Consider the following 144179-nt stretch of genomic DNA (forward strand, 5'->3'; position numbering starts at 1 on the left):
AAGTAATGGAATGGAATGGGAGTGAAACTTTGCTTCATAAGCAGGCCTGTCTTTCCATCAGGGGAAAACGTTTTTGCTGCCTGGAGTCTGAGAAGTAGGCAATGATGCTGACAAACCTGTGGAACAATGCCATGGAACAATGGATCATAGAATCATAGAATACAGGGGTTGGAAGGGGCCTAGAAGACCACTGAGTCCAACCCCCTGCTCAATGCAGGAATCCAAGTCAGAGCATCCCTGACAGATGGCTGTCCAGCCTCGTCTTGAAGGCCTCCAGTGTGGGAGAGCCCACCACCTCCCCAGGTCATTGGTTCCATTGTCGTATTGCTCTAACAGTCAGGAAGTTTTTCCTGACTGTTTTTTTTTAGACTTTTTTTTTAGAAGTTTTTTTTTAGACTAAGATGGCAAAAATAAGGGGAACGCAAATAGCGTGGATGATACGCTATTTGCGTTCCCCTTATTTTCACCGTCTTAGTCTACATAAATGTTTACGTAGACTAAGACGTGCCAAAATAAGGAACGCAAATGGCGGTGCCCATGGGCGCCGCCATTTGTGTATGGACGCACAGGTTTTTTTTCCTTTTAAATCAGCCATGATCTTTACGTAGCGTATCACTTGTTTTGTGTTTTGGGTTTTTTTACTGGAAATGGCGGTGGCGGCAGCCGGTCGAAAGACCAGCCGCTGCCGCCGCCACTGCACCACCGCTGCACCGCCGCCGGAACCGCCCTCGCCAGGAAGATTCGCCCAAGGTAAGTCCTGTCCGGGGGGGGGCAGACCGTTTCGCCACTGATTTCGGGGGGCCGAATGCGCTGGCATTCGGCCTCCCTGAGATTCTTGGCGAAATTCTCTGACATCCCTACATTTTTATTCTTAGCTTCATGTTATCCCCGCTTATAGTAATGTATTAATCATTCATTCGAGATGCTTACTGGGCATACAAGGTAGCATAGTATTGTGGGTAGTTAAACCTGAAACACTCTCACTCACAACAACCCTGGAATGTAGTCCTCTGTTCTTATCTCCAATTGCAAATCAAGGGGAGTCATCGGATCTCTTTCTCCACCCCTCTCACAAATACACACAGCAGCAGAAGCACGTTGCCTGCAGTAGCTAAAATCACATATTTTTGATGGTTGGAAATGAGTGCATAGGCATGTTCTAGAATAAATGTGTAAGATGTCCAAATAAGCATGTAACATGATCAGCCCTCGTTCGACAGGACCAGAGAGTAATGCCAATTTTTGAAAAAAGAATCCAGGGAGAATCCAGGAAATGACAGGTTGGTTTGCTTAAGGTCTGTTCCAGATAAATTGGTGGGAAGTTTTGTTAAAGCTAAAAATATCAAGCATATAGGATGTGGATTGGAAGCGGTGCTTTTCAAGTTGTTCATAAATGATCCAGAATTCAGAGTGAGCAACTAGGTGGGCAAGTTTGCTGACAGCACCAAATTATTTAGGGTGATTAAAACAAAAAAAGGATTACTATAGCCACGTAGGGATGCACGAAAGTCACTTACCTTTTTGAAGGGTGACATTCGCGGTGGGGGGGAGGCACTCCGTCCCTCCCCCCGAAATTCTCTCCGGCTGGCTCCGCTCTGCAGAGATTCTGCAGAGCTGCCGGCCGGGGCCACCTGCAGCCGGACATCCGGCCGCTGGGCACCTGCAGGGACACAAATGGCGGCTGCCATAGCCACTGCCACTTGTGTCCCTGTATTTTGCCATGATAGGCTACGTAAATATTTACGTAGCCTATCACTGAAAACAAACAAACAAACAGTGGATGCAAATGGCGGCGGCTACGGCAGCTGCCATTTGCGTTCCCTTTTTTTGCTGTTTTAGCCTACTTAAATATTTACGTAGTCTATTACGGCCAAAAAAAAAAAAGGGAATGCAAATGGGGTTTTTTGCCATGATAGGCTATGTAAATATTTACGTAGCCTATCACGGCCTCCGCAGGGACGCAAATGGCATCCCTGCGTTAGCCGTGATAGGCTAGGTAATTATTTACATAGCCTATCACGGCTATAATGAGGAAGCAAATGGCAGCTGCAGACGCGGCCGCCATTCGCAAGTCAGCACAGATGGGAGCAGGTAAGCGCTCCGTTTCGTGCACCTTTTTTTGGGGGGGCCTTCGTTCTGCCATGGATTTCAGGGGGCCGAATGCACTGGCATTCAGCCTCACCGAGATCTGTGGTGGAATTCTCTGACATCCCTATAGCCACGTCCTGCTCAGAAACTCCTCTGGACCTGTAGTGGCGCAATGCTGGCTCCCAGCCAGCTGAGAGCACGTGAAGACTGGTGGGGAGAAAATACAAGGTCACTGCCATGGAGACTGGCATGTCAAAACCTAGGATGAGTTGAAGGCATGTCAGATGCCCTCCTCCAGAGAAGACCTTGCTTGCAGCTGAGACCTGTGTCTCAGAGGAGGATGCTGAGTGAGCCTTTTCAAATGATGCCTCTCCCTGGGGCTTATTGGATGACCCTCCTCCTCTTCTGATTCTGAGTCCAGTGATGAACTATGAGAGGGTCATGGTTGTTCAGCACCAGTCTGGCAGGATGCCTCCTGGATGTCCCCCTCTGATTCTTTCTCAGGTAAGAACTGCTCCTTGTCAGATGAGGAGTCCCTGGGAAGGATCATTCCAAGCCAGCTGTGTTACTAAATTCCTCTACAATGTTCAAGCATTCTGTTAAATAAATGTATGGTCCTGTATTGCTCAGGGCAATGTTATCCGCGTGTGCACAGTCCTGAATTTCTTGATCTCCATCCTTTGCCCTTTTATCTTATGGTTGTTTGGTAATGCAGTTAAAATGGTTCTAAATATCAATTGAATGAATATGGGGATATATAGATGTTGTTGTTCAGTTGTTCAGTCGTGTCCGACTCTTCGTGACCCCATGGACCATAGCATGCCAGGCCTTCCTGTCCTCCGCTCTCTCCCGGACTGTGCTCAAGTTCATATTCATTGCTGGCAAATAATAGCTGGATCCACCCTTTCTAGCCCTGGCTAAGGGAGGAGGAGTTTGCCTTTGTTGTTGTTCAGTCGTGTCCGACTCTTCGTGACCCCATGGACCACAGCACGCCAGGCCTTCCTGTCCTGCGCTCTCTCCCGGAGCGTGCTCAAGTTCATATTCATTGCATCGGTGATGCTATCCAGCCTTCTCATCCTCTGCTGTCCCCTTCTCCTTTTGCCTTCATTCTTTCCCAGCATCAGGGCTTTGGGATTAATATTACTAAATCAGAGTTGTCAACTTTTATTTTAAAGAATAAGAAATAATAATACTGGAGAGTAAGACAAAATTTAAACTTAACAAAATGTCAGCAAAAAACTTGAGGATTGAATTTTCCACCAGAAATGCATGTTTACTAAATTATGATGGATTGGAAACTAAAATAAAGGATGAATTGGACAGATGGGGACATTTTAAACTATCTTTTTCAGGAAGAATAGCAGCAATAAAAGTGAATATCCTTCCTAAAATAAACTTCGTTTTACAATATTCCCATAACTATAACAAAATTGAGAATGAACTCATGGCAGCATATGATTAATAAATTTGTATGAGAGAATAAAAAATGTAGAATAAGCTGTAAAACAATGAGCATGAATAGAAAAGGGGGCTGGGGTTCTTTACCAGATCTGAAGTTATTTTCAAGCAAACTGTTTAATGTGGACTTCTAACATGAAATCAGACAAGGATATATAGGTAGTTTGGAACAAAGTTTTGTTATAACACCATTAAAGAGCCCTGCTTTGGGGGGATCCCAAACAGAGATATTTATTAAAAGGAAATGAGTTGTATTATCACAGCCTTACTGACAGTCTGGGATAAATTAAGAGCCTATTCAAAATCACCATTGGCATCAACCGATATGCAGGAGATGCGATGCGCATGGTACATCACCCCAAACAAAACAAATGGCCATTAGTAGGGCATCCAGGTTATAAATATATTGATTTTCTTTTAAAGTCTAAATTTATAATTTATAGTATGTAAAATTACACACACACACACACACATACACGTGTGTCTCTCTTTGTGTGTGTCTGTGTGTTTGCATGGAGATATATATATATGAATGAAACATTTTGGTATAAATCACCAGATTCAGTCCCAAATAAGAGAATGCTACAGTGCCACTTACAAGCTAGACCAGAACCAATCAGGAACAGGCCAAACCTCAGTGAAGGAACATAGAATCACGCCGCATTAATAAACGTCACGGCTGCTTTCATCTCATCCTTTCCACTGATATCAGCTTTCAGTGCATCAATAAGCATTGCCTCCTTAATTTTTCTTCTTTGGAGGATCCGTCCACTGCTAGCACAGCGATATTTGCTAAAGTTGCTCTGCCAGCATGTTTAATCCTTAAATGAAGGGACCAAGGACTAACATCTGTGTCATTATGCTGAATATCAGCCAAGGGTTCCCTGTGTGATGTTTGAAGAGCTCTTCCAGTTTCACAGATGTAAAAGGAGTTGCCCTCCAAACACTCAATGTTATAAGTAGCATTGTACCCTGAACTGTACACCACCCGCCTACTTATTTATTTATTTATTGCATTTATACCCCGCCTTTCTCCCTCTCGCAAGGAACTCAAGGCGGCTTACATTATCCTCCTCCTCACCGTTGTATCCTCACAACAACAACCCTGTGAGGTAGGTTGGGCTGAGAGTCTGTGACTGGCCCAAAGTCACCCAGTGAGCTTCCATGGCCGAGGGGGGACTAGAACCCGGATCTCCCAACTCTCAGTCCAGCACTCTAGCCACTACACCACAGTGCCTCTTACCAGCCAGACAGATAGGGCATTCCTGGGTTCAGCAATTGTCATACAGCCAAGACTCCAAGATGCCTTTTTTAATGTTATCAGGGCAGGACAGACAACATTAGCCTTGATGTTACAGTGATTTAGGATCTTTTGGGATTCTCGTACAAGTCTGTCAGTCACAAATGGGATTTTCAAAACAGGCAGTCCTCTGGTCTACCTGACACACCTAAAAGCTGGATCCTGCATCTATCACGAGGGACCTCAACTCACACCCGCCTCAGAGTAAAAGCCCAGTGTAGATGGGGCCGTTTACATTCAAAGATGGGAGAATTGGAGAAAGAACATCAGATGAAATGTGAGCATCTCTTTGGAAGAACTTAAATAGATACACAGCCTCTCTGTCTTTAATAAAAAATTTAATCAAGATCCTGACACAGTGGTACAGGACTCCTTTATGGTTACCTACATAAAATCTATGGACATTGTAACAATATTTATTGGAAGTGTGGAAAAGGAAAACCAAAATGTAGGTGGAATTGTTGTGAGGGACGGAAATTCTGCAAATAAATTATTTTTAATATTAGTAATATTCTGCTATATTTTCTGCACCTATTGATCCTAGTGTTTTTAATTAATTTATCTAGAAAGAAAAAGAACAAAGAAAAACTAGTCACATATATGATCTTAGAAGTCAGTCTTCTTTATGCCAAATGTTGGAAAAGAAGGGAAATACCTAGACAAATGTGGGACTTGGCAACTCTAAGCAAAATTACATGGGTTCTTCAGGTTAAGCAGGGAAGACACTGGATGAATAAATTTGAATAGGTGTGGGAGCGATTTAGGAGATTTTGGAATGATAAGCAAACTACAACAACAAGAAGAGAAGAGTAGCAGTAGCGGGAGACTCCTTGCTGCGTGGGATCGAAACCCAAGTATGTAGGGGTGTACGGATTACTTACCCCGTTCTGCTGGGGCCATCCACTGGGCAGGGGAGGTGATCTGTCCCTCCCCCCCCGGAATCCTCCCTGGCCAGCTGTGCTCCATGTGGAGACTGTGGAGCCACCGGCCGAGGCCGCCCGCAGCTGGACTTCCGTCCGCTGCTGGGCTGCGGTGGCAAATGGCAGCCACCATAGTGGCTGCCATTTGCAACCCTGCAGTAGCCATGATAGGCTACGTATATATTTACGTAGCCTATCATGGCAAAAGGCAAGAATGCAAATGGCGGCCGCTATGCCATTTGCATCCCTGTGTTAGCTGTGATAGGCTACATATATATTTACGTAGCCTATCATGGAAAAAGGTAGGGACACAAATGGCGTCCCTGTGTTAGCCGTGATAGGCTACATAAATACTTACGTAGCCTATCATGGCTAAAGTACAGAGGAAATGGCGGCTGCAGACCGGGGCAGCCATTTGAGAGGCAGTGGATGGACGACGAAGGTAGGCTCCATCCTGGGGGGATTCTGCAGGGTGGCGGGAAGGATTGCTCCATTCCACCATGGACTCCGGAATGGACTCACTGGAGTCCATGGCGGAATTCTCTAACATACTACAAGTATGTCGCGAAGTATGGACTCGCCAGGTATGTTGTCTCCTGGGAGGACGGATTAGAGACATGATTGAAAGGTTGCCTGCACTCATAGAGCCCACTGACAGGTATCCCTTTCTTCTCATCCATGTGGGAACACATGATACTGCCAAGCGGAGGCTGAGCTACCAAGACATCATGTCAGACTTTGAAGCTTTGGGAAGGAAACTCAAGAACTTTGGGGCCCAGATTGTTTTCTCATCCATCCTTCCAGTACTTAGAAGAGGGATAGAAAAGGAACAAAAAATACTCCGGGTGAATGACTGGCTACAAAGGTGGTGCCGACGAGAGAGATTTGGATTCTGGGACAACGGGCTATACTTCCTGGAAGATGGGCTGTTGGCAAGGGACAGGTTGCACCTCACAAAGGATGAGAAGAATGTGTTTGGCCACAGCATGAAGAACTGCATCAGGAGGGCTTTAACCTGAATCCTGTGGGGAAGGGAGACGTAAAGCTGTGGGTAACAATGGACGAAGGCTCATGCACCACAATGGAGAGAACAGCTCTAATAGTGCCCAATAATAGTCTTCAGAAGCATATAGGAAGAAAGCCAGACCATGAAGCATATGGTCTTTGATGTCTATATACTACTGCCCAGAGTATGGGAAACAAACAGAGCGAACTTGAACTCTTAATACAGGAGGGAAATTATGACTTGACAGGTGTAACTGAGACTTGGTGGGAAGACTCTCATGACTGAAATACAGCAATTGAAGGATATAACTTGTTCAAAAAGAAGAGGAGGAACAGAAAGGGTGGTGGGGTTGCACTGTATGTGAAAAATACATATCTCTGCACAGAAATACAGGAGGATGAGCTTGGTAGCCCCATCGAGAGCATCTGGATCAAAATAAATGGAGCAAAGAATAAAAGGAACCTGGTGGTTGGAGTCTACTACCGGCCACCCAATCAAGGAGAAGACCAGGATGAAACTTTTGAAAAACAAATAGCCAATGTTTCAAGGAAGCACGATGTAGTAGTAATGGGGGACTTCAATTTCCCCGATATTTGTTGGGAGACAAATTCTGCAAACCGTGGCCCCTCCAGGAAATTCCTGACTTGTGTGGCAGATAAAAACCTCCTACAGAAAGCAGAGGAAGAATAGAATAGAATATTCTCTTCTAAGGAACTAGAGGATCGGCTATCCTTGACTTGATCCTAACCAACAGAGATGACTTAGTGGCTAAAGTAACCGTTACAGGAACTCTGAGGAAAAGTGACCATGTTATACTGGAGTTCTTGGTTCTAAGGGAAGCAAAAGCCAAGTGTAGGCAAACGCATACCCTGGATTTTAGGAAAAGTGATTTTAATAAACTCAGAACATTGATAAATAAGGTCCCATGGCAAGCGACTGTAACGAGAAAAGGAGTCCAAGATAGGGACATTGGAGAATTCCGCCACGGATTCCAGGGAGGCTTAATTCCAGTGCATTCAGCCCACCGGAATCCATGGCGGAACAAAGCAACCCCCCCTGCCACCCCCCTAAATGGGCCTGGAATGGAGCCTATGTGTTTGCTGCCGTCAGGTGCTCTGCAAATGGCTGCCACGTCTGCGGCCGCCATTCGCCTTCACATGAATGGCCATGATAGACTACGTAAGTATCTGCGTAGCCTATCATGGCTAATGCAGGGACACCATTGTGTCCCTGTGGAGGCCATGATAGGCTACCTAAATATATATGTAGCCTATCACGGTAATAGGCAGGAACGCAAATGGCGGCCGCTACGCCATTTGCATCCCTATCTTTTGCCGTGATAGGTTACATATATATTTACATAGCCTATCGTGGCAAAAGACAGGGATGCAAATGGCAGCGGCTACGGCAGCTGCCATTTGCTTCCCTGTGCAGCCCAGCAGTGGCCGAATATCCGGCTATGGGCGGCCCTGGCCGGCAGCTCCGTGGAGTCACTGCTGAGCGGAGCCGGCCGGGGAGTATTTGGGGGGGAGGGACAGAGCGCCTCCCCCCTCCATGGATGTCCCTGGATGAAACCAGGTAAGTGTTTCATACATCCCTAGTCAAAGATTGGTGGGAGTTTTTAAAAAAGGAAATTCTCAAGGCACAACTACAAACCATTCCAAGAAGAAAAGAAGATGGAAGACAACCGAAGAAGCCAATGTGGCTTCACAAAGGACTTCTTTGGACTTCTCGGTTCCACAAACCCTCCGCAGGGGTGGAGGACCCATTAAAATGGTCCGCCCCAGGCGTCTTATGGATCCAAATGGATTCCTGAACGCGCTTGGGGATTCTCTGGGGCATGCCAACGGCCACTCGGTTGAGACCCTGGTGGGTGGCTGCAATCACTGGATTGCAGTGATGCCGCAATCACTGGGGCATTAGATCGGGTGGCTCCGAAACGCCCTCTCCCCCTGAACAGGGCTCAGACTGCACCATGGTTCAATCCGCGGTTACGAGCTCTGAAACAGGAGGTGAGACGGCTAGAGCACTGGTGGCGGAAGTCTCGCTCCAAAGACGATCAGACACGGGCTAGAGCTGTATCTTCAGCCTATCACGTGGCAGTGAAGGCAGCAAAAAAGGAATATTATACTGCCTCCATTGCGTCTGCAGAGTGCTGTCCCAGGAGGCTGTTCCAAGTGGTCCGGAGCCTGGTCGGTCCTGTGGCTCCAGAACCACTGGAGCAACCTAAGGCCTCCTGTGAGGCTTTGGCAAGGCACTTTGCAGATAAAATTGATCAGATTAGGTGTGTTACTCTGCACACTGTGGATACAGTTAGTGAGCAAGAGGTTTTGTACGATCGGTTCCAGCTTCTTCCTCCTGATGAAGTGGACAAGGTGCTTTCATCTGTAAGGCCGACCACCTGCTTACTTGATCCTTGCCCATATTGGCTCATTATGAGCTGCAGAGAGAGACTGGGTGAGGGGATCAAGGTGGTGGTGAACGCCTCCCTTGAAGAGGGAGTGATGCCATCAGCCCTCAAGGAGGTAGTGATAAGACCGCTCTTAAAGAAGCCCTCCTTGGATCCTCAAGTTCTGAACAACTTTCGCCCAGTCTCAAATCTGCCATTTTTGGGCAAGGTGATTGAGCGGGTGATGACGGTGCAGTTGAAGGCACACTTGGAAGAAACTGATTATCTAGACCCATTTCAGTCGGGCTTCAGGCCTGGGCATGGGACAGAAACGGCCTTGGTCGCCTTGGTGGATGATATGAGGAGGGCTCTGGATAGGGGTGAATGCTCCTTCCTTGTTCTCCTCAACCTCTCAGCGGCTTTTGATACCGTTGACCACGGTATCCTCCTGGACTGCCTGGAGGGGTTGGGCATTGGAGACACTGTATTGCGGTGGTTCCGGTCCTTCCTCTCTGGCAGGTACCAGAGGGTAGCACTGGGAGAGGAGGTTTCGGTCCCGTGGCCACTTACTTGTGGGGTGCCACAGGGTTCCATCCTCTCCCCGATGCTATTTAACATCTATGTGAAGCTGCTGGGGGCTATCATCAGGAGGTTTGGGGTGCAGTGTCATCAATATGCGGATGACACGCAGCTCTACCTCTCATTCAAATCTTCACCAAGGTTGACCGTAGAATCCCTGTCCAAATGTCTGGAGACGGTGAGTGGCTGGATGGGGAGGAATAAGCTGAAGCTCAACCCTGACAAGACCGAGGTACTTTTGGTGGGAGACAAGAGGAGGCTGGGGGATGTTGACCTGGTGTTGAATGGGGTACTGCTACCCTTGAAAGACCAGGTCCGCAGCCTGGGGGTCATTTTGGACGCCCAGCTGTCCATGGAGGCTCAGGTGTCAGCTGTGAGCCAGACAGCGCTGTATCAACTCCATCTGATATGGCGGCTGCGCCCCTTCCTTCCTGACCATCTGCTCCCATCGGTAGTACATGCCCTGGTCTCCTCTCGTTTAGACTACTGTAATGTGCTCTACGTGGGGTTACCCTTGAATACGGTTCGGAAGCTGCAGCTGGTACAGAACGCGGCGGCTTGCCTGATTAAAGGCAGCCGCCGGCGAGATCACATCACTCCAGTGCTGAAGGAGTTGCACTGGTTACCAGTTGTTTTCCGGGCCAAATTCAAGGTGTTGGTTTTGACCTTTAAAACCCTATATGGTTCCGGCCCAGCCTATCTTAAGGAGCGCCTCCAGCAACACCAGACAGGCCGCTTAACAAGATCAGCCTCAGATGGCCTTCTCTCTGTCCCATCAGCCAGGACAGCTAGACTGGTGGGGACGAGGGAGGGCCTTCTCTGTGGTGGCCCCCACTCTGTGGAACTCCCTCCCTAGGGAACTCCGTCATGCCCCCTCTTTAATGAGCTTCCGTCGTGCATTAAAAACATGGTTGTTCAGGCAGGCATTTGGGGTGGGTTAGGGTATTTTAAAAAAAAATTATGGTAGAATTTTATTGTTTTAAATTGTTTTATGGTGTGTTGTACATCACCCAGAGTGGCTGGGTGACCAGCCAGATTGGCGATTAATAAATTTAATAATAAAATAAAAAATAAACAAAAAGCTTAGGGATGACCTGAAAACAAAAAAAGGACACATATAGGAAGTGGAAAGAAGGCCAAGCAACAAAGGAAGTGTACAGGAAGGTAGCACAGAATTGCAGGGATGGCATCAGGAAGGCTAAAGCTGAGAACAAGCTGCGGTTAGTGAGGGATGCTAAAAGCAACAAAAAGGCTTTCTTCAGCTACGTGCATAGTGAAAGACAGAGGGAAGAAATGGTGGTTCAGCTATTAAATAAGGATGGAAAAATGATAACAGATGACAAAGAAAAGGCAGAAGTGCTCAGTTCCTACTTTGGCTCAGTCTTCTCCCAAAAGAGAGTATATGAGCCCCCTGGTAAAGGTGAAGTACAGGCTGAAGGGGCAGGATTGCAGCTTGAGATCAATAGTAATATGGTCAAGGAACATTAATTGATTTGAATGAGTTCAAATCTCCAGGGCCAGATGAACTGCATCCTAGAGTAATAAAGGAAGTGGCAGAAGAACTCTCAGAACCGCTGTCTATTATCTTTGAGAAATCATGGAGGACAGGGGAAGTGCCAGATGACTGGAGGAGGGCTAATGACCCAATCTTCAAAAAGAGTAAAAAGGAGGAACCTGGGAACTACAGACCAATCAGTCTGACATCAATCCCTGGGGAAATTCTGGAGCAGATGGTAAAGCAATCCATCTGTAATCACCTTGAAAACAATGCCGTGATTACTCGAAGCCAGCATGGATTTCATAGAATCATAGAATAGTAGGGTTGGAAGGGGCCTACAAGGCCATCGAGTCCAACCCCCTGCTCAATTTGTCAAGAACAAATGCTGCCAGACTAATCTGATCTCATTTTTTGATCAGGTCACCTCCCTTGTGGATTGTGGGAATGCCGTAGACATAATACACCTCGACTTCAGCAAAGCTTTTGACAAAGTGCCACATGATATCCTGGTGAGCAAACTAGCTCAAAGTGGGCTAGATGAAACAACGATCCAGTGACAGAATTGGACTCAAAGTGTGCTTATCAATGAGATCTCCTCAAACTGGGGAGAGGTAATGAGTGGGGTACTACAGGGCTCAGTCTTGGGCCCAGTGCCCTTCAACATTTTTATGAATGACTTGGAGGAGGAGGAGGAGGAGGAGGAGGTGCAGGGAATCCTGATCAAATTTGCAGATGTCACCAAACTAGGCAGGTTAGCTAATACTTTGGAAGACAGAAACAAAATTCAAAGTGATCTGGATAGACTGAAGCATTGGGCAGAAAACAACAGAATGACATTTAATAAGGAGAAATGCCAAGTTCTGCACCTAGGAAAAAGAAACCAAATGCACAGTTACAAGATGGGGGATACATGGCTCAACAACACTACAAGTGAGGAGGATCTTTGAATTGTTGTAGATCACGAGGTGAATACAAGCCAGCAATGTGATGTGGCTGCAAAAAAGGCCAATGCTCTTTTGGGCTGCATTAATAGAAGCATAACTTCCAAATCCTCAGAAGTACTAGTTCCCCTGTACTCAGCACTGGTTAGGCCTCATCTGGACTACAGTGTCCAGTTCTGGGCACCGCACTTTAAGAAGGTTGCAGACAAGCTAGAGCGGGTTCAGAGGAGGGCCTCGAGGATGATCAGGGGACTGGAAACAAAGCCCTATGAAGAGAGACTGAAAGAACTGGGCATGTTTAGCCTTGAGAAGAGAAGACTGAGGGGAGATATGATAGTGCTCTTCAAGGACTTGAAAGGTTGTCATAAAGAGGAAGGCCAGGATCTCTTCTCGATCATCCCAGAGCGCAGGACACAGAATAATGGGCTCAAGTTACAGGAAGCCAGATTCTGGCTGAACATCAGGAAAAACGTCCTGACTGTTAGAGCAATAAGACAATGGAACCAATAACCTAGGGAGGTGGTGGGATCTCCCACACTGGAGGCGTTCAAGACAAGGCTGGACAGTCACCTGTCAGGGATGTTCTGACTTGGATTCCTGCATTGAGCTGGAGGGTGGACTCAATGGCCTTGTAGGCCCCTTCCAACCCTACTATTCTATGATTCTATGATACATGCCCAATGTCTAAAACATAATAATATCTTTATGTTTGAGTGTTTTGTAACATCGTCTAATCAAAAGTAATAAATAAATTTACAATAAAAAATAAAAATGTATTTTTATGCCCAGCTAATTAAAAACACAATTGTGAAGACCACCAAATAGATATCTCCATCCTGTGAGCATGGGAGGCATCAAAAGAGAAATGCAATTCAAGGACAATAAGTATAAAGTTCTGCAGGGTGGGGCAAGAACTCCCCCAAATAAATAAATACATAAATCACAAATCGAAAGGGATCTGAGATGTTGCTGCATAGCTCTGTGAAATTGTTGATATAAGGTTGCACTGGTATGAAAAAGGCAAATTTCATGCTGTGGTTCACTAGGAAAGGAATCGTAGCATTTTATTCGTGTAAGGGATCTTGGATGCCATCAAGTTCAACCCCCTGCTCAATGCAGGATCTGCAGTAGGACACAATTCCAGCATCCCTAACAGGTAATTGTCCAGGCTTTGAATGCGTCCAGGGAGAGGGAGCACAGCACTTCCTGAGGCAGCCAGTTCTGCTGCTGAACAGCTTGTACCATTAGAAAGTTGCTCCTAATACAGCGTTCCCAAACTGGTACCCTACATATGTTTTTGAATTCAGGTCCCACCAGCCCCAGTCAACACAGACAACAGTCAGGAAAACTGGGAGTTGAAGTCCAAAATATCTAGAGGGTGTCCAGTTGGGGAGATTTCCTTCAATGTTTAGTCTGCTCCATTTTCAGAAGGACTGCATCGCAGACATCTATGGGGGCCGCCATTACCTGTACACACTTTTTTTTTTTTTTAAAGTCACCCGTGATAGGCTACGTGACGATTGACGTAGCCTATCACGGCTGACTTTGCAAATCTAGCCGTGATAGGCTACGTGAATCGTCACGTAGCCTATCAGGGGGCGTTTTTTGTTTTTTTTTTAACTTTCGCGTTCGCGGCCGGGAGAGGCGGGAAGCCTCCCCCCCCCCGGCCTGAACTTCGCGGGGGGACCAGCGAAGCACCTCCCCCCCACCGCGAACGTCCTTCAAGGACAGGTAAGGGACTTTCGTCCACCCCTAGCTGGAGGTGCACAAGGGCTGCATCCTGCAATAATGGAAGGACAGAGAAGCAGACTCTATGGGGGACCATGGGACTGCAACTCCCCTGTGGACAAGGCAGGGGCTGTCCTCCTCCCAAGCCCTCCCACACCCCCACTGAAGGTAACAAGGCCTGCTGAGTGCCTGATAGCTGCTGATCCAGTGGCATCTAGCACCCCCTCCCAAACAAAGCAGTGAATCAGAGGCTTCCTCTCTCAAAAATGTAATGATTAGGCCCACCTGAGCTGCAGCCCACTTAGGTTGGCAGAAGGAAGAACTGTTGGGGGAGTTAATTCACACCACTACCACCAGCAGCAGCCACCACCAGATGACTTCTTTTGCAGCCAAAACCTGCCTTTTCCATCAGGGCAAGCGAGGAGAACATCTCTCCTCATTCACCAGCAGGAGCTGCCCAGGAATCTCTCCCAGGATCCACCTGTGTAAAAATAAGAAGGTACTACTGGAATAAGCCTGACTGGGTTGAGCTTCATGTGAAGAATGCGTTAGTAGCTGAGGGCAACACCGACAGCTTGTGGCCCACCTGGGGAAAGAGAGGCCATGGCCCCAGAGAGCTCTGCACAAAAGCCTCTGGTTGAAGTAAAACTTACAGGTGTGTTTATAAAGCAGAGTGTCTGATTCTATACAGTAAAGGTAAAGGTAAAGGTGTCCCCAACCAGTCGTGTCCGACTCTAGGGTGCGGTGCTCATCCCCGTTTCTAAGCCGAAGAGCCAGCGCTGTCCGAAGACGCTTCCGTGGTCATGTGGCCGGCATGACTGAACACCAAGGTGCACGGAACGCTGTTACCTTTCCCGCCGAGGCGGTACCTATTTATCTACTTGCAATTTCTTGCTTTCGAACTGCTAGGTTGGCAGGAGCTGGGACTGAAGACGGGAGCTCACTCCGTCATGCAGCGCCAGGGTCTCGAACTGCTGACCTGCTGACCTTCCAGTCTGCAGTTCAGCATCTTAACCACTAAGCCACCGCACCCACCAACTGTGAAACATGGGGGCAGTGGGGACTGAATACTAGACAGAACAACAACAACAAAGTATGTGTTGGCAAAAAAAAGGGGGAGGTAAACAAGCAAATTAAAACAGATCAGAAAAGAAGGTGTGCAGTGAGCAAAGCCCCAAGGGCCTTCCCATGATCTACTATCCCCATTGGGAAAGCATCCCCAGATCAGCCGGTGGCTAGAGTACCTCTTCATCTTCCAGCTTAGTTGGGGCAGTTATGTTGAGCAGAAGCTTCCCCCAAATCGGGGAAGCATTGCACTATACACAGTGAATCTGGGTCTCAGCTGATGCGCTGGCTGTATCATCTACCCAGCACATTGTCTGTGAATGGTATGATGTCAGGGGTGTTGCCCTCCTGCCAGTGTCAGCTTGTGCACAATCTTACTCTTAGGGCAGACCGTAGGTCAGCACAGGCGGAGACAAATGTACCTAGTTTGCGACACAGCCTTCTCCCTTGCACACCCTAGGATGGCACATTCAACTTTTTCCTCATCCCTTCCTAGTCCTTTTCCTTCTGTGTCTTCTAGGACTGTCTTCTTTTACTTATTATTTGTAAAGCTGCTTCAAAAAGTGCCTTTTTGGATGACTACTGGGATGTGCACTACTTCGGTCCAAAGCCCAAATACTGAGGTGAAGCGGGCAGATTCGTAGGTGCCTTGTCACAATCAGAAGCAGATCAGAAGCAACGAGGCACCCCGAAGCAAAGCAGCTTGTCAACAAGGTGCGTTGTCTGCCTTGGAGATTCCTAGTTCTTCGGATGCCTTCTGAGCCGCCCATACCGGCTGTCCCCAAAATGTATCAACTTGTGTAAGATCACATGGAGGGGGAGGAGAAGAAGGGAGGGGGAAGGATAGAGGAGATGGAGGTGCCAAGTGTATCAATCTGAGAGAGATTCAGCACTGGGGGGGAGGGGGAGGAGACAGGGGAGGAGGGGAGGGAGCTTTGCTGCGAGTCAGCCTCTGTTTGCTCATTGTGAGCAATGGAGTGTTACTGGAGAGGAGAGAACTGTCCAAATGTTTTTTGGCTAGAGCAATGGTCTCCAAAGTGGGATGCACACAACCCAGGTGGTGCACAAGACGATGCATTGGAGTGCATGAGCCCCTTGATCATTAAGCAGCCTCCCAATGCCCTGATGAGCTGCTGTTGTGTGCAGTGTTGGTGGTGGCGGCAGCAGCAGGATGGGATGGGAACCAAGAGAAGAGCTCCATGGCGTTTCTGTCTCGGTTACAGTCCTGTCCTGCCTCTGCTGCGGCCACCGAGAGCAATGGCACCAGTCTCTGCCAGGCACGGCAGAGGAAGCCAAGGAATGGGAGCTGCTGGCATCCTGCCAAAGGAGAGTGGGAAGGAGAGTAGCCCTTCCCACTCTTCTTTGGCAGAATGAAGCTGAGAAGAAAGAGCATGCTATGACAGCTATGTTAGTCTCTTCCCACCCCACCCCACCCTTTTGTAATAAGTCTAGAATTCATTCTTCTTGTTTGTACATTTAAAAAGCCAGAAAATGTCACTGTAGTTGTTTATCTTCCCCACCACCACCTTTTCAATTCTCTCACAAGCATTAGTTTGCCCTTACTTTGATTCTGTCTGTCTGTCTGTCTGTCTGTCTGTCTGTCTCTCTTTCCTTTCCTTGTTCTTGGCTGCCCTCCACCTCCCCTTCTCAATTCCTGTATTCCTTCCCATTTTTTAAATCTCTTTTCCCTAATAAAGAAATAAATAAACCCTTTCTCTTCTGTTAGTGCTTGCTTTTCTTTTGCTCTTGTGAGTACACATGTGTGTAGTTGTGCTGTGTGGATAAGCAAACAAAGGAGTATACACAGTCCAAATTTCCAAAAACAAGGGGCACAGCACTACACTCATTAACAGCTATTATTTCAATAATATACGTATTTTTCACATATAGTGCAACCCCATCACCCTTTCTGTTCCTCCTGTTCTTTTTGAACAAGTTATATCCTTCAAATGCTGTATTCCAGTGATGAGAGTCATCCCACCAAGTCTCAGTTACACCTATCAAGTCATAATGTCCCTCCTCTATTAAGAGTTCAAGTTTGTTCCGTTTGTTTCCCATACTCTGAGCATTAGTATATAGACATCGAAGACAAAGTGCTTCATAGTCTGGCTTTCTTCCTATATGTTTGTGAAGACTATTATTGGGTAGGGATGTCAGAGAATTTTGCCACGAATCTCGGGGAGGCCAAATGCCAGTGCATTCAGCCCCCCGAAATCGGTGGTGAAACGATCTGCCCCCCCATCCCCCCCGGGACGGGACTTACCTTGGGTGAATCTCCCTGGTGGCGGCGGCAGCGGCTTTGGCAGCGGTGCGGCGGTGGCAGTGGCAGCAGCCGGTCTTCCAACCGGCTGCTGCCGCCACCATTTCCAGTAAAAAACAAACAAACAAAGTGATAGGCTACGTAAAGATTTATGTAGCCTATCACAGCTAGATTTTTAAAAAATACTGTGATAGGCTACGTAAGTCTTTACGTAGCCTATCACGGCCGAGTAAAAAAAAAAAAAAACCCACGTGTACGCAAATAGCGGCGCCCATGGGCACTGCCATTTGCGTTCCTATTTTTGGCACTTCTAGTCTACGTAAACATTTACGTAGACTACGGCGAAAATAAGGGGAACGCAAATAGCATAGTGGGTGCTATTTGCGTTCCTTTTTTTCCCACCGTTTTAGCCTACGTAAATATTTACGTAGGCTAAAATGGCAAAAGATAGGGAACACAAATGGCGGCCACTGTAGCCGCTGCCATTTGCGTACACTGTTTGTTTGTTTGTTTGTTTGTTTTTTGCTTGCCATGATAGGCTACATAAATACTTACGTAGCCTATCACGGCAAACAGCAGACGTAAATGGTGGCCGTGGCAGCCGGTCGAAAGACCAGCCGCCGCTGCCAGAGCTGCCACCGGAGCCTCTGCCACCAGAACTTCCACCCCAGGTAAGCTTCATCCCGGGGGGGGAATCCGCAGGGGGGCGGGGGGTGGGAGGCTGTTCCACCATGGATTTCAGGGGGCCAAATGCCAGTGCATTCGGCCTCACTGAAATCCATGGCAGAATTCTCTGCCATCCCTACAGTATGCCTACATACACCAGTTTCTTGGGAACATGGGTGGGTTGGTGCTGTAGCCTCAATAGACCCACCACATCTGCTTTTTATTGGTGAAAGAGACCCAGGTTGCAGCCTGAGGAGGAGATGAATGAGTTCCAAATTTTAGCTCAGTTTCCCCAGTGGAACTGGTGGCCATTCCTATAACCCTGGATAATGTGGGGCAGGGGAGACCTCACTGTGTTAATCCCTGATGTCTACCCGAGCCTGTCCTCCTCCTGTCTTGAATGCTCTGGGTAGGCATTTCCTCACCTGTGACTTCTGCACACTCTCGATTTTTGCATGCTCATAAAGAGATATTTGGACACTGGAGAGCAATTTAAAGAAGGATTTAAATGGGAATGTAAACAGTAACAGGCTGCCGAAGGTATTTACCTGCTGGCACTTCCAGGGCTGCCATCTGGACACAGGGAGGAGAGATAACGACAAGTGACATACATTTCTGTCTTGAGGGCCAGGCCTGGTTTCTAAGATCTTTTTTTTTTTTTAATTAAAAGAAACATTCCAATACCAGTTTTAGTCCAGGAAAAGGGACCCACACATGTTTTACAGTGATAAAATCTAAAAAAAACATACACCATTAAAAGCCACATTTCAACAGCTGAAACAAAAAGCATAGTGAACATAATAAAAAATAGGAAAATGGTTTCTCCTTTTTTTGAACTTGGAATGAAGCGTTTTTTTGAACTTGGAATGAAGCTTTTTTTTGCCAAGCACGGACTATGTCATAAAAAAGAGCATAACATTGGGTTGTTTGGTACCAACGTGAATCAGATTTAGTCCCTAGTTTTCATCATGAGATGCTCCTTTGTATTCAGATCAGGCCTCAGTACAATAATGTAGCATTTTGGGACAAAGACACAGCACTGGAGGCCAAGATAGAGAAGACCTGCACAGCTACCATGTATTTCCACTTGGTACTCAGGTAGGTGGGCACAAAGGACACCCAAACACTACAAAAGACCAGCATGCTGAAGGTGATCAGCTTGGCTTCATTGAAGGCCCCAGGCAGTTTCCTGGCTAGGAAAGCCACTGTGAAGCAGATGACAGCCAGGAAGCCCATGTAGCCAAGGGCAGCATAGAACATGGCGACAGACCCCTCATTGCATTGGAGCAGGATCTGTCCATGCTGGGAGTGCATGTCAGGGAAGGGTGGAGAGACTCCCAGCCAGATGATACAAAGGCCAACTTGGACACTGGAGCAATAAAGGACAATGGAGTTGGCCAGACTTTTCCCCAGCCATCTCTTCACCCTGTTTCCTGGCTTTGTGGCCAGGAAGGCCAGCACAACAGTGATTGTTTTGGCCAAGACAGAAGAGACAGCAACTGAGAAGATGATGCTAAAGGCTGTTTGTCAGAGAAGGCACATTGTTTTTCTTGGCTTACCAATGAAGAGGAAGGAGGACAAGAAGGAAAGCAGGAGGGAGATGAGGAGAATATAGGAGAGGTCCCTGTTATTGGCTTTGACTATTGAGGTTTCTCAATACATATAATACAATAATATTGAGGTTTCTCCCCTTCATGGATCACTGCCTTGTTGTGATGAAGGGGCTTGCATAACTCAGTGAAGCCATAAGCTATGCCATGCAGGGCCACCCAAGACGGACAGGTCATGGCAGAGAGTTCTGACAAAATGTGGTCCGCTGGAGAAGGAAATGGCAACCCACTCCAGTATTCTTGCCAAGAAAACCCCGTGGAACGTATCACAAGGCTAAAAGAGATGACGCCGGAAGATGAGCCCCTCAGGTCGGAAGGTGTCCAATATACTTCTGGGGAAGAGCAGAGGGTATTTCCAAGTAGCACCAGAAAGAGTGAAACGGCTGGGCCAAAGCCGAAAGGACACTCAGCTGTGGATGTGTCTGGTGGTGAAAAGAAAATCCGATGCTGTAAAGAACAATACTGTTTAGGAACCTGGAATGTTAGATCAATGAATCAAGGTAAGCTGGAGGTGGTCAAACAGGAGATGGCAAGATTGAACATCGACATCTTGGGAATCAGCGAACTAAAATGGACAGGAATGGGCAAATTTAATTCAGGTGACCATCATATCTACTATTGTGGGCAAGAATCCCTTAGAAGAAATGGAGTAGCACTCATAGTCAACAAAAGGGTGGGAAAAGCAGTACTGGGGTACAATCTTAAAAATGATAGAATGATCTCAGTACGAATCCAAGGCAAACCATTCAACATCACAGTAATTCAAGTCTATGCCCCAACCACTGATGCTGAAGAAGCTGAGGTTGATTGGTTCTATGATGACCTACAACACCTTCTAGAACTAACACCAAAAAAAGATGTCCTCTTCATCATAGGGGACTGGAATGCTAAAGTAGTAAGTCAAGAAATCACCGGGATAACAGGCAGACATGGCCTTGGTGTACAAAATGAAGCAGGACAAAAGCTAATGGAGGTTTGCCAAGAGAACACGCTGATCATAGCAAACACTCTTTTCCAACAGCACAAGAGACGACTCTACACATGGACATCACCAGATGGTCAATATCGAAATCAGATTGATTATGTCCTTTGCAGCCAAAGATGGAGAAGCTCCATACAGCCAGTCAAAACAAGACCTGGAGCTGACTGTGGCTCAGATCATGGGCTGCTTCTTGCAAAATTTCGGCTGAAATTGAAGAACGTAGGGAAAACCACTAAACCATTCAGGTCTGACCTAAATCATATCCCTGATGAATATACAGTGGAGGTGAGGAATAGATTTCAGGGATTAGACCTGATAGACAGAGGGCCTGAGGAACTATGGACGGAGGTCCATAACATTGTTCAGGAGGCAGCAACGAAATCCATCCCAAAGAAAAAGAAATGCAAGAAAGCCAAGTGGCTGTCTGATGAGGCTTTACAAGTAGCTGAGGAAAGAAGGGAAGCGAAAAGCAAGGGAGAAAGGCGAAGATATATCCAACTGAATGCAGAGTTCCAGAGAATAGCAAGGAGAGACAAGAAGGCCTTCTTAAATGAACAATGCAAGGAAATCAAGGAAAACAACAGAATGGGAAAGACTAGAGATCTCTTCAAGAAAATTGGAGATCTCAAGGGAATGTTTTGTGCAAAGACGGGCATGATAAAGGACAAAGAAGGCAGGGACCTAACAGAAGCAGATGAGATTAAGAAGAGGTGGAAAGAATACACAGAAGAACTATACAGGAAAGATCTTAATGTCCTTGATAGCCATGATAGTAATGTCCTTGATAGCCATGATAGTGCGGTCACTGAACTTGAGCTGGACATCCTCGAGAGTGAAGTCAAGTGGGCCTTAGGAAGCATTAGTAACAACAAAGCTAGCGGAGATTACAGTATTCCAGCTGAGCTATTTAAAACCCTAAAAGATGATGCTGTTAAAGTGCTGCATTCAATATCCAAACAAATTTGGAACACTCAGCAATGGCCGCAAGACTGGAAAAGGTCAGTTTACATTCCAATTCCAAAGAAGGGCAACGCCAAAGAGTGTTCAAACTACCGCACAATTGCGCTCATTTCACATGCCAGCAAGGTGATGCTCAAAATCCTACAAGCTAGGCTTCAGCAGTATGCGAACCGAGAACTACCGGAAGTACAAGCTGGGTTTCGAAGAGACAGAGGAACTAGAGATCAAATCGCCAACATTCACTGCATCATGGAGAAAGCAAGAGAATTCCAGAAAAACGTCTATTTCTGCTTCATTGACTACGCTAAAGCCTTTGATTGTGTGGATCACAACAAACTGTGGCAAATTCTGAAAGTGATGGGAGTACCAGACCACCTTACCTGTCTCCTGAGAAACCTCTACGAGGGTCAAGAAGCAACAGTAAGAACCGGACATGGAACAACCAAGTGGTTCCAAATTGGTCAAGGAGTATGACAAGGCTGCATATTGTCACCCTGCTTATTTAGCTTATATGCAGAGTACATCATGAGAAATGCCGGGTTGGATGAGTCAGAGGTCGGAATTAAGATTGCCGGGAGAATTATCAACAACCTCCAATATGCAGACGATACCACCCTAATGGCAGAAAGTGAAGAGGATCTAAAGAGCCTCTTGTTGAGGGTGAAAGAGGAGAGTGCAAAAGCTGGTTTGAAACTCAACATTAAGAAAACTAAGATCATGGCATCTGGCCCTATCACTTCCTGGCATATAGAAGGGGAAGAAATGGAAGCAGTGACAGATTTTACTTTCTTGGGCTCCAAGATCACCGCAGACGGTGACTGTAGCCATGAAATTAAAAGACGCTTGCTCCTTGGGAGGAAAGCTATGGCCAACCTAGACAGCATAGTAAGAAGCAGAGACATCACCTTGCCGACAAAGGTCCGTCTAATCAAAGCTATGGTTTTTTAGTAGTAATGTATGGCTGTGAGAGCTGGACTATAAGGAAGGCTGAGCGCCGAAGAATTGATGCTTTCGAACTGTGGTGCTGGAGAAGACTCTTACGAGTCCCCTGGACTGCAAGGAGGTCAAATCAGTCCATCCTAAAGGAAATCAACCCTGAGTGCTCATTGGAAGGACAGATACTGAAGCTGAAGCTCCAATATTTTGGCCACCTAATGCGAAGAGAAAACTCTCTGGAAAAGACCCTGATGCTGGGAAAGACTGAAGGCAAAAGGAGAAGGGGACGGCAGAGGATGAGATGGCTAGATAGCATCACCGATGCAATGAATATGAACCTGAGCACACTCTGGGAGAGTGTGCAGGACAGGAAGGCCTGGCGTGCTATGGTCCATGGGGTCACGAAGAGTCAGACATGACTGAACGACTGAACAACAAAATTGAGGTTTCTATGTATTTAATGAAGATTCCTAACACAAAGCCTGTGGTTAACGATAGGAACAGGGCAAATGAAGCCAGGACGATACCCAAAGGTTCTTCAATGGTCAGGAAGGTTTTTAACTTGGGGATACATAGATCTTGGTCCTTGTTTGGATGCAGATCATCCGGTCACTGTGTGCAATGGTCTGAATCTGTAAAGATCAAGAGAAACATCTTCCTTACATTCTTGCCAATCTCTCTTCTTTTTTATTCCATCAACTATATTTGTTATGGTGTGATTGTCAGCACACATTCATTTCATGCAGGGCAGGGTCAGGCCTGCTGGTCCTCTTCATGTTGCCATGTCAACAATGCACACTCCTGTGTTTAAACATGACTTTAACATGAGATGAGGAACCTCTAGTATGCGGGCCTAATCTGGCCCATGGAGCTTCTCCATCTGGCCCATTGAACCTTCATGAGTTCCTCTCGGGGGCAACAGAACCCCTTCTTTTATCTCTAATCTGTGATAGGTGCCAAAACCATATGGAGACAGGTGACTCAACTGTCTCCTTCCATTCCTGGCTGAGTGTGTTTTGCTTGCCATATGTTGTTCCTATGGAGATGATGTGCAGTGCGCAAAGCCCCAAGCTATTTCCCATGAGGCACTATCCCCACTGGGGAAGCTTCCCCAGATGAGCCAGCGGCTAGAGCACTTCTTCAACTCCCAGCCTTGTTGGGGCAGATTTGCTGAGCAGATGTTTTCCCCAAATGGGGGAAGCACCACACCATATGCAGTGAATCTGGGCCTCAGCTGACGCACTGGGTGCATAGGAATGGTGAAGGTGCCCGTTTCATTCTGCAAATCCATTGGACCGCTGTCGCCAGTGCCTGCCAAGCTGCACCCACAGAACCCCCTGCCCCACTAGCGCTCAGCAAGCGCTCTGCAACTTACCTGGGCCCATCTGCCTCTGCTGTGATCACCATGTTTTTTTCTTAAAAAAACATGGGGATGGGGGGGCGGGGGGAGTGGAATTATCTATGGGCATATAGACTTATTCATGAAAAAGCACTCTGAATCTGGCGTAAATGTGAGATTCACAGCACTTTTTTGCATATAAGTCTATGTGCCCATAGATCATTCCAGTCTCCCCCTCCCATCCCAGTCCAGCGAGGCGAGGGCAGAAGATTGACAGGAGAAGAAAGGTGAGAAGAAAGCACAGCAGGAATCCTTTCTCTCCTTATCCCAGGTACACAAAGGCAGCAGCTTGACAGGAGATGGCAGGCAAGAGGGAAGCCCCTATTGCCTTCCTCCTCCTGTTAAGCTGCTGCCCTTGCATAGCTGGCCCCGGATGGAAGATGGAGAGAGGAGTGATCCTCCCCCCCACACACCCCCATTACAAATGTAGAGCTCCTTTTACACAAGAGGGGGCTCTATATTTTCATAGATTTATTGTTGTGCAAAACGTGGATGGGAAGGGCCAGTTCTACAACGCTAGAAGTGTGTTAATGTTGAGGAAATGGCCCTTTCCAGCCATCATTGTGTACAACAATCAATCTATGGAAAAATTGACCCCATCCTGCATAAAACATGGTGGCTCGCTTAGAGGAGCAGGCAGCTGCGGCCTGCTCCTGGACAGCTCTCCAGGGGCTCCAGCAGCCTGGGTTGTGTGGGGCAGGGAGCAGTAGCAGCTTCTCGAGTACCTGCAAGCTCGGACTGCAGTGAGTTCGTCCATCCCTGTGGGTGCATGATCTACCCAGCAGATCGGGTGGATAGGGGTGTACAGATGCCCTACCTTTACAGTCTGGGGAGGGTCCACGGGGGGGGGAGGCAATCCGTCCCTCCCCCCTGGAATCTGTCCAGGCCGGCTCTGCTCTGCGGGGATGCTATGGAGCCAGCCACTGGGTCCGCATCACTGGTGATATGGCTGGCCGCCATTGCTGTGCCATACTGCATCGCTTCGCTGGGCTAAATCCGGACACAAATGGCATCCACTACGCCATTTGCCACCGTAAAGCTGGTAGCTTCCGCCATGCATTAAAAACTTGGTTGTTCAGGCAGGCATTTGGTGTGTGCTAGGGTAATTTTAGAAATGTGATGTTTTTAATGTTGAATTTTATTGTATAAACTGTTTTTATTGTTGTACATGGCCCAGAGTGGCTAGGTGACTGGCCAGATGGGCGGTAAATCAATCAATCAATCGATTTACCTATGCAGCTGTAAATAGGATCGATGTGTGGAGGGAGCCAACCCGGACTGATTCTGGGGGAGGCGGAGGTGAGTGCTCCATTCTGCCACAGGCCCCGAAGGGGCCGGATTCTTGGAATCCAGCCTCATTGGAGTCCATGGCGAAATTCTCCGCCATCCCTACCTGGGAATGATATGATGTGAGGGGCGTGGCCCTCCTGCCAGTAGCAGATCATGCACAATCTTACTGGTAGGGCAGAGAGTAGGTCAGCAAAGGTGGACCCAAGGGTGTCATGGCGGTGGAGTCATGGGGAGCAGAGCCAAGAGGGTCATGGGGTTGAACAGCCAACCATACCTCCCTTGAGACACAGCCTTCTCGCTTGCACGCCCTAAGATTGCATCATTAACTTTTTCCTCATCCCTTCCTAGTCTTTTTTCCTTGTGTGTCATTTTTTCTTTTTTTAGATTGTAGGTCTGTGGGAAGGGACTTTCTTCTTCTTTGACTTATTATTTGTAAGCTGATCCAGGAGGCTTTTTGGCTGAGAACTGGAATAAAAATACTCTAACCCAAGTAAATAAATAAACAAATCATTTTAAACATAAGAAGGTGAGTGTCTGTAACCAGGCACAAGCCCAGCCAGCTGCTTCCAGACTATACCTACACACACACGTGTGTGTGTGTGTGTGTGTATACATACACACACACATACATATGAAAGATAGAAAGAGCAAATGTTTCTGCTTCTACCCCCATCAGTAGCTGTGAGCTGTGCTGTTAAATGGATATCGAGAGTGGCATTTTGGAATGCCTGGAGATGAAACACACACACACACAGGTATGAGTGGAATAAGTGGCTGCTGGTTTTATTGTTGGCTTTTGTTGCTTTTATTGTTTTTATGTTTTTATCACTTTTCATATTTAACAGTTTTATGTATTTTGTTGCTGCAAGCCACCTTGAGAGGGCTTCTGCTCTGAAAGGCAGCCAAGAAATATTTTAACTAACTAACTAAATAATAACGCCAATGAATTGTCCTCCAGATTAAGTTGTTGGGATGAGTTCTCAGTCTATACACCCATTGCTGTACCTTTAACACTTATAGTTGGTTTCACACATGGCAGATTTTCCCCTACAGAAATTAAACTGCTGTCTAAGGACCTTAACTTCTGCCCAACACCTAAAGAGCATGAAATGCTGAAAAATGCTGATGTTAAGGCATTTGAGAGAAGATGCAGGTTAAAAGAATATTTCCATAATTATATCAAAACTCATATTTTGAACCCATGCCATAATCCTCTCTCACAATTTCTGCCCTCAGAAACCTGGACTCCAAACCCAAATAGATATCCAATAATAGAAACCCTCCTTAAATCGCTTGAAAAAAGAATTGATTAACATAAACATGGACATCTCTTTTACAATCTAACAAGAGAAGAGAGGCCCTCAATCCACTTGGAATTAGAAAAGCCATAGTCATAAAACCAGCTGATAAAGGGGGAGCTGTTGTTGTCATGAAGACAGAGGATTATATTTCTGAAGGTCTGAGACAACAGTACACACAAACTCCTTGATCGTGATATCACAGCTGACCTTTTAAAAAAATAAATAAATGGCAACTTCATGCATAAATTCCTGCATAAAAACTTACTGAACAGAGAAATTGCTGATCATTCAATTAACCCCATCCCTACAGCAGGAAGGTTTTACATGCTACCAAGAAGCCATTAAAAAATCTAGAGATGTACAAAACCCCCTTACCTGGAGTCCGCGAGGGGTCCGAGGGGGGGGAGGCGATCCGTCCCTCCCCCCTGGAATCCTTGCTGGCCAGCTCCGCTCCACGGCAAGTCCATGGAGCTGCCAGCCGGCTCCGGCCGCTGGCGGACTTCCGGCTGCTGGGACGCAAATGGCATCCAGCATAGCAGACACCATTTGCATCCCTGCTCTTTGCCGTGATAGGGTACATAAATCTTTGCCGTGATAGGCTACGTAAAGATTTAAGTAGCCTATTACTGCAAAGAAAAGGGATGCAAATGGCATCCGCTACGCCATTTGCATCCCTGCTCTTTGCCGTGATAGGCTACATAAATATTTACGTAGCCTATCACAGCAAAGAGAAGGGATGTAAATGGCGTCCACTATGCCAGATGCCATTTTCTTCTGCAGGATGGTAGTGGACAGACTGGACACGGCCGGTGGCAGGTGGGATCCATTCTGGGGCAACATTCTGGGGCAATGGGGTGGCGGAGGTGGGTGGTCCATTCCGCCATGGATTCGGAGGGAATTGAAGTCTGTGGTGGAATTCTCTAGCTTCCCTTAAAAAAAACAACCCATGGAAGCTTTCTTGCAACCATACTGTCACTGAAAGAATTTCACTATATATTGACTCTATAATTCATCCATTAGTCCATAAACTTCCTTCATACATTAAGGGCACTACAGGTTTCTGAAAAACTGGTGGGGGACGGACACACACAACTAAATCAAGGGTGTTGATTTAACAGTGATACCATCATCATAACCTTTGATGTTACTTCTTAATATACCAACATACCTCACTCTGATGACCCCAGTTCTGGAGCCTTAACAACCCTGTCTCCATTGGTACTCACTTGTAATGATTTCATGGTCAATGGCAAACACTATTTACAACTGCATCATACAGCATTGGGAGCATGTATGGCCCCATCATATGCCAATCAATTTATGGGACAACTCAAAGAAACTATCTGCAGAATTGCTTCCCACCAGCCTAGCTCTTGGTGGCATTACATAGATGACACTCTTGTCATCTAGGATTATGGCAGGGACAGGTTGGAGGTTTTTACCAAGTTTATCCACACTGTCCACCCAACGATAGAATTTACCAGTAACACCACAACTGAAAACCCAAAATTACCTTTCCTGGATGTCCTTTTAACCATTGAAAACCATCAAACAATCACAGCCTTACACTGTAAATCTACAGATTCCCACCTGTACCTTAATTTCCAGTCATGTTATCTGAACCATCCAAAGTACACTTTGGCTCTTAGGATAAAACACATTTGTAATAAGAAAGAAAGCCTCTCAAGAAGATGTAACGGACTTTTAAAAATCTCCAACAATGTGGATGCCTTAGTCACATCACTGACTACAACATCAATCGAGCATCAGTAATATCCAGGGATGCCCTTCTTTGGGATTCAAAGGCTAACTCTTCAAAAGAATTCATATTCCATTTGTTGTGGACTACCATCCTGCTGCCCCTAATTACCACAAGTTAATTAAAGATAGTTACCCTATTATAACCTATTCTGCTTGTTTAACGGGGTCCATTAATTCTCCACCATGCATCTCATTCAGAAAATCACCAAATCTGCATACATTGTTAGTTAAGTCTACACTTCAACAAAATTCTCACAAGCCAGGATCATACCGTTGTAAATTGACATGTTGCATTATCTGCAGTTACCAAGAAACCACATCTGTCAGGAGCAAGTTACTAACAAAGCGTATTGCATTAGGGAATTGTTACCATGGACTTCTACTAATGTGGTTTATTTAATTGAATGCAAAACATAAAATAAAGGATGTTGTATTCAATATGTAGGGAAAACTACAATGGACTTCAGAACAAGACTCCATAAACGCAAATCTGCAATTCTTACCAAAACCCTGGAGCAGCCTGTCGCAAGACGTTTCAACTCACCTTCACACAGTCTCTCAGATTTACAGTTGCTTCCAACAGAACAAACCAAAGATAATGACATGCTTGACAAAAGGGAAAATTACTGGATCTATAGACTGACAACTCTTAGTCCCAATGGCCTTGATCTGGAGGACAATTCATAGACCACTCACACTTCTGTATTTTTCTCCTAAGGAACTTTTATCTCCAGGCATTCCAAACTGCCACTTTTGACATCCATTTAACAGCACAGCTACCGATGAGGGCAGAAGCCAAAACGTATAGCTGAAATACATTTTTTGAATACTCTTGCTAGTCTTTCTATCACACACACACACACACACACACACACACAGAGACAGAGAGGGAGGGAGACAGGGAGGGAGGGTGTTGGATATATACAGATAGATGATAGATAGATGAGAGAGAGAGAGAGAGAGAGAGAGAGAGAGAGAGAGAGAGAGAGAGAGAGAGATGGAGATTATCTATCTATCTATCATCTATCTATCTATCATCTATCTATCTATCTATCTATCTATCTATCTCTATCATCTATCTGTCTATGATCTGGAAGCCGTTGGTTACAGTGTCAGACTCTCATCTTCTTATATTTAAAATGATTTGTTTATATATCTCCTTAGTTTAGGGTATCATTATACCATTTTTCAGCCAAACAGGCTCCTTGAGTGCTAAGAAAAAGAAGAAAGTCCCTTTGTTGTTGTTCAGTCGTTCAGTCGTGTCCGACTCTTCGTGACCCCATGGACCATAGCACGCCAGGCCTTCCTGTCCTGCGCTCTCTCCCGGAGCGTGCTCAAGTTCATATTCATTGCATCCGTGATGCTATCTAGCCATCTCATCCTCTGCCGTCCCCTTCTCCTTTTGCCTTCAGTCTTTCCCAGCATCAGGGTCTTTTCCAGGGAGTTTTCTCTTTGCATTAGGTGGCCAAAATATTGGAGCTTCAGCTTCAGTATCTGTCCTTCCAATGAGCACTCAGGGTTGATTTCCTTTAGGATGGACTGATTTGACCTCCTTGCAGTCCAGGGGACTCGTAAGAGTCTTCTCCAGCACCACAGTTCGAAAGCATCAATTCTTCGGCGCTCAGCCTTCCTTATAGTCCAGCTACCTACAAGCATTATAGCACTCAGCCCTCTGGGGGGTTTTGTATGTTTTTTCTCCTAAGGAACTTTCATCTCCAGGTATTCCAGATTGCCACTCCATTTCACAGCACAGCTACTTATGAGGGTGGAAGCCAAAACATTTACCTTAAATATGTATTTCAGTACTCTGTTGTTAGTCTCCCAATTTTTCTTATATATTTTACCTCAAGACTGACTGAATCCACAGTGGACCCAGAGGCTTCTTGTTGCTTTACTGTTGAGCTGTTTACACCAACCCCTCTCCCCCCATATGTATACACATACACACACTAAGGAGGAAGAAAAGTTTGTTATTATTTTTTTTCAAAAATTGCCTATTTCTATACTTCTTAAGAAAAAATCTCATACACTGTCTTGTGAAAGTTCTACCACTAAAGGTGGCCTACAAATTCCATTCCAGCAGGCTGAGATTCCTATGCTGAGGGAGATGAAAGGGGAAAGTGGGAGCATTCTATCACCCCTAATGAAAGACTAAGGGTGCAACGTCTATTTTTTTTTCTGCATCCCTCCTCATTCCTCTTCTCTTTCTGGTTGGTCCTGGCAGATAGAGAGGGACGACAGTTACAGGCGGCAACAGCGGTGGGAGGGTAAGTTGGTGCACCCTGGGACATAGTGGTCCTGTCCCACTCTCTGCTGCTGCTGCTGCTCTGCAAAGGTGGAAAATCCACCAGCTGGCTCAAATCTGTGCAGGCCCAGTTGCACCAGCTGGTGGATATTGGGTCAGAGTTGGGGGGGGGATGGGAGCTGTCAAAAACTCAATTAGCTCCACCTCCCAAAGGGATTACTCCAAAATCCTGATGACCACCCTCAAATCTGTCTTCACGGGGGTGGGGGCGTGTCTCCATGAGTGATTTACTGTGAGGTTGCTGCATTCGGAGGTCGTTCAGGGCACAAGACATCATGACTGTCTTGCAGCAACCCCGGAGTTTCACGCCAAAAAACTGGGAAAGGTTCAGAGGAGGGCAAGGAAGATGATCAGGGGACTGGAAACAAGGTCCTATGAGGAGAGACTGAAAGAACGGGGCATGTTTAGCCTTCAGAAGAGAAGACTGAGGGGGGATAGGATAGGATATCACTCTTCAAGTACTTGAAAGGTTGTCACAGAGAGGAAAGCCAGGATCTCTTCTCGATCATTCCAGAGTGCAAGACACAGAATGATGGGCTCAAGTAACAGGAAGCCAGATTCCAGCTGAACATCAGGAAAAACTTCCTGACTGTTAGAGCAATACAAGAATGGAACCCATTCCCTAGTGAGATGGTGGGCTCTCTGACACTGGAGACATTCAAGAAGAGGCTGGACAGCCATCTGTTGGGGTTGCTCTGACTTGGATTCCTGCATTGAGCAGGGAGTTGGACTCAGGGGTCTTATAGGCCAGTTCCAACCCTACTATTCTATGATTCTATGAAACCAGGCTCCACCCCAGGGCCCCACATGGTCCTTCTGCCTCTGCTGAGGTCATTCAGTCTGGGGAAGGCTGGGTGAGAGGTTGTCCAGCTCTCCAACGTCACTGAGTTCCACACTCATTTAATCCAGTTATACTGTTGTGAGATTGGGGGGATGGGTAGGTGAACTGATCCAGGAGTATTCTTAGAGAATGCCTTTTTAGTCTTCAAAAAGATGCCAAGGATCACCCCTTTTGTTAGGAAAATTACAGATCAATGACCCCAAATGCCTCATTCTCACACTTCCACAGCTTAAGGGAATGGTAAATCACAATTTCATAGTGACAGAGCAAGGTAAACAGAAAGCTGGACTGGGCTCTGCAAACACTTTTCTCCCATGGCAGGATCTGATGTGGGAGAGGTGAATGAAAACTCCCATCAGCCACACCCAACACCTCCTAAGCTGTGCCTCCACCTCTGAGCAACCGGGGGTCATCCATGAAGCTGCACTGTTGGGAGATGCAAGGTCCAAGGTCATTTCCTGGGACCCACTGTGTGAAATAATTTATGGGTGTTGCAAAAAATTGTCTATGTTTGGAAATGCCTTTAAGAATACATTCGGATGAGCCTTTGCCCTCATCCCCGTGGGCTGCATTTTCCTCTGCAGTCACCCACCTTCCTGGGTGGAGATGGTCCCTTCCGCACAGGGAGGACAGTCATAGCAGCAAACCTGTTTTCCTTCCTGAACCACCTTGACAAATTCAGGGTGACAGCTTTCCACACACCCAGAATGTGGCAGGGTCTAAGCATGGAAACAAGGAGAACATGTTAGGGCCAATTTAACAAAAGGAATGGGACCCCCTGGGGCTTCTTCTCCCCTTCCTCTCTTGTTTCTTTTATGTCCAGTTTTAAGGGACCTGTCCTCTGGTAGTACATCATAAAGCACCATAAGGGCTGGTGGTCCTATATAACTGGATCAATAGTTTAAGTCCCAAGGAATCTGCAGTCCGTTTTTGAAGGCAATCCACCTGGATTAGGGGAGGCTGATCTGGAACCTGATACATTGTCCCCACCTGGTTGAGCCATTTGGGCCACACAATGGCATCCTGGTCGATGGTGAACTTAAGGCCTGCTGGGGATCCCCGTCTTTCCATACTCCCAAATTTTATTCTAAGAACAGAGCTATTGGGAAACTTCATCCAGTTCACGATGGCAAAGTCGGCCTCCAGCTCTCCATTCTCATCCAAATATATTCCATCCATAGAAGTATTATAAAACTGGGGGTTTCTCAGGAAAGGGTGAAGCTAGAATGGGAGAGAAAACACCAGCATTGATGAAACCAGAAACCACACTCGCTATTTGAGTTCTGCCAATTACACGCACGAATCTCCTATGGCACAGGTCTGGTTCCAGACTCAAGTGGGTGAGTGTGTCCCTTAACTTTCATGAGGAATCTGTTTTAATATCTGAATGTCATTTGTCTGCTTTAACCATTTGGGGGAGCTGAGTCCTACTGAGACACTGCAATCGTCCCCTCAGGACCTTCTCCAGGCACCTCCTCCGAGGGATGTTTGGAGAAAGGCAAGAAGGGAGAGGACCTTTTTGGTTGTGGCCCTCCAATCTTGAAACATTCTCTCCAGTGAGTGTCATCCTTTTGGCACCATGTTAAGAATTTCTTCTACTCCCAAGCATTTGTCAGCTTGTGAGATTTTTACTGGTGATTGGTTGTTGTTGTTTTTCATGTAAAGGTGTTTTTTTTAATGTTTTACATTGTATTTATAAATTCATACTCTTTTGTCAACTGCCAAAAGAGCTTTGATTATTGGGTGGCACAGAAATGTAATAAATAACAATAAAATAAGAAAGAATCAGACATAAGCTTGTTCTGCACTCTGGGCCTGTCAGGATTCCCTTTTTGCCTGGCTGAGAACTCCAAGAGCCAGATCAGCACTCAGACCAGAGGCTGCATTTCCAAGGCTTTAATTCCATTTACCCTATGGGGCATACAGATGCAAATTGCTAGAGACTACAAAAGAAACAGCCTTCAGGAAGTTCAAAGGGAAACTATGAAGGTTGATCTCTGTTTGGGAAAGAAGGCGGCAAGCTCTCTTAACTTAAGGGGTGGGAGGGGGAGATCTCCCCCTCTCCCGTGACACGTCCGGCCGCACCTGTTGACGCTGAGCCAATTGGGAAGAGCACTGAAGTTCCGCCCATGCGACTTCCCACTGGTGCCTGCATCTGTGTCTTGCGTCTAAAAGTTCAGGTTGTTCATTCCTCGCCTCCCTCTGTCTACTATCACTCCCAGGGATGTGTGAATGGGGGGGGGGGCTGTCCATGCAGCTGTGCCTCTGAAGCTTGGGAAAGTTCCTCCTCTACATGTTGTGGCTCTTCCTGAGAATGTGAGCTACTCTGACACTCTATATGCTTGGGGCTGCATTAATATAAGCATAGCTTCCACATCCCGGGAAGTACTAGTTCCCCTCTACTCAGCACTGGTTAGGCCTAATCTGGAGTACTCTTGAGAAGAGGAGACTGAGGGGTGATATGATAGTGCTCTTCAAGTATTTGAAAGGTTGTCACAGAGAGGAAGGCCAGGATCTCTTCTCAATCATCCCAGACTGCAGGACACGGAATCATGGGCTGAACTGACAGGCAGCCAGATTTCGGCTGAACATCAAGAAAAATGTCCTGACTGTTAGAGCAATACGACAATGGAACCAGTGACCTAGGGAGGTGGTGGGCTCTCCCACACTGGAGGCGTTCAAGACGAGGCTGGACAGCCATCTGTCAGGGATGCTCTGACTTGGATTCCTGCACTGAGCAGGGGGTTGGACTCGATGGTCTTGTAGGCCCCTTCCAACCCCACTATCCTATGATTCTAGGAGCATCCCAGCAGAAGTGGAGGGTAGTGGAGTCCATCTGGTTCAACCTCTCTGAAAAACTCCTAAAGCTTCCAGACCAAAGCCACCTTTTGTTGATATAACCATGAAATGCAGAGAAAGCCAGATTGTTTTGTAGACTCCCCCCCACTCTCTCTCCCCCCACTCTCTCCCCCCCACTCTCATTCCCCCCTCCCTGCCCCCCCCACACCATATTGCCAGCTGTTTTTCAGAAGAGCCCTGCTGGATCATAGATCGGGGTCAATATTGTTCTGCACATTATTACTTATCTATTACAATTATTGACCTCCCACACATACATATTTATCATGCAAATCCTCCCAAGCTGCCTACCAAGTAAAACCAAAGTTCAATAATAAAATTGAAATAAGAATATTGTAATAAATACATAAATATAATTTCTCAGGAAGGTTCCCACAAGGAAGCTACACCAGGCTAAAAATGGCAATTAAGTCCTGATTGACCCAGTCTCTCCCTTGAATTTCTCTATGAAGAACGTAAGAAATGGAACACCAGATGATCCCTGCAGGACCAGACCAAGGTGGCTCCATTTAGTTCAGCATCCTGTTTCTAACCATGGTCAGCCATGATGCTTCCTAGGAGCCCCAAATGAAAGAGATGAAAGGTAACAACCCCCTTTCTTCCCCACCCCATCACAGTAGTGGAGCTCTTGCTTGGCATGCAGGAGGTGCCAGACTCAAGACGGTGGGGGTGTTTCACTTGGCCCTCCAACTCTCATTAAAGGCTGAAGCAAATCATGACAAGCCTTTGAGACTTGTGTTTCCAATGAGTACTCGACTATTCCAACCCTTCTATTCTATGCCATGCCATGCCATGCCATGCCATGCCATGCCATGCCATGCCATGCCATGCTATGCTATGCTATGCAATTCTATGCGATTCTATGCTATTCTATGCTATGCTATGCTATTCTAGATTCTATGAGTAAATTCGGAATGTCAGCACAGCAGCATGGCTAATGCTTCTCCCTGGAAGGAGCCCTCTAATCTGAGAGCAAAGCAGGCAAGATCTCTCTTGAGGAAACTTACAGGTGAACATAGGAAAATGGTGATAAGGCTAATCTCGTAAAGTCATGTGTCTTGCTTGGAAAATAATGGCCAAGTGGTATATTCCCAGCAACAATGAGGTCTCTGGGCTGCCAATACTCTTCTTGCCGTTCATAAGTCCTGGTCAAGAGGCACTTGGTCCTCAGCATCCTCGGGGTGGCCTGAGGCAGGAGCCAAACGATGAGCAGAAGCTGCAGCCAAACCATCCGGGGCACGGAGAGACCTTCCCTTCTCAGTCAGCGACAAAGAGTATGTGCAGAAGAACCAGCCATACAAGCCCAGCAGGGCACTGAGATCTCAGCAAGGACCAACCAGTTGCCAAGTGATCAGGCCCCACCCCAGCCCCACGTGGAAGGGCTCAGTGCGTATTTGTATTTAACATGTTTTGTTTTTGCCTGGATTTCTGTGTTACTGACATGCTGGGTAGTAATCCATGGGGGATTCCTCAAGGATTACTGTCAAGTTGATAATCTGCAGCTACAGAAATGACCACAGCCTCAGAGCACTGGCTCCTTTGGGATGTCGGAGGGAAGAAACACATCTCTGTGTCGCACTTTGCTTGTCTCTGGGGCAGACGGGCTCAAGGATTTGACATCATTTGCCAGGTTACAAACTTGGATCTGCGTGAAGTTGAACTCCTAATTCCAAGATGGAGTCCAGGCTTGTGCCATAGTTTGTTAGCCCAGTTTGATGACTGGGGAAGGCAGGAGTTGGTGCCCAATTTTACCAGTGAGGGGCAGACGAATAAGGCTTTGCTGGGTGAAATGACGGGTCTGTCAACAGTCAAAACACCTTGCAGGGGCAGAGGCCCTTTTGCAATGGTCCACCCCAAAAGACCTATAAAAGCTGAGGGATTCCTGCATGCTATGGGGGAGTTTTTGTCTGGCATTGCAGGTGTGTCTGCTGAGGCCCTAGTCTCAGTTTCACACCTGAATGTCATCTCTGGTTCTCCAGAGCTCAGATGGTTCCCTGGATTTCAGGAGAGCTTTGGGCTGAGGGATTCCTGCATGCTATGGGGGAGTTAGACCTAGGAAGACATGTTGTCCCATGTCAGAAGTCCCACCTTCACACCCTCATGGACACCTGGCATTCAGTCTTCTGGGTGATCCCTCAGGCGACAGATAACATTGGTTAGATCAGTGTTCTTTTACACTCGTCCTCAACCTGCTACCCTCCAGATGTTTTGGATTACAACTCCCATCCTTCCTAACCAGTATGGTTATTGGCTCTTGTTTCTGGGAATGATGGGAGCTTCAAGCCAACGCATCTGGAAAACATCAGGTGGAGGAAGCTTAGGTATAGCAATTATACCAAGGATGCAAAACATCTCCAGATACTTCTATGGCAGCAGGTGGGGATGTCGGAGGGATCTAGATGGAGGGTGGAGCTCAAAGAGCTTTCATAGAATCATAGAATCCTAGAATAGCAGGGTTGGAAGGGGCCTAGAAGACCATCGAGTCCAACCCCCGCTCAGGGCCGGAATCCAAGTCAAAGCATCCCTGACAGATGGCTGTCCAGCCTCATCTTGAATGCCTCCAGTGTGGGAGAGCCCACCTTCTCCCTAGGTCACTGGTTCCATTGTCGTATTGCTCTAACAGTCAGGAACAGACAGTTCAGATGGAATCTGGCTTCCTGTCACTTGAGCCCATGATTCTGTGTCCTGCACTCTGGGATGACTGAGAAGAGATCCTGGCCTTCCTCTCTGTGGCAAACTTTCAAGTCCTTGAGGAGTGCTACTTTATTTCCTCTAAAGTCTTCTGTTCTTGAGGCTAAACATGCCCAGTTCTTTCAGTCTCTCCTCATAGGTCTTTGTTTCATCAGCTCGGCCACCCAGACTCCATTCCATCTTCTGCAGTGAGTGAGCCAGTTGGTGGAATGTCTATAAAATATTTTGTGTGTGTGTAAAAAAAAACATTTGTGCACATTTTTGGTGTAAATCATGCACATTTGCATAATGTGTGCAAATTACAGCCATAATTTGTGCAAATTATGCAAATTGGCATAAAGCACAGCAAGAATTATGCAAATTTGTGCAATTTACAGCAGTAATTTGTGCAAATCTATATTTGCGCAAATTATGGCCCGACCCCACCAAAATGTTTTAAAAATCCGTGAAACTTGGGGAAACCACATGGCTTGGCTTGCTATCGCAAGCTGATTCCAGCGTACCAAACGGTAGGGATGTAAAAAACACTTCCCTGGTTTCATCCAGGGACATCCATGGGGGGGGAGGCACTCCGTCCCTCCCCCCGAAATCCTCCCTGGCTGGCTCCACTCAGCAGCGACTCTGTGGAGCCAGCGGCCGTGGCCACCTGCAGCCGGACATCCGGCCGCTGCTCGGCTGCACAGGGACGCAAATGGTAGTTGCTACACCATTTGCACCCCTGCCTTTTGCCATGATAGGCTATGTAAATATATCCATAGCCTATCACCTCAAAAGACAGGGACACAAATGGCAGCCGCTACGCCATTTGCATTCCTAACTATTGCCGTGATAGACTACGGATATATTTACATAGCCTATCACGGCCACCGCAGGGATGCAAATGGCATCCCTGTGATAGCCATGACAGGCTACATAAATACTAATGTAGCCTATCCCGGCCATTTTGGGAAGGTGAATTGCAGCTGCAAACATAGCAGCCATTCGCAGAGCACCGCACAGCTGCAAACAGGTAGACTCCGTTCCGGGCCTATTTCGGGGGTTGGCCAGGGGATGCTGCTCCATTCCATCACATATTCCAGGGGGCTGAATGTACTGGAATTCAGCCTCCCTGGAATCTGTGGCGGAATTCTCCAACATCCCTACCAAATGGTGCTGGATTTCCTGCTGATGGACATCTCTAAATGCAGGGCCCTGTGCAAGAGGAGAAGCAAGATGTGTGACCACCAGGGCTTATCAAGCTGGTGCCAAAGCCTGGCAGATTGGTCTCTGCATTGCGTGAGCAAGCCGTTTTGGGGACGGAATGACTGTGGGGGACAGAAGGAAGTCTCTCCGCTCCCTGGAGAGCCACTGCCAGTCCATGTACACCAGGGGCAGGAAACATGGCACCCATGGTCAACAGTGTGCCTTTGGATACCTTTCCTGGTGCCGGCTGAGGTGCCCTTCCCTTCCTGGTTTTTTTGTTGGTTGGTTGGAGGGTGGTTGGTCTTGTTTTGTTTTTTTCATAATAACACGTCTTTGCAGGGGGGATCCCTTCCAATCAAAGCGAGGGGATCGACCTGCTCCTATTTTCATTTCCTATAAATGGCCCTGAGCCACACATGGAGCTCAGAGACATTCTGAGGAAATGAAGATCATAGAATCATAGAATCATAGTAATAATAATGGTAGGGTTGGAAGGGGCCTACAAGGCCATCAAGTCCAACCCCCTGCTCAGTGCAGGAATCTAAGTCAGAGCATCCCTGACAAATGGCTGTCCAGCCTTATCTTGAAGGCCTCCAGTGTGGGAGAGCCCACCACCGCCCCAGGTAATTGGTTCCATTGTCATATTGCTCTTACAGTCAGGAGGTTTTTCCTGATGTTCAGCCAGAATCTGGCTTCCTGTCACTTGAGCCCATTATTCCGTGTCCTGCACTCTGGGATGATCAAGAAGAGATCCTGGCCTTCTTCTCTGTGACAACCTTTCAAGTACTTGAAGAGTGCTGTCATATCTCCCCTCAGTCTGCACAAAATTGCAGGCATAAATGGCTTTTTAACTTTTAAAAAGGTGAGAAACTGCAAGTTAGCCTGACTCATCATGTAATGAGTTGGGCAAGCTCTGGGGTCAAGCTCTAGTGCCCATGCTTAAGTCACTGGCCTCGTGTCCTGTCCACAGTAGGAATGGCGGATAATTTCTCCACGAATCTCCAGGAGGCCGAATGCCAACGCATTCGGCCCCCTGAAATTTGTGGGGAAATTCTCCGACAACCCCCCCCCCAGGATGGGACTTACCTCTGTTGAATGTCCTTCTCGGCAGCGGGTCCCGGCGGCATTTCGGCAGCGTTTCGGCAGGGGCGGCGGCCGGTCTTCCGACCGGCTGCCGCTGCTGCCATTTCCCAGTAAAGTAAAAAAAAAAAAGTGATAGGCTACGTAACGATTTACGTAGCCTATCACGGCTAGATTTTCAAAGTCAGCCGTGATAGGCTATGTAAATCATTACGTAGCCTATCATGGCTGACTTTGGGGGGAAAAGAAATGTGTACACAAATGGCGGCGCCCATGGGCACTGCCATTTGCATTCCTTATTTGGGCATGGGTAGTCTACGTAAAGATTTATGTAGACTAAGGCGAAAATAAGGGCAATGCAAATAGTGTTGCCCTTATTTTCGCCGTAGTCTATGTAAATCTTTACGTAGACTACCCTTCCCCAAATAAGGACCACAAATGGCAGCGCCCATGGGCGCCGCCATTTGCATAAGCGCTTTTCTTTTTCAAAGTCAGCCATGATAGGCTACGTAACGATTTACATAGCCTATCACGGCTGACTTTGAAAATCTAGCCGTGATAGGCTTCGAAAATCGTTACGTAGCCTATCACGTTGTTGGTTGTTTTTTTTTACAATTTACTTTTTTATTTTGCGGCGGGGGGGACGGGGCGCTCCCCCCCCAGTCAGAATTTCAGTGGGGAGGGATGGGGCGCCTCCCCCTTGGCCTGAATTTTGGCCGGGAGGGGCGGGGTGCCTCCCCCCTGCCAAGAATTTCGAGGGGAGAACCGGAGCGCCTCCCCCCCCACTGAAAACAGCTGTGGGACCAGGTAAGGGACTTTCGTCCATCCTTAGTCCACAGCCTTGAACGTGTGCCTAGAAGCAGAAAGCCCAGGAAGAGAGGGCAAGCATGGCATGAACAGCTGCTGTTGCCATTCCCAGAAAGAAGCCATGACTGTGACCCGGGAGGGGAAGTGGCACCCCTTGCCCCCATGAGTGGATGCCCAGGGGCAAAGGGAAGATCGGGCCGCCCCCTCCATCAGCTAAGAGAGGAGGCACAGCTCCCCCATCGGCCAGAAGGAACGTTCTGCTCCATCAGCCATCTGTGCCCAGCCTGTGGGTGCTCTGGAGCCTCAGGCCTGTGGGCCAACGCTGGCCTTCCTGGGGTCCCGATGTGGCCCCCTGGGGCCCAGCTGGCACACTCCCATGACCGCTTGGCATTGGGTGGCTTCCGAATGAACAATTCCATTGTTTTGTCATCTCCTCACACTGATCAGTTTACGGAGCTGAGGAACAATGACTGCTGCTTGAGGGCAAAAGCAGACATTACCTTACATCCATGTGTAGCCATTCCTTTCCTTCCTCCCTTCCAAACATTCTTCCTCTTTTATGTTTTTGCTCTACCATTTCAGGTACAAGGAGCTGGAAAGCCCTGAGTGGCAGTCAGGGAGGAAGGAAATATGGGTGATGTGTTTAGACCTGACAAAATGCCCATGGCCATGCAAACAGGGACCCCGTCAGGCCATTGAAGTCCACCTAGCTGCACAATTAACAGTTCCATTGCATGTGGGGAGCAAAGGGGGTTGGAAAAAATGGCTTTGATTTGGTTCAAGAGGGTCGGATATATTTTTTTTTAAATGTTCTCAGGTTCCTCAGTGACATGCTTTAATTAAAAGGACATCAAATGTTCAGATTCAGCTGTTCTTAACACATTTACATACTTCCGAGTGGGTTTGATATCAGGGCAGGTGCTGGACTGACTCTCCTGCCAGCTGCACTTTATTTGGAAGTAGAGGTGAGTGATTGGGAGGTGGTGGGTTCTCCTTGGCTACACGTGTTTCAGCAGAGGCTGTTTGGCCACCTGTCAAGAATGTTGTAGCTGCATCCTGCATTGCTGAGCCTGTAGAGAACAAGGGGTTCGACTAGATGGCCTCCAAGGGAAGCTCCCAAGTCTACAAATCTATGATCTTCAGAGGGCCATGAGATCAAACATCTGGACCAGGGGTGGGGCACAGAGATCTCTCACATAGGACTGGACCTGGCTCCCCCATAACAACATTTTTATTTATTTATTTATTTATTTATTTATTTCTATACCCCCCAATAGCCAAAGCTCTCTGATGAGATGGAGGTTGTTCATGGCATCTTCCTCCTCATGCTTACTTTTATGCCTGGAGGACATTTCTGAAAAGCACTTCACTCTTGGATAGTTCAGCCAGCTCCCCTCCAGGATTCACATTACGTAGCCTCTGAATAAGCCGTGCATGTTCCTTAGTGTGAAATCCTTAATGGTTTTTCCTGTAATGCCTCTGGACTTACCTCTGAGTGGATATATATAGGATTGCATTCCCCCACCTAAAATTCAAAAAATGAACCCCAATTCTTATGTACCTACTGGGCAAAAAGGGGGGGTAGATAACCTTTCCTATAGCATACTATATTCTTTCTTCTAGTAGTATCACTCTCTCTAATAATGACTTCAGGTGATGAGTGCCAACAGAAATTGAGCCAACATGGGGCTACTGAGAAACCCGAGTGAGGTACCAGCATGCTCTGGGGAGCAATGATGTTTGCAGAAGTGCCCCCCCATTTAAAAAAGAATGCTCCCCCCCAAAAAAAAACCATGAGAAGAATGAAGAGTACTCAATAGCCACAGAATGTTGTGTCAAATGGAAGAGAAAAACCGGAAATGTGAAGTCGTGAAGGAAGTGGAATGGTCTCCATGTGTGAAGTCGTGAAAAACAGAAAGCGTGTGTTGAAGAAAGTGGAATGCTCTCCTTGCAGTGGAGTTCCATAGCACTTATTATACCATAGAAGAAAGCATGACTTGCTGGAAAGAATCCCTGAAACCTTAGAGGTGGAGGATATACAGCAACACTATTCCAGGTGCCATGGGAGATATACATATATTATATATCTCCATCCATCCATCCATCCATCCATCCATACTCTATCTATCTATCATCTGTCTATCTATCTATCTATCTATCTATCATCTATCTATCACATTAATTCCTGACAATGCACTGGCATCATTCTAAATGAAACGTGAAATAGAAATCAAATTATTCTACAATTGAGGGATGGTTATCTTACTGCCATACAGACAAATGTTTTAAGCCTAGTGGGGAAGAGGAAATTGCTCAGCAATGGGCAAAGGATCCTGGGTGGAAGGGACCCTGTTATTTGAGAAATAACTCAGCAGAATGATTTTTCAGTAATGCTACTGGGCTTCCTAAAGAGATCTGCTTGAGAGTAAACTAGACCAGCAACGTATGCTCCAACATGTTAGATTTCTTAAATCATTTTCCTTGTTAATTGATCTCTGGTGTTGAGATTGGGCCTCAGCACAATAATGTAGCATTTGGGGAGAAAGATACAACCCAGGAGACCAGCATTGGAGGCCAAGATGGAGAAGACCTCCACGGCCACCATGGACTTCCCCTTGGTGCTCAGGTAAGAGGGCACAAAAGAGATCCAAACACTGCAAAACACCAGCATGCTGAAGGTGATAAACTTGGCTTCATTAAAGCTGTCGGGCAATTTCCTGGCAAGGAAAGCCACTGCGAAGCTCACAAGGGACAGGAAACCCATGTAACCCAAGACAGTGTAAAACATGGTGACTGAACCTTCATTACATTCCACTATGATCTCTCCAGCCAGGGAATAGAAGTCTAAGTTTGGGAAGGGGGAAACATTCAAGAGCCAGACAGCACAGATAACAGCTTGGATGAGGGGACAGGCCAGGACAATGGAGTTGGTCAGTTGTCTCCCCAAGAGTTTTCTTGCCATGTTCCCTGGCTTGGTGGCCATGAAGGCCAGAACCACTGTGATGGTTTTTGCTAAAATGGAAGAAATAGCAACAGAGAAGATGATGCCAACAGCAGGTTGTCGGAGGAGACAGGTGACCTTTGTAGGTTGGCCAATGAACAGGAAGGAGCAAAGGAAGCAGAGCAGAAGGGCAATGAGGAGGATGTAGGTGAGGTCTCTGTTGTTGGCTTTGACGATTGGGGTGTCCTGGTGCTTAATGAAGGTTGCCAGCACTAGAGATGTGATCAGAGAAAGGAGAAGGCTTAGGGAAGCTAAAATTAATCCCAGTGTCTCTTGATAGAAAAGGAAATGGATCTTCTTGGGGATACACTGGTCTTGGTTCTTGTTTGGGTATTGATCTTCTGGGCATGGGGCACAGTGACCTGCATCTGGAATGAACAGCAACTATTGAAGTATCTCAAACATGAAACTGTTTACTATGTGGTGGCCTGTTCAGCCACAATGAATGAACAAACAAATAAAATGACAGAATATGAACTCAGGACATGTATGGGTATTAGGGATGTATGAACCCCCCAACATCCAGGCTTGGGGGCTCCAACATGGGGAAATCCTGCCCTCTAGAGGCTCAGCAGGTTTTCCCGGAGCCCCTGCCATGTAGGGATGTCAGAGAATTTCACCACGAATCTCAGGGAGGCCGAATGCCAGCGCATTGCCCCCCCCCAAAATCAGTGGCGGAATGGTCTGCCACCCCACCACCACCTCCCAGCTTGGGACTTACCTTGGGCGGATCTTCATGGCGGTGGTGGCTCTGGCGGCGGTTCGGCGGCGGTTCGGCGGTGGTGGCTGCGGCGGCCAGTCTTCCGACTGGCTGCCGCCACCGCCATTTCCAGTTAAAAAAAAAGAAAAATGTGATAGGCTACGTAAAGATTTACGTAGCCTATCATGGCTAGATTTTTAAAAAATACCATGATAGGCTATGTAAATGTTTACGTAGCCTATCACGGCTGATTTAAAAGAAAAAAAAACATGCACGTACACAAATGGCGGTGCCCATGGGCGCCGCCATTTGCGTTCCTTATTTTGGCACATCTTAGTCTATGTAAACAATTACGTAGACTAAGACGGCGAAAATAAGGGGAATGCAAACAGCGTAGATGCTAGACTATTTCTGTTCTCCTTATTTTCACCGTCTTAGCCTACGTAAATGTTTACGTAGACTAAGACGTGCCAAAATAAGGAACGCAAATGGCGGTGCCCATGGGCACCGCCATTTGTGTACGCGCGTGTGTTTTTTTTTTCTTTTAAATCAGCCATGATAGGCTACGTAAACATTTACGTAGCCTATCATGGCTGACTTCAGGAACGCAAACGGCGGCGGCTACGGCCGCCGCCATTTGCGCAGCAGGGCGGCCAGGTTTCAGGGGGAAGGGATAGAGCGCCTCCCCCCTGGCCAGAATTTCAGGGTGGAGGGATGGAGCGCCTCCCCCCCAGCCAGAATTTCGGGGGGAGGGACGGATCGCCTCCCCCCCACCATGAATGTCACCCTTCGAAAAGGTAAGTGACTTTTGTACATCCCTACTGGCATGTCCTCTGGATTTCGGGGTTTTTCCCATCTCTGTAATCAGGGGAGGGGATGCCAATTGCAGCCACAATTGTGGCTGCAGTTGGTAATCTTGCCCTGTTTACAGAGAAGGGGAAAACTAGGGATGTACAAAAGTCACTTACATTTTGCAGATGTGATTTGCGGTGGGGGAGGAGGAGCCCCATCCCTCCCCCCAGAATCCTCCCTGGCCAGCTCTGCGCCGTGGCGTCTCCGTGGAGCAGCTGGCCAGGGCCATCCGCAGCCAGATTTCCAGCCGCGGAAGGGCTGCTGCAGACGCAAATGGCGGCCGCCGTAGCAGCCGCCATTTGCGTCCTGCAAAGCTGCCATGATAGGCTACCTAAATACTTACTACGTACTACGTACTTACTAAGTATTTACGTAGCCTATCACAGCAAGCAAAAAACAAACAAACAGCGTATGCAAATGGTGGCGGCTACAGCGGCCGCCATTTGCGTTCCCTATTTTTAGCCCTTTTAGCCTACGTAAATATTTACGTAGGTTATTACGGCGAAAAAAAGGGGAACGCAAATAGCGTAGTGGGTGCCATTTGTGTTCCTTCCCCCCTCCCGTTTTCCGCGGGGTGACAGGTGGTGGGAGGCCATTCCGCCAAGGGTTATGGGGGGAATGCACTGGTCTTCAGCCTCACTGAAATCTGGGGCGGAATTCTCTGCCTTCCCTCGGGAAAACGCCGAAATCCATCAGGGATAGTCGGTCCGCTGTGGATTCCACAGGTCAGATTGTCAGGAATCCAACCTCATTCGGGTCTGTGGTGGATTTCTCCAGCATCTTTACATGGTACACAGTCTGGGAACTTGTTAAAGAAGTCATTATAGCCACACGCACAAAAAAGTATTTTGGACTGCAGCGGGGTATCATGCTCCAGGTGTGACAAGCAAGACAGACCAACTGGTGATGTATCTCAACCATGCCACAGGAGCCCTTTTTGTGGGGGCCAGTTCAGCCCACAAAGTCAGAGATGGAGTTGGCCAATCTGCTCAAGAGTACAACTGCCCTTTGATCACTCTCTCTTTCAGCTTCAGCAACTGATTTCTGAAGAAGAGAGTCTGGGAAGTTGGACACCACTTTACAAACGATGAAGCATGTATCTCTCCGGTACAAAGCTCATATTCAACATTCTGCAAGGGGACCTGTCAGTGCGGAGGCTGAGGGACAGGCTGCGGAAGAGAGTATAGGGAGAAGGGCAATCTATTTGGGACTGGGGCATTGTGCCCCCATGGCTATCCTCAATGCTGGCCTGATCGGTCTTCTTTAGCAATGAATGAAAAAATAATTATGGTACATTTTTAGCAGGATTTGCCCAGTTTGCATCTGTTGGACTGACCACAGACTCAGACACAATTTGCAGTCAAAGTCTGTACATTTCCAAGTTTGCAGTGTGAATGATTCACCGATCCAAAATATTGTGTTCAACAGCATATGTATATTTGACAAATGCATATGAAAAAATGCATACTTTTGAAAAATGCACATAAATATGTTTTTATCAATGGAAGAAGAATGTGTACATTTCAAAGATGCATCCATTTGGAAAAAAGATGCAGAAAAATATGCACAGATTTGCATGCGAAAAGAAAAGAATGAAAGCTCACAATTTGGGGGGGGGTGGACTCGATGGTCTTATAGGCCCCTTACAACCCGACTCTCCTATGATTCTATTCTATCGTATGGACTCATGTTGCATTACAGTTCAAGGTGTAATTCAGAGAAGTATAATGAGCTCGTGTTTTGCTGGTTTGCACATCCCAAGTATTCTTAGCCTTCTGTCAAAATTGCCCCCAAAGCCTTTTGGACAAATGTCAAAACAATCGGGTTTGGAATCACGGCATTCAATCCAGACTGAGTCACACATGTTAGAATGCTTTAGGGATGTCAGAGAATTCCACCACGGATTCTGGTGAGGCTGAATGCCAGTGCATTCAGCCCCCCGAAATCCATGGCGGAACAAAGCCCCCCCCTCCAAACCAAGAAAGGCATGCGAAACGGAGCACTTACCTGCTGCCGTCCGCGCTGACTTGCGAATAGCGACCGCCCTGCTTCTTCATCATAGCCATGATAGGCTATGTAAATACTTACATAGCCTATCACGGCTAATGCAAGGACGCCTTTTGCATCCCTGTGCAGGCCATGATAGGCTACATAAGTATTTACGTAAATATTTATGTAGGCTAAAACAGCGAAAAAAAGTGAACGCAAATGGCAGCCGCCCTAACCGCTGCCATTTGCGTATGCTGTAGTTATTTTTTTGCCTGCAGGCTGCCCAGAGGCTGGATGTTCGGCTGCTGGCGGCCCTGTCCAGCGGCTCTGCAGAGTTAGGATTTCGGGGGCAGGTGCCCCACGAATCACCCAGTCACAAAGGTAAGTGACTTTCGTACATCCTTAGAATGCTTCCACTGAAATCAGTCAGACTAGCCTGAGTGGACTTGTTCATCATGACGAACTTAAGTCCCACTGATTCCAATGGGTCTCCGCTAAGTAGGACTATGTCTGGATCCATCCCATGTTCTTAAAACAACAACAACAAGGGAAACTGAGCAAAATGCATGTGGAAGAAAAGCCAGCTGAGAGAGTTCTAAAGAGAGAGTGTTAAAAATGTATTGATTGCTGTTGTTGATCATAATCACAAAGATACTTAAACAGAACATTTCTTCAGAAAACCATGGATTTCGACATTTCAGCTACCTGTCCGGTTAGAAAAGGTCCCGTCTGGACAATGGACACATTTGTAGCAGCAAACCGGCTTCCCCTCCGGAACTTCCCTGTGGTGCCCTGGAGAGCACCTCTCCACACACCTCGCGGAGGGGGACACCTAAAAGGGAAGAGAGAAATAGTTGAGGTTTCCCACATGATGGAAATAGAAGAAAGCAGGACTTGAAGTTCGTCGATAGAGTTTCCCATGGCTTGGTAATTAGCATCACCAATTTGGAGGGCCAAGTCTCTTCTGGTGATCTGCAGGTATGATAATAGACGCTCATATACGAGGTATACCGAGACACAAATAGGAATAGAGGAAGCTGCTTTATAGCAAGTCCATCCAGGTCAGGATTGTCTCCTCTGACTGGCAGTGGCTTCCAGGGTTTCAGACAAGGGATTATCTCAAGGTTAGCTGGAGATGCTGGGAACTGAACCTGGACCTTCTGCATGCAAAGCAGGTTCACCGTCACTGAGCTATGAGCACATCAAAATCAAACAAGAGCCTAGTCCTTCTCTGTATGTATGTATTTTATTGGTTAAATATATGAGTACTTTTAAAAGAAGAGAGAAATCCCAAGCAGCTAAAACATGAAAAAGAATGATTTTATAGCAGAGCATTCAGTGTATTCTTAAAAATAAAGCAATTATCAGTTTCAATGCTTTTAAAAGTCCTGGGAGAATGAAAAGGATTTTGGTGCCATAAAGTCAACAGCGTAGGCACCAGGAGGGTCTTGCCAAGGAGGATAGCCCACAATTTTGGCCACTGGAGAAAAGGCCCCACCCACATGATCTCAGTCTGTGAGGGCATTTGAAGCAAGGCCTCAGATGATGCGCTCAAAGCATGGACAGGGACACATGTGAAGAGGAATTCATGTAGGTATTGTGGCCCAAAGCCCTAAGAGACTTTTTAGAATAATACTCACACCTCCAATTGTGCCCAGAAGAGAACTAGTTAGTGAAGATAGCATCATACAGGCATCATACATTCATAATGCCCAGTTACAGTCAGTACCCCAGCTGCCAGATTTTGTGCTAACTGAAGTTCCTGGACCATCTTCAAGGGGAGCCCCAGATGGGATGCATTGCAGTAATCTAACTGGAAGGTTACTGGATCACTGAAGCCAGGATGTTTCTCTCCACATTGGGCAGGAGTTGGCATACCACCCAAAACTGGTAAAAGGCGGTCCATGCCACAGAAGACAAGCTTCCCTCTAGGGACAAAGTTGGCCCTTCAAGCAGCCCCAAGTTACAAATGTGAGCCTTTGGGGGGAGCGCAACCTCTTCCAGAACATGTTGAACAGAGATTAAGCAACTGCCTGTAGTATCTCTGTCTTGTCTGGGTTGAGCTAAAATTTATTGGCCATCATTCAGTCCACTACAGCAGTGGAACTGTGGTTTTGAATAAAAAGTGGATTACATAGGAACAAAGGAAGCCAGACCAACTCCCAGCCCTAGCTGGACATTCTAGGATTGAGCCTGGGACATTTTGCATGCAAAGCAGGTGGTTTACCACAGGGCAGCAGCCCCTCCCTGGACTCCATAGTCTTTTGGATTGATGTAGAAAGACATCTTCTGTTCGGAAGAGATGGAACTGCAACATGCTGTAGTCCTCCCATGACCCCAGAACATTCACTTCAGGCCTACCTCTGTAGCCCACACAATGACTCCTGGGTTAATGCTGAAGTCATGGCCTGGGGGAGCTCCTGGGTCTATCCATCCAACTTCCGCAGGATGCAAAGAGCCATTTGGGAAGAAGACCCAGTTCAGGATGTCGTATCTCTTGCCATTTCCCATGAAAGAGACTTCATCTCCAGCACTGTTGTTGAACCAGACGTTCCTCAAGGAGGCAAGAATCTGAAATGAATAGGAGTGCACGAAAGCCACTTACCTGGTCTCGCAGCTTGCTTCGCGGTGGGGGGGAGGTGCTTCGCTGCTCCCCCCAAAGTTCAGGCCGGGGGGGGAGGCTTCCCGCCTCGCCCGGCCGACATTCAGGCCAGGGGGGAGGCTTCCCGCCTCGCCCAGCCGAAATTCAGCCCGGGAAGGAGGCGCCTCGCCTCGCCTGGCCGCGAAATAAAAAGTTAAAAAAAAAAATGCCCCCGTGATAGGCTACGTGACGATTAACGTAGCCTATCACAGCTAGATCTGCAAAGTCAGCCATGATAGGCTACGTTAATCGTCACGTAGCCTATCACGGGTGACTTAAAAAAAAAAAAAAAAGCACGTACGCAAATGGCGGCCCCCATAGGGAGCCGCCATTCACGTTCCTTATTTGGTCGCTGTAGTCTACGTAAATCTTTACATAGACTACGGCGAAAATAAGGGCAACACAAATAGTGTTGCCCTTATTTTCGCCGTAGTCTACGTAATCTTGCCGTAGTCTACGTAATTTACGTAAACACGTTGGCACTCGGCCCCCCGAAGTTTGCACTAGGCAAACTGTTTGCACTAGGCAAACAGGATGACGGTTGTGACTGTGAGTGGGGCCTGGTGTCTTCTAATGTACTGCGATGGCCCTCAGGGAGGGAGATGGTATTCCTTTGAACTCCATTGTTAAATTCAGGGGTGGGCAACACATAGCCAATGCACCTTCCACCAAATTCAGTAAAAATAAATATTGCTTTCTGGAGGAAGAATTGTCTGTAGTTGCTACGGAACACCAAATGGGTTAAAATTAGCTTGTCTGCCTTTTTTACACTCCAGAGCCACTACAGCGGTAATCGTGGTTTTTTTTTCTCTCTTTTTTTCCAGCACCCACTGAAGGGGGGGATAAAGTCTGCTAGGATCCTGTGTCAAAATGGCCCCCAGACCTCCCAAAACTGCCCAACCCTGGTTTAGTTGAAAGCCTGAGATGCTTCTCCTTTGAGCAATAACCATTTGAAGAAGCTTCCCCACTGGGTTTGTGTGTGTGCTGGGGGAGTTATTAGCTGGCATCAACTTGCTTCAGGACAGTCTCAGAACTTTGGATGGGGAAATGAGGGGGTTGGCTCATGCCAGGGAGACCAACATCTGATGTTTTCAACATCTGGCTGCCTCAAAGGAGCCTGGGAGGGAAGGGGAGCTCCATGCCATTTAATTCTCTGTGTTAGGAAGGGAACAGATACTATTTCAGAGACTAGAGCCTGGTCTACACCTCTTGTCATATCAATACGATCCCATCACAGAAATGCTATCTTTCACATTTACGCCTCGTAGCACACGCAATGACTTCTGTTTTGGATAATACCGAATGAAAAGCAGGGAATAACGCTACAAAAGCAGTATACGGAACGTGTAAGGTGTCCCGACAATTATCGGTGCACTTCAATACTGATGAAAAGCACTCCTGTAGATCTAGCCCAGGACTGCATGCTATGAGGGCTTGCTGGATGGGCCCGATCTCGTCTGACCTCAGAAGCTAAGCAGGGTCAGCCCTGGTTAGTACTTGGATGGGAGACCACCTGGAATCGGGCTTCCTGCATTGAGCAGGGGGTTGGACTCGATGGTATTGTAGGATCCTTCCAACCCTGTGATTCTATGATCCTTTGTGGACTTCCTGTTACTCTTCAAGGCAAATCATGTCTGTGGAAGAATATCCATGGGGAATGTCTTTTTTAGGCTCTTTAGAATGGCCTAATAGCCCTTCTCTAAGATTCCCTCCTTGCTTTCATGATCTGGCCTTTAAAATAATCTCCAAAGCACTTTGTATAACTTCACCAGAACGTAATGAGAACATTACCTGCCATGGCTGAACATTCAGAAGCTTCTTGGATTCCATCATCATTTCACGTTTGGATCCTGATATGTACACGGCCTGTAAGGCATGTGCCACAGAATAGATGGCATTGTAGATGCTGTAGCTGCGACTGGTCATGCTCATTTCAAACCTTGGACCTGTTAGGTCCTCTAGCTTCTCCTTCCCAGTACAGTTTCTCTTTCCCAATTGAGAGGTTTGGCCTGATTTCAAAAACTGACAGTCAAAAAACCTCTTCCACCAGTAACGGAGAAAGACGTCTCCTTGTGGTTGTAATGGATCTAACAACTGGAGAAAATGCTTGAATCCTGGCACATCCCTTCTCTGGATTCGGAAGTGCAAAGCACCATGGAAGGGTTTGAAATCTTGCCAGTGGATTTGGGATCCCGTCGAAGCAATTTCAAAATGGGATGTCAAGACCCAAACCTTCCTAAAAGGGTTCATGATCACTTGGAGATAACGAAACAATGCTAGAACTTCTGCTTTCCCATAAAGAATAATAACTAAGGACTTAAGCCAAGAACTAGGAATATAATCAGCAAGCTGCATTCCCCTCATTGAGGACAGGTCAAGGGGCTCCAGCATTTTGGTGAAGACCGTGCAGATGTCATTCTGTTTGAGCATTGGGGTCAGTATCTGGATGAAATTATTACCTCTGTCCTCATTGTAGGAAACCAGCCCAATCCAGTTCCAGTGGAAATGCAGGAGCAGCTGGACTAAGCCCACATACTGAGGCATTTCGTTGGGATCAATCGGGAAGAAGGAGGGAAACATCCTTTTCTCTCTCTGAATATGGTCAAATAAGCCGTAACCGAGCTGAAGGAGGGAATTTCCAGAAGGATAGCCCCGTTAGTCCGAAGCAGCAAAAACAACTCTGGGTCTTCTGGCCCTTTAAAGACTAACACCTTTTCTATGGCATAAATGTTTGTGGACTCCTACAGCCAACTTCATCAGATTCATGAGAAGTTATCCTGATGGAAGGTTTTAAAAATAGATTACTGAATGTAAGCTGAGGCTGTATGATGGCTTCAAGGCTATCACCCTTGAAGATCTTGGAACTGTTGTAGATCACAAGCAACAATTTGATGTGGCTGCAAAAAAGGCCAATGCTTTTTGGGGCTGCATTAATAGAAGCATAGCTTCCACATCCCGGGAAGTACTAGTTCCCCTCTACTCAGTACTGGTTAGGCCTAATCTGGAGTACTATGTCCAGTTCTGGGCACCACGCTTTAAAAAGGATGCAGACAAGCTGGAGAGGGTTCAGAGGAGGGCAACAAAGATGATCAGGGAACTAGAAAAAAAGCCCTATGAGGAGAGACTGAAAGAAGTGGGCATCTTTAGCCTTGAGAAGAGAAGACTGAGGGGAGATAGGATAGCTCTCTTCAAGGACTTGAAAGGTTGTCACAGGGAGGAAGGCCAGGATCTCTTCTCGATCATGCCAGAGTGCAGGACACGGAATCATGGGCTCAAGTGATGGGAAGCCAGATTCCAACTGAACATCAGGAGAAACGTCCTGACTGTCAGAGCAATACAACAATGGAACCAATGACCCAGGGAGGTGGTGGGCTCCCCCGCACTGGAGGCATTCAAGACGAGGCTGGACAGCCATCTGTCAGGGATGCTCTGACTTGGATTCCTGCATTAAGCAGGGGGTTGGACCTGATGGTCTTATAGGCCCCATCCAACCCTACTATTCTATGATTCTATGATTCTAGTTGGGAAGAGGGGCTTCATGGAATCCCCAAAGGAGTCACTGTGTTAGTCATTTTGCAGCATGAACAACAAGGAGTCCTTTGGCACCTTGTTGGTATGTGAGTCTTAAGGTGTTGGTAGAATCTTTGTTGTTTCCCCTAACTGAAAACCTTTCTTTACATTATTGACCCATTCCTGGGGTAGTCACACAACAGCCTCCTGATGAAATGCCTCATTCCTGACTGTCACCCAGGGCATGGCAGATGTTGGAAGGCCATTTATTCCCGCCATCCAGAAGAACAGCAGCACAGCCACAGCACACCACCTCGCCACTGCACTGGTTCCAGAGATTGGCCTTTTCATCTCCCTGTGCCTCAGTTCTACAGAACAACTATTGCCACATGAATCCCGTCACCTGTGAGATCCTGAGGATGCCCAAGATGGAGGCCATCTGCCTTGAGGAGTCGGCGTCGAGACCCCCAATAACAGAGAGCAGTCTATCCTTCTGGCCACATTTATAATTGGGACACATTTGCCCCCGTGTGGAGAGCAGAGAGAGGGTGCTCACATAGATCCTTCTGCTCAGGCTGCTGTGGTCATAGATGCGGAAGCCGAGCGTGGTGTTGGGAAGGAGAGACGGATCCTTGTTGAGCTCATTGATGGCAAACACCATGGCCAGGATGTGCTGGTAGTTCCTGAATATCCACCTGCAATGAGAGCGACATTGAGAAGGAGGAGAAGGATCCCAGCAGAGGTGAGGGTAATGGAGTCCATCTGGTTCAACCCTCTCTGAAAAACTACAAAAGCTTCCAGACCAAAGCCACCTTTTGTCGATATAACCATGAAATGCAGAGAAATCCAGCTTGTTTTGTAGACTCCCCTCCTCTCCCCCCTCTCTCCCTCCACTCTCTCTCGCCCTCCCTCCCGCCCCCCTCCCACACAGCTGCACACACAAACCATATTGCCAGCTGTTTTTCAGAACAGCCCTGCTGGATCATAGATTCGGGTCAATATTGTTCAGCACATTATTATTTAACTATCTGAATTATTGATCTCCCACAAATACATATTTATCGTGCAAATCCTCCCAAGCTGCCTACCAAATAAAACCAAAATTCAGTAATAAAATTGTAGTAAGAATATTGGAATAAATAAATACATAAATAACTATTCCTCAGGAAGGTTCCCACAAGGAAGCTACACCAGGCTAAAAATGGCAATTAAGTCCTGATTGACCCAGTCTCCCCCTTGAATTTGTCTATGAAAAGCATAAGAAGTGGAACACCAGAAGATCCCTGCAGGACCAGACCAAGGTGGCTCCATTTAGTTCAGCATCCTGTTTCGAACTATGGTCAGCCATGATGCTTCCTAGGAGCCCCAAATGAAAGAGATGAAAGGTAACAACCCCCTTTCTTCCCCCCCCACAGCTACTCTTATTCAGTGGTAGACCCGCTCAAAATATGGAATCACGATTTAGCTATTATAGTTAATAACAGCCCTCCATTCTTGTCCTCCCCCACATAACCACCCCCACCTGACTTGTTACGATAAGCGTCTGAGATGCATATAACAAATCAAATGCTTCTGAATTCCAGCAGGACCCCTTCAATCTGAAAGCAAAGCCTTAAGCATCTCCTCCCTTCATCTCAGCAACTCCTGTTCAATGGTAGAATGACTCAAAATGTGGAATCCATTAGGGATGTCAGAGAATTCCGCCATGGATCTCAGTGAGGCCGAATGCCAGTGCATTCGGCCCCCCGAAATCCATGGCAGAACGAAGCCGCCCTCCCCCCCCCCCCCGCGAAAGGCGCATGAAATGGAGCACTTACCTGCTGCCGTCCGCACTGACTTGCGAATACTGGCCGCATTTGCGGCCGCCATTCACTTCCTCATTATAGCCGTGATAGGCTACGTAAATAATTACATAGCCTATCACGGCTAATGCAGGGATGCCATTTGTGTCCCTGTGGAGGCTGTGATAGGCTACGTAAGTATTTACGTAGCCTATCATGGCAAAAAAACCACAGCGGACGCAAATGGCGGCAGCTACGGCAGCTGCCATTTGCGTTCCCTTTTTTTCACCATTTTAGCCTACGCAAATATTTACATAGGCTATTACTGCAAAAAGAAGTGGCTGCCATTTGCGTTCCCTTTTTTCTTTTTGCAGTAATAGCCTACATAAATATTTAAGTAGGCTAAAACGGTGAAAAAAAGGGAACGCAAATGGCGGCCGTCGTAGCCGCCACCATTTGCGTCCGCTGTTTTGTGGGTTTTTTTGCCGTGATAGGCTACATAAAAATTTACGTTGCCTATCATGACAAACTACAGGGACGCAAATGGCGGCGGCTATGGCGGCTGCCATTTATGTCCCTGTGCAGGCTGCCCAGTGGCCGGATGTTCGGCTGCAGGCGGCCCCAGCTGGCAGCTCCGTGGAATCTCCGCGGAGCGGAGCCAGCTGGACAGAATTTGGGGGGGAGGGATGGAGCACCTCCCCCCCACCGCGAATGTCACCCTTCGAAAAGGTAAGTGACTTTCGTACATCCCTAGAATCCATATGCATCTATTACGGCTAATCATGTTACATTCACATGTCCTCCAGGAATTTCTCTGAATTTGCCAAAGTGAACCTGACTCAGAGGCCATCACCACACCTCCAAAATGACACTGAAGCAAGGTTCTGCCTTCATTGCGCAGAACTGTTCAAGTGCAGGACTGTAGCTCAGTAGTGGAGCTCTTCCTTGGCATGCGGGAGGTGCCAGGCTCAAGGCATCTCCATGTAGGGAAGACCCCTGTCTGAATCCCTGGAGAGCCAGTCAGTCCTCGCACAGAGAGGTGGCAGGGAGTCATTTGGTGCTGCTATTATTGAACATTTCAGTGTCAGAATTCTTTGCTGATCAAATGATCACCCAGGGATCTTCCAGTAGATCCAGATCTACTTTCTGCCCACACCTGTCATCAATGAAGAATGCGGGGGGGGGGGGATTTCTTAGTTGTTTCCCGATTCTTAACATAAAGCCAGATTATTGCTTAACTTTGCCTACATTCCTCACACCATAGAGCCTCTGGAGGAATATCAGTTGTTGTCCCAGTTAGCAAGAGGGTGGAAATGTGTTGGCAAAATCTCTCCCCATCACCTCTCCAGCTTGATTCAAGGCAGGCCTCTACGAAGCCACGTTTGACCCAAACATCTGAAAACAGATTATTCTAAACTCAGCTACAAGAAAACCACCTTCCAGGATGCCTGCAACACTATCTAAGCACCCTCGATCATGCCAGAGAGGGAAGGAGGACTTCTCCTCCATCAGACTCAGAGTGAAGCCAAAGAAGAACCTGCAGTGCCTGACAGGTTCTGGATGGGTACGGGTGTGTAATAAGCCATGGGGACTGATTAACCACCCCTGCGTATGCCAGCGAGGTGCCCGCCAATTTCCCTGATTACCATCACCGGGTGCAGCTTGTCACTACATGTGAACCCAATGAGGGTGGGTGGCGGGGGTGTTTCACTCGGCCCTCCGATTCGGCTGAAGCCAATTATGACAAGCCTTTGAAACTTGTCTTTCAATGAGTACCCTACTATTCCTACCCTACTATTCTGTTCTAGTCCAGTCCAGTCTAGTCTAGTCTAGTCTAGTCTAGTCTAGTCTAGTCTAGTCTATGATTCTATGAGTAAATCTGGAATGTCAGCATGGCAGCATGGCTAATGCATCTCCCTGGAAGGAGCCCTCTAATCTGAGAGCAAAGCAGGCAAGATCTCTCTTGCGGAAACTTACAGGTGAACATAGGAAAATGGTGATAAGGCTAATCTCGTAAAGTCATGTGTCTTGCTTGGAAAATAATGGCCAAGTGGTATATTCCCTCCAACAATGAGATCTCCGGGCTTCCAATACTCTTCTTGCCGTTCATAAGTCCTGGTCAAGAGGCACTTGGTCCTCAGCATCCTCGGGGTGGCCTGAGGCAGGAGCCAAACGATGAGCAGAAGCTGCAGCCAAACCATCCGGGGCATGGAGAGACCTTCCCTTCTCAGTCAGCGACAAAGAGTATGTGCAGAAGAACCAGCCATACAAGCCCAGCAGGGCACTGAGATCTCAGCAAGGACCAACCAGTTGCCAAGTGATCAGGCCCCACCCCAGCCCCACGTGGAAGGGCTCAGTGCGTATTTGTGTTTAGCATGTTTTGTTTTTGCCTGGATTTCTGTGTTACTGACTTGCTAGATGGTAATCCATGGGGGATTCCTCAAGGATTACTGTCAAGTTGATAATCTGCAGCTACAGAAATGACCACAGCCTCAGAGCACTGGCTCCTTTGGGACGTCGGAGGGAATAAACACATCTCTGTGTCGCACTTTGCTTGTCTCTGGGGCAGACGGGCTCAAGGATTTGACATCAGTTGTTAGGTTACAAACTTGGATCTGCGAGAAGTTGAACTCCTAATTCCAAGATGGAGTCCAGGCTTGTGCCATAGTTTGTTCACCCAGTTAGATGACTGGGGAAGGCAGGAGTTGGTGCCCAATTTTACCAGTGAGGGGCAGACGAATAAGGCTTTGCTGGGTGAAATGACTGGTCTGTCAACAGTCAAAACACCTTGCAGGGGCAGAGGCCCTGTTGCAATGGTCCACCCCAAAAGACCTATAAAAGCTGAGGGATTCCTGCATGCTATGGGGGAGTTTTTGTCTGGCATTGCAGGTGTGTCTGCTGAGGCCCTAGTCTCAGTTTCATACCTGAATGTCATCTCTGGTTCTCCAGAGCTCAGATGGTTCCCTGGATTTCAGGAGAGCTTTGGGCTATGAAGCAAGCTTGATAATTGCTGGGGCTCACGTGGTACAAGGATCAGAGCAAATGAGACTATGCCTACCTACCACATGGCAGTCGTGGCAGTGAAGAAGGCCTACTTTTGGCCACCATTGCATCCTCAGGTAGATGACTTTGAGTTTAGTTGTGAGGGTCTGCCCTTAGGATTGAATGAAGCTGGCAATATTCACATCAAGAAAGCAAGGTAGCATGGACCTTCCCCTCCCATCCTCAGATGTTCTGGTTGTGTGCTAGAACTGCAGCCCAAATTTGATCCAGTAGGAGGTTACCTGGGAGACTCCTTAGATGTAGGAGGACATGTTGTCCCATGTCAGATGTCCCACCTGTACACCCTCATGGACACCTGGCATTCAGTCTTCTGGGTGATCCCTCAGGCAACAGATAGCATTGGTTAGATCAGTGTTCTTTTACACTCATCCTCAACTTGCTGCCCTCCAGTTTTTTTGGACTACAACTCCCATCATTCCTTACCAGTATGGTTATTGGCTCTTGTTTCTGGGAATGATAGGAGCTTCAGCCCAACACATCTGGAGAGCATCAGGTAGAGGGAGCATATCCGTAGCAATTGTAACAAGGATGCAAAACGTGTCCAAATACTTCTATGGCAGCAGGCAGGGATGTCGGAGGGATCTAGTTGGATGGTGGAGGTCAAAGAGCTTTCATAGCATCATAGAATCCTAAAATAGTAGGGTTGGAAGGGGTCTACAAGACCATCAAGTCTAACCCCCTGCTCAGTGCAGGAATCCAAGTCAGAGCATCCCTGACAGATGGCTGTCCAGCCTTGTCTTGAAAGCCTCCAGTGTGGGAGAGCCCTCTGTCTCTCTAGGTCATTGGTTCCATTGTCTTATTGCTAGGACAGTCAGGAGGTTTTTCCTGAGGTTCAGTCGGAATCCTGCTTCCCGTCACTTGAGCCCATGATTCCGTGTCCTGCACTCTGGGATGATCGAGAAGAGATCCTGGTCCCCTACGCCATTTGCGTCCCTGCTTTAGCTGTGATAGGCTATGTAAATATATATGTAGCCTATCACAGGCCAGTGTAGGGACACAAATGGCAGCCGCTACCACAGCCACCATTTGCGGCCACAGCGGCCCGGCAGTGGCCAGAGCCGCCGCCGTCACTGCCACCACCACTGCCACCGCCACTTCATCTGCCACCGCTGCCTGAGCCGCCACCAGGTAGACTCCATTTCATGGGGCTTTCGAAGGGTGGTGGGGCGGGTTGCTCCGTTCCACCATGGCAGGTTCTATCATCTTGTATCCGTGGCAGAATTCTCTAACATCCCTTAGATGTCACCTCCACCACCTTTTCCCAGTTCCCACTTGCTGCAACCACAGCAGCACTTTCTGAGTGGAGAGGGGCGGGGTGGGTGGGATTGAGAATCATAGAATAGTAGGGTTGGAAGGGGCCTACAAGACCATCGAGTCCAACCCCCTGCTCAGTGTAGGAATCCAAGTCAAAGCATCCCTGACAAGTGGCTGTCCAGTTTCATCTAGAATGCCTCCAGTGTGGGAGAGCCCACCACCTCCCTAGGTCATTAGCTTGGCAAGTGGTTTCAGAAGTAGTTTGACAAGTGCAGAATATGGTTCTGCTGGGCTAAACTAAGTAATGTTTGGAGAGGATGAAACTGGCAAGGCTATTGGCAAGAGAGAAATACGCCTCTGGAGAGCTACCTAGTGGACTTGTGGACTTGCGATCTTGTGCAGTTATGCAAGAGAAGCAACAAAAAATAAAGAAAAAATGGCAACATTTGCACATATTTTCAAGATACCTCCACCGCCAAAAAAACTTTTAAAATTCCACAATTGAGGGGTAGCAAAGGAAAAGATCCTCTGGCATGTGGCTGCCAGTCTCACAATAGGCAGCTGGAGCAGGTGGCCCTCAGAGGACCTTAGGTGGCGGACTGGGACATAGGGGAGAAGAATCTCCCCAAGGTCCCTTGGACCTAGACCATGCAAGGCTTCAAAGGTGAGAACCAGCACTTTATATTTTGCTCGGAAACAAATTGGCGGCCAGTATAAAGATTTTAAAACCGGTGTAATATGGTCTCCACGGGGTGTCCCAGAGACGAGCCTAGCTGCCATATTTTGTACCAGTTGAAGTTTCCAAAATATTTATTTATTCATTTCATTTCTATACTGCCCAATAGCCGAAGCTCTCTGGGCGGTTCACAAAAATTAAAACCAAACAACACACAATAAAACAATTTAAAATATATAGAACATTAAAACCACAATATAACAATACAACCACAATAAAACCTAGCAGCAGTACAGGAGTTTAAAATACAGATTTAAAACAGCAAAGATAAAAATTTAGAAAGCTAAAATGCCTGGGAAAATAAAAAGGTCTTCACCTGGCGCCGAAAGGAGTACAATGTAGGCGCCAGGCGAACCTCACTAGGGAGCTCATTCCAGAGCCGGGGTGCCACAACAGAAAAAGCCCTCCTCCTAGTAGCCACCCGCCTCACTTCCTTTGGCAGGGGCTCATGGAGAAGGGCTGCTGATGATGATCTTAAGGTCCGGGCAGGCACATATGGGAGGAGGCGATCCTTCATATAGATATAATAGATATAAAGGCAGCCCCAAGTACAGCGCACTTCAGAAATCAAGCCTAGAGGATACCAGCGCGTGCAACAGCATTACCAGGTCCACATGTTCCAGGAATGGGGGTTGCTGGCATATCAGCCAAAGCTGATGACAGGCAGTTCTCACCCTCGCCTCCAGCTGGGGTGCCAGGAGTAGGGTTTTACCAGCTTGACCCTTGCAGATTTCATTCCCATTCCCCACAGTGGCAAGGACTCTGTCAAGGGCTCCTTGGAGGCCTCTCTCAGTCTAATCCAGTAGCCAAGTCCAGACACAGACAAATAGGGATGGACAAAAGGGACTTACCTGGTCCCGCAGCTTGCTTTGCGGTGGGGGGGGGCTCTTCGGTTCTCCCCCCGAAGTTCAGGTGAGGGGGGGGAGGTGCCCCACCTCGCACGGCCGAAATTCAGGCCAGAGGGGGAGGCGCCTCATCCCTCGCCCCCGAAATTCAGGCTGGGGAGGAGCGCCCCGTCTCCCCGGCCACGAAAAAAGAAGTAAAAAAACCCACACACACACACGTGATAGGCTACGTAATGATTTACGTAGCCTATCATGGCTAGATTTCCAAAGTCAGCCGTGATAGGCTATGTAAATCATCACATAGCCTATCACGGGTGACTTTGGGGAAAAAAAGCGCGTATGCAAATGGCGGCGCCCATGGGGAGCCGCCATTTCCATTCCTTAGTTTGGCACGTCTAGTCTACGTAAAGATTTACATAGACTACGGCGAAAATAAGGGAACGCTATTTGCGTTGCCCTTATTTTCACCATAGTCTACGTAAATCCTTACGTAGACTAGACGTGCCAAACTAAGGAATGCAAATGGTGACACCCCATGGGCGCCGCCATTTGTGTTTGCGCTTTTTTTTTTTCAAAGTCACCCGTGATAGGCTACGTGACGATTTACGTAGCCTATCATGGCTGACTTTGGAAATCTAGCCGTGATAGGCTATGTAAATCGTTACATAGCCTATCACGGGTGTTTTTTTGTTTTTTTTACTTTCCTTTTTTATTTCGCAATGGCAGCGGCGGCAGCCGGTCAGAAGACCGGCCGCCGCCACCGCCCCTGCCGAAACGCCGCCAAACCGCTGCTGGGACCCGCCCCCGAGAGGGACATTCACACGAGGTAAGTCCCATCCCGGGGGGGGGGGGCGGGGGGCCAGCAGAGAATTTCACCACCAATTCCAGGGGGCCGAATGCGTTGGCATTCAGCCTCCCAGAAATTCGTGGAGAAATTCTCCGCCATCCCTACAGACAAAGGGATTCTTTTCAAAGCTTTATTCCTCTTTTACAACTTAACAACTCTACCGTCAGCAACTAGATATGAGCAGCAGAGTACCTATGCCCTAAGTTGGAACAGTTGGTCCCCGTTTGAAAGGGAATCACTGGCAGACCCCTGAACTTAAGGGCTAGGGAGAGTCCCTCCCATTTTCCATTGGATCCTCTGGGCGCAGCCGTTCTTTGCGTGCCAACCGGGCAGTATGCCTCCTTTCTGCGCCCTCCATTTGGCGCCGCTCTCTGCGTCGGCGTCATGCGTCCATCAAGTCTGCTTCCCGCACTCATAAGCTAGTTATGCTGGTGGGAGGAATCTCCGTCAGCTGTTGGCCCTGGGAAAGAGGAGCACGCTCCTCTCCCAGGAGCGACTCCTCTTCCTCAGAATCAGAACTACTCTGGGATTCTATGGGCTCAGTGTCCACCCTGACTACCTTTGTAGCGAGTCAATCCAATATGTGGATTTCACATTTCTTTTTAATGGTTGCAGCACCTATGGGATCATGGGGTGCTGTGCGTGTGCGTGTGGGGGGGTTCTTGTGTTTTTAATCAATTTTTTTTCGGGTCTGAAATGTGTGTCAGTGGAATGGCTTTAGTGCACTGCAGTGTTTGGACCTTAACACAAGTTTCTATTACCATGAGCTAAGGAGACCTGTCCAAGTGACTGTCCTCCTGAGGGATTTGCTGCAAACTGGGAGCATTTCGAGGTTGTTGGTGTAGATGGCATCATGCCCAATGTGCAGCCACTCTGGATATTTCTAGTGGAAACGCCGGATTTTTTGAGGCTACTTTTGCTCTTTTTAATTTTTTTCTTAATTTGGGTTCTCTGTCCTGGTGCTGTGCGCTCCTGTCCTCTGCACTTACTTCAGCATGATAGCCCCTCCCAGGAGAATGTCTTTCACCTGGCCGTGACCTCAGTGAGCCTTTCCAACCTTCAGAATTGCCCTGCGCTCCCATTTCTCCAGTAATTTGCCTCCATGAGGATGCACTTCTCTGATGTTTGCATCGCTTCGCTTCTCCACTGTTGTGTTAAATCGCTATTGTGTAAAGTCGCTTCTTTGTAATTATGTAAAGTTGCTTCTCTGATCTGGCGAGGTCTTAGGATCCTGTCTTTGCAAGAAGGAAGAAAGTGCCCAGAGAAGGAGAAGGCAGGATGTGTGTGTGTGTGTGTGTGTGTGTCTGCATGTGTGTTTAAGCAATAACTTAACAACAGTTTGGTGGAATGGGGCAAACTTGGGGGAGGGGGATGCTCTCAGGGGGAGCCTATTAGTTGCTTTGCATTCATAATAATGTGGTAGCAGGGTAGAGCCTGGACACGAGCTGGGAAACAAGCCTCTCTCTTTGGTTGAGCAGCCCTTGCCAGGTTGATGACATTCAACTGCCCGCCTCGCCCTGAAGAAGGTTCCTTTGAAGTGCTGTGTGACCCCTGAAAACTGGATTTTGAAGGAATGATACACTTGCCTTATCTTGCTTCATATGGCTCTTGCAGACCAAAGCTGATTCTATGATGCCCATAGGCTGGCCACTTATGAATTGCGGAAGACGAAATGCATCACCAAAAAAGAGGACAAAAGATGATGACAATTTCCAAAAACTATGCATGAGCTATTCATATGTAAAGATGCAACTTTAGAAGGGGTTATTATAATTCTAATAGAAATAATGTACACCTCACCATCGTGTGGAAGACTGTTCAGGGGGTACCATCCGTCGATGGGCAACTGTTGCCATGGTCGTTTACCTTTGAACTGGGATTGGACAGAACAGCCCTTCAGAACGAGGTCACCTTCAAATAGAGGACTATCCTCTGGCAACACTCCGAAGAGAGGACTTTGTTTTACAAGAGAGGACACATTCCCAGCCTCCGTGGTTGACCACAGTGGGAAGCGGGGTCAGGAGAAGCAATATACGGTTATTTCTGGGAAAAAGACAGCAATACAGGTTTGGTCCGTTGCCCCTGTTTCGGCTGAGTTCCAGGGACTGGGAACTAGACGGTGCTAAGTTCCCAGCTCCTTTTCATGGATACAGCCCACTTCCTCGGATGAGTGAAGGTCTATCCTCAGTTGGCAAATCTATAGGGGCACAGAAATGGGCAATTAATGGGGTCTAACAGACCATGAAAAGCAAGGGGAACAGCCTGTGACATTTCTAGGAAAAACTCAAACATCTGCAAGATAACTACAAGGACAGTTCATCACAGCAGGGAATTGTGATAACACAATCACTCCAGTTTAGCTATGTGAATTTACCCCTCTAGCAGGGAAGGGACACCCCTGCTCTCAATACAGCCCAAAAACAAATAGAACCAAACTTGCCATTAAATTCCAGTCCAGCAATTTAATTCTGGAGCCTCCCTTTGCAGTTGGCCTGTTGCGGTATGATAACATTGGGGTCAGCAGCAGAGTATCCAAGGAAGCTGACATGGCGTTAATCCCCCTGCACACCATGCTGCACCCCCTGCCCCTGGGCCGCATAGCATGCCATGCTGAAAAGTCCATCAGCCAGGCCTGAGAGGCTGCAGCTGTCTAAACCTTAGGGGTGGAGGATATACAATGTTCCCTTTTTTTTCCAAGATAGGCTACGTAAATATTTATGTGGCCTATCATAGCCTCTGCAGGGATGCAAATAGCATCCCTGTGTTAGCCATGATAGGCTATGAAAGTATTTACTTAGCCTATCATGGGAAAAATCGTGAAGTGAATTGCGGCCGCAGACGCGGCCGCCATTCACAAAGCAGCGCAAATGGCACCAGGTATGTGCTCCGTTTTGCATGCCTTTTGCAGGGTTGTGGGGCTGGGGGGGCTTCGTTCCACCACAGATTTTGGGGGGCCGAAAGCACTGGCATTCGGCCTCACCGAGATCCATGGCGGAATTCTCCACCATACCTAGATTTCTTAAATATTTTTCCTTGTTAATTGATCTCTGGTGTTGAGGTTGGGCCTCAGCACAATAATGTAGCATTTGGGGAGAAAGATACAACCCAGGAGACCAGCATTGGAGGCCAAGATGGAGAAGACCTCCACGGCCACCATGGACTTCCCCTTGGTGCTCAAGTAAGTGGGCACAAAAGATATCCAAACACTGCAAAACACCAGCATGCTAAAGGTGATAAACTTGGCTTCATTAAAGCTGTCGGGCAATTTCCTGGCAAGGAAAGCCACTGCAAAGCTGACGAGGGACAGGAAACCCATATAACTCCAGATAGTGTAAAATATGGTAACTGAGCCTTCATTACATTCCACTATGATCTCTCCAGCCAGGGAATAGAAGTCTAAGTTTGGGAAGGGGGAAACATTCAAGAGCCAGACAGCACAGATAACAGCTTGGATGAGGGGACAGGCCAGGACAATGGAGTTGGTCAGTTGTCTCCCCAAGAGTTTTCTTGCCATGTTCCCTGGCTTGGTGGCCATGAAGGCCAGAACCACTGTGATGGTTTTTGCTAAAATGGAAGAAATAGCAACAGAGAAGATGATGCCAACAGCAGGTTGTCGGAGAAGACAGGTGACCTTTGTAGGTTGACCAATGAACAGGAAGGAGCAAAGGACGCAGAGCAGGAGGGCAATGAGGAGGATGTAGGTGAGGTCTCTGTTGTTGGCTTTGACGATTGGTGTGTCACGGTGTTTAATGAAGATTGCCAGCACTAGAGATGTGATCAGAGAAAGGAGAAGGCTTAGGGAAGCTAAAATTAATCCCAGTGTCTCTTGATAGAAAAGGAAATGGATCTTCTTGGGGATACACTCGTCTTGGTTCTTGTTTGGGTATTGATCTTCTGGGCACAGGGCACAGTGACCTGCATCTGGAATGAACAGCAACTATTGAAGTATCTCAAACATGAAACTGACGTTTGTTATGTGGTGGCCTGTACAGCCCACAATGAATGAACAAACAAATAAAACTTCAGAATATGAACTCAGAACACGTATGGGTATTAGGGATGTATGAACCCCCCAACATCCAGTCTTGGGGGCTCCATCATGGGGAAATCCAGCCCTCTTAGGGCTCAGCAGATTTTCCTGGAGCGCCAGGCATGTCCTCCGGATTTCGGCGTTTTCCTCATCTCTGTAAACAGGGCAAGAGATGCCAATTGCAGCCACAATTATGGCCACAATTGGGAATCTTGCCATTTTTACAAAGAAGGGAAAAACGCTGAAATCCATCAGGGATAGTCGGTCCGCTCCAGACTCCGCAGGTCAGATTGTCAGGAATCCAACCTCATTCGGGTCTGTGGCAGATTTCTCCAGCATCCTTACTTGGTACAGAGGCTGGGAACTTGTTAAAGAAGTCACTATAGCCATACACAAAAAAGTAGGGATGGCGGAGAATTCTTCCACGGATCTCGGTGAGGCCAAATGCGAGTGCATTCGGCCCCCCCAAAATCCATGGCAGAACGAAGACCCCCTGCCCCCCCACCCCGCAAAATGGGCCTGGAACAGAGCCCCCAACCCACTACAGGCGTGCGAAATGGAGCACTTACCTGCTGCCATCCGTGCCGACCAGCGAATTGCTGCTGCCTCTGCAGCCGCCATTCATTTCTTCTTCATAGCTGTGACAGGCTACATAAATACTTACATAGCCTATCACGGCTAACGCAGGGACGTCTTTTGCATTCCTGCGGAGGCCGTGATAGGCTACGTAAGTACTTACATAGCCTATCATGGCAAGGTAAAAAAAAAAAAAACGCGTACGCAAATGGCAGCGGCTACAGCGGCCGCCATTTGCATTCCCTATTTTTCGCCATTTTATCCTACATAAATTTATTTATTTATTAAATTTATTTATTACATTTATTAATCGCCCATCTGACTGGTCACCCAGCCACTCTGGGCGATGTACAACCCACCATAAACAATTTAAAACAATAAAATTTTACCATAATTTTTTTTTTAAAAAAAATACCCTAACCCACCCCAAATGCCTGCCTGAACAACCACGTTTTTAATGCACGACGGAAGCTCATTAAAGAGGGGGCATGACGGAGTTCCCTAGGGAGGGAGTTCCACAGAGTGGGGGCCACCACAGAGAAGGCCCTCTCCCTCGTCCCCACCAGTCTAGCTGTCCTGGCTGATGGGACAGAGAGAAGGCCATCCGAGGCTGATCTTGTTAAGCGGCCTGTCTGGTGTTGCTGGAGGCGCTCCTTAAGATAGGCTGGGCCGGAACCATATAGGGTTTTAAAGTTCAAAACCAACACCTTGAATTTGGCCCGGAAAACAACTGGTAACCAGTGCAACTCCTTCAGCACTGGAGTGATGTGATCTCGCCGGCGGCTGCCTTTAATCAGGCGAGCCGCCGCGTTCTGTACCAGCTGCAGTTTCCGAACCGTCTTCAAGGGTAACCCCACGTAGAGCGCATTACAGTAGTCTAAACGAGAGGAGACCAGGGCATGTACTACCGATGGGAGCAGATGGTCGGGAAGGTAGGGGCGCAGCCGCCGTATCAGATGGAGTTGATACAGCGCTGTCCGGCTCACAGCTGACACCTGAGCCTCCATGGACAGCTGGGAGTCCAAAATGACCCCCAGGCTGCGGACCTGGTCTTTCAAGGGTAGCCATACCAAGGATCAAGTAAGCAGGTGGTTGGCCTTACAGATGAAAGCACCTTGTCCACTTCATCAGGAGGAAGAAGCTGGAACCGATCCCACAAAACCGGTTTGCCACAGGCCGCCTCTTGCTCACTAACTGTATCCACAGTGTGCAGAGTAACACACCTAATCTGATCAATTTTATCTGCAAAGTGCCTTGACAAAGCCTCACAGGAGGCCTTAGAATGCTCCAGTGGTTCCGGAGCCACAGGACCGACCAGGCTCCGGACCACTTGGAACAGCCTCCTGGGGCAGCACTCTGCAGACGCGATGGAGGCAGCATAATATTCCTTTTTTGCTGCCTTCACCGCCACGTGATAGGCTGAAGATATAGCTCTAGCCCGTGTCTGATCGTATTTACGTAGACTATTAATAGCAAAAAAAGGGGAACGCAAATAGCATAATAGGCGCTATTTGTGTTCCCCTTTTTTTCCCGCCGTAATAGCCTACATAAATATTTATGTAGGATAAAACGGCGAAAAATAAGGAACGCAAATGGTGGCTGCCGTAGCCACCGCCATTTGCGTACGTGTTTTTTTCTTTTACTTTGCCATGATAGGCTACATAAATACTTATGTAGCCTATCATGGCAGCCTGGTGGACACAAATGGCGGCCGCTACAGCGGCCGCCATTTGCGTCCGCAGCAGCCCGTCCACGGCCGGAAATCCGGCTGCGGACGGCCCTGGCCGGCTGCTCCATGGACCCATTGTGGAGCGGGGCCAGCCGGTCAGGATTCCGGGGGGGGGAACCAGATCACCTCCCCCCCCTATCGAGGATTCCGGAGGGAGGGATTGAGTGCCTCTCCCCCCACAGTGAAGCAAATCCACGAAATGGTAAGTGACTTTCGTACATCCCTACAAAAAAGTGTTTTGGTCTGCAGTGCGCTATCATGCTCCAGGTGTGACAAGCAAGACAGACCAACTGGTGATGTATCTCAACCATGCCACAGGTGCCCTTTTTGTGGGGGCCAGTTCAGCCCACAAAGCCAGAGATGGAGTTGGCCAATCTGACCAGGAGTACAACTGCCCTTTGATCACTCTCTCTTTCAGCTTCAGCAACTGATTTCTGAAGAAGAGAGTCTGGGAAGTTGGACACCACTTTACAAACGATGAAGCATGTATCTCTCCGGTACAAAGCTCATCTTCAACATTCTGCAAGGGGACCTGTCAGTGCGGAAGCTGAGAGACAGGCTGTGAAAGAGAGTATAGGGAGAAGGTCAATCTATTTGGGACTGGGGCATTGTGCCCCCATGGCTATCCTGAATGCGGGCCTGATGGGTCTTCTTCAGCAATGAATGAGAAAATCATTACGGTTCATTTTTAGCAGGATTTACCCAGCTTGCATCTTCTGGACTAAACGCAGACTCAGACACAATTTGCAGTCGAAGTCTGTACATTTCCAAGTTTGCAATGTGAATGATTCACCGATCCAAAATATTGTGTTCAACAGCATGTTTATATTTCACAAATGCATATGAAAAAATGCATAGTTTTTAAAAATGCACATAAATATGTTTTTATCAATGGAAGAAGAATGTGTCCATTTCAAAGATGCATCCATTGGGAAAAAAGATGCAGGAAAATACGCACAGATTTGCATGCGAAAAGAAAAGAAAGCTCACAATTTTTTGGGGGGGGGTGGACTCGATGGTCTTATAGGCCCCTTACAACCCTACTATCCTATGATTCTATTCTATCATGCGGACGCATGTTGCATTGCAGTTCAAGGTGGAATTCAGATAAGTATAATGAGCTCGTGTTTTGCTGGTTTGCACATCCCGAGTATTCTTAGCCTTCTGTCAAAATTGCACCCAAACCTTTTGGACAACTGTCAAAACAATGGGGTTTGGAATTGCAGCATTCAATCCAGACTGAGTCACACATGTTAGAATGCTTTAGGGATGTCGGAGAATTCTGCCACGGATTCCGGTGAGGCCGAATGCCAGTTCATTCAGCCCCCCGAAATCCGTGGCGGAACAAAGCCCCCCCCAAACCAAGAAAGGCGCGCGAAACGGAGCACGTACCTGCTGCCGTCCGGCTGACTTGCGAATGGCGGCCGCCCTGCTTCTTCATCATAGCCGTGATAGGCTGCGTAAATACTTACATAGCCTATCACGGCTAATGCAAGGACGCCTTTTGCGTTCCTGTGGAGGCCATGATAGGCTACGTAAGTATTTACGTAGCCTATCACTGCAAGCTAAAAAAAATAAATCAGCATACGAAAATGGCGGCAGCTATGGCGGCCGCCATTTGCGTTCCCTTTTTTTTGCTGTTTTAGCTTACGTAAATATTTACGTGAGATATTATGGCAAAAATAAGGGGAACGCAAATAGCGTAGTGGGCGCTATTTGTGTTCCTTTTTTTCACCGTAATAGCTTACGTAAATATTTACATTGGCTAAAATAGCGAAAAAAGGGAACGCAAATGGAGGCTGCTGTAGCCACCGCCATTTGCGTACGCTGTTGTGGGTTTTTTGCCTGCAGGCTGCCCAGCGGCCAGATGTCCAGCTGCAGGCGGCCCTGGCCGGCGGCTCCACGGAGTTAGGATTTCGGAGGGAGGTAAGGAGCACCTCCCCCCCACCGCGAATCACCCCGTCATAAAGGTAAGTGACTTTTGTACATCCCTAGAATGCTTCCACTGAAATCAGTCAGACTAACCTCAGTGGACTTGTTACCTGGGGAGGTGGTGGGCTCTCCCACACTGGAGGCCTTCAAGACGAGGCTGGACAGCCATTTGTCAGGGATGCTCTGACTTGGATTCCTGCATTGAGCAGGGGGTTGGACTCGATGGCCTTGTAGGCCCCTTCCAACCCTACTATTCTATGATTCTATTATTCTATGATCATGATGTACTTAAGTCCCACGGATTCCAATGGGTCTCCGCTAAGTAGGACTACGTCTGGATCCAACCCATGTTCTTAAAACAACAACAACAAGGGAAACTGAGCAAAATGCATGTGGAAGAAAAGCCAGCTGAGAGAGTTCTAAAGAGAGAGTGTTAAAAATGTATTGATTTGCTGTTGTTGATCATAATCACAATGATACTTAAATAGCACATTTCTTCAGAAAACCATGGATTTCAACGTTTCAGCTACCTGTCCGGTTAGAAAAGTTCCCGTCTGGACAATGGACGCATTTGTAGCAGCAAACCGGCTTCCCCTCCGGAACTTCCCTGTGGTGCCCTGGAGAGCACCTCTCCACACACCTCGCGGAGGGGGACACCTAAAAGGGAAGAGAGAAATAGTTGAGGTTTCCCACATGACAGAAATGGAAGAAAGCAGGACTTGAAGTTCATCAATGGAGTTTCCCATGGCATGGTGATTAGCATCCCCAATTTGGAGGGCCAAGTCTCTTCTGGTGATCTGCAGATATCATAATAGAAGCTCATATACAATGTATACCGAGACACAAATAGGAACAGAGGAAGCTGCTTTATAGCAAGTCCATCCAGGTCAGGATTGTCTCCTCTGACTGGCAGTGGCTTCCAGGGTTTCAGACAAGGGATTATCTCAAGGTTAGCTGGAGATGCTGGGAACTGAACCTGGACCTTCTGCATGCAAAGCAGGTTTGCCGTCACTGAGCTATGAGCACATCAAGATAAAACAAGAGTCTAGTCCTTCTCTGTATGTATGCATTGATTTGGTTAAATGTATGAGTAATTTTAAAAGAAGAGAGAAATCCCAAGCAGCTAAAACATGAAAAAGAATGATTTTATAGCAGAGCATTCAACGTATTCTTAAAAATAAAGCAATTATCAGTTTCAATGCTTTTAAAAGGCCTGGGAGAATGAAAAGGATTTTGGTGTCGTTAAGTCAACAGAGTAGGCACCAGGAGTATCTCGCCAGGGAGGATATCCCACAGTTTTGGGGGCTACTAGAGAAAAAGCCCCACCCACATGATCTCAGTCTGTGAAGGCATTTGGAGCAAGGCCTCAGATGATGAGCTCAGAGCATGGACAGGAACACACGTGAAGAAGAGTTACTGTAGGTATTGTGGCCCCAAGACACAAAAGGCTTTAATAAGCAACAAAAAAGATTAATACCCATACCTTCAGTTACACCCAGAAGCAAACTAGTTAGTGAAGATAGCATCATACAGGCATCATATGTTCATAATGCCCAGTTACAGTCAGTACCCCTGCTGCCAGATTTTGTACTAACTGAAGTTCCTGGACCATCTTCAAGGGGAGCCCCAGATGGGATGCATTGCAGTAACCTAACTGGATCACCGAAGCCAGGATGTTTCTCTCCACATTGGGCAGGAGTTGGCATACCACCCAAAACTGGTAAAAGGCAGTCCATGCCACAGAAGACAAGCTTCCCTCTACGGACAAAGTTGGACCTGCAAGCAGCCCCACGTTAAAACGTGAGCCTTTGGGGGGAGCGCAACCTCTTCCAGAACATGTTGAACAGAGATTAAGCAACTGCCTGTAGTATCTCTGTCTTGTCTTGGTTGAGCTAAAATTTATTGGCCATCATTCAGTCCATTACAGCAATGGAACTGTAGTTTTGAATAAAAGGTGGATTAAATAGGAACAAAGGAAGCCAGACCAACTCCTAGCCCTAGCTGGACATTCTAGGATTGAACCTGGGACATTTTGCATGCAAAGCGGGTGGTTTACCACAGGGCAGCAGCCCCTCCCTGGACTCCATAGTCTTTTGGATTGATGTAGAAAGACATCTTCTGTTCGGAAGAGATGGAACTGCAACATACTATAGTCCCCCCATGACCCCAGAACATTCACTTCAGGCCTACCTCTGTAGCCCACACAATGACTCCTGGGTTAATGCTGAAGTCATGGCCTGGGGGAGCTCCTGGGTCTATCCATCCAACTTCCGTAGGATGCAAAGAGCCATTTGGGAAGAAGACCCAGTTCAGGATATCATATCTCTTGCCATTTCCCATGAAAGTGACTTCATCTCCAGCACTGTTGTTGAACCAGACGTTCCTCAAGGAGGCAAGAATCTGAAATGAAAGTGATGCCAGGCAAACAGGCTGACGGTTGTGACTGTGAGTGGGGCCTGGTGTCTTCTAACGTACTGTGATGGCCATCAGGGAGGGAGATGGTATTCCTTTGAACTCCATTGTTAAATTGCACACATAGCCAATCCACCACCCACCAAATTCAGTAAAAATAAATATTTTTTTTTTTTTGGAGGAAAGCTGTCTGTAGTTGCTACGGAGCACCAAATGGGTTAAAATTAGCTTGTCTGCCTTTTTTACACTCCAGAGCCACTACAGCGGTAATCGCATATTTTTTTCTCTCTATTTTTTTCCAGCACCCACTGAAGGGGGGGGGGGGTTGATGTCTGCTGGGATCCTGTGTCAAAATGGCCCCCAGACCTCCCAAAATTGCCCAACCCTGGTTTAGTTGAAAGCCTGAGATTCTTCTCCTTTGGGCAATAACCATTTGAAGAAGCTTCCTCACTGGGTGTGTGTGTGTGCTGGGGGAGTTATTAGCAGGCATCAACTTTCTTCAGGACAGTCTCAGAACTTTGGATAGAGACATGAGGAGGTTGGCTCATGCCAGGGAGACCAACATATGACGTTTTCAACATCTGGCTGGCTTGAAGGAGACTGGGAGGGAAGGGGAGTTCCATGCCATTTAATTCTGTGTGTTAGGAAGGGAACAGGTACTATTTCAGAGACTAGAGCCTGGTCTACACCTCTTGTCATATCAATACGATCCCATCACAGAAACGCTATCTTGCACATTTATGCCACGTAGCACATGCAATGACTTCTGTTGCAGTAATTTAGATAATACCGAATGAAAAGCAGGGAATAACGCTACAAATGCAGTATATGGAACGTGTCACGTGTCTCGACAATTATCAGTGCACTTCAATACTGATAAAAAGCACTCGTGTCCATCTAGCCCTTGCTGGATTCCTCCCTCCTTATTAGTCATAGTTTTCAATACATAAGTCATGCAGAAGAAGCGTGATAAGCCTCTGCTGCTTGAGGAAACGGCTGGATGGGCCCGATCTCGTCTGACCTCGGAAGCTAAGTAGGGTCAGCCTTGGTTAATACTTGGATGGGAGATGGCCTGGAATCAGGCTTCCTGCATTGAGCAGGGGGTTGGACTCGATGGTCTTGTAGGATCCTTCCAACCCTGTGATTCTATGATCCTTTATGGACTTCCTGTTACTCTTCAAGGAAAATCATGTCCATGGAAGAATATCCATGGGGAATGTCTTTCTTTGGCTCTTTAGAGTGGCCTAGTAGCCCTTCTCAAAGATTCCCTCCTTGCTTTCAGGATCTGGCCTTTAAAACAATCTCCAAAGCACTTTGTATAACTTCACCAGAACTTAATGAGAACATTACCTGCCATGGCTGAACATTCAGAAGCGTCTTGGATTCCATCATCATTGCACGTTTGGATCCTGATATGTACAAGGCCTGTAAGGCGTGTGCCATGGAATAGACGGCGTTGTAGATGCTGTAGCTATGACTGGTCATGCTCATTTCGAACCTTGGACCTGTTAGGTCCTCTAGCTTCTCCTTCCCAGTACAGTTTCTCTTTCCCAATTGAGAGGTCTGGCCTGATTTCAAAAACTGACAGTCAAAAAACCTCTCCCACCAGTCACAGAGAAAGACGTCTCCTTGTGGTTGTAACGGATCTAACACCTGGAGAAAATGCTTGAATCCTGGCACATCCCTTCTCTGGATTCGGAAGTGCAGAGCACCGTGGAAGGGTTTGAAATCTTGCCAGCGGAGCTGGGATCCCGTCGAAGCAATTTCAAAATGGGATGTCAAGACCCAAACCTTCCTAAAAGGGTTCATGATCACTTGGAGATAACAAAACAATGCTAGAACTTCTGCTTTCCCATAAAGAATAATAACTAAGGACTTAAGCCAAGAACTAGGAATATAATCAGCAAGCTGCATTCCCCTCATTGAGGACAGGTCAAGGGGCTCCAGCATTTTGGTGAAGACCGTGCAGATGTCATTCTGTTTGAGCATTGGGGTCAGTATCTGGATGAAATTATTACCTCTGTCCTCATTGTAGGAAACCAGCCCAATCCAGTTCCAGTGGAAATGCAGGAGCAGCTGGACTAAGCCCACATACTGAGGCATTTCGTTGGGATCAATCGGGAAGAAGGAGGGAAACATCCTTTTCTCTCTCTGAATATGGTCAAATAAGCCGTAACCGAGCTGAAGGAGGGAATTTCCAGAAGGATAGCCCCGTTAGTCCGAAGCAGCAAAAACAACTCTGGGTCTTCTGGCCCTTTAAAGACTAACACCTTTTCTATGGCATAAATGTTTGTGGACTCCTACAGCTGACTTCATCAGATTCATGAGGAGTTATCCTGATGGAAGGTTTTAAAAATAGATTACTGAATGTAAGCTGAGGCTGTATGATGGCTTCAAGGCTATCACCCTTGAAGATCTTGGAACTGTTGTAGATCACAAGCAACAATTTGATGTGGCTGCAAAAAAGGCCAATGCTATTTGGGGCTGCATTAAGAAAAGCATAGCTTCCGCATCCCGGGAAGTACTAGTTCCCCTCTACTCAGCAAGGTTAGGCCTCATCTTGAGTACTGTGTCCAGTTCTAGGAACCACACTTGATGAAGGATGCAGACAAGCTGGAGAGGGTTCAGAGGAGGGGAACAAAGATGATGAGGAGAGACTGAAAGAACTGGGCATGTTTAGCCTTGAGAAGTGAAGACTGAGGGGAGATATGATAGCGCTCTTCAAGCACTTGAAAAGTTGTCACAGAGAGGAAGGCCAGGATCTCTTCTCAATCCTCCCAGAGTGCAGGACACGGAATCATGGGCTCAAGTGACAGGAAGCCAGATTCCAACTGAACATCAGGAGAAACGTCCTGACTGTCAGAGCAATACAACAATGGAACCAATGACCTAGGGAGGTGGTGGGCTCCCCCACACTGGAGGCATTCAAGACGAGGCTGGACAGCCATCTGTCCGGGATGCTCTGACTTGTATTCCTGCATTGAGCAGGGGGTTGGACCTGATGGTCTTATAGGTCCCTTCCAACCCTACTATTCTATGATTCTATGATTCTAGTTGGGAAGAGGGGCTTCACGGAATCCCCAAAGGAGTCACTGTGTTACTCATTTTGCAGCATGAACAACAAGGAGTCCTTTGGCACCTTGTTGATATGTGAGTCTTAAGGTGTTGGTAGAACCTCTGTTGTTTCCCCTAACTGAAAACCTTTCTTTACATTATTGACCCATTCCTGGGGTAGTCACACAACAGCCTCCTGATGAAATGCCTCATTCCTGACTGTCACCCAGGGCATGGCAGAGGTTGGAAGGCCATTTATTCCCGCCATCCAGAAGAACAGCAGCACAGCCACAGCACACCACCTCGCCACTGCACTGGTTCCAGAGATTGGCCTTTTCATCTCCCTGTGCCTCAGTTCTACAGAACAACTATTGCCACATGAATCCCGTCACCTGTGAGATCCTGAGGATGCCCAAGATGGAGGCCATCTGCCTTGAGGAGTCGGCGTCGAGACCCCCAATAACAGAGAGCAGTCTATCCTTCTGGCCACATTTATAATTGGGACACATTTGCCCCCGTGTGGAGAGCAGAGAGAGGGTGCTCACATAGATCCTTCTGCTCAGGCTGCTGTGGTCATAGATGCGGAAGCCGAGCGTGGTGTTGGGAAGGAGAGACGGATCCTTGTTGAGCTCATTGATGGCAAACACCATGGCCAGGATGTGCTGGTAGTTCCTGAATATCCACCTGCAATGAGAGCGGCATTGAGAAGGAGGAGAAGGATCCCAGCAGAGGTGGAGTGTAATGGAGTCCATCTGGTTCAACCCTCTCTGAAAAACTACAAACGCTTCCAGACCAGAGCCACCTTTTGTCAATAAAACCAAGAAAAAGCAGAGAAATCCAGCTTGTTTTGTAGACTCCCCTCCTCTCCCCCCTCTCTCCCTCCACTCTCTCTCGCCCTCCCTCCCGCCCCCCTCCCACACACCTGCACACACAAACCAAATTGCCAGCTGTTTTTCAGAAGAGCTCTGCTGGATCATAGATCGGGGTCAATATTGTTCAGCACACTATTATTCATCTATTTGAATTATTGATCTCCCACAAATACATATTTATCGTGCAAATCCTCCCAAGCTGCCTACCAAGTAAAACCAACATTCAGTAATAAAATTGTGGTAAGAATATTGGAATAAATAATTACATAAATAACTATTCCTCGGGAAGGTTCCCACAAGGAAGCTACACCAGGCTTAAAAATGGCAATTCACCCCTGATTGACCCAGCCTCCCCCTTGAATTTGTCTATGAAGAACATAAGAAGTGGAACACCAGAAGATCCCTGCAGGACCACACCAAGGTGGCTCCATTTAGTTCAGCATCCTGTTTCGAACTATGGTCAGCCATGATGCTTCCTAGGAGCCCCAAATGAAAGAGATGAAAGGTAACAACCCCCTTTCTTCCCCTCCCCCTCACAGCTACTCTTATTCAGTGGTAGACCCGCTCAAAATATGGAATCACGATTTAGCTATTATAGTTAATAACAGCCCTCCATTCTTGTCCTCCCCCACATAACCACCCCCACCTGACTTGTTACGATAAGCGTCTGAGATGCATATAACAAATCAAATGCTTCTGAATTCCAGCAGGACCCCTTCAATCTGAAAGCAAAGCCTTAAGCATCTCCTCCCTTCATCTCAGCAACTCCTGTTCAATGGTAGAATGACTCAAAATGTGGAATCCATTAGGGATGTCAGAGAATTCCGCCATGGATCTCAGTGAGGCCGAATGCCAGTGCATTCGGCCCCCCGAAATCCATGGCAGAACGAAGCCGCCCTCCCCCCCCCCGCGAAAGGCGCATGAAATGGAGCACTTACCTGCTGCCGTCCGCACTGACTTGCGAATACTGGCCGCATTTGCGGCCGCCATTCACTTCCTCATTATAGCCGTGATAGGCTACGTAAATAATTACATAGCCTATCACGGCTAACGCAGGGATGCCATTTGTGTAGGGGTGGACGAAAGGCACTTACCTTTTGTCAAAGCTTGTTCGCAGTGGGGGGGAGGCGCTTCGCTGCTCCCCCCGCGAAGTTCAGGCCAGGGGGGGAGGCTTCCCGCCTCTCCCCGGCTGAAATTCAGGCCGGGGGGGAGGCTTCCCGCCTCGCCCGGCCGCGAACCCCATTGTTTAAAAAAAAAAACGCCCCCCATGATAGGCTACGTGACGATTAACGTAGCCTATCACGGCTAGATCTGCAAAGTCAGCAGTGATAGGCTACGTTAATCATCACGTAGCTTATCACGGGTGACTTTAAAAAAAAAAAGCACGTACGCTAATGGCGGCCCCCATAGGGAGCCGCCATTCGCGTTCCTTATTTAGTCACCGTAGTCTATGTAAATCTTTACGTAGACTACAGCGACCAAATAAGGAACAGGAATGGCGGCTCCCTATGGGGGCCGACATTATCCGTACGTGCTTTTTTCTTTTTTTTTAAGTCACCCGTGATAGGCTACGTGACGATTGACGTAGCCTATCACGGCTGACTTTGCAAATCTAGCCGTGATAGGCTACGTTAATCGTCACGTAGCCTATCACGGGGGCGTTTTTTTTTTCTTTTATTGGAATGGCGGCGGCGGCAGCCCCGCCCCGCTCGAACACCCGCCGAACCGCCGGCCAGACCCGCCGCCGGGAGGGACATTTGGCGAAGGTAAGTCCCGTCCCGGGAGGGATGCGGGGGGCGGGGGGGTGCAGAGGATTTCTCCCTGAAACTTGTTCGGGGGGCCGAATATGTTGGCGCTTGGCATCCCGAAGAATCGGGGAGAAATTCTCCGCCATCCCTCCATTTGCGTCCCTGTGGACGCTGTGACAGACTACATAAGTATTTACATAGCCTATCACGGCAAAAAAAAAAAAGTGGACGCAAATGGCAGCAGCTACGGCAGTGGCTACTTGCATTCCCTTTTTTTCGACATTTTAGCCTACGTAAATATTTAAGTAGGCTAAAACGGTGAAAAAAAGGGAACGTAAATGGCGGCCGTCATAGCCGCTGCCATTTGCGTCCGCTGTTTTGTGTTTTTTTTGCCGTGATAGGCTACATAAATATTTATGTAGCCTATTACGACAAACTACAGGGACGCAAATGGTGGCGGCTATGGCGGCTGCCATTTATGTCCCTGTGCAGGCTGCCCAGTGGCCGGATGTTCGGCTGCAGGCGGCCCCAGCTGGCAGCTCCGTGGAATCTCCGTGGAGCGGAGCCAGCTGGACAGAATTTGGGGGGGAGGGATGGAGCACCTCCCCCCCACCACGAATGTCACCCTTCGAAAAGGTAAGTGACTTTCGTACATCCCTAGAATCCATATGCATCTATTACGGCTAATCATGTTACATTCACATGTCCTCCAGGAATTTGTCTGAATTTGCCAAAGTGAACCTGACTCAGAGGCCATCACCACACCTCCAAAATGACACTGAAGCAAGGTTCTGCCTTCATTGCGCAGAACTGTTCAAGTGCAGGACCGTAGCTCAGTAGTGGAGCTCTTCCTTGGCATGCGGGAGGTGCCAGGCTCAAGGCATCTCCATGTAGGGAAGACCCCTGTCTGAATCCCTGGAGAGCCAGTCAGTCCTCGCACAGAGAGGTGGCAGGGAGTCATTTGGTGCTGCTATTATTGAACATTTCAGCGTCAGAATTCTTTGCTGATCAAATGATCACCCAGGGATCTTCCAGTAGATCCAGATCTACTTTCTGCCCACACCTGTCATCAATGAAGAATGCGGGGGGGGGGGATTTCTTAGTTGTTTCCCGATTCTTAACATAAAGCCAGATTATTGCTTAACTTTGCCTACATTCCTCACACCATAGAGCCTCTGGAGGAATATCAGTTGTTGTCTCAGTTAGCAAGAGGGTGGAAATGTGTTGGCAAAATCTCTCCCCATCACCTCTCCAGCTTGATTCAAGGCAGGCCTCTACGAAGCCACGTTTGACCCAAACATCTGAAAACAGATTATTCTAAACTCAGCTACAAGAAAACCACCTTCCAGGATGCCTGCAACACTATCTAAGCACCCTCGATCATGCCAGAGAGGGAAGGAGGACTTCTCCTCCATCAGACTCAGAGTGAAGCCAAAGAAGAACCTGCAGTGCCTGACAGGTTCTGGATGGGTACGGGTGTGTAATAAGCCATGGGGACTGATTAACCACCCCTGCGTATGCCAGCGAGGTGCCCGCCAATTTCCCTGATTACCATCACCGGGTGCAGCTTGTCACTACATGTGAACCCAATGAGGGTGGGTGGCGGGGGTGTTTCACTCGGCCCTCCGATTCGGCTGAAGCCAATCATGACAAGCCTTTGAAACTTGTCTTTCAATGAGTACCCTACTATTCCAACCCTACTATTCTGTTCTAGTCCAGTCTAATCTAGTCTAGTCTATGATTCTATGAGTAAATCTGGAATGTCAGCATGGCAGCATGGCTAATGCGTCTCCCTGGAAGGAGCCCTCTAATCTGAGAGCAAAGCAGGCAAGATCTCTCTTGAGGAAACTTACAGGTGAACATAGGAAAATGGTGATAAGGCTAATCTCGTAAAGTCATGTGTCTTGCTTGGAAAATAATGGCCAAGTGGTATATTCCCACCAACAATGAGGTCTCCGGGCTGCCAATACTCTTCTTGCCATTCATAAGTCCTGGTCAAGAGGCACTTGGTCCTCAGCATCCTCGGGGTGGCCTGAGGCAGGAGCCAAACGATGAGCAGAAGCTGCAGCCAAACCATCTGGGGCACGGAGAGACCTTCCCTTCTCAGTCAGCGACAAAGAGTATGTGCAGAAGAACCAGCCATACATGCCCAGCAGGGCAATGAGATCTCAGCAAGGACCAACCAGTTGCCAAGTGATCAGGCCCCACCCCAGTCCCATGTGGAAGGGCTCAGTACGTATTTGTGTTTAGCAGGTTTTGTTTTTGCCTGGATTTCTGTGTTACTGACTTGCTGGATGGTAATCCCTGGGGGATTCCTCAAGGATTACTGTCATGTTGATAATCTGCAGCTACAGAAATAACCACAGCCTCAGAGCACTGGCTCCTTTGGGACGTCGGAGGGAAGAAACACATCTCTGTGTTGCACTTTGCTTGTCTCTGGGGCAGACGGGCTCAAGGATTTGACATCAGTTGCCAGGTTACAAACTTGGATCTGTGTGAAGTTGAACTCCTAATTCCAAGATGGAGTCCAGGCTTGTGCCATAGTTTGTTAGCCCAGTTTGATGACTGGGGAAGGCAGGAGTTGGTGCCCAATTTTACCAGTGAGGGGCAGACCAATAAGGCTTTGCTGGGTGAAATGACGGGTCTGTCAACAGTCAAAACACCTTGCAGGGGCAGAGGCCCTTTTGCAATGGTCCACCTCAAAAGACCTATAAAAGCTGAGGGATTCCTGCATGCTATGGGGGAGTTTTTGTCTGGCATTGCAGGTGTGTCTGCTGAGGCCCTAGTCTCAGTTTCACACCTGAATGTCATCTCTGGTTCTCCAGAGCTCAGATGGTTCCCTGGATTTCAGGAGAGCTTTGGGCTATGAAGCAAGCTAGATAATTGCTGGGGCTCACATGGTGCAAGGATCAGATCAAATGAGACTACGCACACCTACCACATGGCAGTGGTGGCAATGAAGAAGCCCTACTTTTTGGCCACCATTGCATCCTCAGGTAGATGACTTTGAGTTTAGTTGTGAGGGTCTGCCCTTAGGATTGAATGAAGCTGGCAAACTAAACCCAATATTCACATCAAGATAGAAAGGTAGCATGGACCTTCCCCTGCCATCCTCAGATGTTCTGGTTGTGTGCTAGAACTGCACACTGAATTTTATCCAGTAGGAGGTTACCTGGGACCTAGGAGGACATGTTACCCCATGACAGATGTCCCACCTGTACACCCTCATGGACACCTGGCATTCAGTCTTCTGGGTGATCCCTCAGGCTACAGATAGCATTGGTTAGATCAGTGTTCTTTTACACTCGTCCTCAACCTGCTGCCCTCCAGTTCTTTTGGACTACAACTCCCATCATTCCTAACCAGTATGGTTATTGGCTCTTGTTTCTGGGAATGATGGGACCTTCAAGCCAACGCATCTGGAAAGCATCGGGTGGAGGAAGCTTAGGTATAGCAATTATACCAAGGATGCAAAACATGTCCAGGTACTTCTATGGCAGCAGGTGGGGATATCGGAGGGATCTAGTTGGATGGTGGAAGTCGAAGAGCTTTCATAGCATCATAGAATATTTGCGTTGCTCTTATTTTCGCTGTAGTCTTCATAAATATTTACGTAGACGAACCGTGCCAAAACAAGGAATGTTTTTCCTTTTCCGTACACGCTTTTTCTTTTTTTTCTTTCAAAGTCAGCCATGATAGGCTATGTAAACATTTATGTAGCCTATCACGGTGTTTTTTGAAATTCTAGCCACGATAGGCTTCGTAAATCTTTACGTAGCCTATCACGTTTGTTGTTGTTGTTCTTTTTTTTTACTTGGAAATGGCGGCGGCGGCAGCCGGTTGGAAGACCTTCTGCCGCCGCTGCTGAACTGCTGCCGAACTGCCGCCAGGAGCCGCCGCCGCGAGGGACATTCGCACAAGGTAAGTCCCATCCCGGGGGGGGGGCACGGGAGGGTGGCGGACCGTTTCTCCACCAATTTCGGGGGGCCAAATGCATTGGCATTCGGCCTCCCGGAGATTCGTGGAGAAATTCTCTGACATCCCTAGCTATTGGCAAGAGGGAAATACGCCTCTGGAGACCTAACTAGCGGACCTGTGGACTTGCAATCTTGTGCAGTTATGCAAAAGAAGCAACAAAAAATAAAGAAAAAATGGCAAAATTTGCACATATTTTCAAGATACCTCCACCGCCAAAAAAACTTTTAAAATTCCACAATTGAGGGGCAGCAAAGGAAAAGGTCCTCTGCCATGTGGCTGCCAGTCTCACATTAGGCAGCTGGAGCAGGTGGCCCTCAAAGGACCTTAGGTGGTGGACTGGGACATAGGGGAGAAGAATCTCCCCAAGGTCCCTTGGACCTAGACCATGCAAGGCTTCAAAGGTGAGAACCAGCACTTTATATTTTGCCCGGAAACAAATTGGCAGCCAGTGTAAAGATTTTAAAACCGGTGTAATATCCATGGGGTATCCCAGAGACGAGCCTAGCTGCCATATTTTGTACCAGCTGAAGTTTCCGAAATAAATATAAAGGCAGCCCCAAGTACAGCGCACTTCAGAAATCAAGCCTAGAGGATACCAGCATTACCAGGTCCACATGTTCCAGGAATGGGGGTTGCTGGCATATCAGCCAAAGCTGATGACAGGCACTTCTCACCCTCGCCTCCAGCTGGGGTGCCAGGAGTAGGGTTTTACCTGCTTGACCCTCGCAGATTTCATTCCCATTCCCCGCAGTGGCAAGGACTCCCTTTGTAGCGAGTCAATCCAATATGTGGATTTCAGATTTTTTTTTTAATGGCTACAGCACCTATGGGATCATGGGGTGCTGTGTGTGTGTGTGGGTGGGGGGGGGGTTCTTGTGTGTTTAATCAATTTTTTATTTCAGGTCTTGAAATGTGTGTCAATGGAATGGCTTTAGTACACTGCCCTGTTTGGACCTTAACACAAGTTTCTATTACCATGAGCTAAGGAGACCTGTCTGTCCTAGTGGCTCTCCTCCTGGGGGATTTGCTGCAAACTGGGAGCATTTTGAGGTTGTTGGTGTAGATGGCGTCATGCCCAATCTACAGCCACTCTGGATATTTCTAGTGGAAAAGCCGGATTTTCTGAGACTACTTTTGCTCTTTTTATTTTTTTTCTTAATTTGGGTTCTCTGTCCTGGTGCTGTGCGCTCCTGTCCTCTGCACTTACTTCAGCATGATAGCCCCTCCCAGGAGAATGTCTTTCACCTGGCCGTGACCTCAGTGAGCCTTTCCAACCTTCAGAATTGCCCTGCGCTCCCATTTCTCCAGTAATTTGCCTCCATGAGGATGCACTTCTCTGATGTTTGCATCGCTTCGCTTCTCCACTGTTGTGTTAAATCGCTATTGTGTAAAGTCGCTTCTTTGTAATTATGTAAAGTTGCTTCTCTGATCTGGCGAGGTCTTAGGATCCTGTCTTTGCAAGAAGGAAGAAAGTGCCCAGAGAAGGAGAAGGCAGGATGTGTGTGTGTGTGTGTGTGTGTGTCTGCATGTGTGTTTAAGCAATAACTTAACAACAGTTTGGTGGAATGGGGCAAACTTGGGGGAGGGGGATGCTCTCAGGGGGAGCCTATTAGTTGCTTTGCATTCATAATAATGTGGTAGCAGGGTAGAGCCTGGACACGAGCTGGGAAACAAGCCTCTCTCTTTGGTTGAGCAGCCCTTGCCAGGTTGATGACATTCAACTGCCCGCCTCGCCCTGAAGAAGGTTCCTTTGAAGTGCTGTGTGACCCCTGAAAACTGGATTTTGAAGGAATGATACACTTGCCTTATCTTGCTTCATATGGCTCTTGCAGACCAAAGCTGATTCTATGATGCCCATAGGCTGGCCACTTATGAATTGCGGAAGACGAAATGCATCACCAAAAAAGAGGACAAAAGATGATGACAATTTCCAAAAACTATGCATGAGCTATTCATATGTAAAGATGCAACTTTAGAAGGGGTTATTATAATTCAAATAGAAATAATGTACACCTCACCATCGTGTGGAAGACTGTTCAGGGGGTACCATCCGTCGATGGGCAACTGTTGCCATGGTCGTTTACCTTTGAACTGGGATTGGACAGAACAGCCCTTCAGAACGAGGTCACCTTCAAATAGAGGACTATCCTCTGGCAACACTCCGAAGAGAGGACTTTGTTTTACAAGAGAGGACACATTCCCAGCCTCCGTGGTTGACCACAGTGGGAAGCGGGGTCAGGAGAAGCAATATACGGTTATTTCTGGGAAAAAGACAGCAATACAGGTTTGGTCCGTTGCCCCTGTTTCGGCTGAGTTCCAGGGACTGGGAACTAGACGGTGCTAAGTTCCCAGCTCCTTTTCATGGATACAGCCCACTTCCTCGGATGAGTGAAGGTCTATCCTCAGTTGGCAAATCTATAGGGGCACAGAAATGGGCAATTAATGGGGTCTAACAGACCATGAAAAGCAAGGGGAACAGCCTGTGACATTTCTAGGAAAAACTCAAACATCTGCAAGATAACTACAAGGACAGTTCATCACAGCAGGGAATTGTGATAACACAGTCACTCCAGTTTAGCTATGTGAATTTACCCTTCTAGCAGGGAAGGGACAGCCCAAAAACAAATAGAATCAAACTTGCCATTAAATTCCAGTCCAGCAATTTAATTCTGGAGCCTCCCTTTGCAGTTGGCCTGTTGCGGTATGATGACATTGGGGTTAGCAGCAGAGTATCCAAGAAAGCTTGCACGGCGTTAGTCCCCCTGCACACCATGCTGCACCCCCTGCCCCTGGGCCACATAGCATGCCATGCTGAAACGTCCATCAGCTAGGCCTGAGAGGTTGCAACTGTCATGTATACGAGAGGATCACAGCCACAATTCACCACAGCAAGAAACTGTAATGATACAATCTTCCTGGTTTCTCTATCTCAATTCAACATTTCTGAAGTCATCCCTGCCCCCAGTTAAGTCCTCAATCAATAGAATGAGCTAATACACTTAAACCAGCCATTTCATTGTGGAGTCTGTCTTGATGTCAAGTCTGTTGATGTGTGGTGACTTTTGTATCAGGAATGGAGTGTCCAAGGAGGGTGAGGTGGTGGGGGCAGGGTCCCCAAATCCTCCTCCTCTGTGCAACTCCCAGTGCTGTATTCTGCAAGGGTCTTTGGCCATTCTGAGGGGATTGGAGGTGGGGCCAGAGGGGCTGAAGTAGGCAGGGTGATGCATGAGAAAGCCCCAGGGAAAGTCAAAATATCCTACCCTCTTCTCTTCCTCCACAGCTTCTGAGGGTGTCCTTTCATATTTATTTATGTCTACTGATTGATAGAACAATGTCCTCATGTCTTTCCTTGGAAGATATAAAACTGAAGGGATTCAATACATGCATAGTGCAGCTGGACCTCTTACTGATAAGGCCTCCCAACACTGGCTGGCTTTTCCTTTTTCTGAATTTGCTTTTGGGGGACTGATGGGATGGGAAGCAACTTGCCATGTGCTGAGAAGATCCATATCCTTACTCTGCATCACTGGATTTCTGATCAAGATCTCTTCCTTTACTTGGCAGGACACCTTCCCAAAGGGTTGAGGGATCCACTCCAGTGTCAGAGGTCTCCCAGAGCTGCTGCATCACTCCTGCTTGGCAGTTTGAACAGCATCAGTGAAATGTGCCAGTTGATTCCACTCTAAGTTGATTGAAAGCTTAATGAAATTGCTGTAGTCTACTGCTTGAGCAGGAGGATATCTTAAGATTCCATGAAATGGCATTGAAATATTTATCACCATTTGTATTTAGAGGAGGGGCTGTCCCTGACTTGCTTTTCTGGCAGAAGGACCCACACTGAATCTCTAGCGGCATTTCCAGGTAGTGCTGGGAAAGACATCTCACCAAGTAATGTAGTTTGGGAGCAGTGGGAGCAGTGGGATGGGGACATGGGACACACAAGTGGGGCTCCACCCTGTAGCCTCAACAGACCCACCACATCTGCTTTCTATGAGTGAAGGAGCCCCAGGTTGCAGCTTGAGGAGGAGACAGAATGAGCCCCAGCTTCCAGCTCAGGGTCCCCAGGAAACTGGTGGCCGTTCCTCTAAACCCGGACAAACTGGGGCAGGGGAGACCGTACTTTGTTAATTCCTGATGTCCACCTGACCCACTCCTCACCCTGTTGAATACTCTGGGTAGGGAATACCTCACCTCTGCATTCTTCACACTCTGATTTTTGCTTGCTGAGGATCATAAAGAAATGTTTGAACATGGGAGAGGACTTTAAAAATGAATTCAAAGGGGAAGGTAAAAGATTGGAGGCTGCTGAATGCATTTATCTGCTGACATTTCTAGGGCTGTCATCTGGACCTAGAGAGGGGTGATGATCATATGTGACTTAAACACTTCTGCCTTTAAGTCCAGGGCTTTTTTCTTAGGTCTATTTTAAAAAAATAAATAGCAACATTTTCATACCACTTTTCAGCCATGAAAAGAGACACAAAGATGTTTTACAGAGGTAAAATCTCAAAACATTAAAAAAGAGAGCATTGGAACTCACAATACAACAGTTGAAACAAAAAGCATAGCTAGCAGATGTAAAACGGGAAAAGGTCTTTCTCCGGTGCTTTTCTGAAATTGGAATGAAGCCACTTTTGCCAAGCACAGACTACAGTATAAAAGAAAGCAGAATACCGGGTTGTTTGATCATAACAAGACTCAGGATTATTCTTTTGCTTTCATCATGAGATGCTCCTTCGTATTCAGATCCAGCTTCAAAACAATGATGTTAACACTTGGGAAGAAAGATGCAGCCCAATAACCCAGCACTGGAGGCCAAGATAGAGAAGACCTGCACAGCTACCATGTATTTCCCCTTGGTGCTCAGATAGGTGGGCACAAAAGAGACCCAAACACTGCAAAAGACCAGCATGCTGAAGGTGATCAACTTGGCTTCATTGAAGGTGCCAGGCAGCTTCCTAGCTAGGAAAGCCGCTGTGAAGCAGATGGCAGCCAGGAAACCCATGTAGCCAAGAGCACTACAGAACATGGCGACAGACCCTTCGTTGCATTGGAGTAGTATCTGTCCAGGTTGGGAGTGCATGTCAGAGTCTGGGAAGGGTGGAGCCATGCCCAGCCAGATGGTGCAGATGACAACTTGGACACCAGAAGAGGAAATGACAATGGAGTTGGCCAAACCCTTCCCAAGCCATCCCTTCACCCTGTTCCCTGGCTTTGTGGCCACGGAGGCCAGCACCACAGTGATGGTTTTGGCCAAGATGGAAGAGGTGGCCACTGAGAAGATGATGCTAAAGGCTGTTTGTCGGAGAAGGCAGTTTGCTTTCCTTGGCTGACCAATGAATAGGAAGGAGGACAAGAAGGAAAGCAGGAGGGAGACAAGGAGAATGTAGGAGAGGTCCCGGTTGTTGGCTTTGACTATTGGAGTTTCCAGGAATTTGAGGAAGATTCCTAAAACAAAGGCTGTGGTTAAGGACAAGAATAGAGCAAAGGAAGCCAGGATGAACCCCAAAGGTTCTTGATAGGTCAGGAAGGTTTTCAACTTGGGGATACATTGATCTCGTTCCATGTTTGGATGCTGATTGTCTGGACACTGCGTGCATCGGTTTGAATCTGGAAAGAATAAAGAAACATCCCTCTTACATCCGTAACAAGCCCTGCTCTTTTTGTTGTTGTTGTTGTTGTTGTTCAGTCGTTCAGTCGTGTCCGACTCTTCGTGACCCCATGGACCATAGCACGCCAGGCCTTCCTGTCCTGCGCTGTCTCCCGGAGCGTGCTCAAGTTCATATTCATTGCATCCGTGATGCTATCTAGCCATCTCATCCTCTGCCGTCCCCTTCTCCTTTTGCCTTCAGTGTTTCCCAGCATCAGGGTCTTTTCCAGGGAGTTTTCTCTTCGCATTAGGTGGCCAAAATATTGGAGCTTCAGCTTCAGTATCTGTCCCTCCAATGAGCACTCAGGGTTGATTTCCTTTAGGATGGACTGATTTGACCTCCTTGCAGTCCAGGGGACTCGTAAGAGTCTTCTCCAGCACCACAGTTCGAAAGCATCAATTCTTCGGCGCTCAGCCTTCCTTATAGTCCAGCTCTCACAGCCATACATTACTACTGGGAAAACCATAGCTTTGATTAGACGGACCTTTGTCGGCAAGGTGATGTCTCTGCTTCTTACTATGCTGTCTAGGTTGGCCATAGCTTTCCTCCCAAGGAGCAAGCGTCTTTTACTTGCCATCAAAGGTATGTGTTATGGTGTGATTGTCAGAACACATTAATTTCATTCAGGGGTTGGACTGGCCCTCTGGTCCTCTGCATGCTCCCATGTCAACAATGCACACTACTGTTTTTAAACATGACTTTAAAGAAGAGCTGGTGAACCTCCAGTGTGCAGGTGTAATATGGCCCTTGGAGGTTTTCCATCCAGTCCAGAAAACCTTCATGAATTCCTCCAGGGGGCAGTACAACCCCTTCTGTTATCTCTCATCTGCTGATAACAGCAAAGGATGCCAAAGACAGGGAACTCAGCTGCCTCCTCCCAGTTAAGTGTGTTTGGCTTACCCTAAGTTTCCCATGGGGATGGTGTGCAGTGCACGAAGCCCCAAGTTATTCCCATGATGCACTACCCCCATTGGGGAAGCATCCCCAGATGAGCCGGCAGCTAGAGCAATTCTTCAACTTCAGCTTAGTTGGGGCAATTTGTTTGAGCAGAACGCCAAGGTACAGCAATGGGAACACAAATGGCCCTATCATATGCCCATCTATTTATGGGATAACTCTAAGAAACTATCTGCAGAACTGGTTCCTACATGCCTAGGGTATGTTGGTGTTACATAGATGACATTTTTGTCATCTTGGTATATGGTAGGGATAGCTTGGAGGTCTTTGCCAAGTTTATCAACTCTATCCACCCAACGATAAAATTTACCAGTTGCACCCAAACTGAAAACCCCAAATTACCTTTCCTCGATGTCCTCTTAACCATTGAAAAACATCAGATTCTCACAGACTTATATTGTGAACCTACAGATGCCCACCTGTACCTTAATCCCCCTTCGGGTTCAGGGCTGAGTCAGGTTGGGGGCCCCGAACCCGACTCAGGAAGGTAAGGGTGACACAATTTGATGGTGACACAGGAAGATACACACAGAGCTGGGCTTGGGCTCCGCAAGCATCTTAATTGTGCTGGCTGTCTCTCCTGGGGAATCTGATGTGGGAGAGGTGAATGAAAACTCCCATCAGCCACATCCAACACTTCTTAAGCCATGCCTCCACCTGTGCTCAACTTGGGGTGATCCTATGAAGCTGCATGTTGGGAGCTGCAAGGTCCAAGGTCATTTCTTGGGACCAACTGTGTGAAATAACTTGTGGATCTTGCAGAAACTGATCTCAATTCAGAAATGCCTGTAGGAATACTTTCAGATGAGCTTTCCCCCTCATTCCCAATGGCTGCATTTTCCTTTGGAGTTACCCACCTTCCTGGGTGGAGATGGTCCCTTCTGCGCAGGGAGGAGAGTCATAGCAGCAAACCGGCTTTCCTTCCTGGACCACCTTGACGAATCCAGGGTGACAGATTTCCACACACATACCTTGAGGCAGGGTCTGAGCATAGAAACAAGGGCCATTAAGGAGAATGAGTTAGGGCCAATTTAACTACAGGGGTGAGAGCTAAAAAGACCACAGTTTGGCTGTGACAGAGGAAGATACACTGACATCTGGACTTGGCTCTGCAAGGATATCAACTGTGCTGGCTTTCTCTCTTGGGGGACTGATGTGGGGGAGGTGAACAAACACTCCCATCATCCACATCCAACACTTCTTAAGCTGTGCCTCCACCTGTGCTCAACTTGGGGTGATCCCATGAAGCTGCATGTTGGGAGATGCAAGGACCAAGGTCATTTCTTGGGACCAACTGTGTGAATAAACTTATGGATAATGCAGTTGGAAATGCCTTTAAGAATACATTCAGATGACCCTTTGCCCTCCTCCCCATGGGCTGCATTTTCCTCTTCAGCCACCCACCTTCATTGGTGGAGATGGTCCCTTCTGCGCAGGGAGGACAGTCATAGCAGCAAACCTGCTTTCCTTCCTGAACCACCTTGACGAATCCAGGGCGACAGCTTTCCACGCACCTACCATGAGGCATGGTCTAGGCACAGAAACAAGGACCATCAAGGAGAATGAGTTAGGGCCAATTTAACTACAGGGGTGAGAGCTAAAAAGACCCAACAGGGCCTCTTGGGTTGAACATAAAGCCCTTAACTAAGCCTAAGCATATGCAACTGAAACCCCTGCATGTTTCTGCTCAGTTTGCTCCCCCTCGGGCTTCTCCTCCCCCTCCTCTCTTGTTTCTGTTGTCTCCAGTTTTAAGGGTCCTCTCTTCTTGTAGTCCATAAAGTGACATAAAGGCTGGTGATCATGCATGGACCAACAGTTTAAGTCCCAAGGAACCTGCAGCCTGTGTTTGGATTAAATCCACTTGGATTAAAGAAGGGTGACGTGGAACCTCTTACAATGACCCACCTGGTTGAGCCATTTGGGCCACACAATGGCATCCTGGTCGATGGTGAACTTGAGGTCTGGGGATCCCCATCTTTCCATACTCCCAAATTTCACTCTCAGAACAGAGCTATTGGGAAACTTCACCCAGTTCACGATATCAAAGTCGGCTGCCAGCTCTCCGTTCTTATCCAAATAGATTCCATCCATAGAAGTATTATGAAACTGGGGGTTTCTCAGGAAAGGGTGAAGCTAGAATGGTAGAGAGAAAACACCAGCATCTAGAGGTGTATGAAACCCCGCTTACTTGGCTCTGCCAGATTCCTTAGGTGGTGGGAGGCGATCCGTTCCTCCCCCCCCCCCCCCGGAATCCTGCCAACCCGCAGAGGGGCCTCCAACCGCTGCCGGGCTGGTGCGGACGCAAATGGCATCCTGAGTAGGGGACGCCATTTGCGTCCCTATGGTAGCCCATGATATTAGCCCTATGGTAGCCCATAGGAGATGTCATTTGCATCCCTGCTTTAGCCATGATAGGCTACATAAATATTTATGTAGCCTATCACAGGCTACCAAAGGGATGCAAATGGTGTCCCCTACTCAGGACGTCATTTGCGTCCGCACCAGCCTGGCAGCGGCTGGAGGCTCTGCTGAGGGTTGGCCCGGCTGGTGGCTCCACAGCCTGGCCACGGAGCAGAGCGGAGTGGAGCTGGCCAGGCAGGATTCCGGGGGGGAGGAACGGATTGCCTCCCGCCCTGTCGAGTATTCCAGGGGCAGGAACAAATCACCTCCCCCCACCTGCGGAACCCGGCGGAGCCAGGTAAGCTGGGTTTCGTACACCCCTAGATTCAGATATCCGGATTGCCCATTGTGGGTGTTTTCCCATTGACTTGCACAGGAAAACACAGGTGGTCATAACATTTTCAGTTTCAGGCATGAAATTTGGGGACCTCTCCAACCCCCTGGAGAGGAGGCCACGTGCAAAATTTCAGACAGTTTGGCCCAGTGGTTTTTGTGCCACGTGGAGTTAAAATCTGATGTTTTCCACAGAAACTCTCAAAGCAAACAGCTGTAACTTCTCCCTGTTTAAACACATGCAGATCACACCTTGTCCCCTCCCAGCCCCCCTCAAGGGCTTTGCACCTCCCAAGGCCCAGGCAGTTTGGCCCACTGGCTTTTGTGCTATATGCTGGAGAAATTTGACTTTTTCCAGGAAAACTCCCAAAGCAAAGAGCTGTAATTTCTCACTGTTTCCATGCACACACATGAAATCTTGTCCCCTCCCAGCCCCCCTCAAGGACATTGTGCTTTTTCAACACTGCCTTGAAATTTGGATGTATAGTGTTGGTGGAACAACAACCTAGCACACACACACACACATGGACTCAGACACACAAGAGCTAAAGAAAAGCAGAACAACTTAAGAAAATGATGGGTGTCTTAAATCTATGGTTTTGTATTTCATGTTCTTTTATGGAAGGCATGATAACTTCGAGAAATACAGGGCGACAGTGCAGGTGATAACAGCTAAATCAAACCCTTAAAAAAACACCTTTAATTTCTGTTTGGGGAGGGTCAATACAGAGAGAAGACAGGGGTGGTTCACTTCAGTGCCGGGACACACACACACACCAAACATTACACACCTAGGCCGCTATAATATGTTTTTCTTTAAGAATTGAAAGAAAGAAAGAAAGAAAGAAAGAAAGAAAGAAAGACAGACAGAAACTAAATGCTTGAATATGAATTTAAAGGGTGGTGAGGGGAGGAAAATGCCCAGAAGTCGATATTTGTTTTTAAAAATTGAAATAAGACTGGGTTTGTAAAAATCTAAAAGAGATGGTGTTGACTGACAAAAATGACAAAGAAAAAGAATTACACAACACACACAGCCTTTTCCGGAGTCCAAAATTGAGATTAACATCAAGCACAGGAATGGTGGAGGAGGAGAGAGCGTAGCAGTAACTAGTGAGGAAAAGCTACGTTAGTTTGAAAAAATATGGAAAGCAGAGATGAATCTGATCAAATATAAATAACAAATGAGTTGGAGGTCGGAGAAAGAAATAGAAGAAGGCAGATGGAAGAGGTGCTGCAAAAGACTCTGTCCCAAAAGTGATGGACGAGCAAGGAGCAAGGGAACGATCACACTACAACCAAGCTGTTTCCTTCTAATGTAAATTTTGAGGAAAGCCTAATGGTGATCAAACTCAAATAAATTGAAGGAACAACTGTTAGGAATGTACGCGCACCTGAGTGCTCACACACACAAACGATCATCTACCTACACCAGCCCTCTCCCAAAGACACAGCCAGTGCAATAACTGAATGCAGCCTTTTGCCGAAGTATATATAACCCCTTCCTCCACCTCTCTCTCTCTGATTGGAGACTGCTGGCGTCGGTTCTGGCTGAGAGTTCCTATTTGTCAAAACACACCTTCCTCCTCCTCCACCACCTCCCCATGCCCCTCCACCTGAACATTCAGAAGTTGATACATTTTGGACACAGTTTGTCTGGATTGCTCAGGCATTAAGGAGAGCCCCGAATATACGAGGCAGAGATCGTATCACGAGAATTTTGTTCCGAATCAGCCCGCTTTGCCTTGATATTCAGTCTTCGTAACGAGGCGGTGCACAGCCCTAGTTTGGAACCCCGTGTAAGGATTGCCTGGGTTAGGTATGCCAGGAATCCAGAGTCCCTTCCCTTTTGTTCAGAACCTTGGAGACGGAAACAGGGAAAACATGCTGATGAGGATCTCTGCCACGATAGTCATGTTTAGCTTTGGACCATTCTGGAATTACATAGAGCCTATAGCTAGTGACCATCAGCTGTATGATTTCTGAAGAGTGAAATCATTAAGCTTTTGTTGTGGAATTGCCTGCAACAAAGAAATCTCACCAATTTGGGTGTCTGGTTTCAGATTGCCTGAGTGTGGGGCAATCTGTGGGGGTGGGAATTCTGACATTTGTTTGGCATCACATTAAGAATTTCCCCTTCTCCCAGGTGTTTGACAGCACATGAGATTGATTGTTACTGTTGATTTTTTTAACTGTTTTCATATAAATGGATTCTATATTATGTTTTATATTGTATTTTTGAGGTTTAATCTTCTATAGATTGCCCAGGGAGCTTGGTTATTGGGGGATACAGAAATGTAATAAATCATAATAAAATGGTAAATAATTAGAGATAGATTTGTTCTGCAATCTGGGCCTGCTCAGGCCCGGTAAGCCATTTTTTCTCTCTCTAATCTGGCAGAGCATGTGGCATGGGCCAGTGAGGACACAGTGGCGTTTCGCCCACGATGGGGCTATGACCAGATGGGCTGAGTCTTCAGAGCCCCTGATAAGATGGCAAAAGAGGGAGCTGCACAGGGAGTTTCACAGCTGATTTTGCTGCATAAATATCCACCATTTCTCCACATTTTCTTCTACTCCCAGATTATAAATACGAGGCAATCATACTGGAATTCTACAACTGATCGTCATGCTCAACAGAGATATCTGTGATGGGAATACCTGCCATGGCTGTAGCCTTTGAACATGCAGCCTGTCTCTACCCCCTACCACCATCCTCTTGGAGATGAAAGAATTAGGGATGGGGGAGAATTTCTCCCCGAAACTTCGGGGGGCCGAGTGCCAACGTATTCGGCCCCCCCAAAGTAGTTTCGGGGAGGAAAAAAAAAGCGCGTACGGCTAATGGCGGCCCCCATAGGGAGCCACCATTCGCGTTCCTTATTTGGTCGCTGTAGTCTACGTAAAGATTTACGTAGACTACAGCGACCAAATAAGGAACATGAATGGCGGCTCCCTATGGGGGCCGCCATTTGCGTATGCGCTTTTTTTTTTTTAAGTCACCCGTGATAGGTTCGTGATGATTAACGTAGCCTATCATGGCTGACTTTGCAGATCTAGCCGTGATAGGCTACGTAAATCGTCACGTAGCCTATCACGGGGGCGTTTTTTGTTTTACTTTTTATTTCGCGGCCGGGCGAGGCGAGGCGCCTCCTCCCCGGCCTGAATTTCAGCCAGGCGAGGCGGGAAGCCTCCCCCCCGGCCTGAATTTTGGCCGGGCGAGGAGGGAAGCCTCCCCCCCCGGCCTGAACTTCAGGGGGAGCAGCGAAGCGCCTCCCCCCACCGCGAAGCAAGCTGCGAGACCAGGTAAGTGGCTTTCGTGCACCCCTAGAAGGAATAAGCAGCATCCAAGGCACGGGCCACAGCCTGGACGGTGTTGTAAATGATGTAGCTGTCTGCAGACAGGATTCTCTCCTTGCCCTCCTGGGGCAGGGCCTCCAGTTTCTTGTTCTCTCTGCATCTCATCCAGCCTTGCACAGACAATGCATGCTTTGAATATGAACATGTAAAGGCCTTCTCCACAAATCGCTTGACAGAAGAGTAAAAGTGTGAAAAATCATTGTAGTTTGGCCTTTTGTGTGCTTTTATAAAGAAGGAAAACATAACATGATTATGTTGGACATAAAGGTCAGTATACTTCAACTCCAAGGTGATGTCCCACAAAGCTGTGACAATCCAGACTTGCCCCACAGTTGGTTTTATGAACATTGTAAAAAGTCTTTGCACAATGTGTATTCCTTTTAAGAAAGAAGTTGTTTCTGTACAGCAAGCCATGACATTGATTTTTCTCCACTTGTGCAATGGAACCTGACCTAACACCCTTTGGTTAACATTCAGTCCTGAGATGAGTTATGAGACAGCAACACAAACGCCATTCCTGATGTGCTCCAGTGCCAAGGTCCTGATGAATCTCTCTCCATTGTCGTTGTCTGGAGCAATGAGACCAATCAACGTCCATCTAAAATGCAGGAGCAGTTTGACAGTCCCCGGGTACTGGGTTCCTTCTTTGGGGACCATCCGGTAGAAGAAGGGGAACTCAGTTTTATCACTCAGAACATGGGAAACAAAAGCATATGAGACCTGGCAAAGAAAGGACGAGAAGGGTGGTTTATTTTGTTGCAGAATCAAATTTCAAATTCTTCCTTTGATATTTCAGAAATCTGACCAGATAACACCTATCAAATGGAAATTGTCTGTGAAATACTTGAAATCAATTGAACAAACATGCTAAATTGTATTGCAAATGAAATGTTCAGACCTCATAATAAAGGTATACAAAAAAAAGAAAGAAAGAAGATTCCCTATGTTTCGGGACATCTCCTGAGTCTTCATCAAGGAAGTCTGTTCCCAACAGTTCATCCCACTTTCCCAGCAGTATATAACGTGCCAAAAAGCAGAACCCAGAATACAAAACACACTTGATCCTTAGGGAGGATTGACAGCTGCCAAGTAGTTTCCCTCCCCTGTCACTGGTGTCTCTAATTCCCCTTTGCTTTCTTAGCTTTCTTAGCTCTGCATATGAATGAAGAGCAAAAATATACATGATGTCCATCATATGAGATACCCTTGAGAGCAAGGGGGGGGTGTTTGGGGGAGCTATTACAGAAAAGACAGCTTCCTTTAGAAAATGGAAATTTTGCCCACGTGAAGAAAACATAAGGCAGCAAAAGCTTCCACAAAGGTGATGCAAGGAGACAATAAGAAATGCAAAAAAGTATTTTGAAGAGCATATTGCTAACATCAAGAAGAAAAATAAAGAATTATTGAAATATAACAGAAACAGTAAACCAGATAGGGAGGGGGACCATTGGATGGCAATGGAGCTAAAGGAGTATTGAAGGAGGACAAGGAGATTGCAGAGAAGCTGAATGAATTCTTTTCATCTGTCTTCACTGCAGAAGGTCTATGAAAGACACCTGTGCCTGAACTGAAGTTTCAGGAAGGGAGTCTGGGGAACTGAGGCAAATAGTGGTGACAAGATGAATCTCTCAACCTTATTGATAAATTGAAAGCAAATAAGTCACCGGGCCCAAATGGTATCCATGCTTGAGTTCTCAAAGACTTCAAATATGAAATTGCTGATCTTCTAAACAAAATGTGCATCATGTCCCTAAGATCAGCCTGTATACCAGAGGACTGGGAGATGGCTAAAGTAACATCAATTTTCAAAAAAAGATCTAGGGGGGATCCAGGAAATTACAGGCCAATTAGCTTAAAGTCTGTTCTGGGTAAATTGATTGAAGGCATTATTAAAGCTAAAATCAGTAAGCACATAGAAGGACAAGTCCTGCTGAAAAAGAATCAACACGGCTTCCACAAAGGTAAGTCCTCTCTCACTAACCTGAGTTTGTTGAGAGTGTTAATAAACATACAGACAGGAGAGATCCTGTAGACATGGTTTCCTTGGACTTCCAAAAGGCTTTTGACAAAGCCTCCTGAGCAAACTTAGCAGTCTTGAAATAAGAGGACAGGTCCTCCTATGGATCAGTAACTGGTTAAAGAACAGAAAGCAGAGAGTAGGGATAAATAGCAAATTCTCCCAATGGGGAGATGTAAACAATGGGGTCCCACAGCAATCTGTATTGGGACCAGTGGTTTTCAACCAGTTCATAAATGATCTGGAAATAGGAGTGATCAGTGAAGTAGACAATTTTGCTGATGACACCAAGCTATGTAGGGTGGTTAAAACAAAAAGGGATTGTGAAGAGCTCCAAAAGGATCTCTCCAAGCTGGAAGAATGGGCATCTAAATGGCATATGCGGTTAAATGTCAGCACGTGTAAAGTGATGCACGTTGGGGCCAAAAGTTGTAACTTCAAGTATAGCGTGATGGGATCTGAACTGGCGGTGACCGACCAGGAAAGAGATCTCGGGGTTGTAGTGGACAGCTCAGTGAAGATGTCAAACCAGTGAGCAGCTGCAGTAAAGAAAGGCAAACTCCTTGTTAGGCATAAAAGAAAAGGAATTGAGAATAAAACTGCCAATATCATACTGCCCCTACAAAAATCTATGGGGTGACCACACTTGGAAGACTGTGTACGATATCTAAAGATATTGTAGAGCTGAACAAGTGCCGAAAAGGGCAACTAAAATGCCCTTTAAAATCAAGGGGCTGGAGCATCTCCCCTATGAGGGAAGGTCACAACAGCTGGGGATGTTTAGCTTAGAGAAAAAGGAGGGTAAGGGGAGAAATGATAGAGGCCTACAAAATTATGCATGGTGTGCAGAAGGTGGATAGAGAGACATTTTTCTCCCTTTCTCAAAATACTAGAACCCAGTGGGGTCATCCTATGCAGCTGATTGGTGGGAGATTCAGGAGAGATCAAAGGAAGCACTTCTTCACACAGCACATAGTTGAACTATGGAACTCGCTACCACAGGATATAGTGATGACCACCAATTTGGATGGCTTTCAAAGGGGGTTGGAGGATAAGGCTATCAATGGCTACTAGTCTTGATGGCTATGTGCCACCTCCAGTATCAGAGGCAGTGTGCCAAAATACACCAGTTGCTGGGAAGCATGGGTGGGAGGGTGCTGTTGCACTCATGCCCTGTTTGTGGTTTCCCGATTGACAGCTGGTTGGCCACTGTGTGAACAGAATGCTGGACTAGATGGACACTTAGTCTGATCAAGCATGGCTCTGCTGATGTTCTTACATTTCTCCCAAAAAAACCCAGTTTTCCTCCCTCCATACAGATTGGGATCTTGGGGGGGGGGGTGAACATTTACCATTGTGGGTCCTGGTCTCCTGTATTCATGGTGGGAGTGTAGCTCACATTTAACTTCTCCAGAGAAGGTTTTCCTTTGTTTGGAAAGCACAGTAAGTAGTGAAACTCACCCTGCAAACACTTTCCCCACCCCATCCCATCCCATCCCACCCCACACACACCTGTAGGATTTTGTTGATGCCCAACATGGTTGAAATCTGGATGGAGATGTCAGAGTTGGTCCCTTCCACAACAGCCAACAGGTGATTCCGGCTTCCACATTTGTAGTTGGGGACATTTGCCTGCCCAGGAGACAGCAGGTCTAGCAAGGCATCTGAAGTCAATCCAGCATTGATATAATTGTCATGGATGCTGTACCCCAGGGTGATGTTGGGTAAGAGTCTGGGATTCTGGTTGATCTCCTGAATGGAAGAAGAAGGACAGCATCTTCCAGTATTCAGTGACTCCTTTCCTGGGGGGAAAAAGAAAGTCACATTGTCATCCTGACTGCAATGAAACTTAAGTATTAAATTGTTGCTTTTTTGACCACAAGAGCCTTTTGAATGACATATATGTCTGCAATACTTTTCTTGGACTTTCCTCATGGTAACAGTGGTCCTGACCCCAGCCAGAAGCACAACAGCCAATCCCCACTTAATGCTTTGCTTGTATTAAGGCATCCATGGAGTATTTCCCCGGGGTGAATAGCCATGATCTACTAAAAACAAATCCTGTTCATATGTATGTCCCAGTGCTCAGATTTGGTATGTGCAGCCCTTCACACTGAGGGAGAAATAGTGACTGGAGAATTGGTTAGGATTAAGGTTCATTAAATAAGAACATAGGAAGAGCCATAATGGATCAGACCCAGGGTCCACCTAGTCCAGCATTCTGTTCACACTGTGGCCAACGAGTTGCCCATGGGAAACCCACAAGCAGAGAACAAGTGCATCAGCACCCTCCTGCCCATGTTCCCCAGCAACTGGCGTACATAGGCATACTGCATACTGCCTCTGGTACTGAAGGTAGCACATAGCCATCAGGACTAGTAGCCATTGATAGACTTTTCCTCCAGGAATTTGTCCAACCCCTTTCAAGGCCATCGGAATTGGCGGCCATCACTACATCCTGTGGTAGCGAATTCCATAGTTTAACTCTGTGCTGTGCGAAGAAGTTCTTCCTTTTACCTGTCCTGAATCTCCCACCAATCCGCTTCATGGGAGGACCCCATTTGGTCCTGGTATTATGAGAGAGGGAGAAAAGTCTGATGTCTTCCTCTTCTTCTGGACTACAACACCTCTCACCATTCCTGACCATTGGCTGGGGATGACGGGCACTGAAGTGTAAAGCATCTGAAGGGCACCCAGGTTGAAGAACGTTCTCTGAAGGGGAGTGGAAGCTTTGGGCATATTTGCTACGCAAATGAAGGTTGGGTGCCTGGATGCACTTCTGGTATGATAGAACAATCAGCTTCTAAATTAGATAGTAAATACCTAAACAAATCCTCTCTCTCTCTCTCTCTCTCTCTCTCCCCGTGTGTGTGTGTGTGTGTGTATGAGTGGACGGGAGGGGAGCTATCATGGCCTCACTTGAGTTGCTGTCTGTTGTGGCTGTTCCTGTGTTAATTTGCTCTGCACCTCTTTTGAAATTTCTGCTGAGAGATTTCTGTTTGGGGATGCATTCCAATGATGTATAAGTCACTTTGTCTCAGGCTTAGCCACCCTCTGAAAAACCACATAGCCCTGAATATCTGTGTTATAACAACAACAACAACGACAACGACAACAACAACAACAACAACAACAGCAACATGAACTCCATTGCATGAGCCCCCTTGTATTGGGGACGTTAAGTTCACAACAGCTCTGTAAATTCTTTACATTTAGATGGTTCTTAACAGAACTGAAAGCACGTCTATCAACAACCCTATTCTGGATTCTTAGCTGCATATTATTAGCCCTGTGATCATCGTCATAGTAGGTTCAGTAGTTCCCAGACACATACTGGGCGTACAGTATACCCTAGTATTCTGGACAGTTTAAAGCTGAGCCAGTGTCACTCACAACAACCCTGGGATGTAGTCCACTGTTCTTATCCCAAACTGCAAATCATGTGAAGTCATAAGAGCTCTCCCTCCACCTCCCTCTCACAAATACAGATAGCAGCAGAAGCACATCACCTACACATGCTACAGTCATGCATCCTCCCATTTTTAATAGCTGGAAATTACTACAGATGTATTTTCTAAGCTACATACTGTATGTACATGTCCCTAAGATGGGCCTTTGTACCAGAGGACCAGAGAGTGGCCAATGTAATGCCAATTTATAAAAATGGATCTAGGGAGAATCCAGGAAACGACAGGCCACCTTAGGTTATTGTCTGTTCTGGGGAAACCGGTATTTAGTGTCAAGGAAGCTAAAAATGTCAAGCATGTAGGATCTGAATTGGAACGTGTGCTTTTCTCCTTGTCCATAATTGCCTGGAATCAGGAGTGAAGAGCAAGGTGGCCAAGGTTGCTGACTTAGGGTAAGTAACACAAAAAAGTAATGGCGAACACTTCCAAAAAATCCTTCCAAGCAAGTAATAGAGTTATGCACATTGGATCAAAAAAACCACAAAACCAAAAAACCCAAACCTGACTCCATATCGATGCTAATGGGATCTGAGATGGTTGTGCATAACTCAGTGAAAATGTTGAACTACCATGTAGCTGCTTTGAAAAAACCAAATTCCACCTTGGTGATCTCTAGTAAAGGAAACATGGCATTTTATGCTTTGAAGGGACCTCAGAGGCCATCAAATCCAACCCTCTGAACAATGCAAGATTTGCAGTACAGGACACAACAACATTATGTCTGACAGGGGGTCATCCAGCCCCTGCTGAACTACCCCAAGGGAAAGAGACCCCCCCACTTCCTGAAGTATCTATTTCACCTGCTGAACAGCTTGTTCCATGAGGACGTTTCTCATGAAACGAAACGAAATAAATAAATAAATAAATAAGCCCATCTACAATGCCCAAACTCAACACCCAAGAGGAGCAGCAGCCTCAGGCACAGGTGTGGGGTGCCCAGGGAAGCCCCTTTGACTATCCAGTTGCTGTTCCAGCTCCTCGTGCAAGGGGGGGGGCTCTGGAACAGCTCAAGGAAACGAAGCCACTGGGAAAAGGCATTTCTGCTGACCAGACTGCTGCTGGGGAAAGAGACCCAGAGAACAGCCCAAGCAGAGGACAGAGGGAGCTTCAACTCCAACTCAGACACAGTTGGGGGCTGAAGAGAGCAGGGAAGCCCCTTTGGCCTCATCCTGCTGCAGACATTTCAGCTCCCTCAAAGACAGACATGGGACCCGTATAGTGGAGATGTCCAGGAGAAGACTCTGCAGGCAGCAGCACAAGACGGCCCAGTTAAGCCCAGTTCTGCCCCCCACAAGGTGCACCACCTCCCCTGGTACCACATGTGAGACTGGAAAGGGGGCAAACTCTGCTCAGTGAGCCCCACCCTCGGCTCTTAGGCCTTGATGTTTCCTGGGCATCAGGGGCAGCGGCACCACCCCCAGGAGATTCCGGGTAGGATTTGCTCTGCTTCCATGTGCGTGCATGTGTGTCAGTGATGCTTAGAGCACACCCTTCTCAGTGTGTCCTTAGAAGCACCTCGGGCTCCTTTCAGTAGAGAAGACCCAAAGCTTCCCTTACTGTTGATGGGGTGATGGAGTTTGGATCTGACCGAAAGGGATCCCAGGCAGGATGTATCACCCCAGACGGAGGTGGACACCACCTGGTGGACGTAGATAATGGCTGCAACCAGCAATACTGGAAGGACAGAGGAGAGGACTCTGGAGGGCGCTGCGCATGAGGCTGCAAACCCCCAGGGACCAAGGAAGGCTGAGACTTGACCAGGAGGGGAGCCCCTGTCTGTCCTCCCCTGAGCCCCTCTGCCGCCACCCACAATGCCAGCTCACCGGACCTGCTGAGCACCTGATGGCTCCTATTCCATGAAGGATAACAGACTAACAGTGTCTAACCACCACCACCACCCCAAGGAGGAACTGGGGATGCGGGGGAAGTGTTAATTCATTTCTCACCCATTTCTCATAAATACATCACACAGGAAAGGAGACGCAAGGTCCGTAGCCATTTGTTATCCCTCACCAGTTCAGGGTTCAGGAGATACCTGCACCTCTCAAGGAATTCGATCCACCACTCCCAAGGATGTTCTTGTGTGAGCCACATTCTGGAGCCATCCCTTGTTCACTCAGGATGGACAGGAGAATATGGGGGAGGGTGTGGGTGAGATGCACCCAGTTTAATGTAGTCTGCCCCCCTAATGTGTTGTGGTGGGCAGGATGTCTGGGGCAAGCTCAGCCAATGAACACCCCCCACCACTTGTTACTGGTTGATCCTGGATGAAAGAGCTCCAGGGTGGGGCAACAAATCTCAACTTCAAGTATAACCTGAAGGGATCTGAGCTAGCAGGGTCCAACCAAAAAAGAGATGTTGGGGTTGTGGTGGATGAAAAAGTTATTCCAGTGTGGGGCCACTATAAAAAAGGCAAAGTGACAAAGTCCATGTTAGACATAATTAGAAAGGAATTGAGAATAAAACTGCCAGTATCGTATTGCCCTTATTATTGGAGGCACAGTTGTACCTCCAATAGATAAGGCAATCAGTGAAAAAAGGGTTCTGCAATATTAAATTAAAATCAGTGGGTTGGGTTATTCCATTTTATTTATTTAATTAATTAATTAATTAATTTCTTAATCACCCATCTGGCCAGTCACCCAGCCACTCTGGGCAATGTACAGCAATACAAACAGTTTTAAAACAATACAATTCTACATTAAAACATCATATTCCCAAAAATACCCTAACCCACCCCAAATGCCTGCCTGAATAACCACATTTTTAATGCGTGGCAGATGCTCGTTAAAGAAGCTTGTTCTAACCTCAGTAAAATCAAATGCGTTTCACCAGTCTTCCTGAAAATTACATGTGCCGGACAGAAATGTCTCCTTCACATAACCCGGAAATTTCAGGAAGATTGATTAAGGCTGAAGGAGAACGTGCAGGTAGCAGATAAACAAACAAACAAAAACTCGGTTACTCAGTGTTGGCTCTGAAAACTAGGGCTGTGCAGGGTTTCTGAGGCAGGCCCGATCCGGCTTGAGCAGATTTGGGGCCCCCCGACCCACCTTGGCCCTGCAGCAGCGGCACAGTGGCGTAGAAGGCAAAGAAGGCGATGGCGCAGCACCAGCGGTGAGGAGAAGGTGGCGGTGGCAGCAGTGGCAGTGGGGAGGGTGGTTCAGGTAAGGACCTTTAGGGTTGCTGGGGGGGCTGGGCCCGGGGCCGAAGCTCCGAAGCTTATTGGTATAATGAATCCCTATGAGATTTCATAACGCGCCACTCAGAATGTTGACGGGGGCAGGGGGGAATAACTGCTGTGTAGAGAAAAAGCAGCAGCAGCAGTTAACTGAGTTTCTGGGTCCACTGTAGCGGCCGCCATTTGCGCCCCTGCTCTTTGCCGTGATAGGCTACATAAATACTTACGTAGCCTATCACGGTGGCCGGAACTCCGGCTGAGGACAGCCCTGGCTGGCGGCTCCGTGGAGCCGCCACGGAGCAGAGCTCGCCAGGGAGGATTCCAGGGGGAGGGATGGAGCGCCTCCCCCCCACCATGAATCAAAGCTGCGAAAAGGTAAGTGACTTTCGTACATCCCTACAGCCAATACACTTGCTCTCGGTATTCATGGTGCTGGTGATGACATCTAAAGCTGTAAGCGGCTTGGGACCTTGATACTGAGAGAGTGACTCCACCTAGATATGCCTGCACAGACTACGCTGTAAAAAAGAGAAGAATACAGAGTTGTTTCGTAACAAAATGAATCATACATATTCTTATGTTTTCATCATGAGGTGCTCCTTCGTATTCAGATCAGGCTTAAAAACAATGATGTAGCACTTGGGGAGAAAGATGCAGCCCAGTAACCCAGCACTGGAGGCCAAGATGGAGAAGACCTGCACGGCCACCATGTATTTCCCCTTGGTGCTCAGGTAGGTGGGCACAAAGGACACCCACACGCTGCAGAAGACCAGCATGCTGAAGGTGATCAGCTTGGCTTCATTGAAGGCCCCAGGCAGCCTTCTGGCTAGGAAAGCCACCGTGAAGCAGATGGCAGCCAGGAAGCCCATGTAACCCAGAGCACTATAGAACATGGCAACAGACCCTTCGTTGCATTGGAGTAGGATCTGTCCCAGCTGGGAGTGCATGTCAGAGTCTGGGAAGGGTGCAGAGATTCCCAGCCAGATGGTGCAGATGACAACCTGGACACTGGAACAGGAAATAACAATGAAATTGGCTAAACTCTTCCTCAGCCATCCCTTCACCCTGTTCCCTGGCTTTGTGGCCAGGAAGGCAAGCACCACAGTGATTGTTTTGGCCAAGATGGAAGAGATGGCCACTGAGAAGATGATGCTAAAGGCTGTTTGTCGGAGGAGGCAGGTCGCTTTCCTTGGCTGACCAATGAAGAGGAAGCTGGACAAGAAGGAAAGCAGGAGGGAGATGAGGAGAATGTAGGAGAGGTCCCGGTTGTTGGCTTTGACTATTGGAGTTTCTAGGAATTTAAGGAAGATTCCTAACACAAAGGCTGTGGTTAAGGACAGGAATAGGGCAAAGGAAGCCAGGATGATCCCCAAAGGTTCTGCATAGTTCAGGAAGGTTTTCACTTTGGGGATACATTGATCTCGGTCTCTGTTTGGATGCTGATCATCTGGACACTTTGTGCAATGGTCTGAATCTGGAAAGAATAAGAGAAACATCCCTATTACATCCTTGTCAAGCCCCAGTCTTTTACATGTTATCAGATATATGTGTTATGGTGTGATATTTAGCACACATGCATTTCATGCTCCCATGTCTACAATGTAGACCCCTGTATTTAAACATGACTTTAAAGTGGAGATGGGGAACCTCCTGTCCACAGGCCTAATGTGGCCCATGGATGTTCTGCTTCCGGCCCATGAAACCTTCATGAATTCCCCCCAGAGGCAGCAGAACTCCATCTGTTATCTCTGATCTGTGATAGGAACTAACAGCAGGGGAAGCGGGAGACAGAGGATTCGGCCATCTCCTCCAAGTCTTGGCTTAGTGTGTTGTGCTTGCCTGAAGTAGTCCGCGTGGGGATGGTGTGCAGTGCGCAAAGCCCCAAGGGCCTTCCCACGAGGCACTATACCCATTGGGGAAGCATCTCCTGATGAGCTGGCGGCTAGAGCAGTTCTTCAACTTCAGCTGAGTTGGGGCAGTTTTGTTGAGCAGAAGTGTTCTCCGAGTGGCGGGAGCACCTCACAATATGCAGTGAATCTGGGTCTCTGCTGATGGGCTGCTTGTATGATCTACCCAGCACATAGGCCTGGAATGATATGATGTCAGAGTCATGGCCCTCCTGCAAATGGTGGCTTGAACACAATCTTACTGGTCGGGCAGATACTACTTAGCAGAGGCAGAGCCAAGGGTCATGGGGTGGAGTCATGGGGTGGTGGGGTCTTGTGGGGGAGAGCCAAAGGGTTTTTTTGGGTGGGCAGAGCCAAACGTACCTCATTTTCAGCACAGCCTTCTCCCTTGCACAACCGAGGATTGCACACTTAACTTTTTCCTCATCCCTCCCTAGTCCTTTTTCCTTGTGTGTCATGTCTTTTTAGATTGTAAGCCGTGGGTAGGGAGTGTGTTCTTTCACCTATTATTTCTGAGCTGCTCCAAGAGCCTTTTAGGCTGAGAACTGGCTGAGACCCAGTGTGGTGTAGTGGCAAGAGTGTTGGGCTGGGAGCTGGGAGATCCGGGTTCTAGTCTCCACTCGGCCATGGAAGCTCACTGGGTGACTTTGGGCCAGTCACACACTCTCAGCCCAACCTATCTCACAGGGTTGTTGTTGTGAGGATAAAATGGAGAGGAGGAGGATAATGTAAGCCACCTTGGGTTCCTTGCAAGAGGAAAAAAGGCGGGATATAAATGCAGTAATAAATAAATAAAAACTGAGAAAAGAATACTCTAAACTAAGTAAATGTATAAACAAATCTTTTTAAACATAAGAAGATGAGTTTCTGTAACCAGCTGCTTCCAGAATATAGGTGTGTGTGTGTGTGTGTGTGTGTGTATCCATACACACACACTCACTCACTCACATATATTTTAGTACATTTATATACTGCCCCATAGACGAAGCTCTCTGGGTGATTTACAGAAGTTAAGACATTAAAATACAATAAACAGTGTTTAAAAACGATTTACATAAAAGCATACAGACAATTTATACCAACAACATGTACCTAAATACACCTTTGAAATAAAAACATTTTTTTAAAAAAAATCCAACAACCTGAGGTACCTTGGACCTCGACTACGTAAGGCCTTAAAGATAAGAACCAGCACCTTATATTTTGTTCAGAAACAAATTGGCAGCCAGTGTAAAGATTTTAAAACTGCTGTAACATGGTCTCCACGGGATGTCCCAGAGACCAGCCTGGCTGCCATATTTTGTACCAGCTGAAGTTTCTGAAGTAAATATGCAGGCAACCTCAAGTGCCATGCAACCGAAGTACAGTGCATTACAGAAATCAAGCCTAGAGGTTACCAGCGTGTGCACCACCATTACCACATGTTCCCGGAATGGGCGTAGCTGGTGGATCAGCCGAAGTTCATAACAGGCACTTCTCACCTTGCCTCCACTGGGGTGTCAGGAGCAGGGTTGGGCCAAGAAGCACCCCCAAGCTATGAACATGCTCCTTCAGGGGGAGTGCAACCCCATCCAGAACTGGTTGACATACCTCAATCCCCGAATTAGGACCCTTCACGATGAGCACCTCTGACTCAGCTCCCTAACCACCCTGAACAGCTCAGCTGGGTGCGAGTTTGTGGATGCAATACGTGTAGAGTAGAAAGCTTTCTTCACTGCATGTATCACCACCTCATAAGTCTTCAGATGATTCATATGACATCTCTTATCAGATTCAAGTTAAGTTTTCCACCATCTGCACTCTAGTCATCGTCCTTGCCACTTCAGCTCCCTCAGTTCTTCTGTAAACCATGGAGCTTGTTTGGAAGCTGGTATGAGAGGACGTCTCGGAGTGACCATGTCAATAACCCTGGTCAGATCTTCTTTCCACACAGAGACCAGGGACTCGGCAGGGTCGGTGGCAGCACCAGCCAAGAACCCCCCCCCCTAAGGCATTTTGGAATCACAATGGATCTATCAGCCTTCAGGGGCAGACCATCTTAATTGGTCCTCCACCCCTGCAGAGGTGGGTCGTAGCCATGATACCAGCCCTGACCAGACAGTGATCCATCCATGACAACATGGAGGCAGATAAAACCTCCACCCACAGATCATTCTCCTGATTGGAGATCAGATCAAGCATGTGACCAGCTTCATGCTTCAGCCCCTTGACCACCTGGGACAGGGCCATGGTTGTCATGGTCGCCATGAACTCCTGAGCAAGCTGGACCTGATGGTGGATGTTGAAGTTGCCCAAGAACAAAAGCCTGGGTGACTCTGACTCCATCTTCAAGACCAGGTCTGTGAGCTCAGTTTGGGACTCTGTTAGGTAGTGGAGTGGATGGTAAACTAACAGAATCCCCAACCTGTCCCTAGTCCCAAGGCTGAGGTGTACACATTCGATGTGAGCCAGTTCCTTCACAGTGAGTCTGGTCAGGGGGATGTTATCTTTGTGGACCACTGCTGTGCCACCTCCCCGTCCACTTCTCCTTACCTGTTCTACCACAGAGTACCCAACCAGAAGCTGCGCCCATACAGGCCTGCTTATCTCCCCCAGCCAAGTCTCCGTGATGCATACCAGGTCAACAGTTTCATCCAAGATTAAATCATGAATGGTTTCAATTTTATTCTGGACTGAATATATGAAAGATAGAAAGACTAACAGAGTATTCAAAAAATGTATTTAATCAAAATGTTTTGGTTTCTGCCCTCATCAGTACTGTTGCTGCTAAATGGATGTCAAGAGTGGAAGTTTGGAATGCCTGGAGATGAATGTCCTTTAGGAGAAGAAAACCAAGGTATGAATGGTAATTGTACATCTGTGTGTCTGGCACTCCCTCTGTATAGGATACAGTTCACCAGAGCGGAGGACAGGAAGGCCTGGCGTGCTATGGTCCATGGGTCACGAAGAGTCGGACACGACTTAACGACTGAACAACAACATATAATTATAATATCTATCTCTATCTCTATATAATGAGGATGAAATGTTTTTATTTTTCAAGAACTGCCTATTTGTAAAGTTTGTTTTTAAATCTCACACACCTCCTTGTAAAAGTTCTACCCTTAAAGGCAGCCTCCAAAGTTCATCCCAGCAGGCTGTGCTGATGGGGATGAGTGGAGGAAGTGGGACCATTCTGTCAGCCCTCCTGAAAGACATTGAATGTTTTTCTGCATCCCTCCTTATTCCTTTTTTCTTTCTGGTTGGCCCCAGCAGAGGCAGAGGGGTGGTGGTTGTGGGTGGCAGCGGTGGCTGGAGGGTGAGAGGGACGCGCTATGGGCCAAAGCAAACCCATCCCAACCTCTGCTGCTGCTGCCGCCACACAAAGGCGGAAAATCCCCCAGCTGGCCAGACTCGGTGTGGGCCAATTTGGGCCAGATGGCAGAGGGTCGAATCGGAGTCTGGGGGCGGGGGGCAGCTGGCAAAAGCTCAATGAGTTCCATCCCCCAAACGGATTCCTCTGACATCCCTAGACAATACCCCTAATTCTGTCTTCACAGACTGTTTTAGATGGCAGCAGAAAAAGATCAATAGAGCAATGTACGCTCACCACAGAATACTGTTCACCCAATGACAAACCACATCAAACATCACTGTTAAAAACAATAATTCAAGTTGCCCAGTTTTTGTAAATGTAGAAACAAATTTAGAAGCATTACAGAAACTACCACAGAATTTAACTTCCCACCACTACAGATTGTAAGGCTGTGGTCCGTACCTGGGAGCAAGTCCATTTGAATACAATGCAGTTTACTTCTGAGGATGGATAGATAGCATTGTAAAAATAGCACAAAGAAAAAGCATGAAAGTAAATGAAGTATACATACTTTGGGGGGGGGGATGCTGGAATCAGAAGTGAAGTGGTGTCCATGTCTGGCCACTGCCCAGCAAGCAAACACACGCACACCCAGTCTCATGGGAAGAGCATTTTATAAAAATATTATGATGGTGATCTCATTGCTAGTTACTTGCTTTCCTCTCTCTGCTAAGGTTGAGAAGACAATGCAGATGTCTTAACTTGCTTGCCAGTGAACCACACATGCATGGGTTTAAAGAATAATTTCTAATGTTGTTTAGATCTGGGGCTGTCTGATCATCTGCCCAGATTCCTCTTCTCTGAACTGCTATTACTCTTTGTGTGTGTGTGTGTGTGTGTGTGTGTGTGTAAATTTCAGTCTAAATATGGCACCCAGAGAATTCAAACATTCAGCCCCACTGGATGCCATATTTTAAAGGGACCCAGAGCCAATCTACATGGGCGATTTAATGCAGAGGGGCACATCAGGGTCATTTGTGGCAGATGACGATGTCATCACTTCACAGCCAACCAGCAGCTTCCCTCTTGAAAAGCCACATTTTTGGAAAGTCCTTGTTGTTGTTGAGTCGTTCAGTCGTGTCTGACTATTCGTGACCCATGGACCATAGCATGCCAGGCCTTCCTGTCCTGCACTCGCTCCCGGAGTGTGCTCAAGTTCATATTCATTGCATCGGTGATGCTATCTAGCCATCTCATCCTCTGCCGTCCCCTTCTCCTTTTGCCTTCAGTCTTTCCCAGCATCAGGGTCTTTTCCAGAGAGTTTTCTCTTCGCATTAGGTGGCCAAAATATTGGAGCTTCAGCTTCAGTATCTGTCTTTCCAATGAGCACTCAGGGTTGATTTCCTTTAGGATTGACTGATTTGACCTCCTTGCAGTCCAGGGGACTCGTAAGAGTCTTCTCCAGCACCACAGTTCGAAAGCATCAATTCTTCGGCACCCAGCCTTCCTTATAGTCCAGCTCTCACAGCCATACATTACTACTGGGAAAACCATAGCTTTGATTAGACGGACCTTTGTCGGCAAGGTGATGTCTCTGCTTCTTACTATGCTGTCTAGGTTTGCATAGCTTTCCTCCCAAGGAGCAAACGTCTTTTAATTTCATGGCTACAGTCACCATCTGCGGTGATCTTGGAGCCCAAGAAAGTAAAATCTGTCACTGCTTCCATTTCTTCCCCTTCGATATGCCAGGAAGTGATAGGGCCAGATGCCATGATCTTAGTTTTTTTAATGTTGAGTTTCAAACCAGCTTTTGCACTTTCCTCTTTCACCCTCAACAAGAGGCTCTTGAGATCCTTTTCGCTTTCTGCCATTAGGGAGGTATCGTCTGCATATCAGAGGTTGTTGATAATTCTCCCGGCAATCTTAATTCCGACCTCTGATTCATCCAACCCGGCATTTCTCATGATGTACTCTGCATATAAGTTAAATAAGCAGGGTGACAATATGCAGCCTTGTCGTACTCCTTTCCCAATTTTGAACCAATTGGTTGTTCCATGTCTGGTTCTTACTGTTGCTTCTTGACCCTCATACAGGTTTCTCAGGAGACAGGGAAGGTGGTCTGGTACTCCCATCATTTTAAGAATTTGCCACAGTTTGTTGTGATCCACACAATCCAAGGCTTTAGCATAGTCAATGAAGCAGAAATAGACGTTTTTCTGGAACTCTCTTGCTTTCTCCATGATGCAGCGAATGATGGCGATTTGATCTCTAGTTCCTCTGCCTCTTTGAAACTCAGCTTCTACTTCCGGTAGTTCTCGGTTCGCATACTGCTGAAGCCTAGCTTGTAGGATTTTGAGCATCACCTTGCTGGCATGTGAAATGAGCCAATGTGAAATGAGCCGCAATTGTGCGGTAGTTTGAACACTCTTTGGCGTTGCCCTTCTTTGGAATTGGAATGTAAACTGACCTTTTCCAGTCCTGTGGCCATTGTTGATTGTTCCAAATTTGTTGGCATATTGAATGCAGCACTTTAACAGCATCATCTTTTAGGATTTTAAATAGCTCCGCTGGAATACTGTCATCTCCACTAGCTTTGTTGTTACTAATGCTTCCTAAGGCCCACTTGACTTCACTCTCGAGGATGTCTGGCTCAAGTTCAGTGACCGCACTATCATGGCTATCAGGGACATGAAGATCTTTCCTGTATAGTTCTTCTGTGTATTCTTGCCACCTCTTCTTAATCTCATCTGCTTCTGTTAGGTCCCTGCCTTCTTTGTCCTTTATCATGCCCGTCTTTGCACAAAACGTTCCCTTGAGATCTCCAATTTTCTTGAAGAGATCTCTAGTCTTTCCCATTCTATTGTTTTCCTCGATTTCTTTGCATTGTTCATTTAAGAAGGCCTTCTTGTCTCTCCTTGCTATTCTCTGGAACTCTGCATTCAGTTGGATATATCTTCCCCTTTCTCCCTTGCTTTTCTCTTCCCTTCTTTCCTCAGCTACTTGTAAAGCCTCCTCAGACAGCCACTTTGCTTTCTTGCATTTCTTTTTCTTTGGGTTGGATTGAGTTGCTGCCTCCTGAACAATGTTACGGACCTCCGTCCATAGTTCCTCAGGCACTCTGTCTATCAGGTCTAATCCCTGAAATCTATTCCTCACCTCCACTGTATATTCATCAGGGATATGATTTAGGTCATACCTGAATGGTTTAGTGGTTTCCCCTACGTTCTTCAATTTAAGCCGAAATTTTGCAACAAGAAGCTCATGATCTGAGCCGCAGTCAGGTCCAGGTCTTGTTTTCACTGACTGTATAGAGCTTCTTCATCTTTGGCTGCAAAGGACATAATCAATCTGATTTCGATATTGACCATCTGGTGATGTCCATGTGTAGAGTCGTCTCTTGTGCTGTTGGAAAAGAGTGTTTGCTATGATCAGCCTGTTCTCTTGGCAAAACTCTATTAGCCTTTGTCCTGCTTCATTTTGTACACCAAGGCCATGCTTGCCTGTTATCCCGGTGATTTCTTGACTTCCTACTTTAGCATTCCAATCCCCTATGATGAAGAGGACATCTTTTTTGGGTGTTAGTTCTAGAAGGTGTTGTAGGTCTTCATAGAACCAATCAACCTCAGCTTCTTCGGCATCAGTGGTTGGGGCATAGACTTGAATTACTGTGATGTTGAATGGTTTGCCTTGGATTCATACTGACCCCAGTACTGCTTTTCCCACCCTTTTGTTGACTATGAGTGCTACTCCATTTCTTCTAAGGGATTCTTGCCCACAATAGTAGATATGATGGTCACCTGAATTAAATTCGCCCATGCCTGTCCATTTTAGTTCGCTGATTCCCAAGATGTCAATGTTCAATCTTGCCATCTCATGTTTGACCACCTCCAGCTTACCTTGATTCATTGATCTGACATTCCAGGTTCCTAAACAAGATTGTTCTTTACAGCATCGGATTTTCTTTTCACCACCAGACACATCCACAGCTGAGTGTCCTTTCGGCTTTGGCCCAGCCGCTTCACTCTTTCTGGTGCTACTTGGAAATACCCTCAGCTCTTCCCCAGTAGTATATTGGACACCTTCCGACCTGAGGGGCTCATCTTCCGGCATCATCTCTTTTAGCCTTGTGATACGTTCCATGGGGTTTTCTTGGCAAGAATACTGGAGTGGGATGCCATTTCCTTCTCCAGTGGACCACATTTTGTCAGAACTCTCTGCCATGACCTGTCTGTCTTGGGTGGCCCTGCACAGCATAGCTTATGGCTTCACTGAGTTACGCAAGCCCCTTCGCCACAACAAGGCAGTGATCCATGAAGGGGAAAGTCCTTGTAGTCTGTATAATTTCCTTAAAGTGACTCTGGATGGTTCTGCTGCAGTGTGCCCCATTCCCCCCCCCCATAAATCCTGGGCATGCCTTTGTGATGTGGCTGTGACCTGGCAGTGATGCGGTCAAGGCGTGGGGCCACCCCTCTGCCCCTTCACTCTTTTCCCCAATGGGCTGTAGGACACACAGTCAATAGACTGTGTTTCTCATTGAGAATAACGCAGCTTCGTATTTTTGAGAAGTTGGGTCGCAAGGTTGGGTCGCTTTCGCCACTCAGAGTAGGTAGCCTGCCCTTCCCATTCCTAAAAGCGCCACAGTGCTGTCCCTGGCCTTCAGAATTGCATAGTAGTGGCTTTCACCTTTCACAGTAAGTAGCCCCTATTTCGTATTCCTGAATGTGTACTTTCTGTTCTCCCCCAGTCAGCTTCCATAAGTTCGAATATGATGCTGGTATGTGACTGAGAAACGTCACACGTGCCTGGCAATCCCAGGGTATACTGAAAATGGTGGGGGTGGGGAGGTTCGTGGTATATAAAGTTCCAGCCATAGAAAGGAAATGCAGACAGAGCCAGGCTGTGATTCTCTGGGCTTCTCCCAGGGAGTAAGTCCTGTTGAATACAATGGGATTTACTCCTGAGTAAAAGGCACGGGATGACATTTCATGGTTGCAAAACCTGGGCACACTGCCTCCTCTGAGCAGTGTGAGGTTTACTTCTGAGTAGACACATGCGTAGGTCTGCTGCTCCCTGTATTGTTTACTCTTCAGCAGATCACAGTAACACAACTGCAGAATGGTGATTCTGAAGACTCCTGCTGCTGGCTGCGCATGACATACTGGGAATAGCTCGCCCTTCTCCAGCCCTGATCTCTTGTTTCTACAGAAAAGCTTCCTCCTCTTTCCCACAAACAAACACAGCTGTATTCTGCCCACCCGGAATGAGCAGCGCTTTCATGTGACCTGTGAAAGTGGATTTATGGGTGCTGAATCCTATGCTTTTCTTACTTTGTTGCCCCAGATCCCAGACAGACCAAAGCAATTTCAAGAAAATCCAGACATAACCAGGAAGCACCTCTCATCCCGTTTCCATAAAGATTCCACCCCCACCATTGGGGGTTGGACCGATGGTCTTACAGGCCGCTTCCAACCCTACTATTCTATGATTCACCCCACAGGTCCGTTGAAGGACAAAGGAAAACAGAGCATATGCAGACACTTGAAACTGCGATCCGATCAGAAGCAGCAGACCATATAGTACATGAGTCTTATAGAAGGAGCAGAGAGCAGTGGCAGCAATTTCAGCCCCACTCTGCTCAATTTGGTGGGAAATAAAAAGACGATATTTTTAGGGATGGCAGAGAATTCCGCCACAGATCACGGTGAGGCCGAATGCCAGTGCATTCGGCCCCCCAAACTCCGTGGCGGAACGGCCTGCCACCCCCCCCCCCGCGGATCCCCCCTGGGACGAGAGTCACCTGGGGCGGATCTTCCGGGCGGCGGCGGCTCCACTGGCGGCGGCGGCTGGTCCTCCAACCGGCTGCCGCCGCCGCCACCATTTCCACTCTTGTAAAAAAAAAAAAAAGAAAGAAAAAGAAAGAAAGAAAGAAAGAAAGAAAGAAAGACGTGATAGGCTACGTAAAGATTTACGTAGCCTATCATGACTAAGTTAAAAAAAAAAACACGACGTGATAGGCTACATAAACCTTTATGTAGCCTATCATGGCTGGGTGGGTTAAAAAAAAAAACGTGTACGCAAATGGTGGCAGCTACAGCCGCCACCATTTGCGTTCCTTATTTTTGCCCTCTTAATCTACGTAAATATTTACGTAGACTGTGACGGTGAAAATAAAGGGGAACGCAAAGAGCGTAGCGGGCGCTATTTGCGTCCCTTTTTGATTCCCCGTTTTAGCCTACGTAAATATTTTTTCAATGTAAATATGCAGGGCCTCATTCCCACGCTCCCACAGCTTAAGGGAAGTGTAGACCACAGTTTGGCTGTGACAGAGGAAGATACACTGACATCTGGACTTGGCTCTGCAAGCATATCAACTGTGCTGGCTGTCTCTCTTGGGGGACTGATGTGGGAGAGGTGAACAAACACTCCCATCATCCACATCCAACACTTCTTAAGCTGTGCCTCCACCTGTGCTCAACTTGGGGTGATCCCATGAAGCTGCATGTTGGGAGATGCAAGGACCAAGGTCATTTCTTGGGACCAACTGTGTGAATAAACTTATGGATAATGCAGTTGGAAATGCCTTTAAGAATACATTCAGATGACCCTTTGCCCTCCTCCCCATGGGCTGCATTTTCCTCTTCAGCCACCCACCTTCATTGGTGGAGATGGTCCCTTCTGCGCAGGGAGGACAGTCATAGCAGCAAACCTGCTTTCCTTCCTGAACCACCTTGACGGATCCAGGGCGACAGCTTTCCACGCACCTACCATGAGGCATGGTCTAGGCACAGAAATAAGGACCATCAAGGAGAATGAGTTAGGGCCAATTTAACCACAGGAGTGAGAGACGGAGTTGAAAGGACCCAACAGAGTCTCTTGGATTGAACATGAAGCCCAAAACTAAGCCTAAGTGCATGCAACTGAAACCCCTGCCTGTTTCTGCTCAGTTTGCTCCCCCTGAGGCTTCTCTTCCCCTTCCTCTCTTGTTTCTGTTGTGTCCAGTTTTAAGGGATCTCTCCTCTTGTAGTCCATAAAGGGCAATATAGACGGGTGATCCTATATAAACAGACCAAAAGTTTAAGTCCCAAGGAGCCTGCAGCCTGTGGTTGAAGGCAATCCACCTGGATTAGTTAAAGCTGACCTGGAACCTGATACAGTGTCCTCACCTGGCCGAGCCATCTGGGCCACACAATGGCATCCTGGTCAGTGGTGAACTTGAGGCCTGCTGGGGATCCCCGTCTTTCCATACTCCCAAATTTCACTCTAAGAACAGAGCGATTGGGGAACTTCACCCAGTTCACGATGTCAAATTCAGCTGCCAGCTCTCCCTTCTCGTCCAAATATATTCCATCCATAGAAGTGTTATAAAAATGGGGGTTTCTTAGGAAACGGTGAAGCTAGAACGATGGAGAGAAAACAACAGCAAGCATCACTGAAACAAGAAACCACACTCAAGATCTCAGTTCTCCCCACTTCACACTCGAATGTCCTATGCCTCACGGCTGGTTCCAGACGCAAGTGGGTGAGTTAACCCTTAACTTTCTCAAGAAACCTGTTTTCATCTCTGAATGTAATTTGTCTGCTTTAGCAGTTTTGGGGAGCTGAGTCCTACGCAGACACTGCAGTCATCATCGGAAGCCCTGCTCTAGGCACATCCTCCAAGGGATGTTTGGAGAATGGCAAGAAGGGAGAAGGCTTTTTTGTTTGTGGCCCTCCAGTTTTGGAACACTCTCCCCAGTGAGTGTCATCCTTTGTCAGGGCCCTGATTCAGCACTGCTGTGGGCCTTGTAGGCTATATCCAGGGTCTGGTGAGAAGTAGCCTGGAAGGGCTTGGGCCTATTCAGCCTCTGGAATGTCAGAGTCTGCGTGAGCTTCTCTCTGTCAGTGTTCTCAGAGCAGAGCCAACAGGGGAGTTGCCCATCTGCCTGCCCATCCGCTAGTCTGGCCTTGGCAGGCAGGGAGGCTGGAAGCTGTCCATGAGAACCTGACAGGGGAGGGGTGGGGCTTGCAGGAGAGTCACCCAGGTTGAACTCTGACTGCTGGAGGGCTGAGCAGTGAGACCCTGTTTAGACAGGGGCCATGCTGAAAGGCCAAAGGCCCTTGTCTGGGATCCGCAGGGGGTGTCTTACAGTCACACCTTCCCCTTTTAAACTGATACAAAGGGGAAGGGCCTTCACTAGGAACATCTCGTCTTCATTGACCAAAGCCTTTTCTGTTTGGATCCATCATTGTCTGGGCCTTTGGAGACTCTCTGCACATGGAGACTCCCTTAATTGGAACTTTGGATTGCTAAAGAGTTTCTACGAAAAGTACTGTGTGGCTTTCCATAGACTTCAACTCTCGTTTGCTGTGGATTGTGTGTCTTCATCTGTCGTCAGCACAGCCTCTTGGCAGGCTGGGTTTGATCTACGACTTTTGGTCCTTCCCCTACATGCACTGTGGAGTTACCAAGGCGAAAGTGGTGGCATGTTCTTGATAGGCCTCAACCATGCAGCCTGGGGTTATTAACAAAAGATTCAAAGTTGGATTCTCTATGGGTGTGGTTTGGTATAGGCCTTTCAAAAATTTATCCCTTGATTGACTGAGGGGTCATTCTAGGAATCCTTCCCATTCCTTGCCTGGGGTTTGGAACTAGGGATGTACGAAAGTCACTTACCTTTTTGAAGGGTGACATTCTTGGGGGGGGGAGGTTCTCCGTCCCTCCCCCCGAAATTCTCTCCAGCCGGCTTCGCTCCGCAGAGATTCCGTGGAGCCACCGGCCGGGGCTGCCCGCAGCCGGACATCCGGCAGCTGGGCAGCCTGCAGGGATGCAAATGGCGGCAGCCATAGCCACCGCCATTTGCATCCCTGTATTTTGCCGTGATAGGCTACGTAAATATTTACGTAGCCTATCACGGCAAAAAAAAAAAAAAAAACAGCGGACGCAAATGGTGGCGGCTATGGCGGCCGCCATTTGCGTTCCCTTTTTTTTTTGGCCGTTTTAGCCCACATAAATATTTACGTAGGCTATTATGGCAAAAAAAAAAAAAGGAACACAAATGGCGTAGCCGCCATTTGCTTTTGCTGTTTTTTTTTGGGGGGGTGCCGTGATAGGCTACGTAAATACTTACATAGCCTATCACGACTATAATAAGGAAGCGAATGGTGGCCGCAGACGAGGCCGCCATTCACAAGTCAGCGCGGATGGCAGCAGGTAAGTGCTCCGCTTCACACGCCTTTCGGGGGGGCGGGGGGCTTCGTTCTGCCACGGATTTTGGCGGGCCGAATGCACTGGCATACAGCCTCACCGAGATCTGTGGCAGAATTCTCTGACATCCCTATTTGGAATCCTGTGTAAAGATTGCTTGGGTTAGGTACACCAGGAATCCAGAGTCCCTTCCCTTGTGTTCGGAACTGTGGAGATGGCAACGGGGAAACCACATTGAGGAGGATCTCAGTCATGGAAGTAGTGTTTAGCTTCGGAGTGTTCCGGACTTACATAGAGCCTATAGTTACTGACCATCAGCTTTATGATTTCCGAAGAGTGTAAAAATTAAGCTTTTGCCATGGAATTTCCTGCAGTAAAGAAATCTCATGGATTTGGGTGTCTGGTGTCAGATTGCCTGAGGGTGTGCGGTGGAGGGGGTGGGCTGGAATTAGGGGTTATCTCTGTTCAACAGGACGATCAGGCTAGGGGTGTACGGATTCCCCAACGTCTGTTCTGGTGGGGAATCAGTGGTGGGGGATGCGATCTGTTCCTCCCCCCCGGAATCCTCCAGAGCGGCTCCGCTCCGCAAGGATTCCTGGGGGGGGGGATTGGCTTGGGGGCGCTTACCTTCCCTCCTGATTCATGACTCTATTTGCATATAAGTCTATGGGCACATCCCCCCCTCAATTGCCTTTAAAAAAAAACAAACTTTTTTTTAAGGCGATCAGCAGGAACAGGGAGGAGGCGAACGGCTCTGGCTGGAAGAAGCAGCCAAGTGCCATTCCGCCTCCAGTCCTCCTGGAGCAGAGGTAAGTGGTCCCGATCCACTGCAGATTCCTGAGGCCAGATTCCAAGGAATCTGGCCTCATTTGAATCTGCAGTGGATTTCTCTGGCATCCCTAGTTGGAATCCTGAAATCCTTTTGGCACTAAGTTAGAATTTCCCCTACTCCCAGGCATTTGACAGCATGTGATATATTGACTGGTGGTGGTGGTGGTGGTGTGTGTGTGTGTGTTACTGTTTTTATATAAATGGTTTTTATGTTATGTTTTATATTGTATTTTTAAGGTTTAATCTTTTGTAGATTGCCCAAAGAACTCGGTTATTGGGAGATACAGAAATGTAATAAAATTAATGCCATAATAAAGAATTAGAGATGAATTTGTTCTGCAGTCTGGGCCTGGTCATACCCAGCAAGCCATTTCTTTTAAATTTTATTTTCTGTAATCTGGTGGAGCACGTGGAATGGGCCAGTGCAGACACAGAAGATTTACACCCATGATTGGGCTATGCCCAGATGGGGTGAGTCTTCAGAGGGTGGTAGTTTCGCAGCTGATTTTGCTGCATAAATATCCACCATTTCACCACATTTTCTTCTATTCTCAGATTCTAAATCAGAGGCAATCATACGGGAATTCTACAACTGATCGTCATGCTGCTCAACAGAGAGATCTCTGACAGGAAAAGGAATACCTGCCATGGCTGTAGCCTTTGAACATGCAGCCTGTCTCCATCCTGAACCACCATCCTCTTGGAGCTGAAGGAATAAGCTGTATCTATGGCACGGGCCACAGCCTGGACGGTGTTGTAAATGATGTAGCTGTCTGCAGACAGGATTCTCTCCTTGTCCTCCTGGGGCAGGGCCTCCAGTTTCTCATTCTCTCTGCATCTCATCCAGCCTTGCACAGACAATGCATGCTTTGAATATGAACATGTAAAGGCCTTCTCCACAAATCGCTTGACAGAAGAGTAGAAGTGTGAAAAATCATCATCGTTTGACCTTTTGTGTGTTTTTATGAAAAAGGAAAACATAACATGATTACGTTGGACATAAAGATCAGTATACTTCAACTCCAAGGTGATGTCCCACAAAGCTGTGACAATCCAGACTTGCCCCACAATTGATTTTATGAACAGTGTAAAAAGACTTTGCACAATGTATATTCCTTTTAAGAAGGAAGTTGTCTCTGTACAGTAAACCATGACATTGACTTTTCTCCACTTGTGCAATGGAACCTGACCTAACACCCCTTGGTCTGCATTCAGTCCTGAGATGAGTTATGAGACAGCAACACAAACGCCATTCCTGATGAGCTCCAGTGCCAAGGTCCTGATGAATCTCTCTCCGTTGTCGTTGTCTGGAGCAACGAGACCAACCCACGTCCACCTGAAATGCAGGAGCAGTTTGACAATCCCCGGGTACTGGGTTCCTTCTTTGGGGACCATTGAGTAGAAAAAAGGGAACTGTTTTATCACTCAGAACATGAGAGACAAAAGCATAAGTGACCTGGCAAAGAAAGGACGAGAAGGGTGGTTTATTTTGTTGCAGAATCAAACTGTAGTTCTTCATTTGGTATTTCAGAAATCTGACTTGATAACACCTATGAACTGGAAATTATCTGTGCCATACTTGAAATCAATTGAACAAATAGTTTTAATTTTATCGCAAATGAAATATTCAGGCCTTGTAAAGATGGAGGAGGAGGGGGAGGAGGAGGAGGAGAAGGAGACGATTCCCTAAGCTTAGGGGCATCTCCTTCCATCAAGGAATCCAGTTCCCAATGGTTCATCCCACTTTCCCAGCAGTATTTAATGTGGCCAAGAAACAGAACCCAGAATAGAAGCACACTTGATTCTCACTGGTGTCTCTCTGGCTTCATTTACACTAAAGGAAACCCCCACAGTCCTTACGTTCTGGATCTTTTCCATGGGCTTCCAGACAGCCCCCACAAGATTGTTGAGAGAGGAAGCTTTTAATTTTCAAGGTCATAGGAGTCAACAAAACAGCACAATAGAGTTGCTGTCAATCGCGCTACATTCCGACTTAAACAAATGGTTCATTAGTCCCAGATCTTTTGTTATGAAATAAGCAGGAAATAACTCTGGGTGTGCCCTGGTGGCTAACAATGTCACAAAAAGGACCTGCAGACTTCCATGAGTGACTAATCTCTATAGCAAGATAAAAGCTCCATGTGAAGCAGCCCTATGTACCCATTGCCTTCTTAGCTACAATCAGATGAATGCAGAGCAAAGCATACATGATGTTACTCATGTGATTGCCCTTAGAGTGCAGGATTTTTCTACCAGAAATACCCAGTATGCCTTCCTCAATACAGATTGGGATGTTGTGTGTGGGGAAGCTATAACATTTCCACCCCACTGTGGATCCAGATCACCTATATTCATGGTGGGGGTGTAGCTCCCATTTAACTTCTCTGGAGAAGGTTTTCCTTTGTTTGGAATGGGCTCTGAGTGAAACTCAGCCTGCAACCACCTTCCCCACCCCACCCCACACACACCTGTAGGATCTTGTAGATGCCCAACATGGTTGAAATCTGGATAGAGATGTCAGAGTTGGTCCCTTCCAGAATAGCCAACAGGTGATTCCATCTTCCACATTTGTAGTTGGGGACATTTGCCTGCCCAGGAGACAGCAGGTCTAGCAAGGCATCCGAAGTCAGTCTGGCACTGATATAGTTGTCGTGGATGCTGTAGCCCAGGGTGATGTTGGGTAAGAGTCTGGGATTCTGGTTGATCTCCTGAATGGCAAAGAAGAAGGACAGGATCCTCCAGTATTCTGTGTCTCCTTTCCTGGGGGAAAAAGAAGTCACATTGTCATCCTGTCAGCGATGAAACTGAAATATTAAGTTGTTGCTTCCTTGACCGCATGAGCCTTTTGAACAATATATATGTCCACAATACTTTTCTTGAACTTTCCTGATGGTAACAGTGGTCCTGATCCAAAGCCAGAAGCACAACAGCCAATCCCCAGTTAGTGCTTTGCTTGTGTTGAGGCATCCATGGAATATTCCCATGGGGTCAATAGCCATGATCCATTGGAATAGACACCCCATTCATATGTACATTCCAGTGAAGGAATTTGGTATATATAACCCTTTACATTAAGGGCCGCGGTGGCTTAGTGGTTAAGATGCTGAACTGCAGACCAGAAGGTCAGCAGGACAGCAGTTCGAGACCCGAGTGCTGCATGACGGAGTGAGCTCCCGTCTTCAGTCCCAGCTTCTGCCAACCTAGCAGTTCGAAAGCAAGAAATTGCAAGTAGATAAATAGGTACCGCTTCGGTGGGAAAGGTAGCAGCGTTCCATGCACCTGGGTGTTCAGTCATGCCGGCCACATGACCACGGAAGCGTCTCTGGACAGCGCTGGCTCTTCAGCTTAGAAATGGAGATGAGCACCACACCCTAGAGTCAGACACGACTGGTTGGGGATACCTTTACCTTTTTTAACCCTTTACATTAAGGGAGAAATAGTAACTGGACAATGGGTTGGGATTAGGGTTCATTGAATCAGAACATAAGAAGAGCCCTGCTGGAACAGACCAAGGGTCCATCCAGTCTAGCTTTCCCTTCACACAGTGGCCAGCCCACTGCCCAAGGAAAGCCCAAAGGCAGGACGTGAGTGCAACAGCGCCCTCCCGCCCACGTTCCCCAGCTACTCATGTACAGAGGCTCACTACCTCTGATACTGGAGGTAGTATTCAGAACTAGGAGCCCTGGATTGCCTTTTCCTCCAGGACACTGTATAACCCTCCTTTAATGCCATCCAAATTGGCGACCATCATCATATCTTGCACAGATCTTGATCCCAGGTTCTAGTATTATGAGAAATGGGGAAAAGCCTGGTGCCCTCCTCTTCTTCTGCACTACAACTCCTCTCAACTTTCCAGACCATTGGCTGGGGCTCATAGGTGTAGAAGTCCAGATGATCTGAAGGGCACCAGGTTGGGGTGGCTGCTTTGGTCATATTTTCTACTTAAATGAAGGATGCCTGGATGTCTTTGTGGTATTAAAGACCAATTAGCTTCTAAATTATAAAGTAAATACCTGGTTGTCATGGCCTCACTTGAGTTGCAGTCCCCTGCAGCTGTTCCTCTATTAATTTGCTCTGCATCTCTTTTGAAATGTCTGCTGTGAGATTTCTGGTTTGGGCTACATTCCACACGGTTATAAGCCACTTTGTCTCAGTTTTAGCCTCCCACCCCAACACACACCATAGAATATCTGTGCTATAATAACAACAACACAACAACAACAACAACAACAACAGCTCAGTTACATGAGCACCTTTGTATGCAGGAGGTAATTGCAATACACCTCTGCAATTCTATTCATTTATATTGTGCTAAATTGAACTGAAAACATGTCGTATCTACAAGGCTATTTTTTATTCCTAGCCTAATAGTAGCCCCGTTTATATAATCATCCTCACAGTTTATTCGATAGTTCCAAGACACTTAATGTGCATACAATATACCTTAGTGCTGTGGGTAGCTAAACCCTGGGATGCAGTTAACTGTTCTTCTCTCAATCATAAAATCATGTGAAGTCATAGGAGCTCTCTCTCCACCCTTTCTCGCAAATACACACAGCAGAAGACACACGTGACCTGCAGATGCTAAAATCACACGTCTTCCTATTTCTAATAGTTGGAAATTATTTCATGTACATATTCTAAGCTACATATGTAACATGACTCCAAGATCAGCCTCCAGAGAGTGGCCAATGGAATGCCTATTTTAAAAAAGAGATCCAGGGAGAATCCAGGAAATAACAGGCCACCTTAGCTGATTGTCTCTTCCAGGGAAATTAGTGTTTAGTGTTGTTAAAGCTAAAATATCAAGCATATGGGATCTGAATTGGGACCTGTACTTTTCTCCTGGTTCATAAACTATCTGGAATTTGGAGTGAGCAGCAAGGTGGCCAAGGTTGCTGACTCCACCAAAATTATTTAGGGTAACTAAAACAAACAAACAAACAAACAAATTGTGAAGACTTCCCAAAAATCTCTGCAACCTCTGGTCAACAAAATGGCAAATGCAATTCCATGTAAGTAAGTAATAAAATTATGCATTGTGGCAAAAAGAAAGAAAGAAAGAAAGAAAGAAAGAAAGAAAGAAAGAAAGAACACTAACTTCATATCTATGCTGATGGGATTTGAGACAGTTGTGCATAACTCAGTGAAAATGTTGATCTAGCAGGTTGCTGCTGTGAAAAAATCAAATTCCACATTGGGGATTTCTAGGAAAGGAAGCATAGTATTTTACACTTGGATGGGAACTTGGAGGCCAGCGAATCCAACCCCCTGCTCAATGCAGGACAGTATAGGACACAAAAACAGTATGCCTCACAAGGGGTTGTCCAGCCTCTGCTGAAATACTTCAACAGAGAGAGATCGTGCCACTTCCTGAGGCAGCCAGTTCCACTGCTAAACAGCTTCTTCCTTGAGGAAATGTCTCCCAGTGCAGCCTGGTGCCATCCAGACATTTTGGACTTGAACTCCCACAAACCCCAGCCAGCACAGACCATGGTGAGGAGTGCTGGGAGTTGTAGTCCAAAGTATCTCGACAGTGCCCGGTCACAGAAGTTCCTCCTAGTGCTTAGCCCAGATCTGCTTCCCTGCCATTTCCACCTGTTGGACCTATTCCTACCCACACAAGCAACAGACACCAAGTTTGTTCCATGTTCTGCATGGCAGCTCTACAGAGATTTGAAGATGCTTTCATGTCTCCCTTTCATCTTCTCTTCTACGTGATATTTATCCTGTAGAAGCTTTTTCAACTGTTCCTCGGAGGTCTTGGTTTCCAGACTAGCATCTGCAAACTTAATAGGCAGTTAAGGGGGGTGGTGGAGAGGGGGGAGCAGTGCTCTGCCCTCTAAGCCACAGCCTGTGTCTGTTTTCACATGTTTGAAACTTAGAAAGGATGTTACTTCTGCCCATTAACTAGAAGGGAGAAAGGCCTCCTTGTCCTACAACAGATTGTACAATTCAAATGGATCCCAGCTGAATGCAGTAAAGGGGACAGTAACTGGTAATTAGGGATGAAATTAGTAGCGAGTGGAGCAGCAATAGTGCTATCACACACAGAATAACTCACTCAAAAAGTCTGGTAGAGGGAGGCTTGTTGAAAGCGTATGGATGAAATGTAGCAGAGGTTGCAGAGATGACCCCGCTAATGAGGAGGTCTCCTGTCCTGTAATGGTTCAGTGGGCCTTCTGTCTCCCTTTCCAAAGTCAAGGGGCATTTGGACCTGAGCATCCCACAGGTCACCTGGGGCAGCAAGAGCAGCAAGAGCAGCAAGAGCAGAATCTTTCTGGATACGCCTGGCACCGACTCCATCTTGCTCCTCTCAACCAATTGGAAGAATGAGGAGAAGAAGAAGCCAAAGCCCCCTTGCAAAAGAAAGTCTTCAGTGGCTTTCCCAATACAGATGGAGCCCAACCAGTCGGGCCTTCACATCTGAAGAGGATGATAGCAGGTAAATATCACACCCACACAGTCCTCCTCACCTGCCCTAAACCTCCTCCCAAGCTCTCCATGGTACAGGAGGTATTTATACATCAGTTCTTTTGTGCCTGGAAGGAAGACGTCATCCTATGTTGCTCTTGAATCTGATATTTAAGTCAGTGGACTCAAAGGTGAGATTTGGAAAAGTCCCTGCAACGTTTGGAAGAAAAGGAATAAATCACTATGATTTTGATAATTATATGTGGAAGAAGTTGCATCACATCTGCAACTTCCTGGACTCTCCATTCAGCTGGAGAAAAACATGTTTGCGAGATCTCACCGTTGTGGCTTCATACTCTCTCTATGGGCTAGTTGGGGGTGGGGTGGGGTGGGGTGGGAGACACATGAGCTTGGCCTGGCCTTTGCCCATGAAACACCTTCATATGAACCATATAATCACAACAGTCCTTTCAGATAGGGGCTTCTCCCATGTGCCCCTCTCCTCTTCTCAGAGGGACCCTCCCAGAGCATCCCATCTGCCATGTCCAAGCTCAGTACCCAGCAGGAGCTGCAGCCCCAGGCACAGGTGGGGGTAGCCCAGGGAAGCCCCTTTGACTGTCCAGTTACTATCCCAACTCCTTCAAAGGTGTTGGTGGGTGGTCGCTCTGGAGCCTAGGGAAGCTCAGCCAATGGGAAATGGGCCTATGCTGACCAAGGTGTTGTTGGGGGAAAGAGACCCAGAAAACTGCCCAAGAAGTTGACAGAGAGTTTCAACTCCAAGTAAAGCATTGGGGGGGGGGGGAATTAGGGAAGACCGTTCGGCCTCCTGCTGCTGTGGACACTTCAGCTCCCTCAAAGACAGACGTGGGACCACACAGTGGAGATGTCCAGGAGGAGACTCTGAAGGCAATGGTACTAGGGGAGCCCAGTTTATTATTTGTTTATTATATTGTTACATTTTTATACCATTCAACAGTTGAAGTTCTCTAGTCAGTTCACAACAGTTAAGACCATAAAATATATGATGATAAAATACACTATACAGATTTAGACGTTCATATGGCAACCCACTCCAGTATTCTTGCCAAGAAAACCCCATGGAACATATCACAAGGCTAAAAGAGATGATGCCGGAAGATGAGCCCCTCAGGTCGGAAGGTGTCCAATATACTACTGGGGAAGAGCAGAGGGTATTTCCAAGTAGCGCCAGAAAGAGTGAAGCGGCTGGGCCAAAGCCGAAAGGACACTCAGCTGTGGATGTGTCTGGCGGTGAAAAGAAAATCCGATGCTGTAAAGAACAATCTTGTTTAGGAACCTGGAATGTCAGATCAATGAATCAAGGTAAGCTGGAGGTGGTCAAACATGAGATGGCAAGATTGAACATCGACATCTTGGGAATCAGCGAACTAAAATGGACAGGCATGGGCGAATTTAATTCAGGTGACCATCATATCTACTATTGTGGGCAAGAATCCCTTAGAAGAAATGGAGTAGCACTCATAGTCAACAAAAGGGTGGGAAAAGCAGTACTGGGGTACAATCTTAAAAATGATAGAATGATCTCAGTACGAATCCAAGGCAAACCATTCAACATCACAGTAATTCAAGTCTATGCCCCAACCACTGAGGCCGAAGAAGCTGAGGGTGATCGGTTCTATGAAGACCTACAACAGCTTCTAGAACTAACACCAAAAAAAGATGTTCTCTTCATCATAGGGGATTGGAATGCTAAAGTAGGAAGTCAAGAAATCACCGGGATAACAGGCAGGCATGGCCTTGGTGTACAAAATGAAGCAGGACAAAAGCTAATAGAGTTTTGCCAAGAGAACATGCTGATCATAGCAAACACTCTTTTCCAACAGCACAAGAGGCGACTCTACACATGGACGTCACCAGATGGTCAATATCGAAATCAGATTGATTATGTCCTTTGCAGCCAAAGATGGAGAAGCTCCATACAGTCAGTCAAAACAAGACCTGGAGCTGACTGTGGCTCAGATCATGAGCTGCTTCTTGCAAAATTTCGGCTTAAATTGAAGAACGTCGGGAAAACCACTAAACCGTTCAGGTATGACCTAAATCATATCCCTGATGAATATACAGTGGAGGTGACGAATAGATTTCAGGGATTAGACCTGATAGACAGAGTGCCTGAGGAACTATGGACGGAGGTCCGTAACATTGTTCAGGAGGCAGCAACTCAATCCATCCCAAAGAAAAAGAAATGCGAGAAAGCCAAGTGGCTGTCTGATGAGGCTTTACAAGTAGCTCACGAAAGAAGGGAAGTGAAAAGCAAGGGAGAAAGGGGAAGATATACCCAACTGAATGCAGAGTTCCAGAGAATAGCAAGGAGAGACAAGAAGGCCTTCTTAAATGAACAATGCAAAGAAATCGAGGAAAACAACAGAATGGGAAAGACTAGAGATCTCTTCAAGAAAATCGGAGATCTCAAGGGAATGTTTTGTGCAAAGACGGGCATGATAAAGGACAAAGAAGGCAGGGACCTAACAGAAGCAGATGAGATTAAGAAGAGGTGGCAAGAATACACGGAAGAACTATACAGGAAAGATCTGAATGTCCCTGATAGCCATGAGAGTGCGGTCACTGAACATGAGCCGGACATCCTAGAGAGTGAAGTCAAGTGGGCCTTAGGAAGCATTAGTAACAACAAAGCTAGCGGAGATGACAGTATTCCAGCCTAGCTATTTAAAATCCTAAAAGATGATGCTGTTAAAGTGCTGCATTCAATATGCCAACAAATCTGGAACACTCAACAGTGGCCACAAGACTGGAAAAGGTCAGTTTACATTCCAATTCCAAAGAAGGGCAACGCCAAAGAGTGTTCAAACTACCGCACAATTGCGCTCATTTCACATGCCAGCAAGGTGATGCTCAAAATCCTACAAGCTAGGCTTCAGCAGTATGCGAACCGAGAACTACCGGAAGTACAAGCTGGGTTTCGAAGAGGCAGAGGAACTAGAGATCAAATCGCCAACATTCGCTGCATCATGGAGAAAGCAAGAGAATTCCAGAAAAATGTCTATTTCTGCTTCATTGACTACGCTAAAGCCTTTGATTGTGTGGATCACAACAAACTGTGGCAAATTCTTAAAGTGATGGGAGTACCAGACCACCTTACCTGTCTCCTGAGAAACATGTACGAGGGTCAAGAAGCAACAGTAAGAACCAGACATGGAACAACCGATTGGTTCAAAATTGGGAAAGGAGTACGACAAGGCTGCATATTGTCACCCTGCTTATTTAACTTATATGCAGAGTACATCATGAGACCCCTTCATGGATCACTGCCTTGTTGTGGCGAAGGGGCTTGCGTAACTCAGTGAAGCCATAAGCTATGCCGTGCAGGGCCACCCAAGACAGACAGGTCATGGCAGAGAGTTCTGACAAAATGTGGTCCACTGGAGAAGGAAATGGCAACCCACTCCAGTATTCTTGCCAAGAAAACCCCATGGAACGTATCACAAGGCTAAAAGAGATGACGCCGGAAGATGAGCCCCTCAGGTCGGAAGGTGTCCAATATGCTACTGGGGAAGAGCAGAGGGTATTTCCAAGTAGCGCCAGAAAGAGTGAAGCGGCTGGGCCAAAGCCGAAAGGACACTCAGCTGTGGATGTGTCTGGCGGTGAAAAGAAAATCCGATGCTGTAAAGAACAATCTTGTTTAGGAACCTGGAATGTCAGATCAATGAATCAAGGCAAGCTGGAGGTGGTCAAACATGAGATGGCAAGATTGAACATCGACATCTTGGGAATCAGCGAACTAAAATGGACAGGCATGGGCGAATTTAATTCAGGTGACCATCATATCTACTATTGTGGGCAAGAATCCCTTAGAAGAAATGGAGTAGCACTCATAGTCAACAAAAGGGTGGGAAAAGCAGTACTGGGGTACAATCTTAAAAATGATAGAATGATCTCAGTACGAATCCAAGGCAAACCATTCAACATCACAGTAATTCAAGTCTATGCCCCAACCACTGAGGCCGAAGAAGCTGAGGTTGATCGGTTCTATGAAGACCTACAGCACCTTCTAGAACTAACACCCAAAAAAGATGTCCTCTTCATCATAGGGGATTGGAATGCTAAAGTAGGAAGTCAAGAAATCACCGGGATAACAGGCAGGCATGGCCTTGGTGTACAAAATGAAGCAGGACAAAAGCTAATAGAGTTTTGCCAAGAGAACATGCTGATCATAGCAAACACTCTTTTCCAACAGCACAAGAGGCGACTCTACACATGGACGTCACCAGATGGTCAATATCGAAATCAGATTGATTTAGTCCTTTGCAGCCAAAGATGGAGAAGCTCCATACAGTCAGTAAAAACAAGACCTGGAGCTGACTGTGGCTCAGATCATGAGCTGCTTCTTGCAAAATTTTGGCTTAAATTGAAGAACGTCGGGAAAACCACTAAACCGTTCAGGTATGACCTAAATCATATCCCTGATGAATATACAGTGGAGGTGACGAATAGATTTCAGGGATTAGACCTGATAGACAGAGTGCCTGAGGAACTATGGACGGAGGTCCGTAACATTGTTCAGGAGGCAGCAACTCAATCCATCCCAAAGAAAAAGAAATGCAAGAAAGCCAAGTGGCTGTCTGATGAGGCTTTACAAGTAGCTCATGAAAGAAGGGAAGCGAAAAGCAAGGGAGAAAGGGGAAGATATACCCAACTGAATGCAGAGTTCCAGAGAATAGCAAGGAGAGACAAGAAGGCCTTCTTAAATGAACAATGCAAAGAAATCGAGGAAAACAACAGAATGGGAAAGACTAGAGATCTCTTCAAGAAAATCGGAGATCTCAAGGGAATGTTTTGTGCAAAGACGGGCATGATAAAGGACAAAGAAGGCGGGGACCTAACAGAAGCAGATGAGATTAAGAAGAGGTGGCAAGAATACACAGAAGAACTATACAGGAAAGATCTGAATGTCCCTGATAGCCATGATAGTGCGGTCACTGAACTTGAGCCGGACATCCTAGAGAGTGAAGTCAAGTGGGCCTTAGGAAGCATTAGTAACAACAAAGCTAGCGGAGATGACAGTATTCCAGCCGAGCTATTTAAAATCCTAAAAGGTGATGCTGTTAAAGTGCTGCATTCAATATGCCAACAAATCTGGAACACTCAACAGTGGCCACAAGACTGGAAAAGGTCAGTTTACATTCCAATTCCAAAGAAGGGCAACGCCAAAGAGTGTTCAAACTACCGCACAATTGCGCTCATTTCACATGCCAGCAAGGTGATGCTCAAAATCCTACAAGCTAGGCTTCAGCAGTATGCGAACCGAGAACTACCGGAAGTACAAGCTGGGTTTCGAAGAGGCAGAGGAACTAGAGATCAAATCGCCAACATTCGCTGCATCATGGAGAAAGCAAGAGAATTCCAGAAAAACGTCTATTTCTGCTTCATTGACTACGCTAAAGCCTTTGATTGTGTGGATCACAACAAACTGTGGCAAATTCTGAAAGTGATGGGAGTACCAGACCACCTTACCTGTCTCCTGAGAAACCTGTACGAGGGTCAAGAAGCAACAGTAAGAACCAGACATGGAACAACCAATTGGTTCAAAATTGGGAAAGGAGTACGACAAGGCTGCATATTGTCACCCTGCTTATTTAACTTATATGCAGAGTACATCATGAGAAATGCCGGGTTGGATGAATCAGAGGTCGGAATTAAGATTGCCGGGAGAATTATCAACAACCTCCGATATGCAGACGATACCACCCTAATGGCAGAAAGCGAAGAGGATCTCAAGAGCCTCTTGTTGAGGGTGAAAGAGGAGAGTGCAAAAGCTGGTTTGAAACTCAACATTAAAAAAACTAAGATCATGTCATCTGGCCCTATCACTTCCTGGCATATCGAAGGGGAAGAAATGGAAGCAGTGACAGATTTTACTTTCTTGGGCTCCAAGATCACCGCAGACGGTGACTGTAGCCATGAAATTAAAAGACGCTTGCTCCTTGGGAGGAAAGCTATGGCAAACCTAGACAGCATAGTAAGAAGCAGAGACATCACCTTGCCGACAAAGGTCCGTCTAATCAAAGCTATGGTTTTCCCAGTAGTAATGTATGGCTGTGAGAGCTGGACTATAAGGAAGGCTGAGCGCCGAAGAATTGATGCTTTCGAACTGTGGTGCTGGAGAAGACTCTTACGAGTCCCCTGGACTGCAAGGAGGTCAAATCAGTCTATCCTAAAGGAAATCAACCCTGAGTGCTCATTGGAAGGACAGATAATGAAGCTGAAGCTCCAATATTTTGGCCACCTAATGCGAAGAGAAAACTCCCTGGAAAAGACCCTGATGCTGGGAAAGACTGAAGGCAAAAGGAGAAGGGGACGGCAGAGGATGAGATGGCTAGATAGCATCACCGATGCAATGAATATGAACTTGAGCACGCTCCGGGAGAGAGCGCAGGACAGGAAGGCCTGGCGTGCTATGGTCCATGGGGTCACGAAGAGTCGGACACGACTGAATGACTGAACAACAACAACAACAACAACATCATGAGAAATGCTGGGTTGGATGAATCAGAGGTCGGAATTAAGATTGCTGGGAGAATTATCAACAACCTCCGATATGCAGACGATACCACCCTAATGGCAGAAAGCGAAGAGGATCTCAAGAGCCTCTTGTTGAGGGTGAAAAAGGAGAGTGCAAAAGCTGGTTTGAAACTCAACATTAAAAAAACTAAGATCATGGCATCTGGCCCCATCACTTCCTGACATATAGAAGGGGAAGAAATGGAAGCAGTGACAGATTTTACTTTCTTGGGCTCCAAGATCACCGCAGACGGTGACTGTAGCCATGAAATTAAAAGACGCTTGCTCCTTGGGAGGAAAGCTATGGCAAACCTAGACAGCATAGTAAGAAGCAGAGACATCACCTTTCCGACAAAGGTCCGTCTAATCAAAGCTATGGTTTTCCAGTAGTAACGTATGGCCGTGAGAGGTGGACTATAAGGAAGGCTGAGTGCCGAAGAATTGATGCTTTCGAACTGTGGTGCTGGAGAAGACTCTTACGAGTCCCCTGGACTGCAAGGAGGTCAAATCAGTCCATCCTAAAGGAAATCAACCCTGAGTCCTCATTGGAAGGACAGATACTGAAGCTGAAGCTCCAATATTTTGGCCACCTAATGCAAAGAGAAAACTCTCTGGAAAAGACCCTGATGCTGGGAAAGACTGAAGGCAAAAGGAGAAGGGGACGGCAGAGGATGAGATGGCTAGATAGCATCACGGATGCAATGAATATGAACTTGAGCACACTCCGGGAGAGAGCGCAGGACAGGAAGGCCTGGCGTGCTATGGTCCATGGGGTCACGAAGAGTCAGACACGACTGAACGACTGAACAACAACAACAACAACAGCACGATATAAAAAAATAACCAAATAAAACCTTGCCACAGTACAACAATGTTAAATGCAATACCAGAATTAAAACTAACTGAAAAACTAAAATGCCTGAGCAAATAAATAGGCCTTAACCTGGTACTGAAAAGAGGATATTGTAGGTGCCAGGCCAACCTCTCAGGGAAGCTCATTCCAAAATTGGAGTGCCACTAACTATGAACCTAATCCTTTACAGGGAGTGCAACCCCCTCCAGAACTGGTTGAACATCACTTAGAGGGACAGACGAAGCACCCACTAACAAAACCTCCATCTTGTATGGATTGAATCCAGTCTATTATTGAGCCCAGGCACGATTCAGAACAGCCACTGTCTCACCTAGATTTGATGAAAAGGAGAGTTAGAGCTGGGTGTCATCTGCAGATTGATACCTCAGCCCTCACCTCTGGATAACCTCCCCTAGTGGTTTCATGCAGATGTTGAATAACATGAGGATAGAACAGGGCCCTGAGGAACCCCATAGCATAGCTGCCAAGGCACAGAACAATATTCCCCCCACCACCACCACCTTCTGGAATCAGCCATCAGTGTCGGATCTGGATGCCAACCCAGACAACCTATCAAGGAGGATACCATCATTGATGGTATCAGAAGCTGCAGAAACATCAAAGAGGATCAACCGGGTCATACTTCCCCTGACCCACTACCAGCAGAGGTCATCCCACACAACAACCACATCAGTTTCCATTCCAAAACCAGACCTGAAGCCCGATTGAAATGGATTCAGATAATCAGTTTCACTCAAGAGTTCCTGGAGTTGTCTGGCAACCGCCCACTTAAACAATTTGTTTGTTTGTTTACTTACTTGTGGTGTTTATATACTGCTGAATATAATGAAATCACTCTATTCACAATATTAAAATGCAATATTAAAAGCACAACATTAAAACACAGCATTAAAACACTACTAACTACAGTAAAAATCATCATCGAGCAGTAAAATGGAGTGGCACATTTAATTTTCAGCCCAGTGAAAGTCTGGATGAACAAGAGTGTTTTCAGGACACGTTTAAAAGATGCCACATTTTCTGCCTCCCAAGCGACATGAGGGAGGGCTTTCCAGGCCCATCGGGGTATTTCATGATGACATTCCATTCATTTTGGAATGACCAGCACAGCCTCCTCTGGTGATCTAAATGTCCCCTGGGTATGCATAAGGGAAGGTGGTCTGCTAGGTATCCTGGTCCCAGATGTTCGCTACCGGCTTCCAGTTGTTAACATCATCTGGGTCCAGATTTGGCTTTTTCAGGAGTGGCCTAATTACCGCCTCTTTTAAAGAGGCTGGCAGATCTCCCTCACTCAAGGAGGAATTTATACCCCTTGGACCCAGCGGGATTGAAAGATTCATCACCATTTACTTTTTGGGTTGGGGCTGTCTCTTACTCTTAGAGCCACTGCTTTTCGTGCAAAAGGTCTCTGTTCAAATTCCCAGCAGAACCTCCAGGAAGGGTTGGGCAAGATCTCTTTCCACCTCATATTATAGTTTGTGAGCAGGGGTAGCATGGGGCAGGAACACGGGGCACACAAGTGGAGCTCTGCTCCAAAGCCTGAATAGATCAATCACATCTGCAGTTGATGGGTGAAAGTCCCAGGCTGCAGCCAAGGAGAAGACAGAATGTGTTCCAATTCCCAGCTGAAGTTTCTAAGGGATCTGCGAGGCCTTCTTCTGAAAGAAGCCAAATCGGCGCATGACCCCCTCCTCCCCCTCTCTAGCGGACTCTGTGTAGAGACTACTCCACCTCTGTCGTCTGCATAATCTGGTTTTTGCACAGTGTGGGTCATAAATATTTGAACAAGGGGAAACAATTTTAAATGGAATTTAAATAGGATGGTAAAAAATAACATGCTGCTGAAAGCATTAACCTGCTGACACCTCTACAGCTGTCATCTGGGACAAGAGAGCAGTGATGACCAGAAGGTACACAAATATTTCTACCTTGAAGACTAGGCCTGGTTTCTAAGATTTATTCATTTGTTCATTTATTCATTATTTTTCACTCACCTTTCAGCCCAGAAAAGGGACTCAAATACTATCTAAAACGGTAAAATCTCCAGTTAAAACACAGAGAATTCAAATTCAGACTATAACAGTTAAAACAGAAAGCATAACTAGTAGAATTAAAATTTCCATCTGTAACTAGGGATGTACGAAAGTCATTACCTTGAACGAAGTTTGATTCGCGGAGGGGGGGAGGCGCTCTGTCCCTTCCCCCAAAATTCTGGTGGGGGGGAGGCACTCCATCCCTCCCCCCTGAAATTCTGGCCGGGGGGGAGGTGCTCCATCCCTCCACCCCTGAATCCTGACCGGCCGGGCCGCAAATGGCGGCAGCCGTAGTCGCCGCCGTTTGCATCCCTGCAGTCAGCCGTGATAGGCTACATAAATGTTTACGTAGCCTATCACGGCTGAGTAAAAAACAAACAAAAAAACCCTGCGTGTATGCAAATGGCGGTGCCCATGGGTGCCACCATTTGCGTTCCTTATTTTGGCACGTCTAGTCTAAGTAAACATTTACATAAACTACGGCGAAAATAAGGGCAACGCAAATACCAAAATAAGGAACACAAATACCAAATGTGGTGACCCAGACTGATAGTGTGCTTATCAATGGGATCTTCTCAAACTGGGGAGAGGTAACGAGTGGGGTACTGCAGGGCTCAGTCCTGGGCCCAGTGCTCTTCAACGTTTTATGAATGACTTGGAGGAGGAGGTGCAGGAAATGCTGATCAAATGTGCAGATGACACAAAATTGGGCGGGATAGCTAATACCTTGGAAGACAGAAACAAAATTCAAAGTGATCTTGATAGACTGGAGTGCTAGGCAGAACAACACTACAAGCGAGAAGGATCTTGGAATTGTTGTCGGTCACAAGCTGAATATGAGCCAACAACATGATGTGGCTGCAAAAAAGGCAAATGCTCTTTTGGGCTGCATTAATAGAAACATAGCTTCCAAAACCCAGGAAGTACTAGTTCCCCTCTACTCAGCACTGGTCAGGCCTCATCTGGAGTACTGTGTCCAGTTCTGGGTACCACACTTTAAGAAGGATGCAGACAAACATCCTTGGAGAGGGAGGAGGGCAACAAAGATGATCAGGGGACTGGAAACAAAGCCCTATGAGTAGAGATGGAAAGAAGTGGGCATGTTTAGCCTTGAGAACAGAAGACTGAGGGGAGATAGGATAGCACCCTTCAAGGCCAGGATCTCTTCTCCATCATCCCAGAGTGCAGGACACAGAATAATGGGCTCAAATGACAGGAAGCCAGATTCCAGCTGAACATCAGGAAAAACGTCCTGACTATTAGAGAAATACGACAATGGAACCAATGACCTAGGGAGGTGGTGGGCTATCCCACGCTGGAGGCCTTCAAGACGTGGCTGGACAACCTTCTGTCAGGGATGCTCTGACTTGGATTCCTGCATTGAGCAGGAGGTTGGACCCGATGGCTTTGTAGGCCCCTTCCAACCCTACTATTCTATGATTCTATTATTCTATGAAAATCTCCAAACAGTTAAAACACAGAGCAACAAATTCAGACGACAACAGTTAAAACAAAAAGCATAACCTGTAGAATTAAAATTTCTCTTGGTCTTTTCTGAAATTGGAATGAAGCCTCTTTTACCAAGCACAGTCAATTCCATAAAAAAAGAGCAGAATACTGTGTTGTTTGATAACAACATGAATCAAATTTATTCTCTAGTTTTCATCATGAGATGCTTCTTCATATTCAGATGAGGCCTCAGTACAATAATGTAGAACCTGGGAATAAATATGCAGCCCACTAACCCAGCCCTGGAGGCCAAAATAGAGAAGACCTGCATGGCTACCATGTATTTCCCCTTAGTGTTCAGTAGTAATGTATGGCTGTGAGAGCTGGACTATAAGGAAGGCTGAGCGCCGAAGAATTGATGCTTTCGAACTGTGGTGCTGGAGAAGACTCTTACGAGTCCCCTGGACTGCAAGGAGGTCAAATCAGTCCATCCTAAAGGAAATCAACCCTGAGTCCTCATTGGAAGGACAGATAATGAAGCTGAAGCTCCAATATTTTGGCCACCTAATGCGAAGAGAAAACTCCCTGGAAAAGACCCTGATGCTGGGAAAGACTGAAGGCCAAAGGAGAAGGGGACGGCAGAGGATGAGATGGCTAGATAGCATCACCGATGCAATGAATATGAACTTGAGCATGCTCCGGGAGAGAGCGCAGGACAGGAAGGCCTGGCGTGCTATGGTCCATGGGGTCACGAAGAGTCGGACACGACTGAACGACTGAACAACAACAAAGGTGGTCCCAAAGGATACCGGAAGACTGCAAAAGACCAGCATGCTGAAGGTGATCAGCTTGGCTTCATTGAAGGCCCCAAGCAGCTTCCTGGCTAGAAAAGCCACTGTGAAGCAGATGGCAGCCAGGAAGCCGATGTAGTCAAGGGCAGCATAGAAAATGGTGAGAGACCCTTCGTTGCATTGCATGATGATCTCTCAAGGCTCTGAGCACATGTTGGAATCTGGGAATGGGGGAGAGATGCCAAGCAAGATGGAGCAGATGACAACTTGTACACCAGAACAGAAAATGACAATGGAGTTGGCCAAATGTTTCCCCAGCCATCCCCTTACCCTGTTCCCTGGTTGTGTGGCCAGAAAGGCCAGGACCATGGTGATTGTTTTGGCCAAAAGTGAAGAGACGACAACCGAGAAGATGATGCTGAAGGCCACTTCAGGTCACTTTCCTTGGTTGGCCAATGAACAGGAAAGCGGACAAGAAGGAAAGCAGGAGAAAGTGGAGGAGAAGGTAGAAGAGGCCACAGTGGTTGGCTTTGACTATTGGAGTTTCTATGTATTTCATGAAGATTCCTAACACATGGCCTCAGTCTGTTTCTCACCTCCTAGCAGAGCAGAGCAGAGCAGAGCACAGCACAGCAAGCTGCTCCAGCTGGTCTAGGGACTACAGAAGCAGGCGAGCTCCCAGAGGGCGAGCGATCAGAACGAGCAGACAGGGGGAGCAAACAGGAGTTGGACAGGGGAGTTGCAGTGGAAGAGGAGACAAAGGAGGCAAAGGAGGCAAAGGCAAAGAGGTAAGTGGACTGGAGTAAGCCCAGGGGGCTGTCCTTTCCCTTCTGAGTGGCTGTGAGCTCAGCAGGTGCTCCCAAGAGCTCCAGTTTAATTGAGGGGTGTGGTCTGAGTACTCCCAGCAGCTGTGTGGGCAGGAAGTTTCAGTCTGTTTCCCACCTCCTAGCTGGGCGGAGCAGAGAAAGCTGCTGCAGCTGGTCTAGGGACTATAGAAATAGGCAAGGTCCCAGAGAGCCAGTGATCAGAGTGAGTGAGCAGGGAGATCAAATAGGAGTTGGCCAGGGGAATTTGGCAGGGGAGGTCAAGGGGAAGGCTCCTAACCTTTTTTAAAACTTTTTTTAAAATTAGTTTTCTTGTAACACACACTTCCATACCACGGGACTCTGTTTTTAACCTCCAGTGAGTAGAGGACCAACCACAGGCTACTCTAGAACAATCAGAAAGCTAGAAACAAAAAAGGACAAGAGACTATGGAAGGACAAGACTCTCCAGTGGTGGTGACCTGCAAGGTGTGTTTTCTTGCCTGAGAACAACATGGCCTACACCTACAACAAGTGCAAGTTGATCACGCTGCTGGAAGAAAAAATAAGAGGACTGGAGTGGCGACTGTCGACCCTCCAGGGCATAAGAGAACACGAAGAGTTCTTGGAAAAAACAGTGCAACTACAGCACCAAAGGGAAGAACAGAAGCTTGGAGAGCAACAGAAGGTGAGGCAGAAGAGGGAAATGCTGAGGTGAGGAAAAATACAGTAGAGAATACTCCTTGGGACAGTTAGGAGAAGAAGAACTAGAAGTCACTCTGCCAAAGTGGAAGCAGTGGAGCTATGGAACTGTTTCCAGGTACTTGCGGATGAGACTGGAGGACAGCCTGCAGAGGAAGAATTACAAGGGAACCTGAATGAGAGCGAGCAAGAGGCTGAAGGTCAGCTAAGCAGAGGCAATGAAACCAAGGCCTACAACAAGAAGAGTAGTAGTAGTGGGAGGCTCCTTGCTGCGTGGGATTGAAGCCCGAATACGTTGCAAAGTCCTGTGGTCTCACCAGGTATGCTGTCTCCTGGGAGGACAGATTAGAGACTTGACTGAAGGGTTGCCTGCACTCATAAAGCCCACTGACAGGTATCCCTTTCTTCTCATCCATGTGGGAACAAATGATACCGCCAAATGGAGCTACGAAGAAATCACGTCAGACTTTGAAGCTTTGGGAAGGAAACTCAAGAATGTTGTGGCCCAGAGAGTTTTCTCATCCATCCTTCCAGTAGTTAGAAGAGGGATAGAAAGAGAAAGAAAAATACTCTGGGTGAATGACTGGCTACAAAGGTGCTGCCAAGAGAGATTTGGATTCTGGGACCACGGGCTATTAGGGATGTATGAATCCCTTGCCTGGTTCCGGTTGGGGCATCCGCTGGGGGGGAGGCGCTCCATCCCTCCCCCCGGAATCCTCAATGGGGGGGGAGGCGATCCAGTCCTCACCCCCAGAATCCTGCCCGGCCAGCTCTGCTCAGCGGCAGCTCCATGGAGCAGCTGGCCAGGGCCGTCCGCAGCCGGACTTCCGGTCGCGGACAGGCTGCTGAGGATAAAAATGGCGGCCAACGTAGAGGCCGCCATTTGCGTCCTTCCAGGCTGCCGTGATAGGCTACATAAGTATTTATGTAGCCTATCATGGCATGCCCCCCCCCAAAAAAAGACGTACACAAATGGCATCGGCTACGGCAGCTGCCATTTGCGTTCCCTATTTTTCTCCATTTTATCCTACGTAAATATTTACGTAGGCAATTACGGCCAAAAAAAGGGAACCGCAAATAGCGTAGTGGGAGCTATTTGTGTTTCTCTTTTTTTCTCCGTAAAAGCTTACGTAAATATTTACATAGGATATAACGGGGGGGGGGATGCAAATAGCGCCCACTACGCTATTTGCGGTTCCCTTTTTTTTCGCCGTAATTGCCTATGTAAATATTTACGTAGGATAAAACAGCGAAAAATAGGGAACGCAAATGGCGGCCGCCGTAGCCACCACCATTTGCGTATGCCGTTGGGTTTTTTTTCTTGGCTTGCTGTGATAGGCTATGTAAATACTTACGTAGCCTATCACAGCAAAGACCAGAATGGAAATGGCGGCTGTGGCAGCCAGTCTGAAGACCAGCCGCCGCTGCCGCGGAAGCCGCTGCTGGAGCCACCGCCGTCTGGAACATCCGCCCCAGGTAAGCTTTGTCCTGGGGGGAATCCGTGGGGGGGCGGGGGGCAGGCCATTCTGCCACGGATTTCAGGGGGCTGAATGCCAGTGCATTTGGCCTCACTGAAATCTGTGACAGAATTCTCCGACATCCCTATGGGCTATACTTCCTGGAAGATGGGCTGTTGGCAAGGGACGGGTTGCACCTCACAAAGGCTGGGAAGAATGTGTTTGGCCGCAGCATGAAGAACTTCACCAGGAGGGCTTTAATCTGATTCCTACAGGGAAGGGAGATGTAAAGTTGGGGGTAACAATAGACATAGGCGCATGTGCTGCAACAGAGAGAACAGCTCTGATAGCACCCAATAATAGTCTTCAGACACATGTAGGAAGAAAGCCAGACCATGAAGCACATAGTCTTCGATGTCCATATACTAATGCCCAGAGTATGGGAAACCAACAGAACAAACTTGAACTCTTAATACAGGAGGGAAATCATGACTTGATAGGTGTAACTGAGACTTGACAAGATGAATCTCATGACTGGAATACAGCAATTGAAGGATATAACTTGTTCAAAAAGAAGAGGAGGAACAGAAAGGCCAATGGGGTTGCATTATATGTGAAAAATACATATCTCTGCACAGAAATACAGGACAATGAGCTTGGTAGTCCCATCAAGAGCATCTGGGTTAAAATCAATGGAGCAAAGAATCAAAGGAACATGGTGGTCAGAGTCTACTACTGGCCACCCAATCAAGGAGAAGACAAGGATGAAACTTTTAAAAAGCCAATTGCCAATGTTTCAAGGAAGTATGATATAGTAGTAATGGGGGACTTCAATTTCCCCGACATTTGTTGGGAAACAAATTCTGCAAAACATGGCCCCTCCAGGAAATTCCTAATTTCTGTGGCAGATAACTTCCTCCTACAGAAAGTGGAGGAAGGAACTGGAGGATCGGCTATCCTCAACTTGATCCTAACCAACAGAGATGACTTAGTGGATAAAGTAGCAGTTACAGGAACTCTGGGGGAAAGTGACCATGTTATACTTGAGTTCTTGGCTCTAAAGGAAGCAAAAGCTGAGTGTAGTCAAACATGTATCCTGGATTTTAGGAAAGCTGAAGGCCAGGTGAACTGCATACTAGAGTAAGAAAGGAGCAGGCAGAAGAGCCCTGAGAACCACTGTCTATTATCTGTGAGAAATCATGGAGGATGGGTGAAGTGCCAGAGGACTAGAGGAGGGCTAATGTTGTCCCTATCTTCAAAAGGGGTAAAAAGGAGGAACCTGAGAACTACAGACCAGTCAGTCTGACATCAATCCCTGGGAAAATTCTGGAGCAGATGATAACGCAATCCATCTGTAAGCACCTTGAAAACAATGCAGTGATTACTCAAACCCAACATAGATTTGTCAAGAACAAATCCTGCCAGATGAATCTGATCTCAGTTTTGGATCAGGTCACCTCCCTTGTGGATTGTGGAATGCTGTGGGCATAATATACCTCGACTTCAGCAAAGCTTTAGGCAAAGTGCCCCATGATATCCTGATGAGCAAACTAGCTCAAAGTGGGCTAGATGAAACAACTCTCAGGTGGATCCACAGTTGGCTACAGAATCGGACTCAAAGAGTGCTTATCAATGGGACCTTCTCAAACTGGGGAGAGGTAACGAGCGGGGTACCGCAGGGCTCAGTCCTGGGCCCAGTGCTCTTCAACAATTTTATTAATGACTTGGCTAATACGCTTGAAGACAGAAGCAGAATTCAAAGTGATCTTGATAGACTAGAGCACTGGGCAGAAAACAACAGAATGACATTTAATAGGGATAAATGCCAAGTTCTGCACCTGGGGAAAAGAAACCAAATGCACAGTTACAAGATCTTGGAATTGTTGTCCATCACAAGCTGAATATGAGCCAACAACATGATGTGGCTGCAAAAAAGACAAATGCTTTTTTGGGCTTCATTAATAGAAGCATAGCTTCCAAATCCCAGGAAGTACTAGTTCCCCTCTACTCAGTACTGCTAAGGCCTCACCTGGAGTCCTGTGTCCAGTTCTGGGCACCGCACTTTAAGAAGGATGCAGACAAGGTGGAGAGGGTTCAGCGGAGGGAAACAAAGATGATCAGGGGACTGGAAACAAAGCCCTATGAAGGGAGACTGAAAGAAGTGGGCATGTTTAGCCTTGAGAAGAGAAGACTGAGGGGAGAGAGGATAGCGCTCTTCAAGTACTTGAAAGGCTGTCACCGAGAGGAAGGCCAGGATCTCTTCTCAATCATCCCAGAAGGCAGGACATGAAATCATGGACTAAAGTGACAGGAAGCCAGATTCTGGCTGAACATCAGGAAAAACTTCCTGACTGTTAGAGCAACACGAGAATGGAACCCATTCCCTGGGGATGTGGTTTGCCCTCCCACGCTGGAGGCATTCAAGATGATGCTGGACAGCCACCTGTCAGGGATGCTTTGACTTGGATTCCTGCACTGAGCAGGGGGTTGGACTCGATGGTCTTATAGGCCCCTTCCAACCCTACTGTTCTACGATTCTATGATTCTATGATTCTAAGAGTCCTTGTAAGCAGATGTGTTAGCCTCATTAGAACGTGTCCAAGTTTGTGCATGGGCCTAACTAGAGCCCATTACATAACACAACACAGACAATGGTCAGGAATGCCAGGAATGGTAGTCCAAAATCTCTGGAGGGCACTTGATTGGGGAAGTTTCTCCTCATGTTTTTACCCAAATCTGCTTCCCTGCCATTTCCACCTGTTGGGCCTATTCCTACCCACGGAAGAAACAGAGACCAAGTTTGTTCAGTGTTCTCCATGGCAACTTTACTGAGATTTGAAGACTCTTTCATGTCTCCCCTTAACCTTCTCTTCTACATCCTACATATCCCTGCAATTTCAGCTCTTCCGCAGAGGACTTGCTTTCCAGGCTAGCATTTGCAATCTTAATAGGCAGTAATGGGGGGGGGGATAGAGAGGGAGGAGTAGTGCTCTGCCCTTATAGCCACAGTTTGTGTCTGTTCACATTTAAAAGTTTAAAAGGATGTTTCTTCTGCCCATTAACAAGAAGGCAGAAAGATCACCTTGCCCTGCAACATATTTTGCAGTTCAAAAGGAGCCCAGCCACGCACGGTTTCAGCCTCTGGTACGTTGGCTGTGCTTTGGTCAAACAGTCCTCATTCACCTGGATCCAATTGTCCTGTAAGATGATACTCCATGTTAAAAATGCACCAGCAGGCTGAGCTCTGAATGTTCCCTATATGTTGATGGATGTTGTTGTTGTTGTTGAGTCGTTAAGTCATGTCCGACTCTTCGTGACCCCATGGACAATAGCACGTCAGGCCTTTCTGTTCTCCGCTCTCTCCTGGAGTGTGCTCATTTTCATATTCATTGCATCGGTGATCCTATCCAGCCATCTCATCCTCTGCCATCTCCTTCTCCTTTTGCCTTCTATCTTTCCCAGCATCAGGGTCTTTTCCAGTGAGTTTTCTCTTCGCAGTAGGTGGCCAAAATATTTGAGCTTCAGCTTCGGTATCTGTCCTTCCAATGAGCACTCAGGGTTGATTTCCTTTCCTTAGGATTGACTGATTTGACCTCCTTGCAGTCCAGGGGACTCATAAGAGTCTTCTCCAGCACCACAGTTTGAAGGCATCAATTCTTCGGCACTCAGCCTTCCTTATAGTCCAGCTCTCACAGCCATACATTACTACTGGGAAAACCATAGCTTTGATTATGCGGACCTTTGTCGGCAAGGTGATGTCTCTGCTTCTTACTATGCTGTCTAGGTTTGCCATAGCTTTCCTCCCAAGGAGCAAGCGTCTTTTAATTTCATGGCTACAGTCACCGTCTGCGGTGATCTTGGAGCCCAAGAAAATAACATCTGTCACTGCTTCCATTTCTTCCCCTTCCATGTGCCAGGAAGTGATGGGGCCACATTCCATGATCTTAGTTTTTTTAATGTTGAGTTTCAAAACAGTTTTTGCACTCTCCACTTTCACCCTCAACAAGAGGCTCTTTAGATCTTCTTCATTTTCTGTCATTAGGGTGGTATCGTCTACGTATCTGAGGTTGTTGATAATTCTCCCAGCAATCTTAATTCCGACCTGTGATTCATCCAACCCGGCGTTTCTCATGATGTACTCTGCATATAAGTTAAATAAGCAGGGTGACAATATGCAGCCTTGTCGTACTCCTTTCCCAATTTGGAACCAATCGGTTGTTCCATCTCTGGGTCTTCCTGTTGCTTCTTGACGCTCGTACAGGTTTCTCAGGAGACAGGTAAGGTGGTCTAGTACTCCCATCTCTTTCAGAATTTGCCACAGTTTGTTGTGATCCACACAATCCAAGGCTTTAGCATAGTCAATGAAGCAGAAATAAACCTTTGTCTGGAATTCTCTTGCTTTCTCCATGATCCAGCAAATGTTGGCGATTTGATCTCTAGTTCCTCTGCCTCTTCGAAACCCAGTTTGTACTTCCGGTAGTTCTCGGTTCGCATACTGCTGAAGCCTAGCTTGTAGGATTTTCAGCATAACCTTGCTGGAATGCGAAATGAGCGCAATTGTACAGTAGTTCGAACACTCTTTGGCATTGCCCTTCTTTGGAACTGGAACATAAACTGACCTTTTCCAGTCTTGTGGCCACTGTTGAGTGTTCCAAATGTGTTGGCATATTGAATGCAGCACTTTAACAGCATCATCTTTTAGGATTTTAAATAGCTCAGCTGGAATACTCTCATCTCCGCTAGCTTTATTGTTAATAATGCTTCCTAATCCTAAGGCCCACTTGACTTCACTTTCTAGTATGTCTGGCTCAAGTTCAGTGACCACACTATCATGGCTATCACGGACATTAAGATCTTTCCTGTATAGTTCTTCTGTGTATTCTTGCCACCTCTTCTTAATCTCATCTGCTTCTATTAGGTCCCTGCCTTCTTTGTCCTTTATCATGCCCGTCTTTGCACAAAACATTCCCTTGATTTTCTTGAAAAGATCTCTAGTCTTTCCCATTCTGTTGTTTTCCTCGATTTCTTTGCATTGTTCATTTAAGAAGGCCTTCTTGTCTCTCCTT

The 144179-nt window shown here is 47.2% G+C and overlaps 2 protein-coding genes and 1 long non-coding RNA gene across 3 annotated transcripts; all 3 read right to left on the minus strand.

The window, feature by feature from the left end:
- Nucleotides 1-22827: 22827 nt before the first annotated feature.
- Nucleotides 22828-39206, minus strand: LOC146356646 (uncharacterized). The gene is made up of 3 exons (XR_014787468.1): nt 39102-39206; nt 32274-32504; nt 22828-23018 (listed from the first exon to the last, which is right to left on the minus strand). It is a non-coding gene; the product is annotated as an uncharacterized LOC146356646 (long non-coding RNA).
- Nucleotides 39207-39923: 717 nt separating this feature from the next.
- LOC146356647 (extracellular calcium-sensing receptor-like) lies at nt 39924-56577 on the minus strand. The gene is made up of 8 exons (XM_084830236.1): nt 56471-56577; nt 53222-53290; nt 52999-53173; nt 50877-51503; nt 48806-49015; nt 47150-47276; nt 40834-40972; nt 39924-39948 (listed from the first exon to the last, which is right to left on the minus strand). The coding sequence occupies exons 1-8, from the start codon at nt 56575-56577 to the stop codon at nt 39924-39926; spliced, it is 1479 nt and encodes a 492-aa protein (XP_084686362.1).
- A 6666-nt stretch (nt 56578-63243) lies between these two features.
- Nucleotides 63244-83526, minus strand: LOC146356648 (extracellular calcium-sensing receptor-like). The gene is made up of 8 exons (XM_084830237.1): nt 83471-83526; nt 75470-75538; nt 75247-75421; nt 73151-73777; nt 71579-71788; nt 69919-70045; nt 64420-64517; nt 63244-63318 (listed from the first exon to the last, which is right to left on the minus strand). The coding sequence occupies exons 1-8, from the start codon at nt 83524-83526 to the stop codon at nt 63244-63246; spliced, it is 1437 nt and encodes a 478-aa protein (XP_084686363.1).
- Nucleotides 83527-144179: the final 60653 nt, after the last annotated feature.

Source organism: Heloderma suspectum, chromosome 2 (genome assembly GCF_057233095.1).
Source record: "Heloderma suspectum isolate Gila_16-S chromosome 2, 16-S_ref, whole genome shotgun sequence".
In the NCBI taxonomy this organism is placed as follows: Eukaryota; Metazoa; Chordata; class Lepidosauria; order Squamata; family Helodermatidae; genus Heloderma; species Heloderma suspectum.

Coding starts and splice junctions, on each gene's coding strand:
- LOC146356648 (XM_084830237.1), bottom strand. CDS start 83,526: ATGGCAACAGTTGCCCATCGACGGATGGTACCCCCTGAACAGTCTTCC. Junction 75,422..75,469: donor AATGAGCTCAACAAGGATCC/GTCTCTCCTTCC, acceptor CTATGACCACAG/CAGCCTGAGCAGAAGGATCT. Junction 63,319..64,419: donor ATATGGGTTTCCTGTCCCTC/GTCAGCTTTGCA, acceptor GTGCCCCTATAG/ATTTGCCAACTGAGGATAGA.
- LOC146356647 (XM_084830236.1), bottom strand. CDS start 56,577: ATGGTTTGGCTGCAGCTTCTGCTCATCGTTTGGCTCCTGCCTCAGGCC. Junction 51,504..52,998: donor GCATCCTCAGGATCTCACAG/GTGACGGGATTC, acceptor ATGCTCAAACAG/AATGACATCTGCACGGTCTT. Junction 49,016..50,876: donor TGAATGTTCAGCCATGGCAG/GTAATGTTCTCA, acceptor TATTCATTTCAG/ATTCTTGCCTCCTTGAGGAA.